The sequence below is a fragment of the Hyperoodon ampullatus genome, assembly GCF_949752795.1.
Source record: "Hyperoodon ampullatus genome assembly, chromosome: 3".
NCBI lineage: Eukaryota > Metazoa > Chordata > Mammalia > Artiodactyla > Ziphiidae > Hyperoodon > Hyperoodon ampullatus.
The window spans coordinates 134509513-134631408 of record NC_136916.1 but is presented as its reverse complement, the minus strand read 5'-3'; the positions used below and the strand labels follow the sequence as shown (position 1 = coordinate 134631408).

Sequence of the window (121896 nt, the reverse complement as noted above, 5' to 3'; positions counted from 1 at the left end):
AAAGGTATCAATTATATTTATAGAACCATTCCACACATGTAAGTTCTTATGAAAGCTGAGGCACTAAAAATTAAAATAATTTCAAAAAAGGGGGAAATCCTCTGATTATTTGGTTTTACATTACCTTCTTCAGCTGCATCAACCCTAACTGCAGCAACACATTCTTTTACATGTGGCTTTAGACTGAATTCTCTGAGACTGGAAAAAAGCCAGCTGGGATTTGAAAGTGAGAAGTAATTACGACATAAAAGTGCAACACCTGACTGGGTAAAGCGCCTCAAATTCCACTCGCTCTGCTCAAGAAAATAAAAAATTATCTTTAAAAAATTTATTTTCTCACCGTCCAACTCGTTCATCTTTCATGCTACGAACACCGATAACTTTTCTCCTGCAGGAGGCAAAGGCAGCACTCGCAGGTGGAAGGAAATCTCCAGATTTGCAGGTCGAGTCGCTTCTCACCTGTGGGCGGGTGTGGTGACAGCACCCCAGCGAGAAGAGTCTTCCCCTCCCAGCCCCAGCTCTTCTTCCCTTGCTCGCGACCCATGGCATGGCCCCTTGCTGAGCTCTGCACCCAGCTCCCTGGGTCAGCATCTATTCCCTCGCGCCGTCTACAGGAGCGTGGACTGCGCGGGCCCGGCACAAGAGCCCCCGCCCAGCCCCTGGTCCCCGGCTCCCCGCCCCCGGCCCGGGCCCCGCCCCCGGCCCGGGCCCCGCCTCGCCACGTGCGGCCGCGGGCTGATAAACGGCTTCCGCGCTCCGCGCGCGTCGTCGGACTTAGCGGCAGCTCGATTCGCGCTGGCTCTTCCCTACGATTCCCAGCCCCCTACAGTGAGCCCTCCGTCCATGGAGGGGGAAGAAACGTATCTGGAGCTCTTCCTGGCCCGGTGCGCCGCCCAGGTGAGCCTGGAAGCCGCCGCCACGGTCCCAGAGTCAGGGTCCGCATCCCGCCCCATTGCTGGGCGCTGGGTCCTGCGCACTAAGGATTCTGCCTTCATTTTATCTCTCGTAAAACTCCTAGCGACCCTAGGAGGTGGGCTTGATTATCCCCGTCTTTCAGTTGAAAAAAATAGAAGGTTCGAGAGTTGAAATAACTTACCCAAGGTTGCCAACAGAACTCAACCTGGTCTAGTATGAATACAAATTGGAGGTACCTGTGGCTTCTTTCAGTTTGTGATTCTTACGTTTTTTGGTTTTTGTTTTTTAATTTAAGAACTGTAGAAACGAGAGGAAGGAGTCTTCAGAAAGAAAAGCAAGGGAAAAACTTTCGGCGGGGCGGGGCGTGTCGGATTCTTTTTTTTTTTTTTTTTTTGCGGTACGTGGGCCTCTCATTGTTGTGGCCTCTCCCGTTGCGGAGCACAGGCTCCGGACGCGCAGGCTCAGCAGCCATGGCTCACGGGCCCAGCCGCTCCACGGCATGTGGGATCTTCCCGGAGCGGGGCACGAACCTGTGTCCCCTTCATCGGCAGCCAGACTCTCAACCCCTGCGCCACCAGGGAAGCCCCGGATTCTTTTTTTTTTTTTTTTTTTTTTTTTTTTTGGCTGCATTGGGTGTTCGTTGCCGTGCGCAGACGTTCTCTAGTTGCAGTGAGCGGGGGCTGCTCTTCGTTGTGGTGCGCGGGCTTCTCACTGTGGTTGATTCTTTTGTTGCGGAGCACCGGCTCTAGGTGCGGGCTTCAGTAGTTGCAGCACGCGGGCTCAGTAGTTGCAGCACACGGGCTTAGTTGCTCTGCGACATGTGGGGTCTTCCTGGACCAGGGCTCAAACCTGTGTCCCCTGCATTGGCAGGTGGATTCTTAACCACTGCGCCACCAGGGAAGTCCCCGGATTTTTAAATAGACAATGATTAACAATGAGGTAGAAATAGTGAAGTCCCACAGCGTTTAACATTGCAAAAGAGAGCCCACCCTGGAAAGGTTCTGAGAAAGATGAGTTAATGACTCTGCAAAGACAGTTTAACAAAAAGTTTCTTCAGGTATAAGGCCAAGGATGCAGGGAATACTCTGTAAGCACATTCTCTCGAAAGGAGGCTGTCAGGGTTCCACTGCCGTAAAACATTCCCCTTTGATATCTTGTTGAAATTGCCTTAAATTCCTTGTTGAAGTTTAGTTCTTTGGGTGGAGGCTTTGTCCCCTGCTAAAATGCCATAATGGGAAAAAGGAGGGGAGACACTGACAGTTGCAGATATTAGTGCTTTAGTGTAAATTGGCTGATGGAATCTTTTCTGGCTAGAACAGAAGAGGCAAAAAAAAAACAATGGAGGGGCTTCCCTGGTGGCGCAGTGGTTGAGAGTCCGCCTGCTGATGCAGGGGACACAGGTTCGTGCCCTGGTCCGGGAAGATCCCACATGCTGTGGAGTGGCTGGGCCCGTGAGCCATGGCCGCTGAGCCTGCGCGTCCGGAGTCTGTGCTCCACAACGGGAGAGGCCACAACAGTGAGAGGCCCACATACAGCAAAAAAAAAAAAAAAAAAAAAACAATGGAGAGGAATCTGGGCCATTGTCCCCACCTCAGTATCCCTCAGGACCCATCTGTGGGATGGGGGTGGAGGGAGTTAGAGACTAATAACATAATTCAAAATGAAATAAGGCCAAATCTTATTTCCAGAGAATAAGTGCATTCTTCTTAAGTGTTTTCTTCTAACATTTAGTCACCCCTGCCATCTGCTGGACTTGTGGTAACAGCACAATTTAACAGGATCTAGCCAGACATTAGCTAAATAGCTTTGTGATGGAGAAGATGCAGCACAAGGCACTGGTGAGTTCAGTTGTCAGAAGTATGATCTTCTAAGGGATGAGGTTATCCTGCCAGCAGTGGTCAAAATCTAGAATCCAGGCCTGCAACTTGGGTGAAGTGGATGGTAATATATGTACCAAGGATTTTTTTCCATAACAAAGGCCATGAATTTTACATTAGCTGCTTCCCTCAGTTGCACGCCTCTTTCCCTCGGTTGATGGTAATGGAAGTTGAGCAGCCTTCCCCGGACTGGAAGTATAATACATTGATTTAAACTAGTCTTGCCATTTAAATTTCAATAACTTTTTCCCTATTGTACATTCACATAAATGGAATGGTTTCTTTTCCTTCCTTTGACTAGAAGGAGTAAAGATGGCTCCTTGTGGAGGCTTGATTAGCACTCAAAGCTATCTCCTCAGCTTCCTTCACTTACTGCTCTTCTCTTTAAAATACGAATTTAAAACTCCAAAAAAATCTTTAAATCAACTTAAGGAGTACAGAAAATCTGTACCTTCGAAGTACACACAGTTTAGAGCATGGTTGCCAAATTGCCTCAGTTACAAAATTGGATTTAGAGTGGCAACTTACTACAGGTCTAACCAAAGTAGGGAAAACATTTTATGAAAAATGCTTTTTCTGCATTTTAAGATATACTTTCCTGTTTTCATTAAGTGTGTTGTAACCCTACAGTAGAATTTTAATGATATTTTGTGGAAAGAGCGGGGCATGAATATAAGCTACCTGAACTGCCTCATCCTGAGCACACTGCCTGCCAGCCAAGGTGGCATCCCTTTGGTGTGACATGATGTTCTGTTTGTTGTGTTTTGTTTGTCTGTTTTGGGAATGGCCTAGGATGACCTTGCTCCACCCAGATCACCCCTGCTCAGCCCAATTGTGCCTTATGATGTGTACATACCTAATTCATCCAATCCAGAGACTACGTTTAATTCACAGCTTGAAGAAGTCACAGAAACATCTGGCAATTTCTCATCTGTGGATCTCAGCTTCCTACCAGATGAGCTTACCCAAGAAGATAAAGACCAGACTCTCATTAGAAGCAAGCATGAAACTGAAGAAAATTGTAAAACTAAAAGTTGGCAAAGTGGGTTGCCATTACCCAGCCAACAGGACGTTGGCCTGGCCTTAAACAGCAGTGGTGGGTCAAATTCCCATTCACATCTCCACCCTGGTGATGCTGACTCAGCCCAGCCCTCTCCTGAGAAACCACTCTCCTTGCCTCTGGCATCCATAACTCCCATGACACCAGTGACCCCTGTTTCAGAATGTTCTGGAATTGTGCCTCAACTACAGTAAGTTGTTGTTGTTGTTGTTGTTTTAAATGGGTGATGCTTCTGAGTACACATTTCATCAATATATTCCTGAATGGGATGATAATAGTGTAGGGAAGAGAATTTCAGATGTCATTATCCTTGATTTTGTTAGTTCGTAATGGACTTTAGACAGTTTGGTTATCTGTAAAATGAAGCACTAACTCTTGATCTCCTAAGAGGGAGTTAAAGGTGAGTATACACATTCTTGAAGGATTGTACTGTTTATAGTAAAGCACTTTAGTTGAAAATTGTGGCTGGAGTTGGAATAACACAAAGGATATAAAGATGTAAAATTGAATTTGATTTGCAAGTTGATTTGATATTGTGATTTCTATTTGAGACATTTTGAAAAAGATCTAAAACTTAATTTTAGTCAGCTAGGCAGGAAATTTTAGAAAAAGCTATTTTTTTGTTTGTTTGGCCTTGTGGCATGTGGGATCATAGTTCCCAGACCAGGGATCAAACACGCGCCCCCTGCAGTGGAAGCGAGGAGTCTTAACCTCTAAATGTCTTATTATACATTTCACATTTAGAATAATTCTCCCCCAGGAAGTCACCCAAACCTATGAAATGAGGAAGTTAATACGTTTTCATTATTTTTTACTTTTTATATCTGGTATAACTTAGGTTGACTTATTTCTTTTTTTAATTATTATTTTTATTTTTTGATATAGCAGGTTCTTATTAGTTATCCATTTTATACATATTAGTGTATATATGTCAATCCCAATCTCCGAGTTCATCACATAGGTTGACTTATTTCTTTAGGAATATAGTTTCCACTGTAAACCTGGCCTGTAAATTGGATCTGAAGAAAATAGCTTTGCATGCAAAAAATGCAGAATATAACCCAAAGGTAAGATTTCCCAGTAATTTTTCCACAGTTAGGTTCTATTTAGATTTTCTTTCCTTCATATTTAGATTTTCTTTCCTTCATATGATCATGATATTGACTCATTCCTTTGTTTATATTTTCAAAAAAGAAAAAATTTGTTAGTGAAAAGCTTTTGACAACACAAGTTTAATCGGCTCATTCTCTGTTTTGAACTTACAAAAAATATCTCATTTTCTGTGCTGAATACAGTAATTATTGAGCAGTTCCTAAAAGTTCTTTCCCTTGTCATTCAGAAAAACCTTTCAGTATGACTATTTTCAACCTGACTATGGAAATGCTAACTTTCTTACAATGTCATCATATTCCTGGAAATAACTTTTTCTAATTTTTGTCCTATCTCCTGACACCTGTGTATTTTTCCATTTACAGTTTCTCTTACCTGAGAAAGCTCAATTGTTTAAAGTGTAAAGTTCAAGTGTAATATTCAGGGATTTTTTGTTTTCCCTCAAAGTTTAATAAAATCTATTCTTTTTTGTGTCCTCCCAAGGCCAGGCATCCCATTTTCAATGGTCTATTTACCTAGGAAGTGGATTTGTTAATTCAATCAACATTTAACGATTTGGTGGGCTCTGTACTTAGTACAAAGATAAGTGAGGCCTGGTCCCTGCTGGGAGAAAGTTCACTGACTTGAGTGGTGGAGGATTTATGGAGTTAGATGAAAAAGGCCATATTAGTCGGAACCCAGAGGACCTTGCCAACATCAACTATTTATGGATTAAGTATTTGTTTTTCCTGTTGTGTAGTGTTGTTGCTGACCTCTGAAGTGTTACCTGAGTGTTACCGAATGCAGCTAAGCTTTCCTATTTGTATTTCATGTAGCCGGCTATGATGAGGACAGACAGGCAATGATGAGCTATAGGATTTTTATGGCTGTAGCTATGATGGACCCCACTACTGAGCAATCAACATTTTAAGCATATTTTATTCTCCACCATCCTCGGCTCTCCTCTCAGTTTGGTATACACGATCTGTCCAAACTTGGACTTGACAGCCAGAAAAATTCTGACTTGGCACTTAAGCTGCCTTAAGAATTTAACAAAATGAATGCCAGGTGAGAGCACTACCTTTTTAGTGAACACCTAGAAAACATTAATAGTCCTTGCCCGGCTCTGTGTAGTGCTGACTCAGGGTTCTTTTACTGTTAACACTTCATATCTGAAATTGCCAGTCTGGCCTTGGAGTGATCTGTTGTCCTGTGGAGTGGCTCTAACCCATGGAACTTTGGTCTTGCATGGTACCCACCCCAGTTTCCTTCCCAGCTTAATGGGGGAAGTGGATGTGGCAGGCCAGTGGTTCTCAGCCCTCCCCTGCGTCAGCAACACTTGGAGGACTTACCAGTGCTGCCGGCCTGGGGACCACGTTGAGGACTATGGTGGGCAAGAGCTTGACAAATCAACTTTTTGTCATTCATCTTCAGAATGCCTATCAATATATGTATTCTGTTCTATATTTTGGCTGCTTTTTAGTACATTCTAGAGTCTTGGCAAGGCTGTAACATACTTCATACTTTTTTTTTTTCTCAAAGAGTCTTTGAAAGAAAAGTATATCAAAGCAAAAAGCATGGAGTCTGATAGTCGTGGTTTTAAATCTCAACTTAACTGTTTACTGTATAATGTTGGAAGTTAAATAACCACTTCGCTTCCCTGTGCACTAAGTCGGAATTATAATGGATTCAACTCAGTCCTGTCATGAGGTTAAATGCGATAAAACCTATAAAGCTCTTAGCATAGGGTCTGAAATATAACCGGTACTTAAATTTTAGCTTTACTATTATTATTCTTACCTGTTTTTTCTAAGTATGTACATTTTAGAATCATGATCATTTTGTTAACCTTAATGTGGGAGAATAGACCCAGACATTTTTTAGTTTTCCCATTAAATTTCAATTTATTCAACACTGTTTTCATGTCCAGCTCAGCTGGTCAGCTGAAATAGTGTTAACCCCTAGCAGAGGCTAATTGTCCTTTTGGCTTCTGTGTGTAGAGGTTTGCCGCCGTCATAATGAGGATCCGAGAACCCAGGACTACAGCCCTCATATTTAGCTCTGGGAAAATGGTCTGCACAGGAGCCAAAAGGTAAGAGAAGCCGTCCTCCCGCACTACCAGACAAATAATTCACTATGTAAAACAAGGAAGGGTGGCATTAAGGCTCTAAAACACATCGTAGACGCAAAATACTTTGCTAAGGAGTTAAATTCATGAAATGCCAAATTTGGGGTTAAAAACATTCAGCCTCATAATACGGACTTATATCCCACTTTACAGTCCCCCATAGTGAAGGGGGCTTTACTAGATTACAACTTGTTTCTAAGGTATATTTTAAAAGAAGAAAAAAAAAGGCTATACTAGTGGTAAAACCTGTTATAAACCTGGGAAAGTAGTTCTTGTGTATTTTCCTCATTGCAGGCAGAAGAATGGATAGAACTTTTTACAGGAGGGAAATTAGACATTTCTTGACCACTAGCTTGAGCATTCACTCAGGAGGCATCTCTTACAGGCTCATCTTTCCTGGTTCTCATGCAGAGGTAGCCCTGTGCTGATGTAGATCCTTTCACCATAGAACTAGTGGGAGAGCTGCTCTTCCCTCTAAGTGTTGGAGGATGAGTAGGAAATTATCCTCCTGAAAGATAGTACCAATCTCTCCTCGCTCGAGAGATGCACCTAGTGTTCATTTCCTCTGGTAAAGAGTGGGTGTTAATATTGTATTTTATAGTTGCTAAATTGATTGGCAAAAAGTTGTTTTAATCACATTTCTTTTGATTTAGTAGTGAGACTAGCTTTTCGTAAGCATATAAACTACCTACTGTATCTTTTGCCCAATATTCTATGGAGATATTTGTCTTTTGGTATTTAAGTATTTTCACCATTTTATACCATAAATATTTTTCCCATATTAATGTTAGTGGTATTTTATGGGGGTTTTTTAATGCAATTTAATTTTGTGTGTGTATGGTTAGTCTATCCAGCTTTTTTCTTTATGGTTTCAGTGTTTGGCTTCATGCTTAGGAAGGCGTTCTCCACACACAACATGATATAAGTATTGACCTCCATATATTTTTCTGGTGTTTTTCAGGTCCTGCTTTGTATTGAAGAAAGGAGGTTAATGTTTTGACTCATCTAGAACTTTCTCTGGATGATGGAAATGTTCTGTATTTGTGCTGTCCAGTGTGGTAGCCTTTAGTCATATGTGGCTTTTGAGCACTTGAAATAAGCTAATACCACAGAGGAACTGAACTTTTTATTTAATTTTAATTAATTTAAATTTAAATAGCCACATGTAGCTAGTGGCCACCATATTGGGCAGAGCAGGTCTAGAATTTTACTTCAATATAAGATAATTTTTTTCAAATGCCCAGTCAGTGTCCCAGTACATTTATAGAAGAACCTATTTTGCTGTATTTCTCCTCCACCTGTTTTTACATGTTAAGTTCTCTACCTGTGTCTGAGTAAGTTTCTGGCCTTTCTCTTCTGTTGATCTGTGTATCCTTTGACCTAGAAATCTCCATTTTTAAGTCATTTTTGGACAACTCTGCAAGATAACTACAAGGATGTTCATTTCAGCGTTGTTTAAAACAGGGGCAGAGGGAACAAATTTCTAGCAATACAGTTTTGAATAAATCATAAAATTATTTAGCCATGTATAATATATTGAGTTGGAAGGATGTTAAGTTGTGGGAGGGGAGAACACACAGATTCATGAGTGTTTTTTTCCTAATTCATGAGTGGTTTTTTCCTATCTGAATTTATTGGGTTCCCAAAATCTGATAGTGAAAGCTTGGATGGTGAGTTCAGATTATAAGAGATATTTGTTATCCAAATCTATGTGGTTGTTGAGTTTTGGACAGAGAGTTGTAAAAGTTTGGTTAGTGTAAGAGATATCAGAATTATCTCCAAAAATTTAACCAAACGTATTCTCTTTAGTTGAAATAATCAGAGTTTGCATAGTGCAGGATACCTGCCTTTGCACAGAAAAGTGCAGAGGAGCCAAATTGATCAGTGGTAATTACCACTGGGGTGAAATTTCAAGGTTCTTAACCTATTTTCTAATATTTGTACAAGAAAATATATGTAGATTTTAACTGTTAGTTGTTTGAATGGGAATTTCTGTGTGATACAAGAAACTATAAGGCTATGCAAATTCTTGAAATTTGGCCTTATAAATATTAGCACTATGGGAGATGTAATGGGTCATTTAGGCAAAATGTGGTTTTTCAAAATGGAAATCACTTATTTCACTGCTATCTTGGGGACACGGCCTTGCTAGGGACTTTTCAGGAGTTGGTAATGGATGAGGAGAATCACCATGAAATGAGGTGATGTGAAAATGGCACAGTGTTGTGACAGACCTAGACTGGAAAGAGACTCTACTGCTCACTCCCTTTTGTCCAGGCAAATAAGTTCAATCTGGCTTTTCTTTAACGTATGTCTGATTTTCAACTTAAAGATGGGGATAACCCATAAGAGAGGGTGGAATTCATAGGATTCACCCACCAGGTGTTGCCCCTGTTCGGCAACCCCTGCTACTCACTGTTTTTATTTTGGTAGTGACCACTGAAAAGTATCTAATGAAAAATAAACCCCAAATCTCAGGATTTCACAGTCTCTGCCATGGATTTAAGGGTGGAGTAGGACAAACATTTAGAAGAACAGAGCCACACAGTTGGATGAATCTATTTCTTTCTCATATTGAGTATGAGTTGAATGACAATTGTGTGAGAAAACCTGAGCAACACTGGGCAGATTTGGAGGTATTTTCATGTTTTTTTTAAAGTATATAGGTTGTCCCATAAAGTTCCAAGTCCTGGCATCCTATCTATGCCACTCGGTTGGCACATAACTTACGTCCTCGTGTTGATTTTTTTTTTGTATGTATGTATGTGTCCTTATTTTTGTTACTGCTGTTCCCATCTAAATGGCACACACCTTTAGACCAGAAGCATGATTCTAACACCTTAGTGAGCATCACAATCACTGGTGGGCTTGTTAAGACATAGATTGCTGGGCCCCAACCCCAGAATGTCTGCATGTCTGATGTGGGACCTGGGACTTTGCATTTCTAGCAAGTTCTCAGGGGGTAATACTGCTGCTGGCCTGAGGACACTTTCTGAGAACCGGTGGAATAGTTAATTTCATCTAATAACACTTAAAACAAGTAAAAGAAAAAACTACCTTATATGTGAAAGATGGCAAATGAAGACAAAAATCTGTTTATGATTCAGTTCAACAACTGTACATTGTACCATACCCTTTTCTAGGTGCTAGGGACAAAAGTAGGGGAGGTAGGTCCTTCTCCTCAAAGTCTGTAGCTTCCTAGTAGACACTGAAAGATAAACATGGTACATATGCTAAAAATACAATCAGGGAAGCGTGTGAATACAGCCCAGCTAGTTAGCAGTTGTAGTGATTAAGACACCTTTAATTACATTTGCCGTTCCCCAGCGAAGAGCTGTCTCGACTTGCAGCAAGAAAGTATGCTCGTGTGGTGCAGAAGCTGGGCTTTCCCGCCAGATTCCTCGATTTTAAAATTCAGAACATGGTTGGAAGCTGTGATGTGAGATTTCCTATTCGGCTGGAAGGTTTGGTGCTAACCCATCAGCAGTTCAGTAGGTATGATTGTTGCATAACTTAACTTTGAGTTTCCCAAGTTATTAAAGTTCTATTATGGGCTGCTTATATAATGTATTTTTCAGAGAAATATAATTTTTTAAAAAAACTACAATAAGTGTAAAGGTTAAGATGCTATACCTAAGTCCTCACAGGTTACCATGTGTGTCCAATCTTCTGCAATAGTGGTTCTCAAAACTAAATTGCATAGTAATCACCTGGACAGCTTATCAATACACATTCCTGCCTGGGCTGTGGTATGCAGAGATTCTGCTTGAATTTGCAGTTCTAACAAGCTCACAGGTGATGCCAGTGCTGCTGTACAGAGGCCCACATCTTGAGACCCCCTGATGTATAGATTTCTAAACAAATCTGGCTGGGGGGTGGGGTGGCAGTGGCCAGAAGAGCAAGGGGTATGACATGGATTAGGTAAGTAGGAAGGGCTGACAGCTGGTGAGGGGAGAAAGGGCTGGAGAGAAGGTGAAAAAAAGAATGGCCCTAGCACGTTCTAGGAAGACAATCCTATCTAGTTTTTGTCCTGTTGAGTTTGTTCAAGGGTTTTCTTTTTCTGTGTGTAGCTGTAGCCCCCACTATAGTTTTTTCTTTCACGGATTCATACTCCTTTGGGAGTATCTCTAGGTTGCCTGTCTTCTTCACATGTAACTCTCCATCTCAACAGCAAATGCGCCTCCTCCTCCTCCCTCAGCTGCTTCGGTGCTTCTCCCAGCCTGCTCAGGCCCTCAGAGAGCCGTGATGGAGGGTGACTGACAAACACCAAATGCCACCACCCCTTGGGATATACACTTGGGCCAGGGCACTTGAATTGCCTTCGAGTCACAGATGCTCTTAAATTTTCATGATCTAGCTTGAACTGAAGTCCTTTCATTCTACTTTTCCTTCCCTTTGCCTTTGAGCAATCATTTTGTTTAATAGAGTAGAGAGGGATCACATGGCTCTGCTTTCTCTAACATTTGTGAGCTGACATTTGTTAGCTCTCCTTTGAGACATGACCTAGACAGAAGTTAAAAATTGCCTTTTTCTTCCCGTAACTTTCCAAAAAAATTTGTTCATTCTGAGATTTAGCTTTTATGATACTTTTCAGGCAATATTTATTTTCCCCTTGATTATATTTTCTTTTTTCCTCTGCATCAGTTTTTTTCAGCATAGGCTTATTAAGTGCCTGTGAGGTACCCATTGAGTTCATTGGGATGTCCCCCTTGCAAGATGTATTGCCTCTTTATGTGTCCTTTTCTTTCTTCAATCTTGGAATAACTCCTAGATTCACAGTAAAACCTTCATTTTTTTTTTTTTTTTTTTTTTTTTTTTTTTTTTGTGGTACGCGGGCCTCTCACCGCTGTGGCCTCTCCCGTTGCGGAGCACAGGCTCCGGACGCGCAGGCTCAGCAGCCATGGCTCACGGGCCCAGCCGCTCCGCGGCATATGGGATCCTCCCAGACCGGGGCACGAACCCGTATCCCCTGCATCGGCAGGCGGACTCTCAACCACTGCGCCACCAGGGAGGCCCAAAACCTTCATTTTTAAGAGTCTCTCAACTCATGCTCCATCTTATCTTCCAGATCCTCAGCCTTGCACCTCCTGTCTATCTTTCTTTGAACCAACTTTTTCTGAACATGGGAAAGATGTCTGCCTCAATTCTAAGGTACATGTCTATATTAGACTTAGCATTCCCCTTTCTGGACATTTAGGGCTCTAAAATGATGTGTGGAATTCCTCTCAAATTTCATTTCTTTTTCACCAAGGTTGTCTTCTTTGTAGGTCAGATTTAAATCTGGAGTGGGGGTGCCCCTTGCCACTACTTCTACCTCTGAAAGATGAAATTGTCAGTAGGGCAAGATGAGAATTCATCAGATGCACTGCTTTTAGTCACTTGGGGTGGGTCCATCACTGTTTTTTCTTCCTCCTAAGCCAGTTTTATGATCTCATCTGTCTTTTAAAAATATTTGGTCAGGAAGCTTGCTTTGTACTCTTACAGATATCTCTTTCTAGTCTCATTCTTGCCTCTCCCAAATGCTTTCCATCCTTAGGTTATGGATTACAACTCCAGTGTGTGTATTTGTGACATTGGGATATTAAATCATCTCTTTCTCAGCAGGTTTGTGTCTTTAAAATTAGGACTTTCTTTTTTTTTTTTTTTTTGCGGTACGCGGGCCTCTCACTGTTGCGGCTTCTCCCGTTGCGGAGCACAGGCTCCGGACGCACAGGCTCAAGCAGCCATGGCTCACGGGCCCAGCCGCTCCGCGGCATGTGGGATCCTCCCGGACCGGGGCACGAACCCGTGTCCCCTGCATCGGCAGGCGGACTCTCAACCACTGCGCCACCAGGGAAGCCCAGGACTTTCTTTAATTGCCTGTAGCCCTGTGGGGAACCATGGCAACTTATCACTTATAATTATCAGGTCAGGTTTGCCTTATGTTAAAAACTCAAGTTCATTTAATTCCCCTGATTCTATAAATATCTATATCAGCATCCGATAATACTAATGTCTCCCTTGTTTCTGGGCACCTTCTCCATCAATCTTTCTATGCTATAATTATTTTGTTTTCCTTGAGCATTTTTCTCCCTTGCATTCAATTTTTTAACGAAAGATATCTTAAATATTTCTCTCTCTTTTTTTTTTTTTTTTTTGCGGTACGCGGGCCTCTCACTCTTGTGGCCTCTCCCGTTGCGGAGCACAGGCTCCGGACGCGCAGGCTCAGCAGCCATGGCTCACGGGCCCAGCCGCTCCGTGGCATGTGGGATCTTCCCGGACCGGGGCACGAACCCGTGTCCCCTGCATTGTCAGGCGGACTCTCAACCACTGCGCCACCAGGGAAGCCCCCTTAAATATTTCTTAAATGAGTGAAATCTGTGTAGCAGATGCTATGGTGACAGTGAAAATCAGTACAGCCATGATCCCTTGCCCTCATGGAACCACAGTCTAAAAGGGAAAACAGAAACCAAAGACAATAATGAAATGTAACTATGAAGGTGTAACTATGAAGGTGTAACTATGAAGGTGAACACCCCTTGGCGTGTTTTGGTACCATCAATCAGGATAATTAATGTAATGAGGGGGTGTTAAGGTTAAGGAAGACTTCTTAAGGGAAATGACATTTAAACTGAGACTTGAACAGTTGGGTTGGCCCAAGAGATTGGCAGCTGTTTATTGTTCTTGATCTTCATGAAATGTTCTCCATCTCTAACCAAAACCTCTTTTTTTTTCTGCCTCAACCTTCTTTTGAAATGAGATAGAGAGTAAATAAAGTGAAATAAATCTCTGATTGAGAGTTCATCATGCTGGTACCTTAAAACCATGGTTCTGAAAGCCAAAAGCAGTTCACCATGATTTACATACCAAAGACTTTTTCTTAATGTATGTATGTATTTATTTTTTATTGAGGTATAGTTGACTTACCATATTATATATTTCAGGTGTACAACATAGTGATTCAACATTTCTCTAGATTATACATTTAATGTTCTTATAAACTTTTGGCTATATTCCCTGTACTGTGTAATATATCCCTGTAGCTTATTTCTTTTACACATAGTAGTTTGTACCTCTTAATCCCCTGCCTCTATCTTGCCCCTCACCCCTTCTCTCTCCCCACTGGTAACCAATAGTTTGTTCTTTGTATCTGTGATTTTGTTTCTTTTTTGTTATATTCACTAGTTTGTTGTATTTTTTAGATTCCACATATGTGTTATCATACAGTATATGTCTTTCTCTGACTTATTTCACTTAGCATAATACCCTCCAGTCCATCCATGTTGTTGCAAATGGCAAAATTTCATTCTTTTTTATGGCTGAGTAGTATTCTGCTGTGTACATATATCACATCTTTATCCATTCATCTGTTGAGGGACACTTAGGTTGCTTTCATATCTTGGCTATTGTAAAGCTGCTGTGAACTTCGGGGTGCATGTATCTTTTTGAATTAATGTTTTCATCTTCTTTGGATGTATATCCAGGAGTGGAATTGCTGAATTATATGGTAGTTCTATTTTTAGTTTTTTTGAGGAACCTTCATATTGTTTTCCACAGTGGCTGCACCAATTTCCATTCCCACCAACAGTGTACGAGGGTTCCCTCACCAACATTTGTTATTTATAGACTTTTGGATGATAGCCATTTTGGTAAGTGCGAGGTGATAATCTCATTGTAGTTTTGATTTGCATTTCTCTGACGATTAGTGATGTTGAGCATCTTTTCATGTGCTGGTTGGCTATCTGCATGTCTTCGCTGGAAAAATTTCTATTCAGGTCTTCTGTCCATTTTTTAACTGGGTTGTTTGTTTTTTGATATTGAGTTGTATGAGCTATTTATATATTTTGGACATTAACCCCTTATCAGTCATATCATTTGCAAATATTTTCTCCCATTCAGTAGGTTGTCTTTTTGTTTTGTCAGTGGTTACCTTTGCTGTGCAAAAAGTTTTAAATTTAATTAGGTCCCATTTATTTCTGCTTTTGTTTCCTTCGTCTTAGGAGACAGATCCAAAATAAACATTGCTATAATTTATCTCAGAGTGTTCCGCTTATGTTTTCTTCTGGAGTTTTACAGTTTCCAGTCTTACATTTAGATCTTTAATCCACTTTGAGTTTATTTTTGTATATAGTGTTAGAGAATGTTCTAATTTCATTCTTTACATGTAGCTTTCTGTTTTCCCGGCACAACTTGTTGAAGAGACAGTCTTTTCCCCATTGTGTATTCTTGCCTCCTTTGTTGTAGATTAACTGACCATAAGTGCATGGGTTTATTTCTGGGCTTTCTACCCTGTCCCATTAATCTATACTTCTGTTTTTGTGCCAGTACCATACTGTTTTGAGGACTGTAGCTTTGCAGTATAGTCAGAAGACAGTGTGATACCTCCAGCTCTGTTCTTCTTTCTCAAGACTGCTTTGGCTATTTGGGGTCTTGTGTGTTTCCATATAAATTTTAGAATTATTTGTTCTAGTTCTGTGAAAAATGCCATTGGTATTTTGATAGAGATTGCACTGAATCTGTAGATTTCTTTCAGTGGTATGGTCATTTTAACAATACTAATTCTTCCAGTCCAAGAACACAAGGTATCATTCTATCTGTTTGTGTCATCTTCAATATCTTTCATCAGTGTCTTATAGTTTTCCAACTACAGGTCTTTTACCTCCTTTATTAGATTTACTCTTAGGTATTTTATTCTTTTTTTTTTTCCCACACCACATGGCATGTGGGATCTTAGTTCCCCAACCAGGGATTGAACCCATGCCCCCTGCATTGGAAGCACGGAACCTTAACCACTGGACAGCCAGGGAAGTCCCGATATTTTATTCTTTTTGATGCAATGGTAAATGGGATCATTTTCTTAATTTCTCTTTCTAATAGTTCATTGTTAGTGTATAGAAACGCAACAAATTTCTGTATGTTAATTTTGCATCCCGAAACTACTGAAGTCATTGATGAGCTCCAGTAGTTTTTGGAGGTGGCTTGAGGATTTTCTGTGTATAGTATCATGTCATCTGCAAACAGTGACAGTTTTACTTCTTCCTTTCCAATTTGGATTCCTTTTATTTATTTTTCTCATCTGATTACTGTGGCTAGAACTTCTAATACTATGTTGAATAAAAGTGGCGAAAAGGGGCATCTTTGTCTTGTCTTGTTCCTGATCTTAGAGCAAATGCTTTCAGCTTTTCATTGTTGAATGTGATGTTAGATGTGGGCTTATCATACATTGTTAACATATTATGTTAAGGTATGTTCCCTCTCTACCCACTTTGTGGAGAGTTTCTATCATTAATGGATATTGAATTTTGTCAAAAGCTTTTTCTGCATAATTGAGATAATCATGATTTTTATTCTTTAATTCTTTCATTTTTATTCTTTCATTCTTTAATGTGTTTATCACGTTGATTGATTAGCAGACATTGAACCATCCTTGCATTCTGGAATAAATCCCACTTGATCATGGTGTATTATCCTGTTAATGTATCATTGAATTTGGTTTGCTAATGTTTTGTTGAAGATTTTTGCATCCATATTCGTCAGTGATATTTTTCTGTAGTGAGTGTGTGTGTGTGTGTGTGTGTGTGTGTGTGAGAGAGAGAGAGAGAGATGATATCTTTGTCTGGTTTTAGCATCAGGGTGTTGCTGGTCTTGTAGAATGAGTTTGAAAGTGTTCTTTCCTCTGCAGTTTTTTTGTAATAGTGTTAACTCTTCTCTAAATGTTTGGTAGTATTCACCTGTGAAGCCATCTGGTCCTGGACTTTTGTTTTTTGGGAGGTTTTTAAATGACTGATTCAATTTCATTACTGGTAATGCATCTGTTCATGTTTTCTAGATTCAGTCTTGAGACTGTACATTTCTAGGAATTTGTCCATTTGTCCATTTCTTCTAGGTTGTCCATTTTATTTGCATATAGTTGTTCATAGTAATCTCTTATGATCCTTTGTATTTCTATGGTGTCAGTTGTAACTTCTTTTTCATTTCTGATTTTATTGATATGGGCACCCTCTCTTTTTTTCTTGATGAGTCTGACTAAAGGTTTATCAATTTTGTTTAACCTTTCAAAGAACCAGCTCTTAGTTTCATTGATCTTTTCTACTGTTTTTTTAGGCTCTATTTCATTTATTTCTGCTCTGATCTTTATGATTTCCTTTCTTCTACTAACTTTGGGTTTTTTGTTTGTTTATTGGGGATTTTTTTTTGTATTTTTTGTTTTGGGGGTATTTTTGTTTTTTGTTTTGTTTTTTGTCTGTGCTGCATGGCTTGTGGGATCTCAGTTCTCTGACCAGGGATTGAACCTGGGCCCTCGGCAGTGAAAGCATGGATTCCTAACCACTGGACCACCAGGGAATTTTCTAACTTTGGGTTTTATTTGTTCTTTTTCTAGTTCCTTTAGGTGTGAGGTTAGGTTGTTTTGAGATTTTTCTTGTTTCCTGAGGTAGGCTTGTATTGCTATAAATTTCCCTCTTAGAACTGCTTTTGCTGCATCCCATAGATTTTGGATCATTGTGTTTTTATTTATCTTTAGGTATTTTTAAAAATTTCTTCTTTGATCCATTTGATTCGGTGATCCATTGGTTGATTAGTAGCATGTTGTTTAGCCTCCACATGTTTGTGTTTTTTGGAAGTTTTTTCCTTGTAATTTCTGGTCTGATAGCATTGTGGTCAGAAAACATGTTTGATATGATTTCAATTTTTAAAAATTTACCAGGGTCTGTTTTGTGGCCTAGCATGTAATCTATCCTGGAGAATGTTCCATGTCCACTTGAAAATAATGTGTATCCTGCTTTTGGATGGAATGTTCTGTATATATCTATTAAGTCCATTTGATCTAATGGGTCATTTAAGGCCAGTGTTTCCTTATTGATTTTCTGTCTTGATGATCTGCCTATTGATGTAAGTGGGGTGTTAAAGTCCCCTACTGTTATTGTGTTACTGTTGATTTCTCCCTTTTTGTCTGTTAGTATTTGCTTTATGTATTTAGGTGATCCTATGTTGGGTGCATATATATTTACAGTTGTTATATCTTTTTCTTGGATTGATCCCTTGATCATTATGTAACGCCCTTCTTTGTCTCTTGTAACAGTCTTTGTGTTAAAGTCTATTTTGTATGATATAACAATTGCTACTCTAGCTTTCTTTTGATTTCCATTTGTATAGAATATCTTTTTCCATCCCTCACTTTCAGTCTGTATGTGTCTCTAGATCTGAAGTGAGTCTTCTGTAGGCAGCATATATACAAGTCTTGTTTTTGTATCCATTTAGCAACTCTGCATCTTTTTTTTAAACAAGTTTATTTATTTTATTTATTATTTTATTTTTGGCTGTGTTGGGTCTTCATTGCTGCCCGCAGGCTTTCTCTAGTTGTGGCGAGTGGGGGCTACCCTTCGTTGCGGTGTGCAGGCTTCTCATTGCAGTGGCTTCTCTTGTTGCAGAGCATGGGCTCTAGGCATGTGGGCTTCAGTAGTTGTGGCACGCGGGCTCAGTAGTTGTGGCTCATGGGCTGTAGAGCACAGGCTCAGTAGTTGTGGTACACGGGCTTAGTTGCTCTGCGGCATGTGGGATCTTACCAGACCAGGGCTTGAACCTGTGTCTCCTGCATTGGCAGGTGGATTCTTAACCACTGCACCACCAAGGAAGTCCAGCAACTCTGTGTCTTTTGATTGGAGCATTTAGTCCATTTACATTTAAAGTATTATTATTTTTTTTAACATCTTTATTGGAGTATAATTGCTCTACAGTGGTGTGTTAGTTTCTGCTTTAAAACAAAGTGAATCAGCCATACATGTACATATATCCCCATAGCTCCTCCCTCTTGCATCTCCCTCCCACCCTCCCTATCCCACCCCTCCAGGTGGTCACAGAGCACAGAGCTGATCTCCCTGTGCTATGCAGCTGTTTCCCACTAGCTATAGGTTTTACATTTGGTAGTGTATATATGTCCATGCCACTCTCTCACTTTGTCCCAGCTTACCCTTCCCCCTCCCCGTGTCCTCAAGTCCATTCTCTACATCTGCATCTTTATTCCTGTCCTGCCCCTAGGTTCTTCAGAACCACTTTTTTTTTTTTTAGATTCCATATATATGTGTTAGCATATGGTATTTGTTTTTCTCTTTCTGACTTACTTCACTCTGTATGACAAACTCTAGGTCCATCCACCTCACTACAAATAACTCAATCTCGTTTCTTTTTATGGCTGAGTAATATTCCATTGTGTATATGTGCCACATCTTCTTTATCCATTCATCTGTTGCTGGACACTTAGGTTGCTTCCATGTCCTGGCTATTGTAAATAGAGCTGCAATGAACATTGTGGTGCATGACTCTTTTTTTTTTTTTTATTAGTTTCTGCTTTATAACAAAGTGAATCAGTCATACATATACATCTGTTCCCACATCCCTTCCCTCATGCATCTCCCTCCCTCCCACCCTCCCCATCCCACCCCTCCAGGCGGTCACAAAGCACCGAGCTGATCTCCCTGTGCTCTGCGGCTGCTTCCCACTATCTATCTACCTTACGTTTGGTAGTGTATATATGTCCATGCCTCTCTTTCGCTTTGTCACAGCTTACCCTTCCCCCTCCCCATATCCTCAAGTCCATTCTCAAGTAGGTCTGTGTCTTTATTCCCGTTTTACCCCTAGGTTCTTCATGACATTTTTTTTTAATTCCATATATATGTGTTAGCATCGGTATTTGTCTTTCTCTTTCTGACTTACTTCACTCTGTATGACAGACTCTAGGTCTATCCACCTCATTACAAATAGCTCAGTTTCGTTTCTCTTTATGGCTGAGTAATATTCCATTGTATGTATGTGCCACATCTTCTTTATCCATTCATCCGATGATGGACACTTAGGTTGTTTCCAGCTCTGGGCTATTGTGAATAGAGCTGCAATGAACATTTTGGTACATGTCTCTTTTTGAATTATGGTTTTCTCAGGGTATATGCCCAGTAGTGGGATTGCTGGGTCCTATGGTAGTTCTATTTTTAGTTTTTTAAGGAACCTCCATACTGTTCTCCATAGTGGCTGTACCAATTCACATTCCCACCAGCAGTGCAAGAGTGTTCCCTTTTCTCCACACCCTCTCCAGCATTTATTGTTTCTAGATTTCTTGATGATGGCCATTCTGACTGGTGTGAGATGATATCTCATTGTAGTTTTGATTTGCATTTCTCTAATGATTAATGATGTTGAGCATTCTTTCATGTGTTTGTTGGCAGTTTGTATATCTTCTTTGGAGAAATGCCTATTTAAGTCTTCTGCCCATTTTTGGATTGGGTTGTTTGTTTTTTTGCTATTGAGCTGCATGAGCTGTTTATAAATTTTGGAGATTAATCCTTTGTCAGTTGCTTCATTTGCAAATATTTTCTCCCATTCTGAGGGTTGTCTTTTTGTCTTGTTTATGGTTTCCTTTGCTGTGCAAAAGCTTTTAAGTTTCATTCGGTCCCATAAAGTAATTATTGATAAGTATGTTCTCATTGCCATTTTGTTCATTGCTTTGGGGTTGTTTTTGTAGGTCTTTTCTGTTCCTTCTTCCTTTTGTTCTCTTGTGATTTGATGACTATCCTTAGTGTTATGTTTGGATTCCTTTCTCTTTTTTGTGTGTATCTATTGATATTATAGATCTTTGGTTTGTGGTTACCATGAAGTTTATATACACACACATACACACACACACATAATTATTTTAGGTTGTTGATCTCTTAAGTTCAAATGGATTTTAACAACCCTGAATTTTTACTCCTCTCCCCCTCCATGATTACTGGTTTTGACATCATATTTTACATCTTTTTCTTCTGTGAATTCCTTAACTACTTACTGTGGATATAGATGATTTTACTACTTTTGTCTTTTAACCTTCCTGCTAGCTTTGTACATGGTTAGTTTACTACCTTTACTGTATATTTGCCTTTACCGGGGTCTTTTTCCTTTTGTAATGTTCACATTTCTAGTTGTGGCCTTTTCTTTTTCACTTAGAGCAGTTCCTTTAACATTTCTTGTAAAGCTGGGTTGGTGGTACTGATCTCTTAGCTTTTGCTTGTCTGTAAAACTTTTGCTCTCTCCATCAAATCTGAATGACGGCCTTGCTGGGTAGAGTATTCTTGGTTGTAGCTTTTTCCCTTTAATCATTTAAAATACATTGTGCAACTCCCTTCTGGCCTGCAGAGTTTCTGCTGAAAAGTCAGCTGTGATAGTCTTATTGGAGTTCCCTTGCATGTAACTTGTTGCTTTTCCCTTGCTGCTTTTAATATTCTCTCTTTATCTTTAATTTTTGCCATTTTAAAGAGTATTTATTTATTTATTCATTTGGCTGCATCAGGTCTCAGTTGCAGCACACAGGATCTTCGTTGCAGCATGCGGGATCTTTTGTTGTGGTGCGTGGGCTTCTCTCTAGTTGTGGTGTGCGGGCTTCACAGTGCGTGGGCTCAATAGTTGCAGCGCATGGGCACAATAGTTGCGGCACAAGGGCTCTCCAGTTGCAGTGCGTGGGCTTAGTTGCCCCACGGCATGTGGAATCTTAGTTCCCTGGCCAGGGATTAAACCCACATCCCCTGCACTGAAAGGCAGATTCTTAACCCCTGGACCACCAGGGAAGTCCCAATTCTTGCCATTTTAATTACAGTGTGTCTTGGTGTGGTCCTCTTTGGGTTGATCCTGTTTGGAAGTCTCTGTGCTTCTTGGACCTAGATGTCTGTTTCCTTTCCCAGTCTAGGGAAGTTTACAGGTATTTACATACCAAAGACTTTTATTTTCTCTTTTCCATTTTAGTGTCGGAAAATTTGGCTGGAAGATTAGATGGAAACATTTCTTCTGTGCCCCAGACTTCACTTTCTTGGCTCGAACCTTGTAGTTCCCATAGAAGTTTCCCAGGGCTCCAGCTACTATCATTGTGTCCCCAGTGTCCAGAAGTGGTTCGTGGGTAGAAGTCCTGACAGGCTTTCTGCAGTAAGATAGAGTGATGTCCCAGGAAGACATGTCCACCCGTAATGGCCTCCACATACTTCAGATAGGTAGCCTCACCACTGTGATTCATCTTGCTGGTACCCATAAGAAGTTTCACATCTGCTGTGGTATGGGTCTTATTCATTTTCGAATGGAATGGAGTTTTTCTATGTGACCTGGATTCACCCTTTAAGTGCAAAAATTCATGTGTATTATATATAGCGCTCCATTTCTCAGATTTCTTCATTTTCTTATATCTCCATTAGCCATTGTTTTGAGAATAGTTTTATTTCATCAACTTCTTCTTAACTACTGACTTCTTTTTTGTAAGCTTCTCAGGCCTTTCTAGGAATCTCTCCTCTTCTCTGTGGGGAAGCAGTGCTGAGCCCAGTCACCCTTTGTTCCTCAGAGAAACCAGCTTACATTTAATAGTAAACATGAGTGAGTTACTATGTATAGAAACAAATCCTGAATTTTTAAAACTTGGCATGGTTTAGTTTTCTTTCTTTATACAGCATCTGTCCAATGACAAATTACAGTGGTCTAGAAATTTATTTAGGTTCTATCCACTAAAAATGTTAACTTTTGCAGTTTATAAATACATACAAAATGTGCTCATTATTGTAGAACTTGGAAAATTTGGAAAATGGGTTATGTATTTTTATTGATAGACTTTTTGACAGATGGAGAACATTTAACTAACAAGATCTTAAAACATTAGACCTGATGTCCTAAATTACCTTGATCTATAGCTTAATTTCAAATTTTAATTTCATTTCCAAGTGAAATGACTTTCACCTGGAAAAATATTATGACCAAAAATGAATTCTGTTCTTGACTGCCACAGAAATTACCTAGGCCACTCAAGACTGCTTTTATCAAGGTGGTCAAAAGGTTTTTGGTAAAACAGCTTTTGAAAACTGCTTTTGTGTACAGGGTCTCGAATATTATGAGAAAGTAGTTGAATAGTGCTATTTTTAACGTTTTTCTTTTATATCTTAACAGTTATGAACCTGAACTGTTTCCTGGCCTTATTTACAGAATGGTAAAACCACGAATTGTGTTGCTTATCTTTGTATCTGGAAAAGTTGTGTTGACAGGTAAGTTCTAAGATTGACTTTCATAAAATTCAATAGCTATGTGTGTGCTTTGCTTTACCTTTTTTTTTTTTTTTTTTTTTTTTTTGCGGTACGTGGGCCTCTCACCGCCGTGGCCTCTCCCGCTGCGGAGCACAGGCTCCGGACGCGCAGGCTCAGCGGCCATGGCTCACGGGCCCAGCCGCTCCGCGGCACGCGGGATCCTCCCAGACCGGGGCACGAACCCGCGTCCCCCGCATCGGCAGGCGGACTCTCAACCACTGCGCCACCAGGGAAGCCCTTGCTTTACCTTTTAAATAGCTTTGTGCACTATTATAAAGCAATTATTGGTATTTTAGAATACCTGGAAAAAACTGAAAAGTAGAAAGAAAGATAGCATCATCCATTGGTCCCAATAGTCAAACAATATAACTTTTTTCCATGTTTTTATGTCACTTTGATATGTATATGCATCTTTACATCCTGCCTTTTAACATTATAACATATGTAGCTTAACTCATTGTTACAAACTTTTAATAAAGGTTTTTAATGGCTGAACAGTGTTCCAACAGAAGGGTCAACAAATCTTTTTCTGCAAAGGGCTAAATACTAAATGTTTTAGGTTTTATGGGCAGTAGAGTCTCTGTCACAACAACTGAACCCTGTCATTTTATTGTGAAAGTAGCCGTAGACATCCCATAAAGGAAAAGGCTCTGAGGTGTGATTTTAATGTAATTCGTTTAATTTACATTATCAAGTAATTTTCTTCCTCTTCTTCTTTTTTTTATTCCCCCAACCATTTAAAATATAAAAATCAGTCTTAGCTCACAGGCTATACAAAAATCAGGCAGCAGACTAGGTTTGGCCAGCAGACCCAAGTTTCCCAACCTCCATTCTAACATGTTGTTGCATCAAACTTATTCTCCCATTGTCAGGTGTTTATATGTTCTTTCTTTGCTGCTTATAAATGACACAAAACTTTCACTCTTTTTATGTGTGGGATCATTTTATTAGTGTAACTGCTCAGAAATGGAACTTTTGTTTAAGGATTGGACCGTTCTTAAGGTTCTTAGTACAAATTACTAAATTGTTGTTATATCAATACAATACAGTTCTCCTATATCATATTTACATTCCTACCAGCAATGTTTCTTAAGTGTCTTTTACGAACCTCATCAGCATTCAAAACAAAAATGTACAAAAGAAAACTTTAACTACATAAGTGAAAGTGATCTCACTGCTTTAACCTCACTGGTACTCAGAACTAGAAATGGATCACTTTTCAACATATCCTGTAAATAGCATTTTATCTTTTGTAAATAGTATGTACATAACTTATTCCTTTCTTGTCTACTTAGTTTTTTTTTAATTTCTTTATTTTTTTAAATTTAAAAAAATTTTATTGGAGTATAGTTGATTTACAATGTTGTCTTAGTTTCAGGTGTACAGCAAAGTGATTCAGTTATACATATACATATATTCATTCTTTTTCAGATTCTTTTCTCATATAGGATATCACAGAATATTGAGTAGAGTTCCTTGTGCTATACCGTAGGTCCTTGTTGGTTATCTGTGTTATGTATAGTAATGTGCATATGTTCATCCCAAGCTCCTGATTTATCCCTATCCCCCACATTTCCCCTTTGGTAACCATAAGTTTGTTTTTGATATCTGTAAGTCTGTTTCTGTTTTGTAAATAAGTTCATTTGTGTCATTTTTGTAAAATTAGATTCTACATATGAGTGTTATCATATGATATTTGTCCTTTTCTGACTTACTTCACTTAGTATGATAATCTCTAGGTCCATCCATGTTGCTTCAAATGGCCTTATTTCATTCTTTTTTATGGCTGAGTAATATTCCATTGTGTTTATGTACTACTTCATCTTTATCCATTCCTCTGTCGATGGACATTTAGGTTGCTTCCGTGTCTTGGCTATTGTAAATAGTGCTGCAGTGAACATTGTGGGGGTACATTATCTTTTTTAATTATGGTTTTCTCTGGATATATGCCCAGGAGTGGGATTGCTGGGTCATATGGTAGTTCTATTTTTAGTTTAAGGAACCTCCATACTGTTCTCCATAGTGGTTGTACCAATTTACATTCCCACCAACAGTGTATGAGGGCTCCCTTGTCTCCACACCCTCTCCAGCATTTACTGTTTGTAGACTTTGATGATGGCCATTCTGACCGGTGTGAGGTGATACTTCATTGTAGTTTTGATTGGCATTTCTCTGATAATTAGTGATGTTGAGCATCTTTTTATGTGCTTTTAGCCATCTATATGTCTTCTTTGGAGAAATGTCTGTTTAGATCTTCTGCCCATTTTTTGATTGGGTTGTTTGTTTTTTTTGACATAGAGCTGCATGAGCTATTTGTATATTTTGGAGATTAATCCCTTGTCGGTCGCTTTGTTTGCAATATTCTCTCCCATTCTGTGGGCTGTCTTTTTGTTTTGTTTATGGTTTCCTTTGATGTGCAGAAGCTTTTAAGTTTAATGAGGTCCCATTTGTTTATTTTTGTTTTTATTTTCACAAAGGATTTGTATGAGTTCACCATAATATCGAAAGTAATTGCTTTATTTGTGACTTTTTCCAGGTGACTTATTTTTACATAAAGAAGGTTTTTAAAATTCTTGAAGTAAGTGGTTGAGACTCTTTTCCTTATTCTGCTCTGCATCAGTTATTTCCACTATTTTATCTTCCAGGTCACTTATCCATTCTTCTGCCTCAGTTATTCTGCTATTGATCCCTTCTAGAGTATTTTTAATTTCATTTATTGTGTTGTTCATCATTGCTTGTTTCTTCTTTAGTTTTTCTAGGTCCTTGTTAAATGTTTCTTGCATTTTCTCTATTCTATTTCCAAGATTTTGGATCATCTTTACTATCATTATTCTGAATTCTTTTTCAGGTAGACTGCCTATTTCCTCTTCATTTGTTAGGTCTGGTGGGTTTTTACCTTGCTCCTTCATCTGTTGTGTGTTTTGCTGTCTTCTCATTTTGCTTATCTTACTGTGTTTGGGGTCTTCTTTTCGCAGGCTGCATGTTCGTAGTTCCCGTTGTTTTTGGTGTCTGTCCCCAGTGGCTAAGGTTGGTTCAGTGGATTGTGTAGGTTTCCTGATGGAAGGGACTAGTGCCTGTGTTCTGGTGGATGAGGCTGGATCTTGTCTTTCTGGTGGGCAGGTCCACGTCTGGTGGTGTGTTTTGGGGTCTCTGTGGCCTTATTATGATTTTAGGCAGCCTCTCTGCTAATGAATGGAGCTGTTTTCCTGTCTTGCTAGTTGTTTGGCATAGGGTGTCCAGCACTGTAGCTTGCTGGTCGTTGAGTGGAGCTGGGTCTTGGTGTTGAGATGGAGATCTCTGGGAGATTTTCGCCGTTTGATATTATGGGGAGCTGGGAGGTCTCTTGTGGACCAGTGTCCTGAAGTTGGCTCTCCCACCTCAGAGGCACAGCCCTGACACCTGGCTGGAGCACCAAGAGCCTTTCATCCACACGGCTCAGAATAAAAGGGAGAAAAAATAGAAAAAAAGAAAGAAAGAGGATAAAACAAAGTAAGATAAAGTTATTAAAATAAAAAATAATTAAGAAAAAGAATTTTAAGTAAAAAAAAAATAAAAAATAAACAGACGCACAGAACCCTAGGACAAATGGTGAAAGCAAAGATATACAGGCAAAATCTCACACAGAAGCATATACACACACACTCACAAAAAGAGGAAAAGGGGGGAAAATAATAAATCTTGCTCCCAAAGTCCACCTCCTCAATTTGGGATGATTCGTTGTCTATTCAGGTATTCCACAGATGCAGGGTACATCAAGTTGATTGTGGAGCTTTAATCCGCTGCTCCTGAGGCTGCTGAGAGAGATTTCCCTTTCTCTTCTTTGTTCGCACAGCTCCCGGGGTTCAGCTTTGGATTTGGCCCCGCCTCTGCGTGTAGGTCTCCGGAGGGCGTCTGTTCTTCGCTCAGACAGGACGGGGATAAAGGAGCAGCTGATTCAGGGGCTGTGGCTCACTCAGGCCGGGGGGAGGGAGGGGTACGGAGTGCGGGGCGAGCCTACAGCGGCAGAGGCCGGCGTGACGTTGCACCAGCCTGAGGCGCGCCGTGCGTTCTCCCGGGGAAGTTGTCCCTGGATCCCGGGACCCTGGCAGTGGCGGGCTGCACAGGCTCCCGGGAGGGGAGGTGTGGATAGTGACCTGTGCTTGCACACAGGCTTCTTGGTGGCTGCAGCAGCGGCCTTAGCGTCCCAGGCCTGTCTCTGGGGTCGCGCTGATAGCTGCGGCTCGCGCTGGAGCTCCTTTAAGGAGCGCTCTTAATCCCCTGTCCTCGCGCACCGGGAAACAAAGAGGGAAGAAAAAGTCTCTTGCCTCTTCGGCAGGTCCATACGTTTTCCCGGACTCCCTCCCGGCTAACCGTGGTGCACTAACCCCTTCAGGCTGTGTTTACGCCGCCAACCCCAGTCCTCTCCCTGCGCTCCGACCGAAGCCCGAGCCTCAGCTCCCAGACCCCGCTCGCCCCAGCGGGTGAGCAGACAAGCCTCTCGGGCTGGTGAGTGCCGGTCGGCACCGATCCTCTGTGCCGGAATCTCTCCACTTTGCCCTCCACACCCCTGTTGCTGTGCTCTCCTCCACGGCTCTGAAGCTTCCCCCCTCCGCCACCCGCAGTCTCCGCCCGAGAAGGGGCTTCCTAGTGTGTGGAAACCTTTCCTCCTTCACGGCTCCCTCCCACTGGTGCAGGTCCCGTCCCTATTCTTTGGTCTCTGTTTATTCTTTTGCCCTACCCAAGTACGTGGGGAGTTTCTTGCCTTTTGGGAGGTCTGAGGTCTTCTGCCAGCGTTCAGTGGGTATTCTATAGGAGCAGTTCCACGTGTAGATGTATTTCTGATGTATCTGTGGGGAGGAAGGTGATCTCCGCGTCTCACTCTTCCGCCATCTTCCTCTGCTTCTCCCGGAGACTCTTTTCTGTAACATTCTACTGAAGTTTACTATTTTTGCCTTATTTTGTCTGACTTTTTCCACATTTTAGTCTCCTGTACCTGTATGAATACCAAGTTTATATGGTATGAGCCAAATTGATTATATCCCACCCCCAAACAGCTAGCTAGACATCTTAAAACTACATGTTCTCCTCATTATTAATTTGTGATGACTCCTTTTGACCTTTATTTTTATATATGGGTCTGTTCTCCAGTCCTGCCTTTGCTCCAGAAATATGCTATGATAATCCTATTATATTTATACTATATTGTGGTTATAAATCTGCTTTAATTCTAGTGGTCTCTATATCTGATAGGGCCAGTTTCTCCTCTTTATTCCCCTCTTTATATCCCCAGTTTACTTCTCTTTTATTAGCTCCTCTCAAATATTTATTCTTCCAAATAAACTTTAAGATTTTATAACATCTTGCCCCATCTAAAACCAATTGAGATTTCTGCATTAGCTGAATTAATTTGAGAAACTTTCTATTACTCAGCATCCAGAAACATGGAGTATCTGTTGTTAAGTCTTCTTTTAGAGCGCTCAGTAAGTTTTATAGTTTTCTTTTCTCTGAAAAGTAACTAATGTGTCTTCAAAGTGGGGAAAGCCTGTTCGGAATTCAAGAGCCTTTTGAATACAGCAAAGCTGCAGTTCCTCAGATGTCACCAATATAGTGTGTGGAATAATTAGGACCTCCTAGTGACTGACATAAAGTTTCCCTCTATACGTTCTGAAGGAAGGGGAAGAAGTCTGCAAAGTAAATGGAATAGAATAGATTGGAGGCAAATATAGGCCCTACTCAAGGGAATAAACTTCAAGACCTTTGGAAGGATGCTTTCATCTGTGTGCTATGTATTATTATGAACTGTCTTATTAAAAGTGCAAATTGCCAAGTACAGGCTAAGTTCCTATTACAGGTACACCAGAACAAGTTTCTTTAAATATTCTTAATTCAGACCAACTTTCTTACCCCAAATTAAAAGGAAAAAAAACCTTTCATGTGCACATTTGCTAGAAGTTTCAAATCACACAAGTAAAGGATTGTCAACACACAGTCCTGAAGACCATACAGTATACTTCTCTTAAAATTTGTTAATGCGTTCAGCCCAAACAACAGGCAAAGCTAAATTTCTTCAGTCTTGTAAGACATAGATCATCACTTTTGTGGAGAGGCGGAAAGAGATGTATTGATTGAAATCCAAATTTCTGCTTATATGTATTGTGAAGTAAAAGCTAGCCAATGTCTTACTACTGAAATATGGGTAATTACCATCTATTGAGATTTTTTCCCCTGTTTATGCCATATTGTCTTAAAGTACTTTACCTGGAATAACATGGCTTAGGTTGCTTTTGCTTCAAACCTAGAGACAAATGCTCCTTATTCCTTATCCTTACTTACCTAGACTTTTTCCACCTGCAAGTGGGTTAAAAACTCAAGGACCCAATTTTGGGTGTACATGTGGGGAAAGGGACCAAAGAGGCCTCCTTTTAGCCTTGACTCTAGAACTTCAGCTGGGGATGGTCGTGTAGAGCATCCAGTGGCGTCCTAGAGGCTCCCATGGTCTAGTCCAACATGGCAAGACTCTGCAGAGCTGTTTTAAAATCAAGGTCCCAACAAGGGTAAGTAACTTTTGCCTAGAAAGTGTTAGAGTATTGAAATTACAAACACACTTTGAATTTCACTGTATTAAATAGTGGATCCCAGCTCTCCCCTAGGTAGGAGCTGTAGAACACCAATGCGCATAGAACAAATGGATGGCAATTTGAAACTTTTGTATCACATGCCATTTGCAGGGTCTTTGAAAATAATTTATCCTTGTAAAATTGTCTTGTTCCCTTGAGGTGCCAAAGCTGCAGCCACCGTGTCTAAGGCTACATCTGAATGAATGGTTAAGTGAGCTGAGGCTCTGCTATCCTACTTTGTCATGGTCCCAGACAGCAAACAGCAAAGGGACCTGGGTCAAGCTTAACACTGCTTTTCCAGGTCTGTGCTGCTTTTCTATGGCTAATGTGACATTTAGGACCAATGCTTTTTCTCAAACCATGGTAAAATGAATAGTATAGCTAGGATCTGCTGCAACAATGTACAATGAACAGCAAATACGTCAACTTTCACTTCTAAGATGAGACGTAATAGAGTTAAGATATGTTGGGCACTCGTGCCAGGCACTATGATAAGTAAGGGCTTTTATGTGGGTTCTGGTTAACTCTGTGAGGCTGTACTTAACGTCTCAGTCTCCTCACCTGTTAAATGAGGACAATGGAGAGGTCAAGTAACCTTAACAATGTCAAACAGCTATACATGCTGCACATGCCTGGCTTCAGAGCCCACCATCTTCTCGTACTCACCGTCCCCCAGCTCTTTAGATGTCTGTGAAAACACCTGTGTGGTCTTTTGGGCCCCCTTCCTCCTAATCCTCCTTGTCAGCTAAGGAATGATAAATACTCTCTTAGTGGTGAGAGGCAGCAGGTGTGTTGGCTAAGAGGCTGAGCTCGGGAAGCCAATTGTCTAGTTTGAATCCAAGCTTTACCATTTATTGGCTGTGTTGACCTTGGGTGAGGTTGTTCTCCACCTTGATTTCCACATACGTAAGACGGGTGCCCATAGAAGCTACCTGCTAAGTGTTATGAGGAGGCAGAAGAACGAGGCCTGGCGTACAGTAAACATGGTGTAAACGTTAGCTGTTGTTACGTCCCACTCTTCTTCTTTTTTCCCTAGCATTCAAAAAGATGAAATTTTGCTCTCATGCCTTGCCCAGATGATAGGAATAGGAAGTTTAAAGAGGCTTTAGAAAAATACTTCACACACTTACTTCCTTCCAGCATAAAGGACGAAGAAGCTGGGTCTTTGTTACCAAGGGTCACTGTCAATCAGTTAGATGTCAGTGGTTCTTGGAAATGAGTAGGTCAGAGGGCCGCATAAAAATGGCAAGACTTAATAGTGAGTGGGCCAGAGATAAAACAGGATATCCCCGTCAATCATTACTGGGGATCCACCACTAATAGTGACTTAGTATATACTGTAAAATGTATACCTTGAGTGATTAAATGCTGAGGTTTTTTGCAATTTGTAAGATTTTCACTTTCATGCACACACGTATGCTATCACTTGGAAAACTAAGATGTGTAGTTGTGACTTGGTATAAGAATAGTATTGTAAAATCCAAGTAGTATTGGAAAGTGATATTTGGGCTGGCTAAGGGGTAGGGATGAGCTTACAAACTGTATCGACAGGTGATAGATATTTAAGAAACTTTGGGTGCCTACCAGGTAGTTATTACTGTTTTAGGTGCTGAGGATGCCAAAGCAAATAAAACATACCCCTCATCTGGCAAAAATCCTGCCCTGGTGAAGAAGACAAATTACGTGATACTGGTTCTCACAGAACCAAGTAATAAGCCATGTGTTCGTGGACCAGCCATCCCAGCATCCCTAATCCTGAAGTACATTCTTCTAGGACAATAATAATGGCTTAAATCTTGTTAAATGTTATGGTTTGCAAAGGACTTTTTGCAAAAACTTGTTCATGTAACCCTTATAGTAACCCTATGAGAAGGCCGTTGTCCTTATTTATAGGTAAGGAAATGGAAACTCAGAAGTTAAGCAACCTGCCTGTGATTTCAAACCTAGTTAGTTGTAGACCTTGCATTTGAGCCCATATGGTTTGATCTCAAGCCAGTCCTTTCTCCAATGCACCAGCCACAGAATTTCTACCTCACTTGCCACAGTTAGGAATGGTGTTTATCCCCCAAAGTGGTGGTCATCATTACTTGAAGGAAAGGACTGGTAGGTTTTGCTTAAAAGACAAGAGTCATATATATAATCAGAGTCTGGTGCTACAAATTGGGATGTTTGATTATAGATTGATTATTAATAGGACTATGGGGACAATTTAGGTTTCCTCAAAATTTTTATGCCAATACTTCAGTGAGGAAATATTTCACTAAATTGACCGAATCCCCTCATTGAGATTTACAATTCCTGGCAATGTTTATTTGATGACTTTTGGTGTAAAGGAAGGAACACTGGATACATGAGGTCTTCCCTCATAGCTGATACTCATGATTCAGGGGAACTTCAACTCCTTGGGCCTCGTTTTCCCACACAGGAAATAAAAAAATTGTACTAGATAATTTCCCTAAAGCCCTTTTGTGTCTAAAGTTGTTTTTCTATGATATAAAATAATGATCACTCTCAACGTCCATTCCCTCTTGGGTGATGGGTGTTTTCTACTCTCTAGGGCATGCCAGAACATTATACTCTTCTGGGCTTGAATGTAATGCTCTTAGGTATGATTTTTTTTTAAGTGTTACGAAAAAATCCCGAAGTACATGGTTACCCAAAATGCTGGACCTAGATACTCTGTTACTCAATTAAATATAAAAAGAACCTTAGTTTAGGGGAGGGAGGCATTGGGTGAATGTGTGTGTGTGTTTGCTATACCTGTTATACTTCACTGTCTCCCAATTAAAGCTGTTGTGTTCAAATGTATCCAGAAGCTGAAAAAGTCCATCAAACCAGAGGCAGAGAATCTTTTTATAGTAGTCTTTTACTTAACTGCTTCCCCAACTCACTTTTTGGTTTCTACAAAACCAATCTCTTTAGAAACTAAAATTTTAGTGCTATAATTAAAATTTGCTGAGGCTTAAGGGATTTTTCCTACCTCAGAGGTACAGAGTTTCTGTTAACCATGTCAATAATTCACCTTCCTCCCCACCCCACATCTTTGAGGGTGGAGACTCGGAGAGTAAATTCTTAGGCAATGAATAAGTAACTTTTTGCCCTTACCTATCCCACCCCCCGGTTTTAGGCTTATAAGTACTTCATTTTTGATTCTTAAAACTTTTTTTAATTTATTGAGGTGAAATTCAAATAGCACAAATTTAACCATTTTAAAATGAACAATTGAGGGGCATTTAGTTCATTCAGAATGTTGTGCAACCACCGCATCTAGTGCCAAAACGTTTCCATTACTCCAAAATAAAGTCCCATATCATTAGGCAGTTTTTCCCCATTTCTCCCTCACCCTAGCCCCTGGCAATCACCGGTCTTCATTCTGTCTCTGTGAATTTACCTATTCTGGAGACTTCATATAAACAGAATCATACAATATGTGACCTTTCATGTTTGGCTTCTTTCACTTAGCATAATGTTTTTGAGGTTCATCCAATTGCAGTATGTTCAGTGCTTGATTCCTTTTTATGGCAGTATAATATTACATTGTATGTATCTACCACAATTCATTTATACATTCATCTGTTGGTAGACACTGGGTTGTTTCCACTTTGGGGCTATTATGAATAGTGCGGCAATGAATATACATCTACATGCCTGTTATTTGAGTACTTGTTTTCAATCTGGGGGGGTATATACCCAGATACCCAGGAGTGAAATTGCTGGGTCACATGGTAATTCTTATTTTAACATTTTTGAGGAATTGCCAGACTGTTTTCCATAGTAGCTGAACCATTTTAAGTTCCCACCAGCAATGTATGAGGGTTCCAATTTCTCAGTCTCTTTGCCAACACTTGCTATTTTCCATTTTTTAAATTATTATAGCTCATCCTGGATTCTGAATCCTGATTTCTACCTGCTTCTCAAATCTGGTGATCCTCGTTTTGGTAATTCCCTCTCACTAGTCCCATCCTTAAACCAGATAACCACAGGTTATTCCTGCTCTCTCACTGAGCCTTCCTCCTTGTTTATAGTTCTCAAGAACGAGTCTTTACCAACTTAAACTACCTCCATTTTTCTTCATGCTAATAGTTTTTATATTTTCATTAATCTCCTTGCCTCCTGCCCAATAATATCAGATAATAGTTTCCCGATTAGCTGACAGTTCCACATAAACATAAATACCACCAGTCCTTAACCCTTAGCATAATGTGCCTGCATAGCTTTGAAAGGGGAAAGTTAGTAGTGGTGGTTGGTGGTGAGAGATATGAGTAGGGCTGACTGATAATCTCTTTCAAGGGTGGGGACTGTCTAATTCACGTTTTTATCCATTTAAACTCCTAGAGCAGTTATAATTAAAGAGCTCTTGAAACTTTAAGGGTAACAATGGTACAGTTTTCCCCTCTAATAATCCCTTCCCATATACTGAAATTTAAAACTTTAGAATAGTTTGTCTCAGTCAGTATTAGGGAATCAGCATGTTAAGTAGACATGAGTAGATCAAAGGAAGTTCCTTTTGCTGGTAGCTAAGTGCCCACAGGTGCTGATGAAGGTCGTGTTCTGTGGTCACGTTCATAACACACTGAGAGATAACATTCCCTATTTCATACTATGCCCTAGGAGGCTAAAGACATACTGATACTGGAGAACTCTGCTCTAGGGTATGTGTTTGTGGGAATGTAGCTGTGGTCACCAAATTCTTTTGTCTTTACCAGGAATAAATGTCACTTCTCAGGTACACCTAAAGAGATGTTATTGTATTAAAAGTAACTGGAGATGACAATGAAGTTTTAGTCTTAAGAAAATTTTAGTATTGTTTTTAAAGATTATGTAAACTTGTATTTCTTTACAGGTGCCAAAGAACGTTCTGAGATCTATGAAGCATTTGAAAACATCTACCCTATTCTAAAGGGTTTTAAAAAAACCTGAGTATATCATTCAACATCTCACAGTATGTTGGTTTGAATATGTGCATAAGCCCAGCACAGAAACAGCTGGATTACAGATATTCCATGCACATTTTGACTTTAGTTATTAAAGTGTGATTCTGTATGAGTAACCATGCCTAAGAAATGAAGAAACTTTTTTTCAAAATGACTCATATGTTATTTTTAAAATGGAAAAAGTAAACTTCAGAATTTGAAAGATTTAGGGCCTTGCTAGAATGATACTGTAACGTCATTAAAATTTAATGCTTTGCTCTTGTTAAAGATGTAGTACATTAACATGTGTTCTCTAAAAATACATAGCAGTATATAGAAATTTCAAATAACTGCATAAAACAGGATAGAAAATTGTCTATTTTTTGCCTTTTTAAATAGTGAGTAGATGATCCGGGCCATTAGGTACGGACGGGCCTGTGAAGGATCCTGTCAGAATACAAATGAAACATGGAAGTCTGAAAACTTAAGAAAAATTAAATAAACATCCTTTTGTTTGAAATGATCGGAGAAAATTATTTCCCTCCCTTAAAAATAAATCTTTTTTTTTGCGGTACGCGGGCCTCTCACTGTTGTGGCCTCTCCCGTTGGGGAGCACAGGCTCCGGACGCACAGGCTCAGCGGCCATGGCTCACAGGCCTAGCCGCTCCGCGGCATGTGGGATCTTCCCGGATCAGGGCACGAACCCGTGTCCCCTGCATCGGCAGGCGGACTCTCAACCACTGCGCCACCAGGGAAGCCCAAAAATAAATCTTAAACTTTCAGGAACCATTCAGGTTTAGTATAAGGTCTACTTTGAAAACAGTTTAGGGATTTTGCACTTTTTTGGGGTACTTTTATAATCCTATGTAATTGTATTAAAATAGACCAGATAAGACTAAGAGGCTGGAGCAAAGAGCTCAGCTTCCAGACCTAATTAGGTTGTGGAATCAGCCGCATTTGATGGAGAGGTGGAGATTAACAGGGAGGGATGGACTAACAGGAGTCATGGCCCTTGTTCCCAAGTGGGCAGTGATTGTCTTTCACTAAGATGAGGAGACATTTGTGGGGAGGGAGAGTTCAGGGTTTTTTTGTTTTATTTTTGTTTTGGCGGCAACATGCAGGCTTGTGGGATTTTAGTTCCCTGACTAGGGATCGAACTGTGGCCCTGAGAAGGGAGAGCTTGGAGTCCTAACCACTGGACTGCCAGGGAATCCCTGGGAGTTCAGTTTTAATTTCAGTTTCCCAATTGCTGAGTTTGTTGGTGGTCACTGTACATTACTTTAAGCCTAGTGTAGGCAGTTATGAATTTGGGGGTATGGAACTTGGGAGAGAAGCCCTAGCTGGAGAGAGAATTTAGGGCAGTCATTAATTTACAGCCTGCCAAAATAATCCTTGAGAATCAGTGGTCTTGATCATTTGACCTATGAGCCTATTTTTTTCTTCTGTAGTTTACAGGCATATTCAAACACTAGTTACTCTGATATAATCCTCTAACCCACCCTATTTATCCCCACAGAAGGAAATTTGGAGTCATCTAACCATGTTAAATTCTACCTAGTTCAAATTCTTTAAGATATGGCCCAGAGAAGGGGTGGAATGCTGGACATTAAAATTTATTTTTCAGAAAGATACAACTTTGATTTACACGTTCAAGTACAGTTGTTTCCACTGGTTAGCTATTATTGGTAAAGTACTTATCAGATTACTATTAAACGGATTTACTTATTAATCCTTAGGTGGGTACTGAAATTCTTTCCATTTAACAGTTAAGAACACAGGCAGAGAGAGGTGAGGAATTTGCCCCGAATTACACAGCTATTAAGAAGGCGGGTGGGCCAAAATTCAACCTCGTTCCAAGACCCAGTTCCCTCACCCAACTCTGCGGTAGTTTTAGCCAAATTTAAAAGCATCCAGAGCGAATGACAGAAATTCCCTCATTGTGTTCCCAGTCTGTTTTCCCAGAATCCTTAGGGCATCGTATTACTATTTCTTGCACAAGCTGGAGGCGTTAACGTGTAGCCTGGGCGTGATTGAGCCGCTGATGACATTCTGTTGGGCTGACTCGCCCGTCTAAACATAATTCCTGCTTCGGAAGCGGCCGCCCCCGAGCTGTCAGAAAAAGCCACTGCCCCTTCGGCCCTCGGCGGCCGAGGGCTGGGCGAGGCCGGGCGAGGGTCTCGCGGGACTCCCGCCGCGCCTCCGGCCCCTCCCCAGGCCCCTCCTCCTCCTCGCCCAGGATGCACCTGGTTGAAAACAAGATCCCACGTGACTGGCTCTGCTCTCAGTCCATCATGGCGTCTCCCAGTGGGAAGGGATCCCGGGCGCCGGAGGCTCCTGGCTGCGGGCCCCAGCCCGTCGCCCGGGACCTCGTAGACTCCGTGGACGACGCGGAGGGACTGTACGTGGCAGTCGAGCGGTGCCCACTGTGCAACACCACCCGCCGGCGGCTGACCTGCGCCAAGTGCGTCCAGAGCGGCGATTTCGTCTACTTCGACGGCCGCGACCGTGAAAGGTACGGCAGCCGCCACGGCCCTATGGTTTCTAACCCGGGTATCTCCACCGGCTCGGAGGCTGGAGCCTGGGGCCTGAGTTTGGGCCCCGGAGCCCAGCGAGAGGAGGGGGAGGTAGGGAGGGTAACTGCTTTGCGCCGGCGCTTTGCTCCCAGGGGTAAGAGTCGGGGATGGAGGCCAGAAGAGAGAAGGTCGCCGTTTCCCCCTAATCCACTCGAGAGGAGTCTGACCTCACGGTGCTCTTGGGTACTAGGGAAAAGGGATAGATGGTGGCTGTGGAGAGGTCTTCTCCTATTACTGCCATAGAGTTGGATTCTCGGTACTTTGTTCCACTCCCATTCAAATGCTGGGTTTAACCTTTGTTTTCGAAAGCACGTTCATTCTCTAGAGGAGAGACCAGAGGAGAAACAAATAACTGGTTAAGAGGGATTCGGGCCCTGGTAGCCTGTGTCACAGGTGGATCTTATCAGACATGCTTACTCTAATGTGTGAACTAGGCTAGCTAGTTCCTCCCTTTTCCAAAGATTGTTTTAGATGCTAAGGAGTTTGGGTATGTGTTTTGGCTTTGTTTTAAAATCCAGACTGGGAGCTGCAAGCCCTTAGTTAAGAGAATTCAAAGACGAGTTTTGGCCTTGTTTTGAAATTTAAACAGAGACCTACGAGTCCTTGGTTAAGATAATTGAAAAATTAGTGTGATTAGCTGCAAGGTCTCTCAGGCCCAACTTCTGTTTCAATAACTTAGTGTCAATGATATTAAGCCAGCTAATTTTTTCAGTGCAAAAGTTCAGGTATTAATTCATTTACAACAACCCGGTAAGTTATTTTCTGTAACTTACTGCTAAGGAAACTGCACAGTACCTTTCCCTGGGTCACACAGATAATAAGTGTGGGGACCAGAATTAAATTCCAGGCAGCCTGAACCCATATGCCATGCACTTAACCCCTGGATTATATAACGGCTGTATTTGGAAGTGTTTTTTGAGTTGCTGACAGTCCTCTCATCATGAATGGAGTTCATTTCTTTTGAGGAGATTTGTATGATACAGTCTTTTAGTTCATCACTGTGTCTCATTTGATGTACTTGATGACTTTAGAAACTGCTGATGTAATAAGTAATAGCTTAAAAAATTAACACAGTTTTATTATAAGAATACTAGGTATGAGATGGAAATGTCTAACTGATGGAGTTTATCATGGGTTCAGTTCTGGACCCTCTTCTCCATATACTTTTTCTAAGATTAATTCCCATAATTTAAATATCGTCTATATGCTGAAGACTGCCAGACTTGTATCTCCAACCCAGGCCTTTGTGAAATCAAGAAAACAGCTGCATACTCTGTCTGTATTTAAATTTGTAATGAGAATCTCCATCTTAATATGGCGCACTGAATTCATGATTATCCATCATAAATCTGTTCCTCTCATGCTCATTCCAGCCCAGTAAATGGTAACCTCACTCCCTGGCACAGGCCAAAGAAACCTTCCAGTCTTCCTTGACTCCTCTCTTAATGCCACCATATATAATCCCATCAACAAATCCCATCCACCCTTCAAAACCTATCCTAAATCCAACCCTTTCACTCCCTCCTGGTTTGGTCCACCAGAGGATTATTGCCTCTTGAGTTCCTGCTTCCCTTTCTCCTTTATAGTGTAATTCCCATATTGCAGCCAGAGTAACACCACTCCTCCATGCCTCTGTTCACATCTTCCAGGGGTTTCCTGTTTTACCCAAAGTAAAAAAAAAAGCCAAAGTCCTTATCCAAAGTTCTGTACTGTCTGTTCCTCCGTTGATCTCCTGTTGCTTTTCCCTTACCCACTCTGCAGTACCATCCTGGCCTCTGTGCCAGTCCTCAAACATACCAAGAACACTCCTGCTTCAGGACCACTGCAGTCTTATTCAGACTGCCAGGACTCTTTTCTTCTAGAAGTCTTCAGGGCTCCTTCCTTTGATTCCTTTAGGCCTCTGCTCATACATTAGAGGAACTCTTTCTTTGGACTATTCAACTGAAATAGTAACGTCCTTTCCCACTTAACCTGCTTTATTGTTTTCCATAGCACTTATCACCGTCTTATGGTTTACATATTAATTTGTCTAACTGCCCCCTGCTCCAGTGATGTAAGCTCTGTGAGAACAAAGCAGTTTTGTACTCTGCTGTATCCTCACATAGTAGAAGCTTAATAAAGATTTGTTGAATGATTGGGTCAATCTACCCTTCCTTCCCAAACTTAGTATGATTCTGAATCACTTCATTATTATAAATCACGACCCATTTGTCACTAAAGCCAGAAACCCGGGAGTTATCCTAGGTTTTTCCTTTTTTCTTATTCCTTGTATCCAAAATATTGACAAGTCTAATTTGATCTGCTCCAGAGTAGATCTTGAATCTGTCTACTTCTGGTCCAGACCACTATCATTTCTCTCACGGCTACTTATTAGTTTCCTTTCTTTTACACATACAGCTACTCCCTAGCCTCCCTCTGGCCTTCACACAACAGCCACAGTAGAAATGTAAATCAGATAATGTCACTGTTTTGCTTAAACCTTTTCAGTGGCTTTCCACTTTATTTAAAATATAATTCAAGCTCCTTACCATGGCATATTAAGCCCCATGTGATTTGGCTACTGCCTACCTTCTAACTTTGGCTGTAAGGTTGAGTTTAAAATGTGGTCTTTGGATTCAAGCTGTTTTGAATTGAATCCAAGCTCCACCACTTGCTATGTGATTTTGAAGTTTCTTAGTCTCTCCTGTGCTTATTTCATTTTGAAAATGGAGTATCTAACTTCATAGGTTTCTGGTAGTGATTACATAAGAGCATGCACTGAAGTACTTAGCATGATGTCTAGCATGTATTAAGTACTCAAAAAATAAACGCTTGCCATGTACCCTCATGTTCACAGCTCAGTAGTTGGGCCTTCTCTCACATCCTCAGACACATGAAACTTTTCCACCCATGGGTCTTTTTCCTTGCTGTTCCCTCTGCCTGGAACACTGTTCCTCCTGATTGTCACTTTTCCTTTCATGTCTCAACTTAAATGTTACTTCCTCAGTGAGACGTCCCTGACCTTCACTAAGATAGGTCCCCACTTCCATCTCTCCCCCCCATATCTGTCACAATACTCAATTCTTTCATGGTATTGAGCATGGTAAGTGGTGTTACTTTTTTGAGGAAAGTAACTGCATCTAGAATGTAGTTCCACGCAGGCATGAATTCTGGTTTTGTTCAGTTGGATCCCCAGTGCTTAGTGCAGCGGCAGTGGGTAGCACACAATAAGCAGATTGTTGAAGGAATGGTAAAGGCAAGACAACTTTAGAAGCTGAAATACAAATTATTTTCAGAAGAGGGATGTGTTGTAGTGGATTTCTTTTTATGACCAAGCAGAAAAGTGAAAACTAAATACCAGAACCATTCAAAATTTAGAAATGAAAAAGAAATTTTAAGGTTCAGGGATAACAGACAGCTTCACTTCACTTCCCATCGTTCCCCGTTCTGAACCTTGTATTCCTAAGGAAGAGGAGTTTGCTTGTTTGTTTCCCTTTGTTCCCAGCACAGTGCCTAGCATCTAGTAGGATGTGAGAATCTGTTGAGACCCAGGACCACTGTCCTAATGGTCAAATCAGCTTTACTGAGCTCTCATTGGGTACAGTTATCTGCATAAAATATTCTGGCAGTTACAGAAGAGAAAGGCAGGTCTCTGCTCTCAGAGCTTTACACTGACTACTAATAAGCCTTAAAATTTTGGGCCAAAGGTTGATTGTGAGATATTCTGTTGTCTTCAGTATTTACGAAAAATTTTGCTTTCAGACTTTTTTCCTTTTACTTATGAAAAGCTCCTCACTAACTGTTGGAAACCACTTTGAAATAAAATATGGAAGCTTACAGCACAATTTAAATACTCTTGTTTAACCTCTGATTCTTTTCAGTAAATTAGCCAGATTAGCTGTGCCTATAAGGATCTTGAATGTGATGTGCATATCAAAGCTCTTGTAAATGTAGATGTAGTTTTTTCAGGTTTCATTAATAGACTAGCTGAATATATAGTTTGTAATGGTTTAGCAGTTCAAGGAAAATTAGATATTAAAGAACAAATCTGCCTCCCAATAATTAGTTCTTCTGACTCCTAAGCAGGGAACATGCATCTTTACATAATTTTGTGGACAGTATGAGTTTGGCAGTTAGATTGAAAAATACCTGAATGCGCTACTTTTTTTGTTATTGTTCAGTGGGAACACTTCCTTATAACCTTGGTACCCTCCCAGCACTATCCTTTCCTCATCTCCCACCTTGGCCTCAGTCCGAAAACAGTGCCCACTTTCTTCTCTGCTTTTTCATCTGCCTTTTGATGTGTGTGCTTCCTTAAGAGATGAAGAGGAATGATTTTAAGCAGCACTCGCAACACAGTCTCCTTTGGATCTTGTACTGGAGAACATTTAAAAATTACGGGTCTTGGACTTCCCTGGTGGCGCAGTGGTTGGGAATCCGCCTGCCACTACAGGGGACACGGGTTCGATCCTTGGTCCGGGAAGATCTCACATGCCGCAGAGCAGCTAAGCCCGTGTGGCACAACTACTGAGCCTGAGCTCTAGAGCCTGTGAGTCACAACTACCGAGCTTGCGTGCCACAGTTACTGAATCCTTCGCGTGCCTAGAGCCCATGCTCCGCAATGAGAAGCCCGTGTACCACAACAAAGAGTAACCCCCGCTCGCTGCAACTAGAGAAACCCTGTGCACAGCAACAAAGACCCAAAGCAGTCAAAAATTTAAAAATTAAATAAATAAATAAATTTATTTAAAAAAAAAATTACAGGTCTTTTAACAGGAACATAATTTTCTGGATTATACATTTATCTGACACCAAAAATAAGACTGCTGCCCAATAGATAACAAGTTGAAGTAATCTTTCCACTCAAAACTGAAAAAAATTGCTTACCAGTTTATGATAGTGTAGGAGTGAGACAGGGAACATAATCTGAGGATACCCAGGAACATCTGCCTGCTGGTTTAGGAACCAGTTATTTTAAAGTGTGGTTCAAAAAGAAAGGCAAAATTTATGAGCATATGGGTAGTATTGCTTTTTTTTTTAAACTTATTTTGGCTGCACTGGGTCTTAGTTGCGGCATGCGGGATCTTTTTAGTTGCAGCATGCAGGCTTCTTAGTTGTGGCATGCAAACGATTAGTTGCGGCATGCAGGTTCCCTGAAGGGATTGAACGCAGGCCCCCTGCATTGTCAGCGTGAAGTCTTACCCACTGGACCACCAGGGAAGTTCCAGTATTGCTTTTATATGTACCTTGCATCAGAAACAATGCAGCACTACCTTCACTGATGAGTTTTAAGAATATATGACTACAGTTCTACCAAGAAACAGAAATATGGGCTCTAAACAAATTGAGAGGTGGGATAAAGGGCGAGCAAGAAATGTAGATGTTACTGAACATTTCAAGGGGAAGACACAGCCAACATCCAAAAAACTACCCTTTAGACATCTCTGTTCTGCCCTCCAGTATCTTTTTGGTTGTCAGTCACTGTAGCTAATAAAAATACTGTCATAGGATTTTGGTTCTGGGCCCACATTTGTATGCCCCACTCAGCAGAATAAAAGCTCTAATAGGTAGCTGGACTCCCCATCTTTAGACAAGCGTTTATCAACCTGACTTCTGTTTGGTATTGTCTTTCAAGAAGGGTCACAACTCCCATCCCATGCAGCTTATTAATTGTATTTACACCAATACATGTGGATCTGCTAAGAAAATATAACTTTTGTTTTCGATCAGTATCAGTGGCTACTCTTACCATTATGTGTACCTTTTAGAATTTATAAAAGAATTTCACATTTATTATGTCATTTGTTCCCTACCACAAAACCATGAGTTATTAATCTGTTTTTAGAATGAGGAAACTCAGAGTAGTTGTTCCTTACTTATTGCTGGGCTATGCTAATTCTTGAATTTACCTCCAGACCTGAAATACATGTATAAATAAATAAATATAAATAAATAAATAAATATAAATATATATATATTCAATTTAATACATTAGTAAGATTAAGTGCAAAATCACTCATTGCAATGAAGAAAAGGGAAACTAGCCTATATTATGTGCTAAGTGCCTGTACCTGATGCTTTCACATTTATCTTATTTAATCCCTATAACCAAGTAGGATAATCACTATTCCCATTTTACAAGGGAGAAAACGAAACAATGCTCTGTTTCTACTTTCTTCTAATCACTTAACCTTCATTCCTGCCAGTGGAGTATGTTTTTACTACAGTTAACCCTTGAACAACAGGGGTTAATTCACCTGTAATTTATAGGCAGCCCTCCTTATCCTCAGTTCCTCCACATCCACAGATTCAACCAAATTCCGACCATGTAGTACTGTAGTATTTACTGTTGAAAAATATCTGCATATTAGTGGACCCACTCAGTTGAAACCTGCATTGTTCAAGGGTCAGCTGTGTATTTTCTCATACTTAAATATTCTAACATAAGATAGAAGAACCATTCTGATAAGGACTGTGTTTTTTCATGTTGCATTTGTCCATAAACATTATATTCTTGAATGCCTAAAGAATTTAAGGGAGAAAAATTTGATGGCTAGTAATTCTTGCTGTGTTAGTATCCTAGTTCAAGAAATATGCAGTTCTTTAACCATTTCTGCTTAAATAAGGGAGATTGCTGTGCTCTTCTCCAGGGGCATTTGTGCTCTCTCTTCCCCAAGAAGCCTTTCTGCCTTATTTCTAGAGCCAGAATCATCGTTAACTTTTCACCAAACCTGTATCCAAATTGGAGCTGGGGATAATTCTCCACCACTGACCTAAAAACTGTTAATGCTCATTTTCTGCTTTTAGATTTAAGGAACCTAAGGAATATAATTGGTGTCATGAGACCTAAGGACTTTAGATACTTTTAGGGGATTGTGTATATTTTTATAGTGGATATGATCCCCAGAGGCGGAGCTTGAGAAATTTTAATTGATTGAATACTGTCTTTTTTTCTGATTATAAAAGTATGTATGATTATTGTAGGAAACTTGTAAAGTACAATAATACCTAAAGAAGGAAACAGATTTTGCCCATATTCTCACAACTGTTAGTGTTTTGTTATATTTGCTTCCAGCCTTGTTTCTATGTATGTGTGTGCTTGTAAATATATTTTTTTCATTTGGAATCATACCATGTGTATATAGTTTGATGCTCTGCTTTTTCGTTTTCTTTAACCCAACATCTCATCAACACATACTAATGTCTTTGTCTACAAAAATATTTTAATGTCCTTCATGGCAATATGGTGTCGTTTGATAATCATTCTCCTTTTGGACTTTAAAGTTGTTTCCAGTTTTTGCTATTATGACTAACTTCACAATTGGCATAAATCTTCTTCGTCATCTCTGATCTTTTCCTTGAACTGCATAAGTGGTTTAAAGGGTTTACTAATTTTTAAGGCCCTCAATGGCATATTCGAAAGTTTTGTGGGTTTTGTTTGTTTGTTTTACCTTTCTTAAAATACATTAGTAGTGCTTCTTGGACTTTTCTATTGCCGTTACCCTAGGCACAGAGGATGAGGGAAAGGACTGAAAAGGCAGATGGAGGGATTAGAGTTATTTTATGAAAGACACTAAGTAAGTGCTCAGTAAGTTGTAGGTGTTAGGACGATGTTAATGATCATCTAGCACAGAATTAATAGTAGGATCCCTGATAGAGTGCATGCCCGGGTGCTACTTTTCTGATGGCGTGGGACAGACTTAGGTGACCAGTCCCACCTGTAGCCAGATCCACTCAGTCACCCAGGACGACCTGTGGCCATGGGATAGCGTGGAGTGATGAGGGTCACACTCTTAACTGATCCTTATCAGCAGCACACTCCTGTCCCTGCTGTCCGCTGGTGTATTGAGGTTCTCTAGGGCAGGACAGATTAACTTCTCACCTTGTGAAACAGCAGAATTTCCTCTGCCTACAATGCCTTCCTTCCCTTAGCAAGGCCACCTCTAACCTGTCCTCAAGGGGCAGCCCAGGCAGGCGTGACTGCTGGAGAGCTCCCTCTGAAGCCTGAGCTGGGTTGTGTGCCATTTCTTGTAGCACTGTTGACTACAAGAGATGGCACACAACCCAGACTCTGTATGACCATCTGCTCCTAGTTTTCATCAGTCTCTATCACGGGGGCACTTTTTAAAGTCAGCTTAAGGGAGTACTTTTGTAGGGAAGAAAAGCAAGTATAAGTCTGGAGGAATTTGGTAAATAACAAAGAAGGCATTTTTAAATTGGGAAAGAAAATATAAGAAATAGTGTTGTAGGGACTTCCCTGGTGGTCCAGTGGCTAGGACTCTGCGCTTCCAACGCAGGGGGCCCAGGTTCAGTCCCTGGTCAGGGAACTAGATCCCACATGCCACAACTAAAAAAAAAAAAGGATCCTGAATGCCACAACGAAGATCCCACATGGCGCAACTATGACCCAGCTTAGATAGATAAATAAGTAAAGAAAGAAAGAGGGAGGGAGGGAGGGAGGAAGGAAGGAAGGAAGGAAGAAATAGTGTTGTAAAAGCCCTGATGCACGGTATAGGTTCACTGGCAGATTCTTTTCGGAAAACAATAGAAAACTGTAGAGCCACTGAACAACAACAACAAAATTGATAAATGTATCTGCATAAAATTTTGGAAAATTTGTAGAGCAGAAACATAAGTAGTCACCAAGCAGATTGAGGAAGAATAATTTCAAGATGTATGAAAGGAAATAGCTAATTTCTCTAATAAATAACCCTTTAAAACAAAGACTATAGAACTTCCCTGGTGGCGCAGTGGTTAAGAATCCACCTGCCAATGCAGGGGACATGGGTTCAAGCCCTGGTCAGGGAAGATCCCACATGCCGCAGAGTAGCTAAGCCCGTGCGCCACAACTACTGAGCCTGCACTCTAGAGCCCGCGAGCCAGAACTCCTGAAGCCCACGTGCCTAGAGCCCGTGCTCTGCAACAAGAGAAGCCACCGCAATGAGAAGCCCACACACTGCAATGAAGAGTGGACCCTGCTCACTGCAATTAGAGGAAGCCCGTGCACAGCAATGAGACCCAGTGCAGCCAAAAATTAAAAAAAAAAAAAAAACTATAGAAAAGTGAACAAAGGGCATAGGGGGATAACAAAAGAAAAGTAGCTAATAAGATAGGAAAAGGTGTTAAACATTTCTAACTGTGAAATGAAGAAAGGCAAATAAATGAATTGTGAACTGTCTTTGAAGAGAGGGAGTGGGAGACCAGTCAGGTTAGCAAAGAGTAAAATGGGCAGTGCTGCGAGTAAGAAAACAGGTTGGTAGGGTTGTAAATATAATATGAAATGATTCAGAGGAAATTTAAAGATAACTGCCAGGAGTTGCCATGTAAACCTAGATGCACCCGGCTATTCATTTCTAACATTGCTGATAATAGTGAAAATTTGGAAGCGATGGCAATGTTCATCAGTAGGTGTTTCTGTAAATAAATTATATGATGTCCATTCAGTGAAATTCTGTGTACCTGTTAAAGAATGAGGTAGGTCTTTATGTTCTGAAGTGGAAAAAGATACAAAACATTTTACATGATAAACCCAGCTTCAAAGACAGTATATAAAAAAGGCCTTTCCCCCCTTGCTTTTTCTTTTTTCTTTTTTTTCTTCATCTATCTCTGTGAGTCCTGGGATGGAGAATGCAGAGGATGGATGAGGCGCTGGTGAGCAGTTGGCTCGCTGACCAGCCGCATTCCTTGATAACCATCTGCTTTTGCTTTGTTTGCACCACCTATTTTTCATTTCCTTCATGAAGAATGACATTACTCATGAAGTGTTTGATACAGTAGGAACTGTCATCTTCTGCATGTTATTCCTGCTGTCCTCTGTATGTTTATGTTTTAAGTTTGTTGTTTTGTTTTTGTTTTTGTTTTTTTAAACCCAAGAGAACTAACCAGCTTGATACAAAGCTGGACAGTGTTAGCATCCCAATTTGTTTTAGTGCAAAGTGGCATTTTTACAACAGATCTGTATTAGAGTCCCTAAAAGCAGGATTTTATCCTCCATGTCAGTCCTTTGTTTACACAGGTGGATGAGTCTTGTGAGTTTGTCATCTCCTTCAGGTTATCATCGGAGCATGAATCACCACATTAGGTAGAAGTAAATACCACATTCGTTTCTCATCTTTGATAGAAGGAAATGGAAGCATATAACAAGTAACCTGTCTAGTTCACAGCCAGTTGCAGAAAAATGAAAGATTCGATTTCTTAACGTTCTGTAAAATGCTTTGTCATAAGTTGCAGGCACATAGTAAATGCCTGATAAATTAATTGATGAATCTATGAATTTGTCCACATCCCACACTGTTTTCTGAGTTTTCTAATACTGTTTCACGTAGTTACCACCTTACTGGCCATTGCAGTGCTACCCACTACAACTTTGTGCAGTGATGTTCCGTATCTATGCCATCCAGTAAGGTAGCCCCCAGCCATATGTGGCTATTGAAATGTGGGTAGTGCAACTGAGAAACTGAATTTTTAATTTAGTCATGTAAGTATATAATTCTGTCACATGTAATATTATCTGATTTGGTTTCTTGTTTAATATATATTGTATATTTTCAGTGACTGACTATTAAATGGTAGGGTCATAATTAGACCATTTTATCCCTTCCATTTAGAAGTAGATATCTGGGTATGTTTCAAATGTGGGATTATAGAAATAGTATGTTAGAGAGACTTTTACGTCTGGATTATTTTAAGGAAGAGATCTTTAGGGCTGTTATGGTTCTGTTCAATTGTTTTCATTTTTTCACGAGATAACCAAAGGCCTAATCTTGGACTCCACACCATGTTACTGTAGCATGTGGCATTACCTTTGTTTTTTTGAAAGTAGTGAGCCACCATTAGCTCAGTTCAAAATCAGTTGCATGATGTTAGTCATACTTTTTTTTTTTTTTTACCTAAAATTCTTATTAAGCCACAAGTTATCTTAGGTACTCAGTAGCCACATGTGCCTGATGGCTACCGTGTTGAACAGCATAGACCTAGAAGATATGAGTATCACTGCTAGCCACCTTCAGCTAGTTGACATTTATAGAACTCTGTATCCAGCAGCTATAGAAAACACGTTCTTTCAAGTACACATGGAACTTTCACTGAGACATGGCGCACCATATGCAAGGCCATAAGACAGTCTCAAATGAAAAGATTAAAATCTCATAGAGAATATTCTGGGACTACATCAGCATTAAAGTAGAAAAATAACAGTACGTTACCAAAAAACCCATATATCTGGAAATTGAACAATACACTTCTAAATAATTAATTGGTCAAAGAGGGAATTTGATGGAAGATTAGAAATGTCAAACTAAATGGTAAAATACACGATATCAAAATGTTTAGGGTTTAGCTTAAGCAATACTTCTGGAGGAAATTTATAACTCTGTATACTTGTATTAAAAAGGGAGAGGCTTAAAGTTGATGATTGAAGTTCCTACCTTAAACTGCAAAAAAAAACACAAAAAAGCAAACTAATCCCACATAAGGTAGCAGGCAGAAAATAAGAATAAGGGTAGAATAGTGACTAACAGCAAAAATGAACTGCAATGTGATATTCTTTCCTTTTGATAGCTTTTATTAAGTAAATTGCTAGCCCGTAATGGCTAACAGTAAAATTAGTGAGAAAAAAATTGTACTTTAAGAATTATAAGGAACCAATTTATAAATGGGAGTAGGGTTAAATTAAGCTTAATAATTACAATTATTTTTGTAATGGAAGCCTCCTTTTTCTTGAATTCCGATTCATTTTAGTGCTCTGATTTACCTGTTTTGGAGGACAATTTAACCTAGGGGTGAAAAAAACCTATAGACATATTTTATAAACCCATGAAAGAGTTTTAAAGCTGAGAATTTGAACTTAGGTTTTTTTTTGTTTTGTTTTGTTTTTTGCGGTACGCAGGCCTCCCACTGCTGTGGCCTCTCCTGTTGCGGAGCACAGGCTCCGGACCCGCAGGCCCAGCAGCCATGGCTCATGGGCCCAGCTGCTCCGCAGCATGTGGGATCTTCCCGGACCGGGGCACGAACCCGTGTCCCCTGCATCGGCAGGCGGACTCCCAACCACTGTGCCACCAGGGAAGCCCCTGAACTTAGTTTTAAATAACCAAATGGTAAGCAGCTGTGTGCCATTGAGAAGATATGTTCAGGACAGTGACATTTCCGGATGAGTCTGCAGAAATGTTTGGCTCTCAGGAATTTGCATAATCTCATTCAACTGAAAAAAAAAATAAACATTTAAATAAAACACTGAATTTTTTTCTTACAGGTTTATAGACAAGAAAGAAAGATTAAGCCAACTTAAGAGCAAGCAAGAAGAATTTCAAAAAGAGTGAGTATCATTTTGTTTTTCAATTTGTGGAGGTTGTCTAGTCATCACATGGTTTAATTCAGTGCTGTGGTATGCATACATGTGGATTGCTAATTTATTGAATTTAGGTTACAAATCTCCCCGTGTGAAGAGCAGTACATCTGGGAGAAGCAAAATAGGAGAGATGATCAAGTTTCTAGAAAACACTGTGATCAAACCTGGTGCCTGGTTCACAGCAGGCAGTGACTGGATGGATGAATCAAACCGCTGGCCCTGATAATTGATGTATGGTAAATGGGGCCAGGACAGAAGGCATATTAGACTAGCGGTGGTGGCTCTTGTAGGACATTATTGCTTCTATTTATCTTTATTCTTCTGTATCAGGGTTTTGCAGAGTGGTCTGCAGATCATCTACATCAGAATTCATTAACTTCGGTACTGGTTAAAAATGTAGATTCTTGGAATCTTATCCTCAGATATTCTGATTCAGTAGGTCTGGGGGGAGGCCCAGGAATCTGAGTATTAATGAGCACCAGATGAATCTCTCATCCTCTGGATTTGGGAATTGTCCTGTAGAACCTTTTGTCCCAAACTGATCCAGTCACTATTCTCCATACACACCCCAGACCTGATTAACACATTTATGAGTAGATGAAATCTTCAGAGATACTCAGCATTAGAAAAAACCCGCTTAGATTTATTTAACTCAGTCATTTCTCTAACTTACTCTATCATGGAAACTTTTATTTTTTCCTATAGAACACTTCATTCCATAGAACAGATTTTTGCCTAAGCTGGCTTACACCTTTTTTTATTATTATTAATTAATTTATTTATTTATTTTTGGCTGTGTTGGGTCTTCGTTGCTGTGCACGGGCTTTCTCTAGTGGCGAGCGGGGGCTACTCTTTGTTGTGGTGCACGGGCTTCTCATTGCAGTGGTTTCTCTTGTTGCGGAGCACGGGCTCTAGGCACGCGGGCTTCAGTGGTTGCGGCACACGGGCTCAGTAGTTGTGGCTCGCGGGCTCTAGAGTGCACGCTCAATAGTTGTGGTGCATGGGCTTAGTTGCTCTGCGGCACGTGGGATCTTCCCGGACCAGGGCTCGAACCCGTGTCCCCTGCACTGGCAGGTGGATTCTCAACAACTGCACCACCAGGGAAGTCCCATGGCTTGTGCCATTTTGGGGGGAGCTGACAATAGCATTTGGACCATGAATTCTCTTGTAACTATCATCATTATTAATTATGACTGATGGAAATTATTGATTATGATGGAGGACAAAGGCTATGGCTGTTACAGAAGTTTATTGTGAATGTTTATAGAAAGGCTCTGAGCTGTATTAAAAGTGCAAAAGGAAGGAGGTGAGAAAAAATTGCAGAGAGCAGGGAATCTGGAAAACATTTTTCAGTGCTTACATCCCACTTTGGTATATCCAGCTGTTTCTAAGACCTTATTTTTAAAAGTTGTTGATTTTGCATTTTTGAGCTTCACCGAATTCATTATTTTAAGAGCATATTTCCTTTGTCTCTTCTCCATACAGAGTGTTAAAAGCTATGGAAGGAAAATGGATAACAGATCAGTTGGTAAGCTATAAGAAGTATTTAAATAATATTCTTTACACTTGAGGTTACATGTTTTTAAATTGGCAGAACTTAAAAAATCATTTCGAATTTAAATTTATTTTTGATCATTTTTTGGCAGTTCTCTGTGAATATATTTGTAGTGTGGGCTTCTCAGATATTTCATCCAGGTACCAAAAACAGGGTATTGGCAATTAATTATGGAACCACTGTAAGGAATCATTATGAAGTCTGGTATTGACATAAAGATACAAGAACAGTGAGGTATCCTTTTTTAAAAAATTACTCATCATAAACGCCTACTTTGTAGATGGGTTAATGATTGAATGTGAAAAATAAACTCATATTAAAAGAAAATATGGGAGAGTGTTTATATAATCTGAGGGTGAGCAGACCTTTATAAGCCATAAAGGAAAACATTTGACACACGACATAAAAGTTTAAAAGTTCTATATGTTAAAGACTGTAGCAAAATGAATATAAACTGGGAAAAAATGAGTACAACATATGAAAATAAGGAGTTTGATTGATTATACTTTTATTCACTGTTGGTGGGAGTGTATGTTGACATATTTGTTTGGGGGACAATTTGGTGGTGGTTTGTTGGTTTTTTTAATGCACATGTGGTATATCGGCAATTTTCCTCCTAAGAAAATATACTTGAATGGAGAGATTTATGGATAAAGAGGCTGATTGTCTGCATCATTGGTAGTAAAGTTAATATATAATCTAAATACTCATCAAGCAGAATGAGATGATTATGATACTGTGTAGCTGTTGAAAAGAATGTGGTCAGTCTACATGCACTTGTATGGATTGATGTCCAAGGAATATTTTTTAATGAAACAATCAGACAAAAAGCAGGCTAGGGTTAAGTATGATTCCATTTGTGTATGTTTTAAATATATACCTGAAAAGATACATATCAAACTTTAATTGAGATCAACCCTGAAGAGTGGGAAGGAGTCAGGTTAACAATCTCTTTCTTTCTTCTCTTTTGTGGTGCTTAATTTTTTTCATAATAATAATAAGCATCCTTCATAATTTTTAAATAATACTTCAAGAGATGTGATATAAGTGAATTCTGCTTAGGCTCTGAATGTTATATAAACAAGTTTTATGGAAAAAGGTTATAAAAGGCTGTTTATAAAGAATCTCATCCCAGCTTTTCTAAGTTCTAAGTTTTCTAGTTTTTCTATCAAAAATTTAAATATTGATTCTTAAAGACTAATACCCTTTAAAAGTAAAGACATCTCATTGCCAGTTTATTCCTGAATCCATCGGTTCCCATGCATGTGTTCTCAGATGTTTCTCTCACCCCACTGGAGAGGGGAGAGTTTTACCCACTGAACATTCCTGTAATCTACTCTGTATCTTGTACCATCAGACTGCTTAGACAAGTGTGAAACATTATAGGCATTTGACTGTTGTTGTAAGCTTTCAATTATCCCCGTTTATGGAGGCATTATGGAATAGATAAATAATACTTTTTTAAAAGTAGTAGGGCAGATTTTTACTTATCCTTTATTCTCTTTGGGGAAGCTGTACCTGAATCCTGGTAATGTAAAAAGGCATGTTTCATATAACTTTTTGAGGCTTTTCAAGAAATCTTACATGATTTATACACTTAAAAAAAAACTTCTGCTTTATGGCAGTTTTATTATTTTGCAAGTAATATTTGCTTATTGTATCAGTGAGATAATACAGTTGGCGGTCTCCTCAGTAACTAGCACTGAGAACTTAGAGCAGCACATCCGTAGAACTCTCTGATGATGCAAATGTTCTCTGTCTACACTGCCCGATATGGTAGCCATTAGCCACTTGTGGTGTTGACATGTACCACCTGACATGTGGGTAGTGAGAGTAGGAACTGGATTTTAAAAAAACTTTATATAATCTAATTGACTTGCAGATAACCACATGGGACCTGTAGCTATATATTGGACAGGGCAGGTTAAGAGAATATCCTTCAACACTTTTCTCTGTGCTTATTAACACATAAAAGAACTATGTGAATTTCTCTTTCTCTCAATTTCCTAGCAGCTTCTGCACTGAACCAGAGTTACATTTTTTTTCTTTTTTGTAATCCACTAGTTACAAAAGCTATAAGAAATATAATTATACTGGTCTTTTCTTCATTACATTTTCTAAGATACACCTCAAAATACATAGTGTCCCCAGTAGATAATCATATTAGTCATTAGAGACCAACATTTGTGATATTTATTTCATACCTTTTTTAAGAGATGGAAAATAATGTCCTGCAAGATGAGGATTGAACAGCTGAAACAAACTATATGTAAAGGAAATGAAGAAATGAAGAAAAGTAAGTAATTTTCCCACCTCTCTCCAGCCCTAGTAAAGGAAGGACTCATGTGGAACTTCATGGGATTAATAAACAAACTAGAGAGACAGGGGAAGGGAGACAGAGAAGGGGTGGGGGGAGGCAAGAGCAACATGGAAAAGTTTACTGCTTGCCTTTCTCTTTGTAAAACATCTGTATGAGGAATTTATATATATATATATTTTTTTTTCAGATATATGTATATAAAACATATATCTGTGTGTATATATATATACACACACATATGTCCGTATATACATATACACACGCATGCAAATGTAATGACCTTTAAACTGCTACATTTCTCAATTTAAAAAGTTAAGGAATGTATGTGTCCCGTTTCCCTTAGCTGACAGGAAGCTCAGAGTCCGTCTTCGTAATCAGGCATAATAATTGTTAGTTCACGCCAGAAGCACAGAATATAAGACTCAGTGAGTCTTATACATATTTTAATCTGTATTAATCTTGCATTACGTCTGTGTACTTCATACTTCATCAAAGGTGGTTGTCAAATTTTAAGAGTCCTCTTAGAAATCCTGTGTCCTTAGAAACAGTCCATGTTGGAACTTCCCTGGTGGTCCAGTGGTTAAGACTCCACGCTTCCAATGCAGGGGGCATGGGTACAATCCCAGGTCAGGGAACTAAGATCCCACATGCCACACAGCCAAAAAATAAATAAATAAATAAAAATAAACTTAAAAAAGAAAAAGACAGAAATAGTCCATTTATTTCTGAAGATAAGTGTTTAAAGTTTAGAATGGGTCGCCATCATACCTTGTAAATCTGTTTCTTATCTACTCATGGCTTTCAGAAACAAGTATTTTATAGTGTCAGGTAATGGTGTAAAAGCTGTCTTTGAAAATGCTTGTCCTAATAAAGTGCTTGCATGGCGTTTCACAGGATTAATAAGCTAGAGAAGCAGGGTAGCTGGGTGAAGAGCTGCTCAGAGCTGCAGCTAGCCACTCTTCCACCGAGTTTGGCTTGCACTCTCCAAAGGCTCTGGGTCAATAGCAGTGTAGGGACTCATTACTTACCACGGGTTCACCCTCTTTCCCCTCCTCCCTGGAAGTTCACAGTAGGAGTTTGCCACCAGGCATCTGTGAACCTCCTGAAATTGCTGAATTGACTGGGCTTGGTGCATTTCTCTGATGAGCAAGTTTAAAACTTTGGTCAGCTCTTTTTAATAGGCTCCTAGCCCCAAAACACAAAAGCAACAACCATGGAAAATAAAAGATATGGTTCTAAATTAGTGGACTCTATGTAACTGTGATTTCCATCCCTAGCAAAACATTGGAGTCACCTGGTAACCTTTTTTTACGATCTAGAGAGAGAATCCTGGGACCTACTTTGGACTTAGGAAATTAAAATCTCATGCATGGGGACCGGGTAAATGGTTCTTAAACTGTCTCTAGTAAAAGGCCACTTTTTTCTCTTTCATTTCCAATGTGTCATAAACCTATACCAATACTTTTGTAAAATACAATAAAATTAGTTACTAGAAAAATGATTGCACACTTGGATGTCATGGCAATGTCACATAGCCGTATCAAAGAAAATAGTTTCTAAACTTAGTCTATATTTCTGTACTCCTCTTGGGCCAGATCCATAGATCATACTTGAGTAGTAGCACTACTCTGAGGACCTGCCAGGCTCAGGAACCACTGCTCTTTAGGACATAAATACAGGCTGGTTGCCACCCACTAGACCAGACTCACAAAATTTTACAAACAATTTTAAGGGAGTTAATGGATTCCAGAAGCTATGAATGGGCTCAAGTCATTGGATTAGATTAAGCACTTGCTACTCAATAAATAGTCTGTTGGTTTTTTTAAAACAGAATCTTGTTGAAATATCAGTTATAAACTATAGAGCCTGATGAATATTTTCTCCAGAATCTCTTGATTTAAGATGTCATGATACAGAATAATACGGTATAGATAGGGAAGTTGGATTGTATTTGAAATTTCAGAGTTGAGTTGACCTGTTATTTGTCCAAAAAAGCAAGAGTGAATTACAGACGGTATCCAAATGTTTTTTGTTTTTGTTTTTGTTTTAATTGATTAATTAATTTTTTTTTGGCTGCATTGGGTCTTTGTTGCTGCGCGTGGGCTTTCTCTAGTTGTGGTGAGCAGGGGCTACTCTTTGTTGTGGTGCGCGGGCTTCTCATTGCAGTGACTTCTCTTGTTGCGGAGCACAGGCTCTAGGCGCGTGAGCTTCAGTAATTGTGGCACGTGGTCTCAGTAGTTGTGGCTCGCGGGCTCTAGAGCACAGGCTCTGTAGTTGTGGCACATGGGCTTAGTTGCTCCGCGGCATGTGGGATCTTCCTGGACCAGGGATCGAACCCGTGTCCCCTGCATTGGCAGGCAGATTCTTAACCGCTGTGCCACCAGGGAAGTCCCCAGTATCCAAATGTTTTAATGTTCAGGGGGAGATAGCATGGAGAGAAGAGTAAATTAAATTGAGTCTGCACTAGTGCAAGTTGGGTGACTGTGATGATTTCCTGCCACCTACAGGGGGTCCTGATATGAAATTGGAAAATGTCCTTTAAAAATCTGACCACCATATGGCTTAGGCCATGGCTAGACAGATGCATTTGAGCACTTGTAGGGAGCGCAGTAGAGATCATGAAAATGAATGAACTTGCTGGAAAGCGTGTGATAGAACCAGAGACTTAACCTTAAGGACATTCATATGGGTCAGGAATGGTGAAGAGATGCATCTGAGGAGGAAAGAACACATAAGAAACTTTCTGCCTGCAATGAAATAACCTAGGTTCATTGGTCCTCAGTTGAAGAGGGTGGTTTCGATCCACACACATTTATCATCTGCTTCTCATATCCCAGTCAGGAGACAACAAGGCTTCAGTTGGACCTGGTGTAAGCAGCTAAGAGCCATGTGCTATAGGTGAGGTAAACACACATTACCATAGAGTTCCTGCGAGCAAGAGGTCTGGGGAGTGTTTATGGAGGGGGCCTTGATGAATGAGTACAATCTGGACATTAGGAGAATAGGAGAAAATAGTGTTCCTAGAGAGATGTTGATTTGAACAACAGAATGGAGATAAATATTTAAGGAATGACTTGTCCGGCATCCATCCATCCATCTGTGTGCTTACTTAGCGTGTTCATTTGAAGTATCTAGTAATTGAATGAGACTGGAGTGAAGGGTGTGGAGAAGGGAACTGTGGGGTGTGTACCAGTTTGGTGGTGGCTGGGAGGCTGAGAAGTTAGGTCTGTGTTTGATCGGCAGAGGAGAACCGCTGAGCACTGGCTGTACTTTATGAAGACTGAGCCAGTGAAAGAGGGCTTGGAAGTGTGGAGTGGAACCAACTAGAGACAGGCAGAGTTTGGGTGAGAGTTAACCAGGATTGTGACAGTGGGAATGAAAAGAAAGACCTAGATGGAAGGAACTGTAGGACAGCTCATGGAATGGACCATCAAGAGATTGATTTAGGGGGGCTTCCCTGGTGGTGAAGTGGTTAAGAATCCACCTGCCAATGCAGGGGGCACGGCCTCGAGCCCTGGTCCGGGAGGATCCCACATGCCGCAGAGCAACTAAGCCCGTGCACCACAACTACTGAACCTGCGCTCTAGAGCCCAGGAGCCACAACTACTGAAGCCCGCGTGCCTAGAGCCCGTGCTCCGCAACAAGAGATGCCACTGCAATGAGAAGCCCGAGCACTGCAACGAAGAGTAGCCCCCGCTCACCGCAACTAGAGAAAGCCTGCATGCAGCAATGAGGACCCAACGCAGCCAAAAATAATAAATAAATAAATTTAAAAGAAGAGAGAGGTTGATTTAGGACAGGTCAGAAATAATTGTGAAGTAGGGAGCCTAGCTTAAAATGTGTCGAGGAAAGATAATGAGCTTGGTTTAAACTTATTTGAGCCTCTTAAGTTGTTCCTGGGTGTCTGAGATTTTACAGCCTGTTATTGCTACACTAGAGAAGTTTAGCTACAACCTGATCTGTTTGATAATATGTCTTGGGATCTAGAACCTGTAGGACCTTCATAAAAAGAACATACATTGGGAAGGACAAGTGTCTGTCTGTTTTCTCGTTGTATGGCCAGGCTCTGGTTACTCTTCCAGTGGTTAAAATGCTGGTGTATGGGAGGTGCTCACACCCTGCTGGGGGCGCTGCACTCCACTGTGACTTTTCAGGGCATTGGTCTGTTTCTTTGCTGCATGACCACCTGCGGTGAGATTATCCCTGGGCTCTCTGAATGTACCCCAAGGGACACTTAATAGTTTTCTAAGGAAAATCAGATAGCCAGTGAATTTTTCAAACTTAGAACTAGATCTCTTTTCTGCCCAACATGGCTGTTCTTCAGTGCTTACTGTAAGAAAGTCAAGGACTTTCTGTGCTAACCTTAAACTTGATAGTCTTGAGTGATGCTCCCTGATGTTGATTACAAATGGAGACCCAGAGTCATTTTAGTGGTGGTCCCCTTTGCTCTGTGTGTAATACCTACTTGAACTAAACTCCCGGTCTCCATACTTAGTGAATGTCATGTAGTTAATTTTATTGAGGTTTTGCTTTCAGTTTAGACTGCAGGAAGACACTTAATGCTTTGGGGGTGGCGGGGGCAGTGGTAGTGTGCAGTACCCAGGAACTATTTGTACAGCTCATTGTTGGATGTGATTTATTTATTTTAGATTCTGAAGGCCTCCTCAAAACCAAGGAAAAGAATCAGAAACTTTACACTCGAGCACAACGGCATCAGGAGAAAAAGGAGAAGATTCAGAGGCACAATCGCAAACTTGGTGACCTGGTAGAAAAAAAAAACACTGATTTAAGAAGTCATTATGAACGTCTGGCAAATCTTCGGCGGTCTCACATATTAGAGCTCACCTCTGTCATTTTTCCAATCGAGGAAGTAAAGACGGGTGTGAGGTACGGTGAGTGAGTCTTTTGACTCTAGGAAAACACAAGTTCCAAAGATCAAGTATCTTTCAACTATGTCAGCACATTTATTGGGCCTCATTTTGGGGTTTCCTGGTAATGAAACTTGAGTCTTGCTTCAGCAAACAGTAAACACTGCAGGAATTTGGGGAGGTGGCCAGGGTGAAGGATGGTGGCCCTCGGAGAAGTGAGGCCCAGGCTTGTATACTTGTAGAGCTTCCAGATGACGGGCAGGCTCACATCCCTGATCAGGAACCATCTCGTGGCTGCAGGGCCACTTGGGCTGTTTATTAGTCAAATGCTGTGAGGCGGGTTTTTGAGCCTCGAAGTCTTAGTTCCTTGTCTGTTAGATGGGGATAATAAATGCCTACTTCACAGAGAAATCATGAGCTAAGATGGAAGAAAACACCTCAGGCTCTCTTACTTGGTGGGCAGGACATGCTGACTCTGCCTTTTCCTGGTAACCAGCATGTCAAGCACTGGTCATCTCACTGGCTGTAGTGCACAGACACCCTCAGGAGTCCGTGGGGTGGACAGGATGGTGGTTCCCACCTGGCTGTTCATCAGAGTCACTCAGGAACTTCAGGAAAAGGCAGGTTCCAGAGGACACAGCTCCAGCCTCCCAGTTCATCTCATAATACTTTATTTTTTAAACTTCCCCAGATGATGCTGGTGATCATCTAGGTTCTGAAACTTCCACTGAAGAGTTTCGATTGCTTTCTGACTAACCATCGGGCTGTCCCAGCTGAGGATTTCCCTGTCTCTTCTGGTTACCCTTACTTTCCGGCACCTTTCCCTGGAATTGGACAGTCAGTGGACTGTTGCTACTTAGGACTTAGTGTTTGCTGCCTCTGCTTCCGTCTTTCCTTTCGTCTGTTGCCAGAGTTGGCTTCCTAAAAGCCTAAAGGTCTGACTTGCTTCTAGCTTGACGACCTGCTCTCTGACTCTTACCAAGTAATTTGTCATTAGTAATAGTTAGCAAATATAAAACTAAAAAGGCAGATGCAAAATAGAGAAGAATTCAACGCTCAGAAATAGACCCCAAGGTGGCATTTTGGATCAGTAGGGAAAAGTTGGATTATCCAAAAATTGGTGTAAAGACAGCTGGCCAGGGCTTTGAGGGGGAAAAAGCTGACAGACAGAAACACTCTTGTCAAATTAAATTCTGATGGGCCCAGATAGCGATGTTAGAACACATTATAGTAAACAAGGACTAGGATACTGTTGCAGATTTTGCGAGACTAAGGAGACTGACAACTGAATATAAAGTCGCAGGAGAGAAGTTGTGGAGAAAATCTTTCTCTTCCATGCCTGTACTGTTTAAATCTTGTATGTTAGTATATATTACTGTGTATCATGAATTTTTTTAAGCTGATAGTTTTGAAGTTAATCCCTATCATAAGATTTCTTGTTCATTCACATTTCTTCTCAGCCTGCCTTGAGTGGAAGGAGGAAGTAGAGGTACAGCTTAGAACTGACCACAGCGCCCTCCCCCAGTCCTGTCCGGACAGCCAGTAGGAGTGCACTTACGTGCACCTGGTGGCAGAGGAAGAAGGATTGAGAGCCACTGGCCAAGAGGATGGATCCTAAACTTAGCGCAGCACAGAAGGCCCTTCCCAGCCTGTGCATTTCGTCCCTCCTCTTCCAACACCACCTCCTGGCACTTCCTTCGTGCCTCCTACAGGCAACCACGCTGATCCGTCTGCTCCCCAAACACACCACGTTCTTCCCCCACCTGCACAGTACCTGCCGAGCCTTCTCGTTCACCTTCCATGCTCCAGGCCAGCAGTGCTCAAAGTGTGGTCTGTGGACCTCTCTGGGTCCCTGAGGCCCTTTCACGGGGTCTGTGCAGTCAAAACTGTTTTCATAATAATACTAACACTTTGTTTTCCCTTTTCACTCTCTTGATGTTTGCACTGGTGGCTCAAAAGCCATGGTGGGTAAAACCTCTGTCTTGACAGATATCAAGGCAGTGACGCCATAGTGTAGTAATTGTGGTTGTGTTCCACAGTGTCCTTGCGGTGTACAAAACCAGCCAGTTTTACATCAAGAACACTATTGATGAAGCAGCAGAAATTACTCATTCTAGTTAAATTATGTCTCGACCCCTGCGTGCACATGTGATTGTGCCATGCAGCGAGATAGGAAGTCTGCAGAAAGCACATTTGCTGCATGCTGAAAGCCGCGGTGGCTCAAGGGAGAGCCCTTGAGTGAGTTGTAAGCAAAACTAGTTGGTTTTTCCATGGAACACTGTATCTACTTGAAAGCACAATGGAAAGACATGGGTATTAAAGAGATTTTTTCAAAAGTCATGATCAGTGCTGCACTGTGCTGTGAACTCAGCTGGTAAGCAAATAATGTCACCCTTTGCTAATTTTCTTGTTTTGAAAAATACAGATTTTTTTCATAAAAACATGCTATGTTACATGTAATGGGTTTCTTATTTTTGAATCAGTTAATAATTTAAAATTTTCTCAGATTTCTAATACAGTAAATATTAATAGATCTAACCTACATACAGAAAACTCTTTGGGATCCTCAAAATGTTTTAAGCGTGTAAGGGGGTCTTGAGACCAAATAGTTGGAGAACCTAACACTTGAAGCCCTGGTTCATGGTGCCATCTTCCTCACATGCTGTGGGCTTCTGTGCCACAGCTGGTGTGACCTTCACCTCTGATGGAACTGCTTACCTCTGTATATTCCAATTAAATTCCTGTCCTCAACAGATACTCAACTTCTAATAAAATTTATGACTTGTACCTGAAAAAAAAAAATTCCTGTCCTCACATGCATCTTCCCAATGTTCTGCATATCTGCCAAGTAATTGCATGCTCTTCAAAGCCCAGCCCCTTGACATCCATATGCATCTTTGGTTTTTAGAGATCCCACAGACGTGTCTTCAGAGAGTGACAGTGCCATGACCTCCAGCACCGTGAGCAAGCTTGCCGAAGCCCGGAGGACAACTTACCTCTCAGGGAGATGGGTCTGTGACGATCACAACGGGGACACCAGCATTAGCATTACAGGGCCTTGGATTAGCCTTCCCAACAACGGGGACTACTCTGCCTACTACAGTTGGGTGGAAGAGAAGAAAACCACGCAGGGGCCTGGTGAGAAGCAAGTAGTCTTTGAAAACTTTTATAAATATATATTTTTAATTGAGGTAAAATTTATATAACAAAATGAACAGTTTTAGAGGAAGCAATTCAGTGGCATTTAGTGCATTCACAGTGTTGTGCAACCATCACCTCTGTCTAGATCCAAAGCATTTTTTTCACTCCAAACAAAAACTCTGGGGCTTGAAGCAGTCACTCGTATTCCCACCTCTTCCCAGCCCTTGGGAACCACTGTTGTGCTTTCTGTCTCTATAGGTGTCTCTTCTGGATATTTCATATAAATGGGATCATACAATATGTGGCCTTTTGTGTCTGGCTTTTTTTCATTTAGCATAATGTTTTCAAGGTTCATCCACATTGTAGCATGTATCAGCATTTCTTTTTTTTTTTTTTTTTTTTTTTTGGCGGTACGCGGGCCTCTCACTCTTGTGGCCTCTCCCGCTGCGGAGCACAGGCTCCGGACGCACAGGCTCAGCGGCCATGGCTCACGGGCCCAGCCACTCCGCAGCATGTGGGATCTTCCCAGACCGGGGCACGAACCCGCGTCCCCTGCATCGGCAGGTGGACTCTCAACCACTGCGCAACCAGGGAAGCCCTCGTTCTTTTTTGACTGAATAATACTCCACTGCATGAATATGCCACATTTTATCAGTGGATGGACTGAAAACATGTATTTTTTTTTTAGACATTTCACCGTTTTGGGGTCAATATTGTTTTATTTATATAAAAAGATCTATTTAAAGAGTGTATTTAGCCCGTTGGGTCCCATTTTTATGTTTCTAACTTTGTAGAGAACTTTATCAGTCCTAAATGGAGATTGAAATACCCCAGTAGAAAAACCCTTTACAACTTCAGTAGCTTCTCTTTGGTGGAGAAAGATTATTCATTCAGTCATCCAGCAACTACTTAGTGAGTATGTGCTTTCTGTCATGCACGGTGCAGATGCTACAAAGGTGATGTCACCAAGACAAGTGTCGCCCTTTGCCTTTCTGTGGAGCGGAGGGGAAGCAAGTAATGATCCAAGGCATCATACACTGAGTGTGGACGACGGAACCAGCACCTTCAGGGATGGGGCTACAGAGGAGGGAACTACTTCTCCGTAGGGTAGTCACGGGAGGCCTCTCTGAGGAGGTGACATTTAAGTTGGGCATTAATTGTTCGGATAAATAATACATTATCAGGTCCAAGCAGCTCAGACATCAGTTTCATTTATGCTGGCTCCATTTAGGCCCATTTGCTTAGCTTACATTCCACTCAGCAAAAATCATAAACAATGAAATATTAATGTCTGGCCATGGACCTTTTATTACTAGAGAGTAAAGCATAGCCATCAATAATGTATTGACAAAACCACAAATCACAAAAATCCAGGTTCATTAACATTTTTGTTGAAATTAAAACTGTTCGTGTATGGCTCTTGTTTTTATACTTTAGATATGGAGCATAATAACCCTGCTTACACGATCAGTGCTGCGTTGTGCTATGCGACTCAGCTGGTCAACATTTTGTCTCATATACTTGACGTAAATCTTCCCAAAAAGCTGTGCAACAGGCAAGTAATTGAAGACGGTGATGTCATCTTTATCACGGCTCTCTCATTTCCTATTGTGTTCTTTGTTCTAATTAAAACAAAAACAAGAATTTAAGTATCAAGAGAGAAAAGGTCTGACCATGAAATATTGAGATTGATTTCATAAGCCTAATGTGCAAATTTGTGTCATTATCTTACAATTGCACATGACGTCTTTGAAAAGACCGTGGAATTCTCCCATGTGAAAAGATAATTTAAGGGAAAACCAGGATATTCAGAGGGCATGCTTATGTGTAAGAACTGGATAAATTGTAACACTTCGATTTTTTTTTTAAATGAAAAACACGTGGTTTAAAATTTTTTTTAATTGTCAAGGTTTATAGTCCACCCAGTTCCTACGAAGACCTTCCTGTCTCCCTCCAGTTATCCTTGCGTTTCAAGTAAATATTAATGTGTGTTATTACCACTACCACCATCCCCCTTTAAACACAAAAGGTACCATGCTAAACTAAGGTGTTTTGCACCTTGCTTTTTAAATTTGTTATTTATTTACGAAGATTTGTTGAGCACCTGCTATGTTCTAGGCACTGAGGGGGTACAGTGGTGATGAAAACATAACCTCTGCCCTTCTGACACTTAACTTTAACGGAGAGACACGTGATAAACGAACAGTACGTCAGGTGGTGATGAGTGCTCGGGAGACCATTAGAGCAGGTGAAAGAGGGGGCCTGTGAGGGCAAGGAAGGGTTTACCACGTCTGACTGGGTAGGTGTGGAATCACATGTCAACCTGGGGGAGGCCAGGAGCAGGCCACAGGGATCCCTGGGCAAGGAGAAGGGCAGCTGCAGAGCCCGGGGAGAGTGAGAGAACGAGGCAGCAGGGACAGGAGGCTGCAGATTCTGTGGCGCCTTATAGGGCCATCGTTGGCTTTCCGCTGTCACTCTGCCTAACGTGGATAGTAGCAAAGTTTTCGTTTGTACAGATGTACCAAGATCGTACTGGTCTGCTCTGTCCCCAGTTTATACTTCAAGGAATAATCTTGTACATTCATTGTTTTATTAGTGTGCAAGCATTTGTGTAGAGTGAGTTTTCAGAAGTAGGATTGCTTGGTCAAAAGATAGGTGCATTTGTAATTTTATGGATTTGGTGAAATTGCTATGAGAGCAGTAGTTCATCCTTAGAAGAGTTTCTGTTAAGTGCAATTTATTAAGAGCAAAGGACATGGGGTATGTTTTGTACTGAACTGTAGTGTAAAGCATACTCTTCAAAATGAACATTTTAACATAGAATTTCTTCAAAAATCACAGCTTTACAAATCGTACATTTATTTTACAGTGAATTTTGTGGAGAAAACCTCAGCAAACAGAAATTTACTCGAGCAGTGAAGAAACTAAATACAAATATTCTTTACCTGTGCTTTTCTCAGGTATGGAAAATAACACTGTGAGCTAATTTTTAATTTGTTACATGGTTGAAAATGTTAATCAGTTTTTTTCTTTTTCTAGCATGTAAATTTAGATCAATTACAACCACTGCATACTCTCAGGAATCTAATGTACTTGGTCAGTCCGAACGCTGAACACCTAGGCAGGTAAGAAGGGTGTTTGTTACTTTTCTCTAAGTGGTGGTGTTATGACGACTTTTAAGTAGAGTTGCTGTATGTGTGGGCAGAGAACAGGGGCCTGATCCCAAGCCCCAAACTCTCCAGAAGGGACAAAGATAACACAGTCCTGTATGGAAGGAAACAAGGGCTAGTCATATTTGATCCCTTATGGTCCTTACATAATCATTTCTCAGAGGAAATTAGTATCAAACATTTTGAACACCTAAAACAGAATAGAAGAACCCTTATATTCCTGGAGTAGGGACTTCTTGTGCTGTCCCTGAAGATCAAAATCTGTTACTTTGAATCCACATCTGATTCTTCCTTAGCTCTGCCTAGTGTCTCTCCCGATTCTTGTGCATTTTCTTTTGTGCCTGTTCATTCTTTCCCATCATAACAATTCTTCACAATTTTCTTTTTGTCACTGAGTCCATCTGGCCACCATTTGTTGGAGATAAAAGGTATGAGAAGTTTATGAGATGAACTAGTTTGAAATCCATTATCTTAAAAACAGGAGTAAGTAACAAAAAAGACCAACCAGGACTGGTCTATGGGATCTTTTTATTCTCTCAGCCCTTAAAAGCATGACGTAGATGAGGCTTATCTTTGGGACCAAACAAGACCCATTCTCTGGGTGCTTATCTTTTTCCCTTGCTCTGAGCAGTCTCTCTATACATTTCTGCAGATATGACTCGGTTAATGTATTTGAACTTTTTTTTTTTTTTTTTTTTGCGGTAGGCGGGCCTCTCACTGTTGTGGCCTCTCCCCTTGCGGAGCACAGGCTCCGGAGCACAGGCTCAGTGGCCATGGCTCACGGGCCCAGCCGCTCCGCGGCATGTGGGATCTTCCCAGACCGGGGCACGAACCCGTGTCCCCTGCATCGGCAGGCGGACTCTCAACCACTGCGCCACCAGGGAAGCCCAATGTATTTGAACTTTTGAAAGAGAAGAAAGAAAAACAAAAGGTGGGAAAGTTCTTTTGGGACTCCCTTCCCCATCATTCATTTTCTTTGACACTGGAACCGTGGCTCAAGGGGAGACCCCCTCCATGTTGCAGTGAATTTAACCTTGGTAATCTGCCCTTAATCTTGGTAATCTGCCCTTAACCTTGTTTTGTGTTTCTTCTCTTCCTCAACACCACCCCCCATTTAAAACCATAGTTAACTTTCCTGGGACACAGACCCCTCTGGGAAAAGCTGTGAAATCTCTCCAGGAAACTGCACATACACCTAGAATTTTGTGCCATTTTAGAGGGAGTTCATTCTCCTCACCCCAAATCCCATTCTTTAGTTTATAAGCCTCAGAAGCCTGTTAGAAATCCATCCCGTTTTTAGTGGTTGATTCCTGTGAGTTTGCTTGCCATCCTCTCTATACATTATTTGTAAAGCATTCCACGTTAGGAAATTTATCCTTAGTAATAACAGCTAATATTTATTGAGCCAATATTTATTGACACTGTGCCAGCTACTTTACCTGCATAAGATCAACCTGATAGATGGGAGAAAAGCAATGAATAAAATTCAGTTCCCATTAATAATTAAAGGAAAACAATTAGCAAATTAAAAATAGGTTATTAATAAAGTATACTTACTACAAACCTACAGCAAAAACTACTAGACTTAATGACATGTTACTTACATTGATATTTAATAGAACCTTTCCCTTACAGTCAGGAAAAGCCACGAATGCCTACTATCACTGCTATGTTAACATTGCTGTGGAGGCCTAGCCAAGGCAAAAGATTTTTACAAAGAAGTAAGGTGTGTTTATATTGGAAAGAAGGTGAGATTGGTAGATGGTGTGATTATTGAACTGGTTATCCAAGAGAACTAAGAAACTCTTAAGAAATGATAGTTCAGTATGGTGCCTAGATACAAGCTCAACGTACAAAGACCAACTGCTTTCTTATATGCCAACAACTAGTTAGAAAATGTAATGGAAAAAAGGTCCCTTTTATTGTAGCAACAAAAAATATAAATTACATAAGAATAATCCTTACAAAATATTTGTAAACCTATATAAAGAAAATATGAAACTTAAAAAAAATTATTCAACATGTATTTCCTGAATGTCAGGCACTGTATGAGGTATGGGACTGAATGAAAGTAAGCCCGATGCCGCGAAGACCCTTAGGATTTTCTAGGATGGGAAGCCTCAGTATGGTAAAAATGCCACTTCTGCCCAAAAGGAAACCTGATCAGAATTTCAACAGATATTTCATGGAACTTTGTTAAGCTGATTCCAAAGTTCAACTAGAAGCACAGTCTGAAAGGAAATTTTGAAAAAGAATAATAAGGGATGGGCTTGGCCCCTTTTAAAACATCGTATAAAGGTAATTAAAACCTTTATCATCTGCTGTTAGCACGCAAATAGGTGGAGCAATTAGAGGAAGAAAATAAAGAGGCCCAAAACAGGTCCTTGTGTGTGTAGGAATATAATAGATGATAGGGTGGCATGTTGAATCGGATAATAATAGCAGCTCAGTGGTGGTAGGCCAGTTGGGTATTTATGTGGGGAAAAGTTGGAATCGTACTACATTCCATATGTAAAAATAAATTCCAGATGATATGAAAGACCTTATTACTTTATTTTTTAATAAAACCTGTAAAATAACTAGGAGAAAAGACAATTTTTATAATCACAGGGTGGGGAGGGAATTCCCAAGCAAGCTACAAAACCCAAAAACCATAAAGGAAAGGAGTTACACATTTTACTGTGTCAAAACAAAATGTCTCTGGTAAAAGATACCATAAACAAAGTTAAAAGACAAGCAACAGGTATGTTTTGCAACCTTTATAATAGACAACGGATTAAAATCTAGACTACTTAAATCTTTCAAATCCATAAAAGAAAGATAAACCTAATAGAAAAATAGACAAAGGATTCAGGCAGGCATTTCACACAAAAGAAGTGCAAGTAGTCAGTATTCAAATGGAAAAAAATCTTCAGCCTCAGTCAAGAATAAAGAAATGCACTTCTAAACAGCTTTCTAGTTTTCAACCATCAGTTTGGCAAAAATGGAAAGGATTGATGATAACCCAGTGTTGCTGGTTGTTTAGGAAAACAAACACCTTTCTTTTAGGGCTGGATTTCTTTGGTGGGTCTGAAGTTTTCTTTGGGCTGCCCTCAAGTCAGCTCTCCATTTAGAGGGCTCTGTCCGACAGGAGTACACGTGCACAGCCAGGCTGTCGAGTTCGTGTCTGTGAGCCAGGAGGTCAGGAGGTAAGCCTCAGGAGGCCCCTTTCACACCTGCCTCAGTCAGGATCAAGGCTTTAGAGAGGTTGTTAATAAACCTGGGTGGGACTTCCTGCTTCCATTGAGACCAGCTGAACTGAGGATCCCATCCTGAATGCAGCATACACTTTTTTTTTCTTTGAAATAAATTCAAACTTACAGAAAAATTGCAAAAAATAAAAATAGTACAAAGACACATATACCCTTTGCCCAGATTCACCTTTGCTGGTATTTTTACCATGTTTGCTTATCATTTGTGCAGTTTCTTTCTCTCTCTTATCTTCATAAATACACGTACATACCCAAAAAACTTTTTTTCTCCTGAACCCTATGAGGATAAGTTACATACATCATGGCTGTTGACCCTTAAATACTTCAATATGTATTTTTTAAAAATAGGGATATTTTCTTGCTTTTAACCACAGTACAGTTATCAACATCAGCAAATTTAACATTGATACAATACTGCCATATGCACATTTTGTAAGTGGACCAAAAATGTCCTTTATAGCACCTCACCCCAAGTACAGGGTCCAGTCTTGAGTTGGATGTTGTGTTTAGTTGCTATGTTTCTTTAACCTCCTTTAAATCTGGAACATTTTCACAGCCTCATTTGTTTTTCATGACATTACCGTTTTTTCCTTCTTTTTTAACAGAACTTTTATTCTGATGTTTCCTTGAAATGAGATCAGGTTATACATTCCAGGCTGGAATGCTGCCTAGGTGAATGTCTCCTGGGTATCACATCCAGAGGCCCACAGTGGCCATCTGTCCCTCATTGGTGATGCTAATTTGATCACCCAGTCAAGATGCTTTCTACCTTCTCCTCTGTACAATTCCTATATTTTTCCTTCCTTGCAACTAATAAGCAGTCAGTTGGGAGACACTTTGAGACCATGCAGTTATCCTCATCAGAATTTCCCCCTGGATTTAATATCTATTGATTTTTCTTACGTGATCCAGTCTTTACCATGATTAACACATCATTTTTTTTTTTTTTTTTTTTTTTTTTTGCGCGGTACTCGGGCCTCTCACTGTTGTGGCCTCTCCCGCTGCGGAGCACAGGCTCCGGACGCGCAGGCTCAGCGGCCATGGCTCGCGGGCCCAGCCGCTCCACGGCATGTGGGATCCTCCTGGACTGGGGCACGAACCCGTGTCCCCTGCATTGGCAGGCGGACTCTCAACCACTGCGCCACCAGGGAAGCCCCTAATACATCATTTTAATCCAAAGTTTATAGTTTACAGTAGGGTTCACTCTTGAGGTTGTATATTCTATCATATAATATTTTTGAAATATTTTGCAAAAGAGACTTCCTAAAAGCCAAAAAGAACATTTTGTTGCCTTAATCGATGAGAATAACTCCCTACAGCATCATGAAAAAATGAGTACTCTTGGCTTCAGAGTCCTGAATAAAAAGATATCAATTATTCAGCTAAACTGAAAACTGAAGGAATGATTTGAAAATCTTTATTCCCAAAGCCATTAAGTGAAAAGACTTAATTCTTTTTTTTTTTTTTTTTTTTTTTTTTTTTGTGGTACGCAGGCCTCTCACTGTTGTGGCCTCTCCCGTTGTGGAGCACAGGCTCCGGACGCACAGGCCTAGCGGCCACGGCTCACGGGCCCAGCCGCTCCGCGGCATGCGGGATCCTCCCGGACCGGGGCACGAACCCGCGTCCCCCGCATCAGCAGGCAGACCCCCAACCACTGCGCCACCAGGGAAGCCCAAGACTTAATTCTTTTGCTAGTTAATTTTGTGTGGTATGTGTGTGTGGCTTGGGGTATGCTGGGCAGATAACAGATCTCGAAGCTAGAAGTGATAGGACAGAGGCTGAGTGGAGAAATGTGTTCTGCTCTCACAGGTCCTCAGAAATGTAGGTTACTCGTTGGAACCAAAATTGTTCAGACTGGCCACTTTGGGAATCACTTACTAGTTTTTTCTTTTCTTTTTTTTTTTTTTTAACATCTTTATTGGAGTATAATTGCTTTACAGTGTTGTGTTAGTTTCTGCTGTACAACAAAGTGAATCAGCTGTACGTATACATATGTCCCCATATCGCCTCCCTCTTGTGCTTCCCTCCCTCCCTCCCTCCCTCCCTATAGTTTTTTCATTAGAAGTACTTAATTGGGCACCTTCTCCAGGCCAGCTGGACTCTGCCCCATGCAGTTCCAAGCACAGAACTGGAGTCCCCGTGGCTTCCGGCAGGGAGCTCTGCCTGGAGGGAGTGTCATTTCCCCCCCGTGTATCACTCCTGCCTGTTTCCTGGGAAAACCCTTAAAGAGAGGGCCTGGGGGTGATGGCAGTCTCATGCCGAGACGGACCCCAAGAGGAGATCTGGCAGCATCAAATAGGAACAGAAAACAGGCTGTGCCTCTTGGGCTGGCAGCAAGGAAGTGACTGCAGTGGAGAGCTGACCTGGGTCTATGAGGGAGCCTGGGGGGTTTGGGAGATGAAACCTGGCAGTAGATGCTGAGGCCCCCTGGACAGTGAAGCTGAACAGAACAGAATCCAAGAGCTTTGTGTTCAGGAAAAGAGGGAGCCCAGCTAAGGCACTTACATTGTGACCATTTTTTGGTAGGCAGCTGCCATGAGGAGAGGGGTGGAGGCAGCTCTCAGCAAGCTGAGGGGGTGGAGGGAGGCTGACCGGAGGAGGTGGGACCCCAGGGAGGAGGGGTGGGGGTGCAGTGAGGGCCTGAGCTGGGGGGACACAGGGTGGAAAGGCGGCTTATTTGGTCATAGCAGGCAGGAGCGTGAGGGAGGAGGGGAAGAGCCCTCGCTGGCTTGTGTTTTTGTTTTTTGTTTTTTTTTTTTGCGGTACGCGGGCCTCTCACTGTTGTGGCCTCTCCCGTCGCGGAGCACAGGCTCCGGACACGCAGGCTCAGCGGCCATGGCTCACGGGCCCAGCCGCTCCGAGGCATGTGGGATCTTCCCGGACCGGGGCACGAACCCGTGTCCCCTGCATTGGCAGGCGGACTCTCAACCACTGCGCCACCAGGGAAGCCTGGCTTGTGTTTTGAGACTGGTTGGCTCAGACATGTGAGAGGCCAACGGGGACTCCAGTGCCTGGAACAGAAATGCTGGCTATATGCTATTGCTGTGTTTTAGCTGGGAAGCAGGGTTGTCTTGGAAGAATGAAGGTTGCTTGACCCTGGGAAAAGTGAGTCAGAAGGTACAGGTCTGGTGGGGTGCGCTGGAGGCCAACGCTAGGCTTTTATCATCATAAAGGCTGCAGAGAAGTTTAGACCATAGACTAAAATGACAGGCTGTACAACTCTAAGTTATTTCTCATGTCTATTGTTTTTGCTGATGTCTGTCATTTTCCCCAAAGTAACTGTCAGTGAAACTCTTTGGTGAACCAAGGCATTGTGTCCTTATCTTGGGGACAACAGGGGGGAGGCTGTTGGAGTGATGTGGTCCCACCCTGTAGCTGGCTGCAGGGAACCCCCCTGGAGGGGCAGTAGGTGGGGTGACTGCCCACCCAAAGGAAATGCAGCCTGGCTCCCCTGAGGCAGGAGCTAGAAAGGGGGCACGGAAGAGCAGCAGGGCTGTGTGGAGTTTGCTCACAAGGGTTCCACAGTGGCACTGAGGGGCGGTCACAGGGGATGAGGCCGGACTTGGAGGTGATGATGTCATTAGGGACCTTTGGGAAATAAAAATAGTTTTCTCGTGAAATGTAGTGCAGAAATATGCACTATTCCAGATGAATATGTTCTAAATAGTTGTATCTCATTCAATGCTGTAAATGTGTCCCTAGAAAATTATGTAATGATATCTTAAAATGCGTGCAGGAGCTTGCTATTGACACTAATCCAAGGAAGCTTTGCTAACATGCATACAACCCTATCATTTAGCCCCTGTGAGTCTTAAGAGTTTAATATTTGGGGGCTTCCATGAGGCAGAGAACACCTGTACAGTTTTATCGTTCCACTGATATGCCTGTGTATGCATCAAGTGACTGTTTTTGTCAGAATTCTCTCCTTGGCATGCATGGATACTGTGGTGGTTTGAAACAGGAAATCGTATGTTGGACCAGCATGCCTAGTCTCATCGGATGGGTTTTTTCCATCCAGGGTCTGCCCAAGTAGGTTGAGTTGAGGGAAAGTGTGGTGTGATGTTTTTTTCATTACTTGGATGGCCATTATTATTAAGTAAAGAAAAGCTCGATTCTAAACCAGGCGTGGGTGTGGTGACGGCTCTGGGCCTGCCTCGTCCCATCGGGTCTTATGTTGTGAGAGGGGTGCTTGTCTTAAAGGGGCCCTCCCTGTCTGCGCACAGGTCGGGACCCTTTGAAGTGCGAGCAGATCTGGAGGAGTCCATGGAGTTTGTGGATCCCGGAGTTGCTGGAGAATCAGACGAGAGTGGAGACGAGCACGTAAGTGACGAGGAAACCGACCTGGGCACCGACTGGGAGAACCTGCCCAGCCCCCGGTTCTGTGACATTCCTTCCCAGCCCGTGGAAGTCTCCGAGAGCCAGAGCACCCAGGCGTCCCCACCCATTGCGAGCAGCAGTGCTGGTGGGATGATCTCCTCGGCCGCGGCCTCCGTCACCTCCTGGTTTAAAGCTTACACTGGACACCGTTAACGAGCAGGGACTGAGACGCACCAGATCGGCCTGGAGAAAGCTCTTCCTCCACGCCCTAGTAAACGTTTCGTGTTTAGCTAAGATAGTGCCTGGAACAGAAAGAGGTTAAGCTGTTGGATTTTTTTTAAAACGGGGAGATGAGCATTTCTCTTTGTCGATTGGGCCGTGGTGGTGACTGACATGCTTATGATAATTAACAGAACAGAGGGGTCACAGGCCCTTCTCCCAGACCAGCGCCGGTGGAGGAAGGCCCTGTGTGCATGGCCAGTTCTTTTGAGGCAGAAACACACACAACCCCTTCCAGCCACAGGCCGTTGGTCCCACAGACACGGCTGCCATGGCAGTCCCTGTGATGCTAAGACTGTTCCTAAACACTTTGCTTCAGAGGTTGAATCACAAGGAAGTGATTCCTGATGGTTAGGATTTGAAAGATAAAAACTGTTTACTATGAGTTTGTTTTTATGCCATTATTTTTTGTACAGAGAACAAGCAGGCAGTTTGAAACACTTGATTTCTTTATAATTTGGTCACGCTTGGTTTTTAGGTCAAGGATTTTTGTCTTGTTTTCAAAGCGTAGGGGTCTTTTTTGGTGGGGGAGAGGTAGTTTAAAAAATGATTTCACTTGTGCCGCTCTCTTGTGGCCTGTTGGACATTCCTGTTTTCTTTCTCCCCACAGAGCAAAGAAACTAAGGTCTTTTTTTTCTGTAGGACCCACATCCATGAAGAGAAGAAATCCTGGCTGCAGTAATGTCCTAGAGATTTAAAAACTATTTCCTTGGATTTTGAGGGGAATTAAGTTCATTCGTACCTAGATTATTGAATTCCTACCATCCACACCATGTGCATTTTGAAATTGAACTTTTCTGTGAGTGAAAAATAAGTGATTAAGGTTGTTCCCTTATGGAAGCTGAATTCCTGCCTGGGCACAGGTTAAAAGCCACTGAAGTGGCCTGTGGTCATTTTTCTGGTGTCTGGTTTCTTTCTAAGGGATTTAGTAAGTGGCAGGTTTTTCTACGGAAAACCACCCTGCTTGTTTGTTTCCTAGAGGTCTTTGTTGCTCTAAAGACACTACTACCTTTTTTTTTTTTTTTTTTTTTGCGGTATGCGGGCCTCTCACTGTTGTGGCCTCTCCCGTTGCGGAGCACAGGCTCCGGACGCGCAGGCTCAGCGGCCATGGCTCACGGGCCCAGCAGCTCTGCGGCATGTGGGATCTTCCCGGACCGGGGCACGAACCCGTGTCCCCTGCATCGGCAGGCGGACTCTCTACCACTGCGCCACCAGGGAAGCCCCGACACTACTACCTTTGCTCTGAAATGCAGAGCACAGCATTACAGCTAATACTGCTCTTCTGTATCCTGGGAAAGCTCTGAAGGAAAGAATTTTCCCTCACCAAGAGATCCTTTTCAGCTAATGTGTCTTGTCATTCTCTTAGTGACAATCTTGTAAGAAAACTGTAGAGAGGCATTATGTACAAATATGTAAGTAGATTTTTATTTTTAATAACTGCAAAAAGAAATCTATGTAACAACTACAAAGTGAAATCCAATGAAAAATTCCTAACAGGCATTATTACCATATCTTGTTAGTGTGATTAGCATGATAGTACCTCATAAATCACTTGGAGGTTTGCCCTGCCCTGTAGCTTCTTTTCTCCTTGTAATTATTATAGTTGATACTTTGCCTCCAAATCCGAGGTGCTATATATAGCTCTTGCTGTTGGTATATTCAGTGTTTGGGTAGAGTTTGGGGTAGAATTGCAGAAGGGTGTTTATTCCTATCCAGGAGTCCCAAGTTTCCTGACTGTAAATTTTCCACTTAGGGAGGAAACAGGCTTTTCTCCTTGTGGGTTCTTATACAGCCAGTATCTGTTTTAAGTGCTGGGCTTCATGATTGCTGGGTTGCATTGTCCCATCCAGGTCTGTAGTGTAGTTCATAGAGAGAGGCTGTGGTAGACTTTAGCCAATACCAAATGAACTTAAAATCCCATAAGAGTTGTCTAGGCATTCAAACCCTCAGAAAGAAGAGCTTAGTCTTAAGAGTTGGAACACTGGGATTCGGGGCTTGGGGGCAGGGAATGACTGCAGCTGAAAGATGCACAACAGTCATGATTTGTCTCAAGTATTCCTCTTACGAAACCATGAGATTGCAAACCAGAGTAATTCAACAAAACTTACAAGGATATGGGAAATGTAGGGGTCGATAGGGTATGTTTTGTTGTTAATATCAACTGGAGGCACTTTACTTAGGGTTAAATGATCAAACCTTTAATGGTTTTGAACACCAACATACTGGCTTACACTGCTGAGATATTTTGGTTTTCATTATTTTGCACTGGATCCACCCTGTAAATATTCTTAAATATACATTTCAACCACTGTTTTTTCTACTCTTTGCTGCTCATTAAAATCTTTCATGTAGGTGCCAGAACCATATGTAAACAGCTTTTTAAAAAATTGAAGCTGGTATTTTTTTTTTAAACAACAAGCCATAGAACTTGGTCATGTTTTCCATCATAAGACGATTTGTTGAAACAAGGTAATACTAAAAAAACTCACAGGCACCAAATAGGCTGCTTAAAATGGTCTGTTAAAGACTTTTTTTGTAATGGAGTATAACTAAGGAAAGTTTTGCACATGTGTAAGTTAAGGGGAAAAACAATGTCAACATTGGGGAGTGGACAGGATTCATTTAAGGAGTCGTGTATTGATAATTTGGGGAAGAACATTTGGTGGCATGCTGTTAAAGAATCTCCTTGGGGCGTCATGTTGCAGGGATTCTCCACTGCTCTGCGACTTCCAAACCAGTTTGAGTCATACAAATGTTTTCTAAACTATTATTGTATTATTGCAATAAATCTTTTAACAGTACTTTGCAAATATGTATGTCTTTTTCAAGCTCTGATTATTCATTTCTACTGAATACATTGAGGGTAGCAAGAATGAGATCTAACTCTGGAGTATTTTATACAAATTAGAGGATAATTTTTTTTTAAGAATTTTTTGCCAGGTAATGTAAAATGCCTGTTAATACTTTTTAAAAATTATAGTGGTATTAACAATAATGGTCCATCTTTAATAAGCTCGAAAATCGGTCGCTTACCAGTTACATCTTTCTCTAAAGATGCATTTTTCTCCTGTAGCCATCATTTGATGCAAGTCTCTGGCAGTGACTTCTGGTGTATTGCAACAGCCCCTTACGGAGGGAGGGAGGGTGAGATGGGGCCTTCTAGGTTGCCCGTATGGAATTTGCCTAGGCTTTCTTCAGGACGAGATAAAGGGCAGTGTTAGAGGGGATCTGTCAAGCTGAGAGAACAGAGTATTTTTGGAGAATCCCTCCCCTCTGTGTTTTGTTTTGTTTTGTTTTGTTTTAATAACTGTGTACTCTCTCCCAGGTGGATAATCTGTACCTTTCAGGTTAGATTATTATGGAGGGCCACCTGCAAGGTGGATGGGGGATACCAAGAGTGATTACTGTGGAACAGCAAGACCAACTCAGAGAAGTACCAAGGAACTGTTGCCATGGTCATCCTACTCCTTTACCTGCAGAAGGCCAGCCAGCAGCAGCAGAACAGGCAAGGAAATGAAAGAGTTCCTGAATAGGGTGTGATGTGCTTCAGTGTTAGTCCTTCGACCTCCCTGGGTAACAGTTAAACACGCTCCCATCTATGTGTGTACCCATAGATGCCCAGCCCTCAAAAGTTACATCATGATCGATGCAGGAATCAGGTTGAAGCAGATGGAAAGAACTAAGGATAACTTTGTCCTTAGTGGTTGGGAGGTGATTTGAAAATTGCTTCAACAGAATGTACCAGGAGGGCTTCCCTGGTGGTGCAGTGGTTGAGAGTCTGCCTGCCGATGCAGGGGACACGGGTTCGTGCCCCAGTCCGGGAAGATCCCACATACCGCGGAGCGGCTCGGCCCGTGAGCCATGGCCGCTGAGCCTGCGCGTCCGGAGCCTGTGCTCCGCAACGGGAGAGGCCACAACAGTGAGAGGCCCGCGTACTGCAAAAAAAAAATGTACCAGGAAATTTGAAACTGGCTTTCGGGCAAGTTATCTGAATCCCAGCTATGAAACACTCAGTGAGAGAAAGCCACCACTAGCACCCCATTCCAAGAATCTGGTGAGAAAATACCCTGGAAAAAGGGTTCACCATCTGCTTAAGAGTTTTACATAGGTGAAGTGGATTTCTTTTTTTTTTTTTTAAGATTTATTATTTGTTATCTTTGGCTGCGTAGGGTCTCAGTTGCCGTACACGGGATCTTTTGTTGTGTTGCGCGGGCTTCTCTCTAGTTGTGGCGTGCAGGTTTATTAATCTCTAGTTGTGGTGCACAGGCTCCATCCAGGGCGTGTGGGCTCTGTAGTTGGCGGCACACGGGCTCCAGTTGAGGTGCGAGAGCTCAGTTGTGGCGCGCAGCTTAGTTGCACCGCGGCATGTGGGATCTTAGTTCCCCGACCAGGGATCAAACCCGCATCCCCTGCGTTGTAAGGTGGATTCTTTACCGTTGGACCACCAGGGAAGTCCCTTTAATTAAAAAAAAAAAAAAAAAAAAAAAAAAACGACAAAAAACAAAAAAACAGAAACCACCAGTGGGACAGTCTTTTTAGAAGAAAAGGGATGGTAAAACAGCAAGAGCCACATCAGTGACTTTTTTGTTGTGCTTTTTCTGGGAAGGAGTGAGGGATAGTCTGGTGGGGAGAAAATCTGATGGAGAATTCAAATGGTCCCTTTAAAAAAGTGAGAAATAGGCAGGAGGTGTCTGCCAGCACTAGGTAAGTGTTGAAAAGTGGGCTGGAGTCAGTGGAGTGGAAGCAGCTCAGCGTCATGAAGGCATTAATAACCTCCAGGTGCATATCAGCTTGTTCATCATCTCCCTCTTTGGGCGTGGTTTTCTGGCATTTACTGTATGACTTCAGAAGACACCTGGATTTTGAGGAAAGGGCTCTCCTACCCTCAGCAACTTATTTCCCTAAATTTAAAACATTATCAGGAAGACATTTCTACAGCATAAGCAAGTAGGTGGCTCTAGATTTCGGTAAGAAAGTGGCAAGTGGTTTGGAAGTAGTACATGGCAGGGACACACCTCCCAATCCAAAGCTGATTAATGAATGATAGAAACGGGGCATAGCTTCTTTGTCAGCAGCGTAGTAAGGACCATGTCTAGCACCCACCCACAGGCTGGTGCCCCTATTTTCTGGCTCAGGGGCATTGGTACTGGCTTAAGTTGGGAGTTCTACTGCATTGATGGCCTTTGAGGAAAAGCCTGCTAAGAGCTGGAGAGCTCCCGCAGCGGTCTCTGATATACTACGCCCAAGATCTTTAGCACCTAATTTCTCTGGAGTTGCTACTGCTCACGGTGTGATCCTAGGACCTGCAGCATCACCTGGGAGCTTGTGAGAAATGAAGGATCTTGGGTGCCATCAGAATCAGAATCATTTCAATAACACGTATGTACATTAACATTTTAAAAGCACTGACCAGGACTTCCCTGGTGGTCCAGGGGTTCAGAATCCGCCTTCCAGTGCAGGGGACGTGGGTTCAATCCCTGGTCGGGGAACTAAGATCCCACATGCCGCGGGGCAACTAAGCCTGTGCACCACAACTACTGAGCCCACGTGCCGCAACTACAGAGCCCATGTGGGCTGCAACTAAGACCCAACGCAGCCAAAATACAAGTAAATAAATAAATATTTTTAAATAAATAAATGCCCTTTCTCTGGAGAGCTCTCTGGAGAACCTCTGCTTGCCATGTCTGAAAAAAAAAAATAAAAGCATGGACCTATAGCAGTGCCGTCCAATGTAATATTTAATGTAGCCCACACATTGATTTTAAACTTTCTGGTAGTCTCATTAAAAAGGTAAAAAGAAATAGGTAAAATGTATTTTTATAATAGAATTTAACTCAAGATATACAAAAACATTATTTCATCTAATAAGCATGAAAAATATTACGAGGGCAGAGGGGCTGCAGGAGGATTCATTTGTATTCTTGCCCCTGTATCTACACACTTGTAAAACCCTCCTTGAAGTCACTCTTTTTGGGTGTGTCAGCAGTTTCCTGTTAGAAAGTACACAATAAAGAGCCTCTCCAGAGCACACACTGGAAGCCTGAAAGCGAGACTCCTGGCCTTGGAAAAGGATAAGATCATGCAAGAGGTCCCAGCTTAGATGCCAGGGCAGCCAAAGCACCATCTCTGCTTAGGAGAAGAATCAGTCAGGGCTGGGGTGGAAGGAGGTTTGTGGCAGTCCACGCACCCTGCAGCAGAATCATGCTTGGCTGCCCATACAGGAGGCTTGGTGAGGTAGAGCAGAGAAAGCCAACAGCTCAGTCCCAGAATACGGAAGCCGGGCGTGCCCAGGCTTGGCTCCATCCCTATCCTCCCACTGGACTGCAAACACTCAGTTATACAAATGGGCCATTTCCCCTTATAATGGACAGGGGACCAACACAAATACAACTTTGCTCTACATTTTACTGATTGGCAACTAATTGATTTTGAATCTGTATCAGCCTCTTCATACTACTTAATAGACATTTGAAAATAAGTTAGTAAAGCAGCTATTTGATTTTCTGATGGTGGGCAGAGGGTGGACATAAGAGAGGGAAATAATTTAAATAGCACAAGTGATTCTGCCCCAATTAACTAGATGATGCGATCTGCTATTCCCCGAGTCTTGGTGTCTGTACACTGCTCATCATTCAGCAAGAACAAGTCCTCTTTTTTTTTTTTTTTTTTGCGGTACGCAGGCCTCTCACTGTTGTGGCCTCTCCCGTTGTGGAGCACAGGCTCCGGACGCGCAGGCTCAGCGGCCATGGTTCACGGGCCCAGCCGCTCCGTGGCATGCGGGATCCTCCCGGACCGGGGCACGAACCCGCGTCCCCTGCATCGGCAGGCGGACTCTCAACCACTGCGCCACCAGGGAAGCCCCAAGAACAAGTCCTCTTACAGGACTTACACATTTCCCACCACTGTACCTGGTGTATATCATTCTCTGCTGGGTGGGTGATGGACACACAGGACTTCCAAGAGTAATTTCAGCTTTGTGCCATTCTCCCCCTAAATGCTAACTTTAGAACCTAATCCCTGCTGGGTTTTATCATTCCCAAGAGGAAAAACAAAACATTTAAGTAGAGCGTTCTAATTTTAAACTTTTATAGCCCCAAAAGAATCTTAATCCAAAAAGAATTTAAAACAACGGATCCCAAAGTTAATTTGTTCTGAGGCCTGTTCTCTGCCAACTGAAGAGGGGATGGGGGCCTTTGAGAGGGGAAGGTTTCATTTTGCTTTTTAAACAGAGGAGCACCACGTCTCCCCAGAGGTGTGGTGTAAGAGATGGCCATCTCCCTGCTCCCAGTCCCTTCCCAACTATCAACTTCAGTGGTCCTGTGCCTCTAAAATAACACCCAGGTCAAACAAACCACCTAGAAGAGGGTTGCTGCCTAACTGTGGGTTTTGCTTAAACCAGTTAGGTGTAAATACACCGGAAGTCCCCAGAGGGTTCATAACCACAGTGATGTTTGCTGTTCCCATGAGGTTATGCAAACACCAGCTATGGCCACACACTTAGGTGCATGTCAATAGAAGGTACTGCACATTTCCCACAAAGATACTTTCACCCGTCTTGGAGATTGCAACTCTAGCTTGTTTGAACCCAAAGGAAAACCCGGGATAGAAACTGTCAGATTCCCTGAGTGCCAGTCGCTGTGCACAGCAGAGAACGCCTTTACGTAAATGCAGCGTGGTACCTGACAGTAAGAGCTAGATAACATCAGCTCCGGTTATTGGTGCAGTCTACAGTGTATGGCAGCGTTTTAGCGCAGACTGGCTTTATTCTGTTTTTGAGGTAGGCTGTGGGATGCAGGAGAGGAGGAGTAGCCAGTCTGCTGAGTAAAGAAGGAATAGAGGCTATTGAAGCCATGGAAAAATGCCCGGGAAGACCCACATAATAGGAATAGTGCCTGAGGCCAGTCCGTAAAGGTTGGCAGGGAGGCTCTGACAAGTCCAAGTTAGAAGGGTGGTTGGACAGAGTCCAGGAAGGGGCTCCTAGATCAAGCTTAACCATCAGTTCACAACCTTCTGCAGTCAGAAAGCCCAAAGCAACTGCTGCCGGGGAAGCCACGACAAAGCCCAGATCATATCAAATGCACGACTGACAGTTACCCAGCAAAACTCCTAGGGCTGCTGTGGAAGTGACCCTAACCAAGAAAGCTCCCATGGGACCAGCTGTGGCCAGAGGAAAAGATCCTCCCAGATCCCCTCATCCCCCTTCAGGTTTCTCATACTAGGAGTTACAGTAGAGCCCAGAGCAATCAGAACCTGCCAGCACCCCTCACATCAAGGTGACGACTGGAAAGGAATATAAACATTTTATGGAGAGTGTGTACTGGGTGGGAGGCACTGAGGGATGACACTGACCAAGCTGTCCTGCATGAGCCCCAAGCGGAGGGGGCTCCATACACCAAAGGGGGGGTGGCAGTATAGAGAGGTACCTAGAGGCACCGTGCAGCCAACCAAGGTGAACAGGACGGGGCAGGGGCCGCAAAGGACACGCCTCCTGCGCACAGGCTGTCAGTGTGTTCCTTAGGGCAGGGAACGTGGCCAGTTGTGAATGCCTTTCACATGGCCATTTTAATTCCAGAGTCGTTTTGACAAGGCCTGAAGAAAAAGTTATAATCTCGGCCCTTTTTCCCTTTCCAGTTCATCCCTGCCTTGTATCTGGTCTCATTCACTGAGCAGGGAACAAAGCCAAACTGCCCCAGGGATTGGGGGCAGGGAGCTGCTGACTCTTCCACATTTTCTCTGGTTCTGCATTTTCTTTCAAATGGTAAAGTGAGGGGTGGGAGAGAATCTAGGCCAGGTGTATCAGACCGTTTGAGCAAAAGCTGAAGGGGTAAGAATCCTTTATTTGGGTCCCCATGGGCGTGGAGTTGGGCTGAGCCTAGGGTCTTCGAGCCCACATTCTTACTTGCTTTCTTTTGAGTCTAGGATTCTACAGCCACGCACGAAGGCAGGTAGCACTGCACTGTTGCAGAAGTAAAACGTGAGCTGGTTTCCCCAGCTTGGCACTAGGGGGCTCTGAAGCACAGCATCTTTCTCCTAAGGGGAACAGAAATGAAGACCAGGGTGCCCTTGGGCCCCACCTGCCAAAATCCTCGTCATTCACACAGACACCCCTGGGAAGTGGGTCTTGCATCACGGTTCAAAAGGGATCATCAGTGATTTCTGAGAACCCCGAGAACTGCATGCCAAGATGGGGTTAGGGCATCATTCTTCCTGTCCTCTGCTCTTGGTCAGTTCAGGCCCTTGCAGACTCACAGCTTGTGTCCCACGTGAAAACCACATCTAGAACGGCTGACTTGAGAAAACCACCTGGGCACATGTAGAAGAACCAAGAGCCAATAACAATGAAAGCTGATATTCCACACACCAAGCTGTGCACGTCTGTGCACCAAGCTGTGCAAGTCCTGCATGTGCACGTCTCCTTTAATCCTAAATTAGGAGTCACAACAAACCCATTAGGGAGGTACACACAGAGTTTGCCAGTTTAGAGCAAACCACAGCGGAGGACGACAAGCACTGGAAACTTCCACCCAGGGGATGGAAAGCATTCTCACGTACCTCGGCTGGGGTGAGTCATGAGGAAGGACACCGACACCCTGAAGGGGAAGTCAGCCTTCGCAGCCTCTCCTGGTCCTGTGTCAAAGCATGTCGGAGGTAGCATCGCGATGTGCCTGCAGGGCAGACTTGTTTAGCATCCAGACATTTTTCAGTTTCAGTCCCCCCTCTTCAGGCAGGAGCAGCTACTGCCTAAGGATAAGGTAAGAAAGAGGCTGCTCTGTGGCCACATACCACCTCAGCCACAGGTGAACCTGGCTCCCGGACTCCAGCCCTGCCCCACTCTGCTTGGCAGCCCTGGCCAAAGCCTACTCCACCTTTCCATCTTTCTCCTGTGGGGCCACCAGAGCCTTCACTCATCACTTTCACGACAGCCCCACCCCTGGCACATTTACCACTGCTTCTCCACAGCCCAGAGCTGATGCAGCTCCAAGGCTTTTTTGGTGGGTACTCAATTTCAAGCCAACCTAGCTTCTAGGTCCTCCACAGCAGCTTTGTGGGGCCAGATAGCTTCCAGCCCTGCCAAGTGTTACATGACCATAGGTCTGAATATGTTCTCGATGACTTCTAAACAATTAACTCATTATGCATAGATAATAACACCTCATCCAACAGGAAATACAGAGGGTGCTGGGCAGACAACGAATTCAAACTAAGTGTTAAAGGGTTGCAAAAATGTAAGCTCATGATGTTAAGTGAAGATGGTCTCTTTCCAGTGGTAGAAAAGAATTCTCTCTCCCCTTCCAACAACTCAAATTTTTTTTTTAATTCTTAGGATTCAGTTCATAATATCCCTCATCAATATTACCTCAAAAAAGAAAACACATCTGCAAAACTCAGGTCCCATTTAAGATGCATGTTTTTATTGAAGTTAAAAAAAATTTGTAACCAGACAGAAAGAATAAAATAGACAAGAATGTTATAATCTGACTATATAATATTCTCTCATTCTTGGTGAATCACTAAAATATAACAAAGGATTGTTCTCTATGCTAATTTTTTAAGGTTGTCCAGTTAAACCATATTTGGTATCCTTTCAACAGGTTAACCTCTTAACTATTTAGAGTTTCTTCTCAGAAACATTCATATATTATACAGAAAACATTCATAGTTTATTTGGGAAACTCTTATTTTATACAAATTTGAGACGAGACCAAAAAAAAACAGAAAAACAAAAAAAAATCCACACAGTTGTAGCTGCAACACTATCCTAGCTGCATTGTGGTGATTATGCTCAGTCAGCTGTCTGCTATTTACAACTGGATTTTAATAGTGTTATTTACAGAGGGGCCAAAAGCACTCATCTAAAGTAAAGGCGCTCGGGTTTAATGTGCACTTTCATAGCCCTATGAAAACACAACCATTATATACACTGTAAACACCACAGGGCATGAAATCCATCTCCAACCACAAACATCAATCTCACAGATCAAGCATACAAGGTCTAAGGTAAGGTGCCTAGCTTTTCTTTGTAAGCATACTTTTCACCCAAGAGTACTGCTATTCTTTTCATAGGACGCTATTCACTTATTTCAGATATGGTGCCAGTGCTCAAAACATGCCCAGAACCCCTTTTTGGGGATTGCCTGCATAGTCTGCGATGAACTCTGCTGAACATTCTTGACGGTGGCAAGTCTTCTTTGAACAATCCTTTGAAGAAGGATTTGATTTGGGAAAACAGGCATAGTTATTCACAGCCAAGTGGATCAAACTGGGGGATACAACCCTGGATCAAACATGAGGCACCACTATGAAACGATGAGAACGATTTTCTTGTACAGCTTGTAAATTCAGAGATTTAAGATGCCTGAGCAATGGCGGTCCTGATGGAGTAGCAGAGATTCTCCTGGAACGAAGACTGAGAGGCAACACACCCACTGGAACAGCGTATCTAGGTGGTGTTTTGCAGTTTTAAAAATCGGTCCGTTGCCTCGCACATAAACTTTAGTACTCCTCTTCAGTTTCAGTCCCTTTTGCTTTCTTATGGATTGCCCGATTAAAGCTATGGCAAGCAGGGACCCAGTGATTGTCATGAAGCCCCAGCTTACAGCCAGGGAAGCCCTTCTGAGACCGGTGGCAGCACATCCAGTATCCCGGCCCATAGGGCAATGCCTGGCAATAGGGCTTGGGGTGCCACCGGCACAGGGACACATCCCCTTTCACATATTTTTTCTTGCACTGCTTGCACGGATCCTCTCTATAGCGTGGATCCCGAACCCAGCGAGAATCTGCTGGCCTGATATTGTAATATTCAATGATAAACTTGAAATAGCAGCAGGTACATTTAAGAGCCACTAAACTCTTAGTGGGAAGTAACCTGAAGATTTTCACCATAATGTGGTGGGGCAGAAAAGCCATGTACTGCTGAGGCTCCAAAAGCTGCTGGATTTTAAACCTGGTCTCCAGAAAGTCATGCGACACCTGCTTCTTCCAACTGGATGCCTCAAGCACTGGTAATGTACTTTCCACAGAAGCCAGCGGGACAAATGAATCAGCCGAGACACTTTTTTCCTCAGATGCACTGTCACCCTCAGCAGCATCTTCAAGCTGACTGGCCTCGGAAGACTCTTCTGTTGTGCTTTCATTCAGCTGGGAACAGCCCGACTGGTGCTGACCAGATGGCAAAAAAAACAACATCCCTGGAAGTGGGTCTTCGCACGACTTTGAGCTGGAAGGCTGGTCTTTCTCTACCTTGGACACAGTGATACTAATGCACAAAGATTCTTTTCTTCTCTGATCAGTATTTTGGCTAGCAAGAGGCACAAGCTCTTCACTCATACCATCAATAGCATCTGGGGGCAATTCAATGGCTTGGGGACAGGTGCGAGGAGGAAAAGGTGACCCAACAAGTTCCTCTGTCATTTCCACATCATGTGTATTGCTGTTTTTCATGGCAGTCTGCTGATCTGGCTCTAATTCTGCACTGTCCGTGTGCAAACTCACGCCTGCTGGCAATGAGGGACAGCCCCGAGGAGCGCCGTCCCAGGCCTGGTCCCCCTTAGGAGAACAATGGTCAGCTCTTAAGGGGCCACAGTCCACAGATACAGACCCCCCAGTTTTCACCTGAGTGTCAGGTACCTCCAAGGCGCCTTTGTTTGTTTTGCTTTCCTCAGCCTGCGTGCCATTCACAAGCAACACGCGGCCCACGTTGCGACGGAAGCTGTTATTCCTCGAGAGGCTCCCAGGCTCGCGCTGGCTCTGCCGCTTCAGGCACTCAGACTCCAGCCTGGCTACCATGTCAAGGACACGGACTGGCTCACTCTGTGGTTCACCAACCTCAGGATTTCTCCTTTCCATGGGTTCTTCACATGCTCCTGGGGCAGACAAGGGCTCGGGGGCTGGGGGCACACCTCTGGATTGCCCGGAAAACCGCACCACAGCAGGTGAGTTAGTGCAGTTTTTCGCACAACTGGCTAGCAGAGCACTGGCTCTTTGCTCGAGGAAGGCAACCATTTGTATGACCGACAAAGGCCTCCCGGCATAGACTCCGTCCCCGTTGTCACTCACGTAATGCACAGAACAGTGCTCGATGCCACACGCAAAAGGCTCAGGTTGGTAGCATCTGCTGTTGACTTCCTTCATCCTTTCTAACTGTATCTTGGCTTTTTTAAGATCCCCTGATTTTTTCCTTCTTTTAGTAGCTCTCCCATCAATATCCCAGGAGCTTTTTATTTTCATAGATCCTATTCTATTACTACACTGGTGGGCTGCAAAGAATGCAATCTTTTCCTTGGTATTTCCCGGTTTCACAACAGCCCAGATATCAAGCGGCCCTTCCCCTTCCTCACCCTGGTGGATTGTTGCAGATGGTGCATTCTTCTTGGTTTTAACATTCACACTGCTCTCTTCAGGACTGTTCCCACTCATACTGCACAGAACATTTGGACAAAGGATTCCAAAAGGCTTTCGAGATGATGCTTTACCAAGAGAGGCTGAAGGAAAGACACTTGGTTTCATACAGCTAGCTTTGCATTTTTCATCATTTATAGCCTGTTGGTGGCTCATAGGAGTTCTCAGAGTTTCCTTGCTGATTTCCAAAGGTCGCACTTTCTTCTGGAGTTTCCAGTATGGCTTTAGGTGCATAACAGAGGCTCTGCAAGGAGGAAATACACATTTGATTAAGATACTGATTTCATTTTTAGAAAAGCTTTTTTTTTTTAACTTAAACTCAGGTGGTTCCAGCAAGTAATAGAAACATTTTCTATCAGTTCACTAAATCTTTAACAACTCTCATTTCAGCTAGTTTTTAACGTACAAATCAAGAACAACAAAAGCAAAAATAACTACTTTCCGTGGTGTACAGGCCAGAAAATAAATGGGTGAATTTCAGACTGACTAGACTACATGAATTTCAGGCTGACATTAGTTAACATTCTATACATAAAATTAGTGCTTTAAATGTAAAGAAATCTGAACTTACTAAAAACACTCAAGGGTCAGTACAAGGCACAGTAAAGAAGAAACGAAAGTATAAAAGGAACCCATCCAGAATCTCTAGTATAGTAACACTATTTCTTTCTAAGTCATCACAACTAGCATTTTATTGATTGCAAAACAGTCTATCAAAATTGTTATATTGCTTTCTAAGCTATTCCCATACTGTTGAATATTTTAGGTATCTGTATTTTCACTTGTCTGCTTATGTTGCTTTGCTCATCTATTAGTGTTGATTTTCTAAACAATCTACTTGTGTAAGCTCTTAACTGTTAAATTTTCTGCAAATTAAATACAAAGCCCACAATCTTTATTAATTCACTCGTTCAGAAAAACAGTGCCTGTTTTGTTCCCTGGCTAGGGGTGGAGATGGTAACCATTTTAGAAATTATAAAGATGATTACATGCAGAGATATGTGTTCTAGTCCTTGTCATATCACTAATTAGCTAGACAGGGTGATTTTACCTTGGGTAAGTCACTTCCTCTCTGGGTCTGAGTTGAAATGTTAACTGAGGGGTTGGAATACTAGATTATTTAATGATTTTGTCAATTTGTATGTCAAAATATCCCACTGCTACACAGAACACCCTGGATTGAGGAAAAAGTGTCTTGTAGGGATGCCTGGTCTCCTACAAAGTAAACCTACAGACCAAAATAAACATCTGCAGTCACAGATGTGGAGCAAGAGCAAGAGCTTTCACAGGTCTAAGCACATGGGCTCTCACCCACTCTCGCCCCTGGGGACAAAGTCTAAGACATACACATTGGACAATCCAGCATATCACTTTCTCATTCGCTCCATAACATTTACCCAGTGCCTGCAATGCGGCAGCCTCCATGGGAACTACTTTCAGGTATCAGTTTTATTCATCAAGAATGAAAGTGATCATCCAGAACAAATTTACCTTTCACTTCAAATTTAATTCCTAGAGTCCAGTGTCAGCTAAAAGAAGAAATATAGAGGGCTTCCCTGGTGGCGCAGTGGTTGAGAGTCCGCCTGCCGATGCAGGGGACACAGGTTTGTGCCCCGGTCCGGGAAGATCCCACATGCCGTGGAGCGGCTGGGCCCGTGAGCCATGGCCGCTGAGCCTGTGCATCCGGAGCCTGTGCTCCGCAGCGGGAGAGGCCACAACAGTGAGAGGCCCACATACCGCAAAAAAAAAAAGAAAAGAAATATGGATATGAATATCTTCTATCTAGGTAAACAGAAATCTTACTTTTAAGGCACACAAAGTACCTTTTAAAAGATAACCCTGAAATAGATCAGATTGATTTGTTTCTGATCTTTAGCAATTATATCCTACATCTGTTGAGATCTCCCCCCTTTGTGCACTACAGCATTTTTAATAGCTTTATATTTTATAGAATTATAGAAACATTATATTCTATACCTATAATTTAGTCTTATAAAAAAAGCCACCCAGAATTCTTCAAGAACAAGACAAAGATATGTGAATAAAATAAATGAATAAAAAGAGGTACATCTAGTGCCATCTCTCTGTCAACAATTTTCTGGTTTTTCATATCCCTTCAATCCCTCTCTAAGTGAAATCTAAGAAATGGAGGTTACTGAAAAATCCAATTAATTCTCACATAATGATCTCATTACAGAATGTCTGTGAATAAACTTAAACTTCAGCAATGTGTGTGCCATTCTGCATCACACAATATGTTCTCTTCGCATTCCTCCCCCACAAATTATTTTAGGTGCCATTATTGATAGACAGCAACATTTGGAAGAAACTAATGTGATTGAAGATGGCTTTTGTTGCGTATATTAACCTGTAAAGTCAGCTCAACTGATACATTACTAATAGACAAGGTTTCAGCGGGATTAAAACAGGAGATGATCCCATGGAACAAAAGTGAAGAAAGGTACAACAGCGAATGAAAAAAGCCAATAAGGTCATTCGATGCAACCAGGGTGACTGCTGGAGGGTGAGTGGTGATTCGGTGGGACCCCCAGAGGAAGCAGAACCTTTAGGCACAGGCTCACGTCCTCCACTGGCTGAAGGATGGCTGGAGTATTAACCTCTCCCCCTTCCTGTGCTGGGCTTGAAGGCCCTGAGACAGAAAAGTGCTGGCAAGACTCAAAGAAACGGCAAAAATTTGAGTCTGGGTTGAAATCAGTGGTGGACCATGAGGATATGATGCAGAGCATCAAGGGCATCTACTGCAAAAATTCATAAAATAAAAACTTTACATCTCTAACAGATTACATCAGATGGTGGTGCTTTCCCCACCCCCCAACTCACCCCCTCAAATACAGACAGGCACTACAGAAAGCTCCAGCCAGGTTTCCATGGTTGCCAATCTCTTCGCACAGGAGTATTTTAAAAGTTCGCCACGATAAAGCCTTGCTTTATTAAAGTCCTGCTTTAATGCAGGGTTATAGCACCTACCACACACGAGTGTTCATTAGACACTCAGAAATGTCCCTGTAAAAAGTTAAGATCCCTGGGCCCATTGAATCAGAATTTCTGGGACTGGGCCAACAATCTGGTTTTGTTATTTATTTATTTAGGCTGCGCCAGGTCTTAGTTGCACGGCACATGGGATCTTTAGCTGCGGCATGTGGGATCTAGTTCCCCAACCAGGGATCGAACCTGGGACCCCTGCATTGGGAGCCCGCTGTCTTACCCATGGACCACCAGGGAAGTCCCTGTTTTTAACCTTAGATCTAATTCGGAAGGGAACTTAAAGGTCATGTGTTAGATCTAAGAGTGTCGGGGGGTTCTGGATGTGGGCTGGGGGACTGGGCTACTGAGAGGGGTGAGGTGGAACTGCCCAACAAAAAGCCGATCGGACAGTCCATACTGAAGCGTCTACTCTAAAAGATGCGTAAAGACAGACCCATCTTCTTACCTGTTATTCTCTTTAAAACACCAAAAAAGTCAATGGCCATGTTATTGCCAAATTTCCTCTCCAACTCCAACTCCTCAGTTTCTTTGACACTGCTTTCCCAGTTCTCTTCTTCTCCAGCTTTTAAGCACTGATGTATTCCTCAGAGTTCTTTCTTTTTCTAGACCATTATTACTCTTAAGCTATATATCTAAGTGACCTCATAGTTTTAATGACCACAGATTCATGACTCCCCAGTGGTATGCTCTCCCAAACGTCATATCCTATGACATGCCTAACAGACATACTCACCTGGATGTCAAAAAGAATCTCAAAAATCAAAATGACTATTTAATGACAGCACCAAGTACCTGGTCAACCAAGCCAGAAAGTTGAGTCACTTCGATTCCTCCTCCCATCCAATCACCAAGTCACCCTCCCTTCTTGTTCATCCCTAGCACAACTGCCCTAGTTTTGGCTGTCATATCTTACCTCTGCTACACTGTTGTTAGCTACAGGAAAGCCTAACCTCTTCATCAATGAAATGCAAGGTCATGGAGCCCACCCCAGCCAACCTATCACAGCTTCACTCCTGCCCTACCATAATTCATGCTTTGGAAGCTTGTTCACAGACCATTACCACAGGACCAAGTAGATGAAGGCCAATCATATCACCTAATACACAAATTTTAAGGCAGGCAGAGCCATAAAACTAATGGAACAGCTTCCAACTTTTTTCATACTAACTGCCACCCATTTCTTTCTATCCATTTATTATCTGAAATTTACTAAACACTCTGGGCTGGATATTAGCGTTGCAATTATGAATAAGACATAGTTACTGCCCTTAAGGAGACAGAAAATCAGCAATAGGCAATTACGACAGCATGTGATATGTGTTATAAGGATAGTACAGGTGCTGGGAGTCCACGAGGGGAGGAAGGGGGAAGGAGAAGACAGTGAAGGAAGGAGTGTATGAAAGGAAGAGAGGAGACCACCAGCACCAAGCTTAGTCTTGAGGGTACAGAAACAAGTCAGAAAAGCTCTGAAGGAAGATAAACAAAGTCCTAAAAATTCAAAAGGTAGGTGAGGTAGGTGAGATATAATCAAAGTCCCAGCTAAGGTGGACAGACAGAAGTAAATGGGTTAGAAAGGAAGAACAGGCAGGATTTTAGCTACTGATTATAAATGGAGGTTGAGGGAGTGGAGTCAAGGATGGGTCCTCAAGGCTACAGCAACTGGAAGAAGAGTGCTACCTTTTACTGAGACGGTGACAAAGGTAGCTGAGCAGATTTGGAGCAGGGGAAAAGGTAAGTTCAGTTTTTTAAAAATGCTGCATGCAAGCTAGAGATATCTAGTAGGCAGACTGACACAAGTCTGGCCAAGAGAAATATGAGGAAAGGAACAAGACAGTTGTGACAGAAATTCAATGAGGAAAAAGTTTTCTGGACAGAGATTACGTATGTCTTTTTCCAAAATTTTCACAATGAACATATATTGCATATATTACCGTTATAATAAGGAAAATGTACATAAAAATAAAGAGCAATCACACACCCTACAGCAAGGTCATATAAAGAATTCTGTCTGGGGGAATCCCCTGGCAGTCCAGTGGTTAGGACTCCACACTGTCATTGCCGAGCGTCCAAGTTCAATCCCTGGTTGGGGAACTAAGATCCCACAAGTCACGCAGTGTGGCAAAAAAAAAGGAAAGAAAAAAAGAGTTGTGTCCAGTTAGTGATGGAGACCCCTCCCTGGTGACTCTGCTGTGAGGAACTGCAGTGGGTGAGTAGGGCAGAGCCAAAAACTCATGGTGAAAGAGTGAATGGAAGGTGAAAAAGCGAACGTTAGCAACTTTTTCACCAAGTTTGGCTACAAAGGAGAAAGGCTTTGTACATACCTGTCACCTTAAATCCTTTCCAGGAATAAACTGAGATATAATAATGAATCAATTAAAACCTGAACAACTTTCCTCCAGTAAAGACCAAAATCTTGCTTTCAAATAACTCCAGTATTCTTTATTGACTCTTAATTTCTGATTTCAGCTCAAAAAAGCTGGAAAAACTCTAACCTAAGCATATTGTACAATCCAAAAATTAAGCCATGGGAGAGAATTTAACTTTGCAAAAAGGCCTAGATAAATGCTAAAGTCTAAAGAATCACACTAACTCTAGTCTATAGAGGACTGAACTTGATCAATGAGGAATCAAATGGCAATATGGGATCAGAATAGGGGAAAGGACGAGATTTCTCTTAGTGGTAACAGACTTAGTGCTAATAGGAAGCCTAACATCGAAGGCCTGTTTCCTAACTTGTCACTCTTAGTCCACAGCCTTGCCCATCTAAACAGGCTAGAAGATAAGGTGCTTCCTTTTTCTTTCTACTTTATTAAAGGTTCAGGAATGCTAATTCCAAAGAGGAGTCATTTATTAGTATAACAGAAGCTACTCTTTATTTACAAAAGGTTAGAGGAATAAACATAGAAGAAGAGTCCCTGAAAGATCCCTCCCATGGTACCTTGAGAGGGGAAAAAAAGTGTACAGTAAATAAATCACTGTTTCTTTAAAAACATAAAAGCTTCCAGAGAACATCTTATGACCGACTTCTTCACTGGACCATTATAGAAACGATAAGCAACTTCAACAAAGTACTCCACGTATAAACAAAATCCTTGTTTTTTGCAAATGAGGTGACAGAGCTAATATGACTTTTGAAGCCCCACAGGTAGACAGCAGAAGAATTAAGATTAGAATCAGATAAGTCTCCCAGATCTATATTTTCCTTGCTTACAAAAATAAATAAATAAAATTTAAAATCCTAGGTTCAAGCATGACACAAATATAATTAAATAATTCTGACAGCGTCTATTCAAAGAGCTTCTATCTTTCAAACTGGGGTCAGTTTTTCTTAAGTGCCACATAAAACCTTTACACAGAACTGTGATGATGTAAAGCAGACATATCATATAACGTAAGAAGCCACACCAATTTAAAAGTATGTAGAAACTGCTCCTATGGCTATTAAAGCAGAAAAAATGCCAGCACTGGGAGGGTGTGAATACAGGCGGAGACATAAGAAAAGACTCCCATTAACCTCTAAGCACTGACAGAATGCACCCAACTCTCAGAGTACCTTAACAATAAAACAGAACAAACTCTAAGCCAGAAAAGACGGTATTTCTCAAACTGAGTTCCAAAATATTGGGGACTGGCTTTTTTCCGAGAGGGAGTTCACTCCTTTTTTTAAAGTAATATTACCTAAAACCATTTCATGGGAACTTTGAACTTCGCCTCAGGAGGATTAGATGGTTAGTAGTGCACAATTTAATGGAAAAATCCTTTACTGTCTGTTAATAGATACTGAATACAGAAAATAGCCTTTGGAAACACACATGCATTGTTTTCAAGAACTCACCGCTCACAGCTTTCATCAATCTCAGAATTCACAATGGTATTTAAATATGACATACCTGCTTCATAGTTATCTGTAACATAGATGCTATATGATTTAAAACTTCCAGAAAATCAAGGTTTATGATGAACTTGATGGGACAACAAAGTATCTAAAACATCCTGAAAACGTTACAAATTAAGAAGGGTAGCCACTACTTTGCTCTTCTACTGTGACTGGAACAGAAGCAACACCTAACACATTTTAACTGTATTGCAAAATACTGATTTAGTGGTATTATCCAAGTTTACATGGGACCCCTCCCCCCTTTTCTTAAAGTAAGGAGGAAAGGGAAGGGCCTGGAGGACAAAACACTCACTGCAGCTGTTATCAATTATTAAATAACAATTGGGAATAGAGACAAATGGAAGTATTAGGTTTTGTTAAATTTACCATGTTGTGAACAGTAGTTCACAAAATTATTTCCTATTGCTCCTGTGACATAATGCCAAATACACAACTCTGGCATATCACAATTTACTGCTATCTAAGCTGATGAGACATCTACTGCTAGAATGAACATCAAAACAAATGAAACCTAGTAAACAGTTTAGTTCCCCCAAAATCATTAACGTATTTTGAAAAGTACACTGAGCATTACCAAGTAAATTTTGCTTCCACAAATTTTCAGATATTCAGCATTTCTGTTAAAACCCTACTGCTTACATCGACTTAAAAAAAATGCACCATGTAAAAGTTGTGAATTAAGTTTTATTAGGGGACCTCACTGAGAACTATAGCCCAGGAGACAGCCTCTCAGATAGTTCCGAGGAACTGCTCCAGAAAGGTAAGGGAGGAACCAAGATGCATATATGTGGTTTATCAGCATGGGGTGCGGGGGGGTGGGGGGAAGGGGGGTGGAGAAGCCTTGCAGTTAAGCAAAAGATTACTGCTAATCACAAAGAACAGACATCTCAAGGGAATGCTTTCAGTGCTTTTCTACGTATGGGAAGATATAAGAAGCTGGGTTCACTGAAATTATTCCTTAGCTACGCATCTTAACTATCTAGGTCCATGTGTCCAAAGCACAAAATGCCTCCTGTTTTTCTCCATCCTGAATTCCCCTCAGGCTAATGGCTTGATCCTTGTAGAAGGGGAACTGGAGCAGCATTCTTTGTTTACACTTATTTTTCCTATTCTAATATTTCTTACAGAAAACAAAGGAAAAGAAAACCTCTACTCTTTCACATAGAAAGCTGTTACTTCCTTGAGTGTGCTGATGCTTTTTTTAAACTTTGAAACCATCATTCTTCCATACATTTTTTAAAATATTTATTTGGTTGCGCAGGGTCTTAGTTGCAGCACGTGGCTCCTTAGTTGCAGCAGGTGGGCTCCTTAGTTGTGGCATATGAACTCTTAGTTGCAGCATGAATGTGGCATTGTCCAAATTTGTCCAAAAATTTGTCCCAAAATGGAACAAAATAGTTGAAATTGAGATTATCTTGAAAAATACAGGATATGTGATAATCATTTACATTTAGCTACTTCCCAAAGGCCTGGAAGTAGCTAATGATCAACCAAATAATATCAGAATAAATTTTAATCTTACTAGCCAACACTAAAGGTGGGCAGAGGGGAGAAGAGAGAAGAAATGTTATTTCAGAAAATCTAAACTAAGAAAACCTATTGCAATTCAGCACAAAATCTTAGAATAAAAAGAAAATAACAATAGGCAGAAATCACTAGCAAGTCTTGTTTAGTGAAAGAAGCTCCATTATTTTCTACATACCAAACTCATAGCCAGCAAAGATAACATTGTGCTGTGAAATTTTACAACCTGGCTTGTATTCTACTCTCTCTATGCAAAGGTACTCTCTTTGACTTTCCTCAAAAAGCACCTTTGTACATGTTCAGACAATTGGGCAAAAGAGAAATTTATGTAGAATTTGACCTGGGGACCTCTGTGGATAATTTCAGTAAGATGTAAGCTCCCAAGGACAGGGACCCTTAATCTGCCTGGTTTACCACTGCTGCCCAGAGTTTTACTCAAAAAAATGTTTGTTGAATTTGAATGAATGATGTATTCTAAATGAGACAGCCTGAATCTGGAAAACACAGTGAGAATGTAACATCCATCTCTACTGTACAAGCACCTCAACTGGATGGCTATAGCCTGTTGGATCCAACAAGGTATTAGTGGCAAGATAAAGCCTCATAAAACAAAACTGCTATTTGTTAAAGGGATACCATTATTTTCTAAAGAATTAGGTAACTCTTTAGAGTTAGGTAATTAACTTGCTGAAGATCCATCTGGCAAACTAATGAAAAAATCAGGTTTATTCCATTGCAGATGTATCTGAAGAAAAAATTCAACCACATTTATTAGCTATGAATAGTAAGGTAAATTGGCTCACCTCAGGAGCACTGAGCTTGACAACAAGATGTGAAGAGAGTACAGAAGAAAGTCAGTAAGAATGTATGAGAGGAAAGAAGTTAATTATCTGGTCAATTTTAGATTTACTGAAGAAAACCTCCCCTATTAACCCCACCACAGATATTCTTATGAGCTTCATTGAGCTGCTCTGACCACTAGGCCTTAGATCACTCTCTAGTCCCCAGCTTCAGCTGCTTGCTTTAAATGAAATACAAATGAGGTGACTGGTTTTTTTCTAATAAACAAATTAATTCTTTCCATGAACAAAAATATTGTCATATTATAAATATTAATAGGAATATTTGGAAGGTCATCAAAGATACCAAGTGGGCCCCACAAACAGTGAATAATACTCAAATGTAGGGCTTCCCTGGTGGCTCAGTGGTTAAGAATCTGCCTGCCAATGCAGGGGACATGGGTTCAAGCCCTGGTCCGGGAAGATCCCACATGCCGCAGAGCAACTAAACCCATGAGCCACAACTACTGAGCCTGTGCTCTAGAGCCTGCGAGCCACAACTACTGAAGCCCATGCACCTAGAGCCTGTGCTCTGCAACAAGCCACCGCAATGCAATGAAGAGTAGCCCCCGCTCGCCACAACTAGAGAAAGCCCATGCACAGCAACGAAGATCAATGCAGCCAAAAAATAAATAAATAAATAAAAACAAAACAAACAAACAAACAAATACTCAAATGTAAAACGTGGCAGTTATGAAATAGGACTAAAAAACTCAACAAGGGGCTTCCCTGGTGGCGCAGCGGTTGGGAGTTCGCCTGCCGATGCAGGGGACACGGGTTCGTGCCCTGGTCCGGGAAGATCCCACATGCCGCAGAGCAGCTGGGCCCGTGAGCCATGGCCGCTGAGCCTGTGCGTCCGGAGTCTATGCCCCGCAATGGGAGAGGCCACAGCAGTGAGAGGCCCCCGTACCGCAAAGGGGAAAAAAAAAAAAAAAAAAAAAAACTCAACAAAACCAGATGATCTTCCAAGCCTCCCTTCTGCAATTTTACAAAAAAACTGCACAATTTTGAAACCAAAGTCTTCAGTAAGTAATACCAAAGTTAACTATACTAAGCAGACATATTTTAAGCACTCTAAGGTAATTTCCTAACTAGGTGAACTACATGGGTCTGAAGTCATTCTGAAGTTATCAGCTACCCAATATAGCATATTGCACATCTCAACACCAAATCATGCACTATATTTTAACCACTGCTACAAAGTCAGAGAGAGAGAGAATACTAATTCAAATAAATATTTATTCAAAATAAAATATACTTAAAGCCATTAAATGCCTTAAATTTTATTTCCCGACATGTTTTGATTCAAAATAAATAGAAGGAATGATAAAAATAGACATCACCATTTTCCAAACTTTATTGAATTAATGGATCTAGGCAATGATGATCAGTAGCTGCTAACATCACAAAACTGAAACACAACCAGCCATTACATGTTCCTGATGCGGGGGTGGGGGAAGACACTTAAAAAAAAATCTATTCTAATCTGGTTAATCCTTTAGAGCCAGCCTCAGAGGAAATGCAGGAGACAGAAATATGCTAAAAACTTGAGGAATACAAACTGGCAAAATCTAGATTGAGGGGAAACTATAGAACAAAATAAGACTGGTTTCTTCAAGCAAATTCCAAGATGGGAGGGGGGCTGGGGGGAGAAAGAAAGAGAGGGGAGCCTATACATTAAGATATTTAACCAACCAATCAACCAAATATGTGGATCCTCAAACAGACATACCATAAAAATTAACATATATGTATGTATGTATGTATTTTTAAGTCCTCACCCCTTAGATATACATCCTAAAATCTTTTTAGCTTAAATGATATGATGTCTTCAAAACAATATGGGGGAGAAGAAGAGATTCAGAGTATAAATCAAGCAAGATTGGCCATGAGGTGATGAACTGTTGAAGCTGGGCAATGGCAAAGTGGGGTTTTATCATTCTAGCTCTGTATTTTTGTTACACAACTAAATTTTCTCATAATTAAAAGGAGAAATAAATAAATGGAAGCATTTGGAAACAATGGATGAATGAGCCCAGAAATGTTCATTATGCACACACAGTTGGAGCTGCATACCATCTGATCTGGAGTGAGAAACTGTGGAATTCACAGGTTCCCTGGGTAGGGCAGCTCTGCAGGGATCATTGTTAAGTCCATCCCCACTAAGCCCCAGGCTGTCTGACGCAGCACTCCTTCCTGGTTCAGACCCAGGGCACCAACCAACATAACTTCTTCTTGCCCTACGCCACACCCTTTACTGAAAACTGAACAGGAAATAAACCAGAAGGCACAAAAAAGATAAGAAAAGGGAGACAAACACACAGGCAGTCAAATAAAAAAGAACTGAAAGACAACAGTGGTCAAGGCCAATCAACCCATTTCTTAATTAAACAAATATGGCTTTCAATCCCTCATGCTGTAACCTAAATGTGCAGCCTAATTAATACCTGACTCTGCCTTGTATAAGTGCACTTAACTTCCACAACTTTAAAGATAAACATAAATTAAATATTTAAATAAATACATAGGGAATTTTACTATTTAAAGACATCTTACTGCAAATTCTTTTACAACAATAGTCGCCCCACATTTACTCATGGGGCAGGGGAAATGATAGTATTAATATTAAAATGTTATTATTAATAATGTAGCCATTGATATTTATTGAGTACTTAAGCTGTATACTATTCTAAAGAACTTGATTATGTATGTATATGTATTAGTTTCATCTGCAGGACAATTCTATGAGATACATAAAATTATTATTATTATTTATTATTCCCATTTCACAAATGTGGAAGCTGACCAATTAAGTGTAATGAATACTATGTGCTGGGTCTTTTGTGGCCATGCCATGCAGCATGTGGGATCTTAGTTCCCCAACCAGGAATCGAACCCGTGCCACCTGCAGTGGAAGTGTGGAGCCCTAACCACTGGATGGCCAGGGAATTCCCACTAGGTCATTTTTAAAATGTGCTTCATAGTATTTTAAACGAGGCCATGTGTGTGTATACAAACACATACATTTATATAACAATTAATAGAAGAGTCAAATTATTTGTCCAGAAGTCACTACATCAGCTGTACAGAGGTTCCTAATTATAAGTACAGTATATTTATAACTGTCACAGACCAAAGTCACTTCAAGTTCATTTTAATAGAAATGTTTCTCTTTGCCCAGGAAATGGTCAAAGACCTGAAGATAACTGAACACAGATCCAAGCTGAACAAAAAGCCAAAGGAAAAGCATTACAATACCATCAACTCCTTAAGGGCAATTCCCTGTCTGATATTTTATAAATACCCCATTGGATCAAGCACGGAACGCTTTACACACAGGAAGAGCTTCATGAAAAGTAAATGCCAGAACTATTCTACAGTAGCATCCTCGTCTCCCACATCTTCATCAATCTGAACTCCAAATAAAGGGGGAAATAATGTTAAGGAGTTCCTCAAAACACCTGCCCTTCAGGGTCATACAGGGTTATTAATGGACCCACCTAACTTGCTAGGTGGGACACCCAGTTTGACAAGGCAACCTGCCCCCCTAGGGGGACCATTTCAAAACCTCAGTTGCCCCAAATCCCACCCTACCTCCCACAAGGAAAACTGTTCCACATGACCTCCTTGTTGCTCTACAAAGCCTCAACATCCTCTCAGTCATCTAAGGTTCATAACTCAGCACAGTGGTTCTCAATCTTCTCGGACCCTGGATCCTTTTCAGAATCTGAGAAAAGGTCTGAGTTATCTGGCCCAGAAGAATGCCAGAGTACGCACATGAACAATTTTGGACAGAATTTTGGGGAAATCTCAGTGCTTATGATTAATAGCTCCTGCCTCCTCCTACTTTTTCCTTCACCTTCACAGTAGCCATTTGACCTTTCTTCCCTACCTATCAACATCTTTGTCACTCTTTACCTACTACTGAAACCCAACTGAAACCCAACTGGGCCCTTCCCTGCCCAGGTCTCATCCACAGCCCCACCCACACCCATCAATGGTTACTATAAGCCTTGCTTGAATTCCCAGAACTACTCCCTTGGGACACTTGCCATGGTCTATCTTGTCTTCATCTCTCCTACTATACTGTAAGCTCCTGAAGGGTAAGAATACTCTTACTCCTTTCTGTATCTCTCATAGAGCATGCAGCAAAGTGCCTTGAACGTGGGTTTTCGTAAGCATGAATGTCAAACCTAAGGACTTAAACCAGCCAATCAGCAAGAACCTCTTAAATGGAACATTATGAGTGTCTGACTAATCAATGCTTGGGCAGCCCAGGAAGTTGATGCGATTAAGCAACTCCACCCATCATTTCCTGATCTAGCACCCTGCTCTCTCAGAGATGGGAGGTTCATGAGGTGGAGACACAGAGACTCTCCACGCCACTTTTCTGCAAAGCAAAAATTAGTTTGGCTTGAGCAGCAGCTTTTTTCCAGCACTCTAGTTACCTAAAACATTCCTATGCAACATCAGATTTTAAAGAAAATCCTACTCTCAGCCATGCACAAACACACAGAGCCACAATACTTAATACTGTCACTTTAACTAGAATAAAAACAACTTTCATTTTTTTCACACCTAATAAAAAGAAATTAAAAAAAAAAAAAACTTTCATGTTACTAATAACCTCCAGGACAGAACAACCTAGATATGCAGGCATTCAGCTATGAGTTAGACAACCTCCTCCTCATTTTCAAAGCCCCAAACCACATCCTTTAAATACTAAAATACATAGACACTAAGTCCCAACAAGAAACACTGTAAAGTCTCCCCATGACTCTTTACTATATTAAACACAGCTGTCTAAGGTCATGTTTACATATAGATTAAAAAAAAAAAAGCCAAACCAACATCAGCATTAACAAAATGTATAATAAACAGCATTAACAAAATGTATAATGTATAATAAATGTATAATAAATTTCCAAACTAGAAAAGAAGAAGACACCAAGAAATTTTTAAAACTTCCATCTTTAAAGTATATAAAAACATAAATTATGTCCTATTATCATGTTTTGGTTATATCTGTGTAAGTTTTTATATATATAAAGTTTATATGTGTGTGTGTGTGTGTGTGTGTGTGTGTATATCTCACAATGCTTTAATTACTTCAATAGAAAACCCTAACTTCCCTGGTTCTAAATTAGTTATAAAGCATGCAGAGTTCACACCCAGAACCTTTAGGTACTTCAACTGTTAACAAACCAAACCACAAAGGAAAAGCTGACACCCAAGATCAGATTTATAATAGATGCAAAACTATGCACAGCAAGCAAAGCCTAACATGGTAAGAGTTAGAAATGATACAAAACTCCCTCCCTGAAAATTTCTAGTAATAAGCTTATTCCTCTTTCCTACTGCCCAATCTTATATAAAAGATTATTAGCACAAATAAAGTAACAGAAATCCTAATTCACAAACTGCTAGAATTTGTGACTCATGGGTCCAACTCTTGCTTTCTATCCTCAAAGCAGGATCCTACTCCCTAGGCAAGATGGCCCTGTAGCTAACAAACATAGCCCACTGAAAAAAGAAAACAAACATCTTCCCTAAACATAACAGCACCTGAGCTGTAAGGAATGTTTTGTATCTACAAAGCACTTTTACAAACATCTCACTTGGCCCTTTCTGTTCCTCAGCTCATCTGCATCTTGGGGCCTTTGTACCAGCTGCTCCTTCTTTCTCCCCAATCCCTGCATGCCCACCTATCCCCTTGTGGCCCTCATGTCACCACAAACTTCATATTCCTCAGTGTTTCTGTAGTTCACAGCTTGCAGCCACTGTGCTGAAAAAGGGAGATAAAAGCCCAAAAACTGAAACTTGCTCAAGATCACAGTAGTGATGTAGTCATTACTTCAGAGGTCAACATTTTCTGACACATTAAAAATTTTAAACACACATTTTAAGTTATAAAAGATTTAAATAAAGAGGTTCACCAAGTTCTCCTTATGAAAACATTCTACAATATGTTTTATTTCAGGAACTGATATTCAGTCTCATCTTGTATTAAACACTTCCCTCCCAGTTTTAAAAAGTATAGTAAAAGACAATCTGAGAAAGAGCTTTGTATCTGAAAAATCTTCTACAGTGATTAGCAAAGAACTAAAAATTACCCAGGGGCAAACCAGAAGCTAACCTGCATTACCTGGGAACTTATGGAGAGGTGATAGTGCTAGATCCAGGTTCCCATATAAATAGACCCTTTAAATCAGTCTATTCAGTGTTGCACATAACAAAGCCCTCATGGAGAGTAACATTCACTATAATTCTTACTTCTACTGAGTGGAATGTTTAGGTGAGAAAAATATTAAACACCAAAGCATAATCATATAGGATATTCTTCAGTTCCTGAATTCACTTAGAAAATAATTATTTAATACCTACAGATATGCTCCCATGTGCTTGAAACCCTAATTTAATGAGGGCAAAATGAAAGCCAAACAATGTGAATAAAGGTTTCAGCAGCAGTTCAAATGGAGAAAAAGTTGAGAGTGAGTTATCACAGTCACGTATCTTTTTTTTTTTTTTTTTTTTTTGCGGTACGCGGGCCTCTCACTGTTGTGGCCTCTCCCGTCGCGAAGCACAGGCTCCGGACGCGCAGGCTCAGCGGCCATGGCTCACGGGCCTAGCCGCTCCGTGGCATGTGGGATCTTCCCAGACCAGGGCACGAAGCCGTGTCCCCCACATCGGCAGGCGGACTCTCAACCACTGCGCCACCAGGGAAGCCCACAGTCACGTATCTTTAAAACACGACAAACACGTAAGAATCTGCAGATTGAATGTCAGCATTTATATTGTATGTATCAATTTAGTTTTTCAAACTTTATTCAAACTAACATCAAAATAATATTGAAGTATTGTATATATTATGTACCTATTTGTTCTTTATAGTTGCCTAAGATCTAGAAGCATACAAGGTTTACTAGTTTTGTTCATTATATGTTTAACTACATTATAATGTAATGTAAAAAAAAAATATTTTTTTCTTTTTGGCTGCGCCATGCAGCTTGCGGGATCTTAGTTCCCTGACCAGGGATTGAACCCAGGCCCTCAGCAGTGGAAACGTGGAGTTCTAACCACTGGACCACCAGGGAATTCCCTACAAAAATTTCAATTCTACTCATATTGAAGGGCCTCAGTAAATTTCTTCCTTAAGATGGGATTCACATGTTCCTCAAATTTACAAAGCACTGCTCCAAGACCAGAAGTTATTCAGTAAAAGAGAGGATAAGAGCCACATAGGAAAAACTATTAATATATAAGTATATACTACAGTGATTTGATTAAAACTACAAAAAAGGTAGGCCCATCCTCATCCAGATCAGCAACACCGGTAGTTGCACTCAAATTGCTACCATCTGGAGGGGCGTAAAGAGATCAGGCCCCTTACCTTTGGGAATTTTCACCAATCCTAAACCTTGGTGAATTTTCTTCCATTTCACATCACAAGTATAAAACGATTTCTAGTCTCTAATTTGAACATTCAAGCAATTATTTCTCCTTTTATTCAAATCTCACAGTTTGACAGCTAAGTTATCAAACAGATCTTTCATTCATTCACTTAGTATTATTGAGCATCTATAGTAGATAGTACCAGGGACTTTTCCAGAAACTGGGGATACAGCAGTAGGCAAGTACAAAAATCCCCATTCTCATCAAACCTGTGTTCCAGGTGGGAGACAGATGAATAAAGCATATGATACATAAAGTTATCTACGGAGGGAAAGGGAAGCAAGAAGTATATGCATCATGCACTAATGATATATACAGGCATAAGATTTCAGAAAGCTATGTTTAGTCACTGTATCATGAAACAAAAATGTAATAAATAAAACCCATTAGAAAGAATATGAGTGCCCATTTATATGACGAATCCAGAAATGAGATGAGACTATCAGGATAACACACAGAAGCAAAATGGCACAAAAAGCATGGTCTTTTTGGACACTGACTCTGATCCTGGTATGTGCTCAACCCATTCCTGAAATACTCTAAATAGATGTGAAACAAATTTTAGAAGAATATTTATGGAGACACACACACAAAAAAATAAAGGAGAGGTTGAGATAATACAGGGAAAGGAAGAATACCCAGGAATTAAGTTAAAAATAGGTAGAGTATTCTGTAGCTCACTCACTGTTAGCCTAAGTGCACAGTATTTCCTCAGATTTCAATACTAAAAACTAATTTGGATAGAAAGAGAAAAGTGACATCATGGCTATCTGATGCCACTCGGCTCTAAATTTCTTTAATGGTTACAGAAAACATGCAAATCAAAACTACAGATAAATGCCTTCCACAGGCTCTTATTTGGGAAGATGGGGAAGGGAAGGGAGGGTCATCAGTAGTTAGAGGATCAAAGAACAGGCTAATCAAAGAAGAAAACAATTATCTTTGATTGAACTCAACATGAAAACAAAGGCTAGTCATAAGGTTAAAAAAAAAAAGCATTGAAATTAACATTTTTCCTAGCATAAAACTAAGACTAGAGGAAATGTGAAGGCTCAAGAGGCTAAGAGAAAATCCCCTTAAAATAGGCAAATTTTATTAGAAAAATCAAATTATTGTGAAATTTTCTTTTTTAAATCCCAAATGCCTTTTAAAAAAAGTTACACAGGGGCTTCCCTGGTGGCGCAGTGGTTGAGAGTCCACCTGCCGATGCAGGGGACGCGGGTTCGTGCCCCGGTCCAGGAAGATCCCACGTGCCGCAGAGCGGCTGGGCCCGTGAGCCATGGCCACTGAGCCTGCACGTCCGGAGCCTGTGCTCCGCAACGGGAGAGGCCACAACAGTGAGAGGCCCGCATACCGCAAAAAAAATAAAAAAGAGTTACACAGGTATTTTAATTCTGTCCCACCGTCACATGTCTACCCACATCCCACAAAGCCCAGAAACAAAGAAAATTCAGTGACTCTCCAAAACAATACTAAATAGAAAGAAACGGAGTATTGCAAAAATTTCAAGAAACATAAAACTTGGTTAAATATCCTTTAAGATCATGCAATTCTTTTATTTCATGCTCAAAACAAAAAACTGTGTGATATTTATTTGGTTTCCTGAACAGTACCTCCTTAGTGCTAGAATTATAAATCCTGAGAATCACAAAGGAATCATGAGATGACCACCTAGCCATAACTTCACACACTGATGGAGGACCAGAAACCCACTTTTATCACTGTGCTCTGAGTTGACAAGGCTCCCAAGGCTAGCTCATACTATAAATCAGTGTCAGTTTATTAAGTCGTAATGGGGATCAAAATTCCAATTTCAGAAATTGGAACACCTCAGTCCTCCATTCATACCGTCCCCTCTTTCTGATATTAAACCAGGAGGTTTGGGTTATACATGAAAAAAAATAAAGAAAGAAGAATCTAAGGAAGAATTCAACCAAGCTATAATCTGTTTCTATACACCACCCCGCCCCCGGCAAAGAGCTCACTCAACACAGGAAGATTCAGCCTCTTCCCCCACCCCTCTCTCACCTAAAGGCTGGACAAACATGGCTTAAATTTTTGTTTTTAAGCTCCTCCTTAAGGCCTAATCAACTTCCATTTATTACATATTTTCTTCAGCTGATTAACTAAATGGATTTTTAGCTTCCTAGATGTTCCTACCTGAGTTTGAACTAGTTTCGTTGACGGTTCTAAATCTAACTGCTCGTTTGCTAGATTATGTTCCTTCTAAAGATGTCTGATTGCATCCAATACTACTCAACTCTCCCTAATTTTCTGAGAGTCATCTTATCTCAGAGTTGAACAGTATGCTAACTTGAAAGAGAAGAGCCTACTTAACCATTCATTCTTGCCACAAATGTTACTCCATGGCATTAATTTGAACCATTTTTAAGGTTTAAGAATGGGATAATACATTAGAGAAAGAATGCAGAATATGCAAGAATTTTTGAAATAAACTGCTTTTTAAAGACATTTTGCACAAATACCCATCAGTCCTTTCCTGGCCCTCCAGGCAGTGGTTCTCTACCTTTCAGGACAGATTCTCTACCCCACCCTCCAAGAACTTCTAAATAAGTAGAATCAGCTCTGCTATACGGGATTGACTGATATACTGGGGAACAATTTGAGTAAAATATGAATTTCGTGCTTGCTTACGTAGGATTTCTTCTGTGAGAAACACTAGGTGCACATACAAAACTGCACTCTGTTGATCTCAGCAGCACAGGACACACACATGCACACAACTCAAACATCTTTTTAACAACTTTAAAAAAACACACGTCAAGCACATGCACCATCTGTAATGTTTTCCTGGAAATCTGAAAATAACCTGCAGCAACCCAAGTTGGCTATGATGCCTCAGGGCTCCTCAAACAGTTTGGGAACTGGCACCTTAAGTGCCCCACCCCCAGTCTAACATTTCTAAAAACAGCCTACACGGTGCACAAAGTGGCCAGCTCCCAACCTCTCTCCAGGGCTCCGGGTTTGTAAACTGACTTTTCTAAATCTCCACTTGGATATCTAATAAGCATCTGAAACTCAAAACGTCCAAGACAAAATCCCGATTCCCTGTGCACGTTGCACAACCACCCTTCCAAAATTTTCCCCATTTTAGTAAACATCAGTCCTTTTTCCAATTGCTAAAGCCAAAAACCCTTGAATCATCCTTGACCCCCTTTTTCCTCTCACAACCACATCAGCAAATCCCATTGGCTCTGCCTTCAAAATATAATCACAATGCAACTACTGTTCACCACCTCCACTGCTACCACCCTCCTAAACCACTAGCATTTTTCACCTGCATGAGTCTCCTGTTGGTCTCTCTCAGTTCTACTGTTACTCCCCATATGGTCTACTCTCAAACTCAGCAGCCAGAGTGATCCTATAAGGAAAAAGGGAAATTCAACAATATCATCTTCAATGCCAAACCGTTCAATGGTTTCCCCTACGATGACACCCCACCATCTCTCATTCCTTACTTGTCTCTCCCCCCTCTGCTTACTCTGTTCCAATGCGACTGGCCTTCTTGCTCTTTGTCAAACACGCAAAGCACAATCCCACCTCAGAGCCTTTACACTTGCTGTTGTTCCCTCTGCTTCTTCCCCCAGATATTTACCTGTGTCACTCTGACTTCTTCCACATTTTTGCTCAAATGTCATCTTCTCAAGAGACACTCCGTGACCATCCACATAAAGAAGTATTACTCCCCTGCATTCCCTATTCCCTTTACCCCTTCTTTACATTCTCTGCAGCTCTTTCTCCTTCCCTCCTGACGTGTCTATGTCGGTGCATCTTTGCTAGAACATCGGCTCTAGGAAAAGACTTAATTTTGTTCACTGTTATATCTACCAGGCCCCAAACCATATGTTACAGACACTCAATACTGTTGAATAAAAATTATACCGATTTGCTTTAGGATGTTTTACTTAATATCAAAATACTCCCCAGAGTTTGTATTATTGGGAGTTTTTCTATCCTGCATCTCAAACTCTCCTGTTTTACTGATAATAATTAAACTTATGCTTTTTTTGGTCATCATTATCCATACAGAAAATTATTTGGCTAGTCCACAATGAATTATACTTTGATTTTCCTAAGCTCTTTAATTCTATTCATAAGCTAAAAGATTAGATAAAATCAGGGTAGATGTTTCGGGTGGCAAGGCACTTCAAAATCTAACCACAGGACTTCCCTGGTGGCACAGTGGTTAAGATTCTGCCTGCCAATGTAGGAGACACTGGTTCGAGCCCTGGTCCAGGAAGATCCCACATGCCGCGGAGCAACTAAGCCCATGAGCCACAATTACTGAGCCTGCACTCTAGAGCCAGTGAGCCACAACTACTGAAGACCGTGCGCCTAGAGCCCGTGCTCTGCAACAACAGAAGCCACCGCAATGAGAAGCCCGCCCACCGCAATGAAGAGGAGCCCCCATTCACCGCAACTAGAGAAAAGCCCGTGTGCAGCAACTAAGACCCAACGCAGCCAAAAATAAAAATCTAACCACAACATGTTTAAACCAAAGATTACCTGTGGGCCCCACCTACATAATTTGGCCCAAATATAAAAATCACTTTTTGGGGACTTCCTTGGTGGTCCAGCGGTTAAGACTCTGAGCTTTCACTGCAGGGGGTGTGGGTTTGATCACTGGTCAGGGAACTAAGATCCCGCATGCCACACGGTGTGGCCAAAAACTAAATAAATATCACTTTTAACCTTTGCCTCATTTAGTCCCAGACCTTCTCTACCAGTTATCTTCAATGTGGATTGGGGGTGGAGTGGGGTGGTCATATTAAAGAGCCTTAATAGGAAGCTACTTGATCATCACCAGGTTGAAAGTAAAGCCCATCAGGATTTGTTTGGAGTCTTCGTAATGTGATGGAACCTCAACTCAGGGGATTTTAGATTTTACTTCCTCTCCTCTACAAAATATCTCAGTTGTATTTTGTGTATGCTGAGGATATTTAGACACCCCCTTGAGCAGGCCTGTGGTCTAATCTATGAAAAGGTATTTGGATTGTCTTAGGTCCTTTTGAAAAGCAATGGATTTGGCTCCTTGTTACTATGGTAATGAGGGCCGTAGGAACAGATGTAATTTCCCACTGAAAATTCAAAGCATTCAGTAGCTTTGTTTATCAGGAATAAGGTAGAAGGAGCAGCAGAAGCAATTATGGAGTGCATTTATAAGCATGTAAAGGAGTGTGTTTCTTAACTCTGAAAAACAAGATTTTAAATTGTTTAGTTTACGAGAAAAAAATGAAGGGAATAAGAGAACTGAAGAAAATAAACATGCTGGAGTGTATTCTAACACGTACAGCTCTGCACCATCACTCAACCTGGCACTACAGATTTTCCAGAACAGAGGTTCTCAGATTGGTTTTCAGATTGGTCTGGATGGGAAGAAAAATCCATTGAAGTAAACAGGAAATCAACCAAAGCAAATAGTGGTACCAAGCCCAATGCTCCCAAAAGATTAAGTTTTTTTTTGTTTTTTGTTTTTTTGTTTTTTTGCTTTACGCGGGCCTCTCACTGTTGTGGCCTCTCCCGTTGCGGAGCACAGGCTCTGGACGTGCAGGCTCAGCGGCCATGGCTCACGGGCCCAGCCGCTCCACAGCATGTGGGATCCTCCCAGACCAGGGCATGAACCCGTGTCCCCTGCATTGGCAGGCGGACTCTCAACCACTGCGCCACCAGGGAAGCCCCAACATTAACAGTTTAAAGGAGAGATGCCACATCTCAATACATTCTTAAAAGAAAATAATATTCAGTGTCTATTCCTGATTTTAAAAAGTTCTTAGCAAACTAGGGATAGAGTAAAACTTTACCTTAATAAAAGCACTCTCCCAGAAATTTACAGGAAATAGCATACACAACAGCAAAATATTAAAAATATTTCCTCTTAGAACCAAGAATAAAGATGCCAGCCATCATATTACAAAAAAAGATTAAAACATTGAGGGAAAAGACAAAAATCTGTCATTATTTGCAAACTATATGTTATGGGGCTTTCAAGTTAAACAATCAAATTAAAAACTATTTGGTTTAATAGTATAAAAACTTATCAGATAAAAAATCAAAATTAAGGGCCTCCCTGGTGGCGCAGTGGTTGGGAGTCCGTCTGCCGATGCAGGGGATACGGGTTCGTGCCCTGGTCCGGGAGGATCCCATATGCCGCGGAGCTGGGCCCGTGAGCCATGGCCGCTGGGCCTGCGCATCCGGAGCCTGTGCTCCGTAAGGGGAGGGGCCACAACAGTGAGAGGCCCGCGTACCGCAAAAAAAAAAAAAAAAAAAATCAAAATTAAAAACAAAACAAATCTTAAAAAGAATTACCACATGACCCAGCAATTCTACTAAGTATGTACCTAAAACAGGTACTTAAACAAATACTTGTATGGAAAAGTTTATAGCAGAGCTACTTAGAATAGCCAAAGGGGAAAACAACCCAGATTTCCACCAGTGGATGAATAGATAAATTGTGGTATATACATAGAATGGATTATTATCTAGCCATAAAAAGGAATGAAGTACTGATATGTACTACAACAAGGATGAACCTTGAACATATTAATGCTAAGTGAAAGACTCATAGGTCAGATAACAAGGTCACACATTACATTGTTTCATCTGTAGGAAATGTCCAGAATAGGCAAACCTATAGAGACAGAAAGTAGATTAGTTCATAGCACAGGGAGATCAGCTCAGTGCTTTGTGACCGACTGGAGGGGTGGGATAGGGAGGGTGGGAGGGAGGGAGACGCAGGAGGGAAGCGATATAGGAACAGATGTATATGTATAACTGATTCACTTTGTTATAAAGCAGAAACTAATACACCATTGTGAAGCAATTATACTCCAATAAAGTTGTAAAAAAAAAAAAAAAGAAAGTAGATTAGTGGTTGCCTAGGGCTGGTTGGCAGTGGGAGGGGAGAGAGCACAGAGAGATAGGAAATGACTGCTAATGGGCATAGAATTTCTTTTTGGAGTGATAAAATATCCCAGAGGAACTTCCCTGGCAATCCAGTGGTTAGGAGTCAGCACTTTTGCTGCTGTGACCCCAGGTTCAATCCCTGGTCAGGTAACTAAGATCCCTCAAGCCACACAGAGCAGCCAAAAAAAAAAAAAAAAGAAAGAAAGAAAGAAAATGTCCTAGAATTAGAGGTGATGGTTGCACAACTCTGTAACTACACTAAACACCAGTGAACTATACACCTTAAAAAGGTGACTTCCCTGGTGGTCCAGTGGTTAAGACTCCATGCTTCCACTGCAGGGGGTGAGGGTTTGATCCTTCGTTGGGGAACTAGATCCGGCATGCCACGTGTTGCAGCCAAAAAAAAAAAAATTAAAAGGAAGAAAAGGTGAATCTTACAATATGTGATTTACATCTAAATTTAAAAAGTAAATGGAAGAGAACAGTCAATAAGATTTGAGGTGGGATAAACATAACTCCAAAACATATGCTAAAACTATAGTAACCAAAACAGTATGGCAGTAGAGCAGAAACAGGTAAGGAGTTCAAGATAACAGCATCCTCAATACTAGAGATGCATAGTTAGTGGGAAAAGCAGAATGTTTGAATAAACTGAGAAAACCAAATATCTGAGTGAAAAGGTAGATGCCTACTATACCATAAAAACTTAAAAGTGCCATATTGAGTAAACTGTAAAATTCAATACTGTCAATTATGAGAATATGATTTTTAAATCTTAGTGGGAAGCAAATCCTTTCCTAAGCAAAAGACACAAAATATTGACATATCTGACTAAATACAAATTTTAAACATCTATTTGGGGAAAAGACACCATAAAATTAAAAGACAAGCAAAAGACTGGGAGAATATTTGCAATATACACAAAAGATTCATTTCCATGACATTAAACAGTTCACCCTAGCCAATGGGGAAGGAGCTGAGTGTCAATATTTTAGCATAATTCTACTGGTGTAAAACAAAACTGAAAAGACTATATACAGTTTGCCAAATACATAGAAAGATATATAATGCCCAGCAAACTGGATATTTTGGAAGGTGAGTTAGGGACATGTATTTTTTCGCATCTATTTTCCACACTGTTTGAATTTCTGACCACAGTATGTTAACTTTATAATATCAAAAATAATTTTAGAAGGAAAAGAGTCTGAAAAGCAAAACTTCAAGTAGATGAGGGCCACTGAAGGATTTTTCAAAGAGAAGTAGCCTGGTTGGATTAGTTTTCTTGACAGATCCCTGGAGCACCTTTACAAAGAAGGGCTATGAAAAGCACCAGTTTGGAAACAGATATTGATTCATTTCTGTATTCAACAAATGCTGAACACCTACTGGGGCTCGGCACTGAGCTAAGCATTGGGACCAATTAGAAATGTTGCAAGTTGTCTCAGCAAAAGGTCAAGTATACTAGATATACAATACTTTGGGGACTGGTACAACGGACATGAGGCGTCATTTTTAAGGCCTCTGTGGATAATATCCTTCTGATACTCCTTACCTTACAAGAGGACCAGACACTGCTAATAAGTATAATCCATTTTTTGACAACTTGAATAGGAAAAGCAAAAAGTCCATATCAGCCTGTTCTTGCAAGTCTTGTTTTCAAGATTCTTTGACTGTGGAAACCCCATGTCCTAAAAATCTTTGAACGAAGAAATTTCAAAGCCACCTTTGGTCATTTTCTCTGTGTCCATTTTTTTTTCATTCCTTGGTTTTGACAAAAGATGACTAAAAAGAGGACACAATATTAATAGGTAACCCAGAGGAAAAACATTTTAGTGAATCATATTAGAGATATTTTTAATTGTGATTTAATCTGCACTGGCTTCTTTTTACAGTTGACATGTTCCCATTTTCATCACACCCATCTGCTATTTCAACAGCAACCCAGTTTTAGCAAAAGTTAAAGACCATGACTATACATAAAATTTTTTTAAACTTTCTCATCTTAAAACTCATTTTTTAAAAGTGTCCACTAAAGGGCTTCTCTGGTGGCGCAGTGGTTGGGAGTCCGCCTGCCGATGCAGGGGACGCGGGTTCGTGCCCCGGTCCCCCGGTCCGGGAGGATCCCGCATGCCACGGAGCGGCTGGGCCCGTGAGCCATGGCCGCTGAGCCTGCGCGTCCGGAGCCTGTGCTCCGCAACAGAAGAGGCCACAGCAGTGAGAGGCCCGCGTACCGCAAAAAAAAAAAAAAAAAAAAGAAAAAAAAAAGTGTCCACTAAGTGAAGGGAGGCAGGAAAAAAAAAAAAAAACCTGCTGGTAACTTTGGCAAACAATTCACCCTACCATTTAGCTTAGGGGCATTTCAAAGATGTGAGAGGTGTGGCAGCAGCTCCAGGTTATACCACTACCTTAGGGCTAACTGCTTTATCATCTAGGGCTGAGAAAAGAAGCTCTTCTGAGGCTGCTGGTTAAGCAGGCAATCACTATCACCTAGACAAAGTCCACCGCCTGAATGAGCTTTTATTAAAGGAACCATAATGCTACCACAATTCTCCCCAAACCATACCAACAAGGTCCCTCATTTTTAGATTTCCTATTTCAAGTGCATGCTGTGGGCAATGCCAAGGAAAACAGAGGTCAGTTTCTGAGGAAGAGATCATAATCAAGCATGACAGTTAGGACCTGCACACCCCAAGACAGTCCCACTTTCATAGTATTTTATTGTTTTCACATAAGATGCCTTGTTAAATATGTTATTCAAGATGATTTAATAGTCGTACTCATGAAATCTTTTTTAATAAGAATAAAGTTCAGGGCTTCCCTGGTGACGCAGTGGTTAAGAATCCGCCTGCCGGGCCTCCCTGGTGGCGCAGTGGTTGAGAGTCCGCCTGCCGATGCAGGGGATACGGGTTCGTGTCCCGGTCTGGGGGGATCCCATATGCCGCGGAGCGGCTGGGCCCGTGAGCCATGGCCGCTGAGCCTGCGCGTCCGGAGCCTGTGCTCCGCAACGGGAGAGGCCACAACAGTGAGAGGCCCGCGTACCGCAAAAAAAAAAAAAAAAAAAAAAAGAATCCGCCTGCCAATGCAGGGGACACGGGTTCGAGCCCTGGTCTGGGAAGATCCCACATGCCGTGGAGCAGCTAAGCCCGTGCGCCAACTACTGAGCCTGCGCTCTAGAGCCTGTGAGCCACAACTACTGAAGCCCACGCGCCTAGAGCCCGTGCTCTGCGTCAAGAGAAGCCACCGCAATGAGAAGCCTGCACACCGCAACTAAGAGTAGCCCCCGCTCGCTGCAACTAGAGAAAGCCCTAGCACAGCAACAAAGATCCAACTCAGACAAAAAAAGAGATAAATAAATGAATAAATATTTTTTTTTAAAGAATAAAGTTCAAAGCCCAGGAAAAAAGCCTTTTCAGACTCTCTGTAGAGAGCATACAATCATATGGAAAAAACCTGGCCTAATCCCCCTGAGCGACCCTGAGAAAAAGAAGCATTTCTTCCCAGGCAGGAGATCACCAGAAATTACAACAGATTTAAAAAACAAAAACTAACAAATAACAACCAAAAAAACGCCCCAGCCATTAGCACATACTAAGTGTCTGACCTGTGTCTCATAAACAGAGGGGGGAAAACTCTCTAATTAAAACACAAAAGATGGTGAAGGAAGGAGAAAAAACTGAAGACTGAAAAAAGGGGCAATAAGCAGCAGTTACCAGCAGCCATTTTAGTAGTAATATTTAACCATTGGATATTGCTATACACTCGGTCTTTAGAAATTATTACCATCTTCACAGCTCTGAAAAAGAAGGTTCACCTGGACATCTAATATAATTTCACATGCACAGTGTCAAATATTTATTCCTTTTATATCCTGTCAGATATTTGTTCCTTTTAGCCACAAGTGTCCTGAGCCACAAAAATCTTTTTAAAAATATAGGTAAATAGATGCATCTCTCCACAGAGGAATCCAGGGGAAGTACCTGAGAGTCCCACATCCCCCTTCTGAGAGATTACAAGCAATTTCTTCCACTTCAGTTGCCACACTCGTATCCTAACACCTTTCTATTCTGGCCTTAACCAAAAGGTAACCATCAATAGATAGACAAAGGGGACTTCCCTGGTAGCGCAGTGGTTTAAGAATCCACCTGCCAGTGCAGGGGACACGAGTTCGATCCCTGGTCTGGGAAGATCACACATGCCACGGAGCAACTAAGCCCATGCGCCACAACTACTGAGCCTGCACTCTGGAGCCCGCGAGCCACAACTACTGAAGCCCACATGCCTAGAGCCCGTGCTCCACAACAAGACAAGCCACCAAAATGAGAGAAAGCCCGTGCGTAGCAATGAAGACCTATGGCAACCATCCATCCATCCATCCATCCATTCATCAATCAATCGACAAAGGAGAACTTAATAGACTATGAGGTGGCCTGGTGTGAAATTAAGGGTAATGAGAGTCTAACCAACCCAAACACATCAAATCTAATGGGGAAAGCGGGACACTGAATTTGAGCAAAAGAAGTTAAGAATGGAGACAAAGTCACAAGATTGGAAGACTCACTAGATTACTGAGCAATAAATGTCTGCTGCAGAGTAGATGAGGTGACCAGGTTGCCAGATCCAGCCACTTGGGCAACTGGAATGGCTACAGAATCTGAGACAACTAGGTACTATGGTTCCAATTCTCCGTAATACCAAAGTATGTGACCTGAAACTGCTCTGTATTTCCTTATGTCCCCACACATCCATATCAAAAACTAATAGCAGGTCATCTGGTTCAACATCTACTTACAGAAGGTAACTTCTTCCTTTATGAAAATGAAAAGTATTCTAGAATCAGTAGAATTTTTTCCTGACTGCATTTATATATGATTTGCAAACCAACAGAAGACTGGCTAAGCCTACTGAGAACTCCCTTAAATTGTTGAATCTATTTACCTATTTTTTTTTTTTTTTTTTTTTTTTTTGTGGTACGCGGGCCTCTCACTGTTGTGGCCTCTCCCGTTGCGGAGCACAGGCTCCGGATGCGCAAGGCTCAGCGGCCATGGCTCACGGACCCAGCCACTCCGCGGCATGTGGGATCTTCCCAGACCGGGACACGAACCCGTGTCCCCTGCATCGGCAGGCGGACTCTCAACCACTGCGCCACCAGGGAAGCCCCTATTTACCTATTTTTTTCAAGAATTAGATCTGAGACTTCTGGGTAAGGATGGTGGACTAAACACATAGCTATTCACTGATCCTTCCCCAAACACCAAGGGATATTTTTTTCTTAAGATATAAACCCACAGAGATGAAGAGAACTGAAGATCACAGCCACAAATTTTTGAAAGCTGGAAAATAAATGATTAAAAGGTAAAGGACCCAAAGACCCAAGAAAACGAATCCTAAAGTAAGCTTCCGGGAATACTTCTCCAAAAGGCTCAGCAGGGATAAATGGGAAGAATTAACAGAAAATCTTTCTGAAATGCAATTCTCAGATTCCCTTTCACTCTCTCAGGCAGGCAGACAAATGCCCTTCCCTCACCCTTGCAAGACTGAAGGTAATCTAAGGAGGTTTATAAATAAACAGAGATTTATATGGACTAGGAATCACCACGTAAGGTGAAGGCAGTTTAAGTTAACATATGTACTAGATTCCAGCCCACAGTGTGTTGGTAAATAAACGTTTAACAACTGGCTGGGGTTTGGGGGATGGGAGGACAAGTGTAGTTATTTGCAATGTTTGCTGTTTACTAGTATAGCTGCTTCAAGCTACCAAATGATGTCACTGAATGCAGAGTTCAGAAGAGATGCCTATTACTACATAGTATTCCCACCATATAGACAGATGTACATACTCTCAAGAGCATCCACAATAAAAAAAATAATAATAATACAATACATAGAAAGTGGTGGGGTTTTAGTACTTATTAATTTTTAATATAACATTTCATTATAAATCTGCATAACCTTTAATAATTGTAGTATGTAGCAACTCACTCGCAAAGTTCCTGAAAATTTAACAATTGTCTCTGATGTGCTAGTACTAGCCACTGACCCCAGCCCCCTCCCCTCTATCAATACCTTTCCCAAAAGGCTGACAGTCAGGCCTTCACTTCCAGGCAGTGGAGATTAGGAGAGATGTCTCTGGGGAATTTGACCAGTGATTAGTCTACAAGGAAAAATATAAAGACACTGAAAAGTTCCCAAACTAAATTTGACCAGACAGATCATCCTACCTCAAAGCTCACAATTGATAAGTCCTACTTGCATGTTCAGAGCTCGCAGTCAGCTTCTTAGGATCCCACTCTTAAATATTAGTAAACAGCCAAGAGTTGTTAGACATCTCTAGTATGAAAAATAGAAATGGAAACAGAAAAAGAAAGCTGAGAGAGAGACCAGGGTCAGCTTCATAGGCGTGTGACCTGGGGAGTCACATAGCACCCTGTACTTGGAAAAGCTCCATGTTAGGTTTGACACTATGCTCTTGCTGTCTTGGAATGCTTTAATAATGTTAAACAAGGGGTCCCACATTTTCACTCTGTACTCAGCCCTACAAATTACATAGCTAGTCCTGACAGAGACTATGTAGGCAGAAGAAAATTGTGGGGAGAAAAACACCATTAATATTTTCAGAAACATAAGACAAAATATTACAAACATGAAGCCAGAAGAGTATGCTAAAAAAAAAAAAAAAAGACAAAAAAGAGTAAGAAAGTGATCACAAGCATGTTTTCTTGGTAATTAAAAATGTAACAGCTGAAATGAAAAACTCAACAGAATAGCATAAGAATTCTGGAAGATTAGTCCAGGAGGTCCAATATCTGAATAATAAGAGTTCAAGAGGGGATAAAAAGGAAAAAAGGGAGAAAGTCATCAACAAAACAGTTCCCAGATTGAAAGGTTCATCAAGTGCTCAGCACAATGGAGGGAACGAAACTCACACTAAGGTATATTATTGTGCAATTTTAAACACTTAGAAATAAAAGAACTGATCATATAAATAATCACAAACTTAATTGGCTTTCAGCTTCAAGAGCAATGCAGTAAACAAGGAAGAAATTAGAAAACAATGAAGTCATGCCTTGAAGATCTGCAAGCTAGAATTCTAGCCAGCCAAACAAACAATTAAGAGTAAGGACAGAGTAAGACATACTCAGTCATTCAAGCTCTCAGAGGTGATTAAAAATCAAACTCCCATAAATCTTTCTCAGGGAGCTACTGGAGAATACATTCTGACAAAGTAAGACACAGGAAGATATGAGATCTAGAAAACAAGAAATCCAACACACAGAGACAAAGAGTAACCCCAAGATGCTGGTGAAGGAAAGTCCCAGGATAAGAAGTATGCATAAGAACAGTGGGCAACCAGCCCAGATGGGAGCACACCTTCAGGAAGATGGGAAGCTAATGCAACACCTGAAGTGTCAGAATCCTGAAAGGAAAGTTGGGCAAGTTGCAATTTGAACTATAAAAGGAGTTAATATAAAAGTAGGCAACAAAGAAAAATATAAATTTCAGGGAAAACCAAAAGTTGTATAGAAAAGTAAAAGTGTTCACAGATTACTACATGGCTTAACTGTGAATAGCACATTCAGTCATTTTTTTTAAAGGGGTGTGTATGTGTGTGTGTGTGTGTGTGTGTGTGTGTGTGTGTATATATATATATATATATATACACACACTTTTTTTTTTGGCTGTGCCAGGTTTTAGTTGTGGCACACGGGGTCTTCGTTGCCACATGCGGGATCTTTAGTTGCGGCATGCAGGATCTAGTTCCCTGACCAGGGATCAAACCCGAGCCCCCTGCATTGAGAGCACAAAGTCTTAACCACTGGACCACCAAGCACAGAGTCTTAACCACTGGACCACTGGACCACGACTGGACCACCTCCAGTATTCAGTGTAAACACTGAATACTGATCTAAGCAGTTATGAACACCTATACCAGGACAGGAAAACAAAAAAGGTACCTGGGGATGTGGAAAAAGAACTAAATCCTCATCTGCCATAATGGGAAATCAAGAGATAATACTTGAAGCTGAGAAATCAAGAAATCAGAATACAAGAATGCTATTAAGAAGACAAGGTTCAGAACTTGCTACCCCAAAATAACGGTGCCTTGGCATAGTGAATATTTTAAGCTGAAGAAATCTGAGAAAGGACAGATGCAGGAAGGACTCTCTGACCTTCTCTTCTACCCTGAAGCAGATCCTAAGACCCTCATGTGAGAGATGCCCTCCCTATACCTGGAGGAAGGGAGGATCCTCATTTCTGAAGCTGGAAGGACAAGGAGAGAAATTCAAAGTAACTGGCCTTGTTTCCCCAGTTTACTAACTTTAGCTCATGTTATTTTGTCCTATCACGTTCTTCTATGACTTTCTAGTCTTTCAAACCCAATATAAAAATGCTCAAGCAGGCTTCCCTGGTGGTGCAGTGATTGAGAGTCCGCCTGCCGATGCAGGGGACACGGGTTCGTACCCCGGTCCGGGAGGATCCCACATGCCACGGAGCGGCTGGGCCCGTGAGCCATGGCCGCTGAGCCTGTGCGTCCGGAGCCTGTGCTCCGTAACGGGAGAGGCCACAGCAGTGAGAGGCCCGCGTACCGCAAAAAAAAAAAAAAAAAAAAAAATGCTCAAGCTAAACCACTTCTTCAGGTCTACATTTCCTCATGAAGACTCCCATGTTACACAAAACCTGTATTAAATAAATTTGTACGCTTTTCCTTTGTTAGCATGTCTCTTGTCAGTCCATTTACAGGGCCCTACTAGAGGACCTAGGAGCAGAGCAGGAAGAAGAAGTTTTACTCCCCTGCAAGAACAAAGCAGTAAGAATCAGCTATAAGAAATTAAAGTGTTTGCCTCTAGAGAGGGAGAAGTGAGGGAGGAAGCGGGAGAACTGTTGCTTTTCAAAACAAGTCTTACAGAGCTATTGAATCTTTAAACTATGCACATTTAACACTTTGATAGAAAAAAAATACAAAATAAAAACATGAGAAAAGCTAGCAGAAGTTCAGTTTGATTTAGTTCATGATTCCTTTTTCAGATTACAAGTTTTCCCAACAAGAAATTTTTCTCCTTTCATTTGTTGTATTTCCAATTCTTCTACAACATTTACTACTTGCACAATAAAAAGTTAATACTCATCTTACAGATACTCCAACTATTATTTAGGGATAGTCCTGTATCATATGATACCCAACCTGGCCCAGCTCGGGAAATAGTGGTAGCTTACCTCCCAGGAGTTACCACAGCAGTTCACACCAAATGACTCCCTATCTCACAATGGGTTTCCCTCTGCAAGCCTACATTCTTTCAAAACACTATAAAAAAGACTTTCCATTTAACCCTGTGAGAAATTCAAATAATAAACACAACAAACTCTAGAGTGTGCCTGTAAGGGCAACAAATTCAATTTCTTTCACATCTTTATTATTCCAGACACTAAATTAAAAGCTTTCAGTACATATAAATTACAAGATGCCTTATTTAAACACAACTGGATAGCGTTTAGCATTTTTTATTCTTGCCTTATATAGCTGTCAGGTTGACTCTTATCTAGCTAGTAGAGTTATTACAGTCAGTTTACAAAACATCGTTCAGATATATAAATGCCGTCACATTCTCTGTGCACCTCCAGATTGAACGATGATGGTGGTCATGGTCAGCATAGGATATTTAAGGAGGAATTTGCTTAGCACAGAGAACTGAGCCTATCTGTAGACAGATGTAGTCCAGATCAAGCGGCTACACATGTTTTCACTTATTCCTTTAAGAGTGATTTGATTTGTTTGGATTTGGTATAGAATCCTTTCTGGATTTAAGGAAAACTATACAAGGTATTACAGCTTGTTATGTTGGCAGGCAGGTAGCCATGAAGAAATCCTCATCTAAAAAAGATTCCTTTTGCACTTAAAATTGAGGTGGGACAGACATACCTGAAGGCATGGTCTACATTTCTCATCTTCATTCTGCCTAATCATGGCAAAGATTGTTTTGTCTTCATTATTAATTAGTAAACCCTAGCCTAGGTAATGTGGCCTGTAGGATCATGAACACTCCTTACACACGTACACCTAATGCCAATAAAATATGCCTCTGACATAAAAAAAAGCCTTAAATTTTTCTCAAACTGGCAACAAAAACAAGCTGCTACCAGAAGAATTTCTTTTTTTGCCAAAGCGAAATTAAACTTTGCCAATATACACAAAGAACATACTTCCAGATTAGTGGCTGTTAACCAGCTTAATCTTAGGACGCTCAAAACTTCATGTCCACACTAGAGTGCTTTAGGTAAATAATACTCATCTCTTCCAGCTTCTAGATAGCTCTCGGCCTTAGGAAAGTTCATCTGGTTTCTTGCCACCTCCATCCATCCCCATCTAACCCTCCTCCCTAAAGCAGCTTTTTTTGTCACATTTTGTTTTTTGAAACGCTTGCTTTTTCCATTCTAAGTTTTCCCAAACTATTTCAGGGTTCTGACAATTCTGCCAGTGACTAAGTCTCCTCCTGGGAATAGCCTCATTATCACCATTGAAAACAGTCACTCCTAATACTGACTGATAAGAATCTGGAAACTCTTTGTAACTTCGGGAATGCAAATCCCACCCTACCCAATCTAAAGATAAACGTATTACAAATGGAATAACTGGACTCACCACAGGACAGAACTCTAGCAGTCTTTGTGTTCCAATTAAGCTACTGAGTTTTGTGTATAATCCTAATTCTTACTAATATGAAGAATTTACTATTTCCTTCCTCATAACCAATTAATACATAAATTACTAAGAGTCAAGCAAGCATAAAAGAAAAAAGGAAAAAAAAACCACCACACACACTCAACACAAACACTCAGCAGCAAATGCCCGAATGTTTTTAAGGTGATACAGCCTTCCAACTGATCAACTGTTTCAGAAATATTTTGTGCAGTACATGTGTTGTGCGGGTAACTTTTGTTTTTGGCAAGCTAGTCCTCCTGGCTTGGAAAATCAACAGCAGATAACCTAAAATAAAAGGTCTTTTCCTATATCCCTCAAATGGAACAACTATTTAGAAACTTAATTCTTGCAAAAAAAGATATCCAAAACAGAGATGATCATGTATTTCTATCATCACCATTTTGCGTCTATCTAGCTTGCTCAATATTCATGGAAAGTTACATAATCATAGTCCATTCATTCTGGAAACGTGAGAGAGCAATGCAGAGATGATTCCCCCATCCACGCACAGCCCCCCAAAAAAGCAATGTCCAGAAGTTCTTTCACATCGACCAGAATCAACATGGGCCATTTTGTAGTCACAGTGGAGAACGTGTAGCTCAGGGGTATATAACCTTTTTCGTGCTACAAACTTCTTTGGCGGTATGCAAACACTATAGACTCTGGAATTATTATTATTATTATTATTTTTTTTTTTTGTGGTACGCGGGCCTCTCACTGTTGTGGCCTCTCCCGTTGTGGAGCACAGGCTCCGGACATGCAGGATCAGCGGCCATAGCTCACGGGCCTAGCCGCTCCACGGCATGTGGGATCTTCCCGGACCGGGGCACGAACCCGTGTCCCCTGCATCGGCAGGCGGACTCTCAACCACTGCGCCACCAGGGAAGCCCTGGAATTATTTTTTAAAGCAAAACTACATACACTGAGAAAACCGATTATACGGTTATCAAAATATTTAAAACTCATATAGTATTCAATACACTTCTTGTTTAATATATAAAATAGTGAGCTCTAATGACAAGTCTATTAACTACCATAATTTCCAAATTATGACCAACATAAATGATATTTTCAAGGTATCTATAACAACTACAATGTAATATAAAAATATCTGACTGTCAATTGATGACAAAGTCACAGGGACTGCTGACTTGCTATGGTTTGAAGCAAATGGTACATTTCAGTTAGAGATTAGTGAAAACAAGAATCTAACATTTTTCTCATTCAAGCTCATGGATCGCTGAGGCTTTTAAAGTATGCTCATTCTGGAGCATTTAAAGAGGCATTTAGGGACTTCCCTGGCGGTTAAGACTCTGCCCTTCCAATGCAGGGAGTGCAGGTCGGTTCCCTGGTCAGGGAACTAAGATCCCACATGTCCCGTGCAGTGTGGGGCTGCCCACCCCCTCCGAAAAAGAGGAATTTAGAGATCACTTGGTTCAACCTCTTCATTTAAAAGATAAGGGAACTAAGGAGGAATTGATGACACTGCTTGCCTGAAGTATCTTCGTTCCAAATCACCAAGTTCTATTTAAAGTAAACCACTGTTTTCTTCTGAAAACCTGAATCTCACGTCTAAACATACTTAGCACTTACTTCAAACTTGCATCTCAGTTTCATCATCTGTAAAATAAAGATAATAATCCAACTTTGGAAGAATCTTAATGTGAAAACCAAATTTAAAAATCCATGTTAAAATACTATAGCAGTACCTTTAAAGGTAAGGC

At 41.3% G+C, this 121896-nt stretch overlaps 3 protein-coding genes across 3 annotated transcripts; 2 read left to right on the top strand and 1 right to left on the bottom strand.

Annotated features, from left to right (window-relative positions):
- Positions 1–843: 843 nt before the first annotated feature.
- TBPL2 (TATA-box binding protein like 2) lies at positions 844–34643 on the top strand (the record flags this gene model as incomplete). The annotated part of the gene is made up of 7 exons (XM_079699695.1): positions 844–897; positions 3585–4042; positions 4832–4919; positions 6942–7033; positions 10397–10564; positions 22994–23088; positions 34567–34643. The coding sequence occupies 7 exons, from the start codon at positions 844–846 to the stop codon at positions 34641–34643; spliced, it is 1032 nt and encodes a 343-aa protein (XP_079555821.1).
- Positions 34644–36911: 2268 nt separating this feature from the next.
- Positions 36912–72369, top strand: ATG14 (autophagy related 14; the record flags this gene model as incomplete). The annotated part of the gene is made up of 10 exons (XM_079699424.1): positions 36912–37148; positions 49439–49501; positions 51020–51062; positions 53304–53385; positions 58059–58296; positions 61186–61415; positions 62856–62973; positions 64288–64378; positions 64458–64543; positions 72063–72369. Exons 1-10 carry the CDS (start codon positions 36928–36930, stop codon positions 72367–72369), a joined length of 1479 nt encoding a protein of 492 aa, XP_079555550.1. The 5' UTR covers positions 36912–36927.
- An 11559-nt stretch (positions 72370–83928) lies between these two features.
- Positions 83929–86077, bottom strand: FBXO34 (F-box protein 34; the record flags this gene model as incomplete). Its single annotated transcript, XM_079698816.1, has 1 exon — positions 83929–86077. Exon 1 carries the CDS (start codon positions 86065–86067, stop codon positions 83929–83931), a length of 2139 nt encoding a protein of 712 aa, XP_079554942.1. The 5' UTR covers positions 86068–86077.
- Between the last annotated feature and the right edge of the window lie 35819 nt (positions 86078–121896).